The sequence below is a fragment of the Nycticebus coucang genome, chromosome 7 (assembly GCF_027406575.1).
Source record: "Nycticebus coucang isolate mNycCou1 chromosome 7, mNycCou1.pri, whole genome shotgun sequence".
Taxonomy (NCBI): Eukaryota; Metazoa; Chordata; class Mammalia; order Primates; family Lorisidae; genus Nycticebus; species Nycticebus coucang.
Window position 1 is genome coordinate 91,179,516 of NC_069786.1, and position 144,179 is coordinate 91,323,694.

The 144,179-nt window shown below is 35.4% G+C and overlaps 1 pseudogene; it reads left to right on the forward strand.

Moving 5' to 3' along the window:
- Nucleotides 1–90,731: 90,731 nt before the first annotated feature.
- On the forward strand, nucleotides 90,732–91,174 carry LOC128590548 (nucleoside diphosphate kinase B-like; annotated as a pseudogene).
- Nucleotides 91,175–144,179: the final 53,005 nt, after the last annotated feature.

A 144,179-nucleotide genomic window follows, 5' to 3' on the forward strand; every position in this document is an offset into this window, starting at 1 on the left:
TGAACAGGTGTATATCAAGTTCTGAAATAGCATCAACTATACAAAATTTCCCTAAAAAGAAAAGCCCAGGACCAGATGGCTTTACGTCAGAATTCTACCAAACCTTTAAAGAAGAACTAGTACCTATATTACTAAACCTCTTCCAAAATATAGAAAAATAAGGAATACTACCCAATACGTTCTATGAAGCAAACATCACCTTGATCCCTAAACCAGGGAAAGACCCAAAAAGAAAAGAAAATTGTAGACCAATATAACTAATGAATACTTAATAAGATCCTAACAAACAGAATCCAACAACACATCCAAAAAATTATACACCATGACCAAGTGGGATTTATCCCAGGGTCTCAAGGCTGGTTCAATATACATAAATCTATAAATGTAATTCAGCACATAAACAAACTAAAAAAATAAAGACCATGTGATTCTCTCAATTGATGCAGAAAAGCTTTTGATAATATCCAGCATCCCTTCATGATCAGAACACTTAAGAAAATTGGTATAGAAGGGACATTTCTTAAACTAATAGAGGCCATCTACAGCAAACCCACAGCCAGTATTGAATGGAGTTAAACTGAAATCATTTCCACTTAGATCAGGAACCAGGCAAGGTTGCCCGTTGTCTCCATTGCTCTTTAACATTGTAATGGAAGTTTTAGCCATTGCAATTAGGGAAGAAAAGGCGATCAAGGGTATCCACATAGGTTCAGAAGAGATCAAACTTTCACTTTTTGCAGAAGACATGATTGTATATCTGGAAAACACTAGGGATTCTACTACAAAACTTTTAGAAGTGATCAAGCAATGTCTCAGGCTACAAAATCAACACCCATAAATCTGTAGCCTTTATATATACCAACAATAACAGAAGTGTTATAAGAAATAAAATCACTGCAAAAAGAAAAACAAAAAGAAAAATGCAATAATTGTGTTTTGGGGGTTTTCATTGCTATTTTTTTTTTTGAAGTGGTAGTAACTGAGTAGATAAAAGAATGAAATGAGGGTGAGGTGAATGTAAGTATCCAGAAGAAGGTCATCCTAGGCAGATGAAACAGTGAGAGAGGAAGCTTTGGATCAAGGATTTTCTTGGCAGACTTGAAATCAGAAAAGAAAGTGTGTGAGGGATTGTAGGAGATGGGTCATAAGAAATATTTTGTTTTTATTCTAGGTGAATCCATCAGAACATTTTTAAGAGGAATTTTTTTAGATTACTGTCTTCCACTTGTAAAAGCTGGAAAATAACAAAGAGTGCTAATGTCAAAAATAAATAAAATAGGAGAAAGAAAATAAGGTCTTACAATAGGGTAGAAGTATGTGATGAGTCCTTAGGAAATATTCAGCCTTAAGACATTTTGGAAGAGATGAGAAATGACTGTTCTGCAGTATTTTTTATGTAAATCCTTACCTGATAAAACTCTAGTAGCTATCTCTTGCATAGACATGTGACAGAAGTTATATAACCTTTCTATTTAAAGCAATTTGGGTAATCTAGATATTATTTCATTTTCAGAAAATTATTACTAATGGGCTTTCTGAATTACATTTTTGTCTGATAATATTTCTAATATAATAATCTTCTAACTTATGTAGGAAGGAAAGTGTTTTCTCTCTAAACTTCAAGAATACATGGAAAGAGATTTTAATTGGTTATTTTAATTATAATTAGATGAGTTGAATCAAAATTAATGAGATAAATATCCTAAGATCAATGAATATTTTCAGATTCAAACTTTTTGACACACATATTTAACAAATTTAATTGAACATAAGTAGTATGCTTTACCACAAAATTTTTTTACAGATGCAATTCATGTAAGAACCATTTTGAGTATCAAGTTGACAAAAGATTAAGTATTACAAAAAGAGGCCTCATTCTTTTTATCAGCCTCAGTATAAAAGTCAATGCCCCTGTCAATGGCCTTTGCAGTACCCCAAACAAGGAATTTTGTAGTGCACTTTTATTCTCAATATTTATTATTAATGGACACAAATTGAACCTGATCATCATTCAGAATTATTCCTCCCTTCACAATTTTTAATTCACTATTGGATAGTAAGCTCTCTTTCAATAGTACATCATCTAATATAAAATGTTTAATTATATCTCTATATGAATAATTTTCAATATGTATAACTTTCTATTCTTATCTTCTTTTTTCTCAGTGAAGACACAAATTTCATGAATTTATCAGGGATGACCCTGGTAATCCAAAACACAACTAGCTGTCTTTCTTTTTGTGTGTGTGTGTGTGTGTATGATTTTTTTTGGCTGGGGCTGGGTTTGAACCCGCCACCTCCGGCATATGGGACCGGTGCCCTACTACTTGAGCCACAGGTGCCGCCAACAACTAGCTGTCTTTCTTGTCAAAATTCCTTCTCTAACTATATATTTCATATATTTGTTAAGTATCCTACTATATTTTCAATCAGGAGGTCAACAAATCTTTAAAAATGTCTATAACTGTCAATATATGTTTCATATTTTTTTCTACTCTCTATTTCCATTGAAATATATTTTTCTAGTTCGGGACCTGATCATTCCTAATACAGATGATTACAAACAGTTTCTAACTTTTCTCCCTATTTTCAGCCCCTTTTCTCTATACATCATCTCACACATTGCTAATACTGTTATTTTGTCAAACACAGCTGGATACCGTCATGCCACTCCCACAGGAAGTAAGTCAGTGAATGCTTCCCTTAGCCATTAGAATATATTACACTTCTCTATGAAAGTCAAAGCACTTACTGGTTTACAATCTTCAGTATTGTGTTATATAACCTCACCCTTTCAGGGTTCATATTACTTAATTTCTAACCTTCATTAGTTTATTTATGATCTTCTCCTACATTGCTGTTCCCTATCCCCCCATACCAGAACATCTCATTAATTCTATCACCTTGAATTAGATACACATGAATATGTATACACACACACACACACATATACATATATATACACTATCTTTTTAAAAGAGGTGATTGGAATAGCTTCTTTAGTCATCTAAATTATAGGCTATCAAGCACATGTGTTTTCATATTTTTACAAAACCCAAAACTTTTAAAACAAGCTCATAAGAAAGACCCAATCATTTAGGTGTTGGGAACAATACCAACAACATCAAAATAAAAACAGAAACAAAAAACGATGAACTACACAAAGTCTTACCTCCTCCATTCCACCTCTAATCTCATGCTGGAATACTTTACAGTCAGGAATCTGTGCTCTACAGATGGCTGTGTCCTGCTTGTACTAAAGGGATAGTGCTACAGGTTCCTTCAGAACAATTCAAAGATCTGCAGGTGCCTTCAACAACTATTGTTAGAGGTGAGGTTTTAGAGATAAGAAGAAGACAATTCAGAGGGATTGAACCTAAAATACAGTTCTAACAAGATACACTTTATGAAAAGTCTAATGGTCTTTAGTCTGACTAAAACTCATACCTTTTCTAAAATGCCTTCCCTTTTATTAGTTATCTTGCACCAAAACTTTACTGTCCATAATGGTAGTACACCCTTTTAATTCTTCCAAATCCTTGTCAGAAAAACAGAAGTCAGATTATATTTATTTCAAATATTTTATCATAGTTAGAGAGATATTTTATTAGTCAAGGCATTCTTTTGTACAGATTCAGCTGATTTATTAATATATAACCCAGACGTATCTAAACCCCAAACATAGCCACTTCCAGATATGTATCTTTGTTGAAAATATTACCAATAGGCTATAAGACTGACAAATCAAAATTATCTTTATTTTCTTGTGACTTAATAAATAAAACCAAGCAACTTTAACGATACATTCACTGCTGCATTCTTAATACAGCATAGATTAAATCTCAACAGATTGAAATGTCTGAAAGATTAGACTATGCTGCAATGAATTTTGAGATGAATAATGGAATAATTCTACTCTCAAAATTATGTGTAACATAAAATGGAAGTTTCAAGTTAAATTATATCAGCAGAGATTATATTTATCATGCAATAAAGACATTAATAATTTTATATCTCTGAAGGTAAGAGAAACAAAGAGATTCAAAAATTTTGTATGGGGCATATGAGTTAAATTTTTTAATCTCTGCAACATGTATTTCGCTGATTCTTTTGACTGCCTTCTCTCACTTAAGTAGGACTACACACATACACTAAGAGAAACATGTTACATGGTACATAGATAGATGAAGAAAGAGACAGCCAGAGAGAGAGAGCTCACAGGAGCATACCTCTGGGTAACACTCAAGTTCTACAAGTATCAAAAAGGAAAAATATATAAAATTATTACAGACAGTGAAAAATATATTGATCCATTTTTTGTTATACTAGTACTTTATTTGAAACCACATACAATATGCAGATTTATATGTGGAACTTACCATTTACAACCCTTCACTTTAAGGGCACTGTCCAATGCCATTGGCCATGTGTGTCGATTTAAATTTAAATTAAATTAATGAACATTAAATAAAATAAAAAATTGTATTCCTTCATCATACAAACATTTCAGGTCCTGAATAGTTGTGTGTGACTGATAACTACAATATTAGACAGGAGCAGGCAGCCACTTTAAAAACTATTTTAGAACCACAGAATTTCTTAAAATATCTTGAGTTATTATATTTGGAATAAGCTATTATATATTTTTCCTTGACAAGGTTTGTCTTGAGAGACTTTTAAAATTTAATAATAGGAGGAAAAGAACAAACTTACTTTATTCAGTTAAGATAAAAGCTTCAGCCTAATTTTCAGGTCTCTTCATAGATTTGGTAACTATACCTCACAGAAGAGTATAAGCTCAAAGGAGGAATACTCTCTTATTCAAATTTGACAAGTTATGAAAAAGCTCAAAGATAATACAGAACAAGAAGATTTTGACAAACATAAATATTTTTCACAAATTAACTTTCTAAAAATATGTGTTCATGATCTAGAATATCTGGAAATCTTCCATAATTTAAAAATGGAACTATGAACTGGTACTTGGCACTTGCACATTACAAGACATTTGTAAAATTATCTCCTTTTAGATTATTCAAATGCCAGAGGACTGAGACACTTAAAAGACTTAACTGATTGAATAATTTAATCAATTATTATGTTCGCCAATCTTCATTAAAATCACAAATTGCTGTCACATTCTCATTAATTCTAGCAATTGTATTTTTAAAACGATTATAGGTTATATTTATGGCATAATGACTATGTAGATTATCTCACTGAGACATCAGTACAACAGTATGTATATTATCTCTATTTTCTGTTAAAGACAGAGTATTTGGTCAACTTGCTCAAGATGCCATGTCTAGAAAGTAGTGCAGCTAGGTCTTGAAATGTGGCAGATGGTCTTTAAGAGCTCTACTTGATACTTTCTATGATAATACTGATGTGATATTTGACGAAGAATTTTATCAATTATTTTATATGTGTGTTTGAGTGTGTGTATATGTAAGTACGTATACATATGTATACCAAACACTGTTCTTTGCTTTTCTTCCTTAGGCAGATAACAGAAGATAAAACACATACACACACAGAAATTTATAGAAACATACATACACACACACTTTGAAGCTATACTGAAGCTTTACATTATATACACTGTATTTTAATTCATGAAGATAATGTAGATATGAATAAAAACATTTAAGATTCTTCTAAAGGTACATTTAAAAAATAAATTTTAGAGCTTGACATATTTGAGTCCTAGGAATTTATGGCTTGATAAAAAACGAACAGCTTTGCCTTTCTGCAGTTTCGTTTTAAAAATAAAATTTGATCAGCTAATGAAGAAAGAAACATATCAAAAACAAATTCTATTGATTGTCTTTCACAATAATATAATAATAAATGTATAAAATTATTTCAAAGGCAATTAATTACAAATGTCTAATTCCACAACATGTCAGCTATGTTAAAATTCTGTCATAGACAAGGGAATTCTTGACTCTCATCTGAGAGCCACATTTCTAATATTTAGTATGCATGTGACAAATTTGTGAAGACTTAACTACCTGAATAATGCATTTAATCAGGAAACTTAAATGCAATGTGTTTTCAATGTGAGCTGATTAGGGAAAACATGATCAGCTCCACAACATTTAAAACTTAGAGCTCTTAGTATGCATAATGTTCATTTAGAGTTTAGATTTAAGTCCTGAAATACAAAGTTGAATATGAAACTTCTATAATTTCTGCTTTTATTCCCAATGCATTCCTCCAACTTCACAAACAGCAGTAAACAGTGAAGAAGAGGTGTCTTCACATTAGCGGAAACAATATGTAAATTTTATCATAGTTCTTAGATGAATAAAATCCTTTCATGAAATGTCCTTTTCCACTTCTTTTTTCTGAAGACATGAAAGAAGACCTAATAAATATATAACTTTGAATATGAAATTGTTCTACAGTTTAAACATTATAACACATTTTCCAATACACTGTTCTTGAGGAAGAAAGGAATCACACATGGGAATTTTGTGACATGTCCTACCAGATTAATTGAACTCCAGTTCATTCTCCTCTTATTCCTGAGACATTTTCCCGCCCCAGGCAGTACTGAGGATTAGAAACTAAAAATATTGCTAAATATAGTTCAAAAGATATCACAGTGTGCAATGGTGCTCATGCTCACTGATATAATTGCGCTGTCAATTTGTAAAGCTACCCCTGAGACAAGTATTTTCTTCAAAATGTTTTATTCACACTAAATAAAGTTAGGGGAACACTTAAACTTTTCAGTGTGCACTTTTGGAAATCCTACCACAAGTTATTGCACACTAAGAATTCCTTTGTGGAGGTAAGTCTTTTCCTGATCTTCACTGTAGAACAGAAGCTTTCAGAATTTGAGATACTATTTGTTGCATATTTCTTCAAATGGACCTAATATGAAATTCTTACACACATGGGTTCCAGGTAGCGTCTGCTTCTCTCAGCAGTATGAGTAATTCATCAGTTGTTTTAATCAAGATTCACTACACACCTGCTCTGTTTCAGGCATTTGTGCTTCAAATGTAAGAACAATGGTGACCCGAAGCAGATGTGTTTCTGCCGAATGAAACTTGAACCGACGGGACAGAAATGAGAATCAAAGAAAACAAAATTTACAGGGCACTTTTGTGCTTACAAGGCTTTGTGCTTATTCAGAAAATCTTTGCAGCACTTGCAAAGTTCTGATCAATCCCCTTGGCATTGGATGAAAGGTAAAGAACCCGAAGTTCCTGGTGACACTATTGGCATTGATCTGAAACGTAACATGTTCCTTCTCCTTTTATTGTTTAAACTCTAATGCCATCAACATATTTCAAAGGTCTGGTTTATTCTTTCACGGTGTTAATCCTCTTAAGTAGGTATGGATTGGATATAGATTTTGGTGTGCCAGCTAACTAGAACAATTCACAGTAGCCAATTCTTTCAATTCTGCCCATGATTTAGTGAATTCTGACTGGAAATCCATATATGGAACCCTCTGCAGATATAGCCATTGTGTGAAAACATTTCTCTCAGAATTCAACAATAACTCTTAACATTTTCTAGGAATAGCTGGTAAAATCATGGCTTGTCATGTAGATGATTTCAAGATTTCTACTTTCTGAATTCAAAGCCAAAATTTTGTAATCATTACTCCCTAAAGAGCACATTCAAGTGACTGTGATTGCGTGTTCCTTCACGTAAAATGTGCATCTTCTTTGATAGAAATTTCACAGCTACCATGTAGAAAATCATAGATAATCAGCTCAACAGTATGTGTTTTCATTTCCTCCTTTTTAAAACAGGGATAACATTTTGTAAAATGACATATTCCATATGAAACATTTGAAGTAGTGTCTAGCACATACTATATAGGCAATTATGTTGTTTTACAAATATTGACAACATATTAATTGATGTATAACACAATACTATGTACATTAATTCTAGGATTTTTCTGCTGTGGGAGTTTTTGTGTATATTAAAAGAATTAAAAATTGTTTTTATAGAAGCACATCCAGAACAATGCTCTAAATGCAGAAGACATCTAACAAACCACAAAAACAATATGCTCTTAAAAATACTGACCATTACCACAGTATATGCTGGAAAAAAAATATATATATATATACAGAACATTCCCTCTGTATACTCTCACACTACCAATTGTTGTGAATTACTATCTAAATTTTGAGTTCTACTATACGTCTTTTAATTTCCCTTGCCTAGAAATTTTTAATGAAACCTCTTAAATGTTAAAAAAAAAAAAAAAAAGCCTCATCCTAGCTCACCTCATTGTCCTGGACAACAGTGACATGTTTTCAGTGTCTTAATTACCCCTTCACATTAGTCTTGGTCACACTCTGTCTCATGGCCAGCTTTTCCGGTTCTGCCACAGAAGTTAGTGATACAAAGACTAACACATGTCTTCTATTCTTGTAAGAACTCAGCATCCAACACGTAGTCGCTTAGAAAAAAGTATCTACAATAAAAAAGAGATTTGTTCTCCTTAGAATCACAAAGGGCACAGAATAGGACATAATTAAATCCAACCCGTTGGGTCAAGACCCTTTATAATTAAGTAATATTTAAGATACGATCCAGGTGGAAAAACTGAAGAAAGAGTATTTGGGAACAGCCCAGTGAAAGTGAGAAGATGTAACAATGTGTATAGTAGTCGAGGGACTAGTGCTACTTCAATTTGGTTCAGTGTGCAGTATCTTTTTTTTTTTTTTTTTTTGAAACAGAGTCCGTAGAGTGGTCCTATGGCATCACAGCTCACAGGAATCTCAAACTCTTGAACCCAAGCGATCTTCTTGCCTCAACCTCCCAAGTAGCTAGGACTACAGGTGCCGGCCACAACGCCTGGCTATTTTTGTTGTTGTTGTTGTTGTTATAGTTTTCATTGTTGTCATTGTTCGAACCCACCAGTCTCTGTATGTGGCCGGCGCCCTAACAACTGAGCTACGGGCATCACCTAGTGTACAGTTTCTTAAAGAGGGGATATATATTGAAACTACAGTGCAGTTGCAATAAAGTAATTAAGTCCAACTGCAAGAAGGAAAAGACAAGATTAAAAAAAAAATCGAAATCTTTATGTGAAATATTAGCCCAGAGCATAGATAGCCTTAGGTAAGAATGAGAACATGGAAATTACAAAGTAAACGCTTTCAAAACTCAGACATTGAATATAAAGGGAATACTAAGAGAGAAATGGGGAAAGGTTTTAGTAGATTTGGAATTGAGTTTAAAGAAAAAGAAAAGGAGATAACTGCGATGGGAATGAAAATTGTGGTAGATTGAAATGATTTGGAATAGACAGCCTAGTTCTACATTTCTTGCATAATATAAAAAACCTGCATAGTTACAGCTTATATAATGCACAATGTCACTATTTCAGTAATAAATCTTTATTTTATGTGCCTCATTTCCATTCTGCAACAAAAAGCAGACTTTGGGTATCCCAGTTCATTGTGACTAAAATAATATATTTTTTATAGGTCAATATTCAATTGAATTCTGGTACATTGTCAGAACACCTTCTCCAATCTTTTCTAATACAAACATCTTTTTCTTCCCTGTATGTTAGCCCTATTTCAGTTTTCACAGATTCATGCGTTTATATCCTCAAGATATTAGGATATACAAGAAGAATGACTTGGCATATGGACACAGGAATTCTAGCACAGTTTAAACGCACAGTGAATTTGTTAGCACAATGGGAAGCTTACAAATTGGGTCAATGTGAAAGTTGTCTCCAGGGCCAAACAGGTTAACAGCAACACTCATCAAGCCAAACGGGTCCTGGGGCCTCTCTCACCAGATTACTGGGCCAATTGTATCCAACTCTTTTTATGTCTCTTTTCCATGGTTTTATATATTTACCCTGAAGAAACGTTAGCAAATATTACACATTAGAATCCTTTCACCTTTATCCTTAAAACTGGTTGTTAGACATTTACCAGCTTCATCTATTATACTTAGACATCTCTCTAGTCTTCTTCCCCCAAGACCCAATAGCAACAAACACGTTTATGGGTCTGTGAATAAAATCTCCCAAATTATAAGTATGTATAAGTTCTTGCAATTCTTAAGTAATTTCCAAATCTCCCTAGAATGCTTTCTTATCATTTTTGTGTTTTCTTTCATCAGAAAATTATTTGAGGAAAGAAAGATAAAATTACCTTCAACTCTTTTGTCACAGAACTGCTCTCTTCATGGCAAAAACTAGGGCATCAGTTCTGAATCTGACTTAACCATTTAGAATTTAGTGCCTGCTCCCTCTTAATTATACATGTCTTTGAGGAAAAAAAAAACATATTTCATGTCTCCAGTTTCTTGCCTACATGTAATTTATGATTGATCTGATGATGAAAGAGTAACGTAGGATTGAATCTAGTACACAAAATTTATTGTTATTTCAATCTATCAAAATATTGATGTTATAACTTTAATTTTCATAAAATTCAGTAAAAAAAAATCACAGAAATGTTCCACAATCTGAGTATGTGAACGTTGATAGTTGGCACTTAAATGGGTAGATAGTCTGTCCACTGTGCTTTAAGTACCATGTTGTATAATCAGATAGTTTAAATGCCTCATAGTTCAGTCACAAGACAAAACTTAATTACTCAAGATTTTAGTAATAAAAAAACTTCAGTGAAAGGGGAAAACTCATTGAGAAGTTGAATAGATGAAGATACTATTGGAAAATATAGGCCTTTTAATGGAACATAAATTATGATTCGTAAAGGCTAATGAGGAAGGGACTTTGTAAATTAAGTTATTATGTATAAGTGAGAAGTATAAAGGACCTATGATGGACAAAATTAATGGGAGAATACAGAGAAATGGGGAATAGGATTGTTAAGAGTGGAAGGGAAAAGTATATGAGGTTTCTTGAAGCACAGAAGATTTAGGGCTTGTTATGAAAGGTAGAATCAATATGAATTATATAGTGACAGTAGCATCATGAAAGGAGTTGTTAGTGAAACTATTTATTCTCCAACCCTGATGTTGTCTTCTTTGTGAAGGCAAGCTTTCCTTGTCCCTCTATTCTTTTTGACCCTGGAGCGCTAGAGTTGATCTGATTGGGAAATTGAAAAGGCACATTGCCATAGTTCACTTCTCTCCATTCCTGTGTAGGCGGGAGCCTTCCCTTTATCCCTGCTTTGTGCCTCCTGAATGAACCAACTCCAGGGGGATCTGTGCCAGTCCGGCACTTTCTCTGACTACATTAGTGAGTTTGCCAAATTTGGGATTCAGTTATCCGGCACATTTGGCTCTAATATTAACCATATGCAACATTTCATTTATAGGTATACTTATATTTTGTTCTAATTTGCTATATGTTTTTGTCTGATTTTTTAATTTCTTGAGAACTTGAGAAGGGAAGAGGATTATCTTTACTGGACCAGTTAACAGACGGAGAACTACTCTGATAAATTGATCCAAGAAAGAGAAGGAGGATAAAAGTATAGCTCAGCAGCTATAATATAAATAGAAGACCATGCCTGCTAAATGTAACAACTTAGTTGCAGCTAACTGATCTGATCCCCTCCCTGGACAAAGATCAGGGAGAGGCAGATAGAGGGAGGGAGAGAGCTTGTTCACTGACCTGGGTTCTCTCTGCCAAGAGCTGTGGTGTTTTTGAATTCTTTTCTTTTCTGTAAATAAACCCTGTCTTACCACTGGTCTGTGGTCTGTCGAATCACCAAGTCGAGACTCAGGTATCAATTATACCAGATTGTACATCCCAGTTAGAATAGAAATCAATGATCTGTAATGTTTATGTCCTTTAGTTTTTACAAATATTAAATAATGTTATCTTTAGTCAAAATTTCCATAGGTGAGAGAAACCAAATAAAATACGCCTGAGTAAAATTGAGAGATTGAAAAAATAAATAAATAAATAAACCCTGACATTTTATGTGGTTTACAGGTGCAGATTCTGTGGCTGGACTGCCTAAATTAAATCACCACTCTGAACTATTGGTCCAAATAACCATAAGCAAGTTACTTTACCTCTTTGCTCCTCCATCTCCTCATCTAGAAAATAGGGCTAATAACAGTATCTATTATATATATATGGGATAGTCAGTAATATATGAGTTGATAGCAACATCATTCTTCATGACTAAGTCTACAGTCCTTGAAACCTACTTGAAACTTGTATAATGGAATTTTCTCATCTATTGAACTATTGAATTCTCTGTAATGCCTGATAACCTCACAAAATGTGATTTATACCAATCATTGGATGGAATTACAAAACATTTTCCCAAGGAATGGATTAACAAGCTGTGGTATATGTATACCATGGAATACTATTCAGTCATTAAAAAAAAATGGAGACTTTACATCCTTCATATTAACCTGGATGGAAGTGGAAGACATTATTCTTAGTAAAGCATCACAAGAATGGAGAAGCATGAATCCTATGTACTCAATTTTGATATGAGGACAATTAATGACAATTAAGGTTATCGGGGGGGAAGCAGAAAGAGGGACAGAGGGAGGGGGGTGGGGCCTTGGTGTGTGTCACACTTTATGGGGGCAAGACATGATTGCAAGAGGGACTTTACCTAACAATTGCAATCAGTGTAACCTGGCTTATTGTACCCTCAATGAATCCCCAACAATAAAAAAAAAATGTTATTTTGAAAAAAAAAAAAGAAAAAAACATTTTCTTTTTTAAGTAGAGGCACATACATATATCCTCAATGATATTAATGCTTTGAAAAATAATATTTAATTCCATATTCAAGATTTTTATTGAAAAATTAAATAATTCATTAAGGGCCTCTTCAGGATATTTTCAGAAAACATGGCAAAGAGTTTTCAAATTGCCAGATTATTTTTATGAATTTTCAGCTATAACAGTTTTATGCGCAGAGCAGTGCAATTCATAGCTAAACTTGTATTTCTGAGATCTGCAATACAGAACTTTCTTAGAATTTAAAATCTGATTCCAGCATTAAGTTGGTAGAACAGTAATGAAAACTGAAACTGTTTGGATTAGCTAAAATTAATGATTTTCTTTTTCTTTTCTTTTTTTTTTTTTTGTAGAGACAGAGTCTCACTTTACTGCCCTTGTAGAGTGCCATGGCGTCACACGGCTCACAGCAAGGTCCAGCTCCTGGGCTTATGTGATTCTCTTGCCTCAGCCTCCCGAGCAGCTGGGACTACAGGCGCCCACCACAACGCCCGGCTATTTTTTGGTTGCAGTTTGGCCAGGGCTGGGTTTGAACCCACAACCCTCGGTATATGGGGCCGGCACCCTACTCACTGAGCCACAGGCGCCGCCCGTGATTTTCTTTTTCTAATCGCTCCATTTTCCTTGTTCCTTGAGATTTACCTTTGGACTCATGACACAGAAGTTTTTCCCTTTTTTTCTTTGCATAGTATTGGTGCAGGACAAGGTGCTACCATGACCTGCCACCTCACTAGAGGTGTTGATGCTGCTGGGGATGGAGGAACCATCTTGCTGGAAGGGCCGGATACCTGGGGGTAGGGGGAGAAGCTGGCACCTTGCTATCTCCTCCACATGCACTTCTGGCTGGTCAATTTCATGGATGGGCCTTGCTGCCTCCTCCAGGTGCACTCCTGACTGGTGGATTTCATGTCAGTTTCCAAGGCCTGAGAGCTTGTGTAACTGACAAAACCCAATCTCTAGCAGGACAACCTCCCTGCCGCTATATAAACCCCTTAGCAGAGAGCCCAAAGACAGACATCGAAGAGGGAGTAGGAGAGCTTGTTTCTCTCCTGGGTTCTCTCTGCCAGGAGGTTTGGTTTTTTGGTAGTTGTTATAATTTTTGTTTCTGTGAATAAATCCTAATGTAGCACTGATCCTGTGGTCCGTTGATTCATTCTTTGAATGGCGGAGACCAAGAACCTGAAACTCAGGTATCAGTACAAATACAATGATGCAATAAAAGTCACAGAAACTAAAATAAGTATTTCAAGGCCATTTATGGACACTAAGAAAGGAAATAAAATATAAGAGATCCATGTGAATGATTATATAGATTATAGATGCAGATATATGAGTGTATATATGAATTATATTTATATAATTAATAAATAGGCATAGTGCTTTTCATGCTTTTTCATGCTTTTCACTGTAGATAACTGAGTCACTTAGATTATAGTTATTAATGCCAAGTAGTGGGATTTAGTGGGTAAATTATGCAACTCTTAAAAAGTCAGTGAAATTAAAAATTAGAAGAAGAAATCCAAGTTCTCAATTCTCTTCATGCATCAGACAGGGTTTATTTTTAAATTACATGAAAAAAACAAATGTTTTGTGTTGTATATGCACTTTCAGAGTATTTTCTTTCATTTTTACTTTGTCATTCATTAATGTACTTGGTAAATACAAAACTGGTGTTTACTATTTTGGTCAAACCATAGGCTCATACGCAGCTAACAAATATTTCTAATTTTCAGACAAAAGGCACATATACAAGATTCAGCAAAGCATGTGCCCTTATGTCTTTCCTATAGAAGCATATTGGGGATATCATGTACAAATATACAGAAGTTAAAACGTACGTCAGCAAACCTTAAACTAATATTTATGAAAGAACTGTAACCCTTCATGTTCTGCCAGTGAAGGAAAAGCTGAAGAAGATAACAAATTGATGTTATAAACTTGTGTTTATATGATAATACTGGTAAAAACACTCTGAAATACCTGTTAAAAAAAAAAAAAAGTCATCACCTTGGTTATCCAGACAGAACAATTCTACTGAATGTAGGAGAACAAATGGATATAATTTTGATAGAATTAAAAAAAAAAAATGAGGGAAAATGCCTTCCCTTTTTATTATTATTTATTATCTCCAGTGGTAGTTTATGCTATAATTTGGGCAATTTGCATATGTTGTATTTTTCCTTCATCTCCTTCTTCCTGAGCACTGTTTCCCTGTGATTGAGGAGTTGCTATGACAGTAGATAATGGAGCTTATGGCACTCAGTGGGGAGCCTGTCATTGACTTCAGCTGCCGCCTTTGCGTTTCTTCACTTCCACTCCTCTGATTTTCACAGGCACAGTGAGAAACAATTATAAAAGCCATGAGCCATTATAAAATATTATACCACCAAATGGTTATTTTTAAAGGCCTTTCAATCTCTTAGGTCTCTTTGTTTATCCTTAGAAATGGTAAATTGTATCATTATTTTCCATTTAGTCTGCAGAGATGAGAGATTGTTTTCCTGCCTCAGGGGAAGCAATCTTATACTGTGTACAGTTTATATTACTTCTCATGTTAGGCCTCATCACATCAGTCAAAAACCTTACGACACCTTGTGTGTCCTGCCTCAAGTCTTCATTTTCTTACCTTGCTGTGATAGTCTCCTGTTAATTCCCATTACAAGACCAAGACTTTTTTTTTAAGAGGATGATTTAGTAGGCGTAACTCGTGTTCACAAAAATACAGTTCTTGTTCCCTTTCTGTCACAAGGAGGATAATATTTTGCAGCTTACTTGTATCAGAGGATGGTTTGGAAAAATTCACAACTAAATATAAGGGAAATGACACTTTTTAAAAACATCACTGATGCTTTCTCTCATCCTGCCACGGCCATTGAGGAGGCCAGGTGTCCTGGTGATGCCTCCAGCTAGAGGCATTTGATAATTCTATCACCCTGTGTGAAGCTGATACACTGAGACACTCATATCACTCTTTCGTTGTATATGACAGTGTATGTAAGCACTTGCCTTTTGGTTCTTAAGCCACAGAAATTTCAGCATAATTGTTATCAATGCAGAGTAGCAGAGTATATGGATACATCAGGGTTAAAATGTCTCATACTTGTTCCACGCCCCTCTGTACATAGCAGATTGCTAGAGATAATCAAGGGCAAAGTAAAACAAGTAGAGACATGACCCTGTCCTAGATTAAGAGGCAGTGGGACAATTTGGAAAAAGAGCAGGACATGGATTCTAACCCTACTAATTTAATACTTTGTGCCATTCCACAAGTTGTTTAACGTTTTTGACCTTTATTTTTCTTAGCTTTAAAATGAAGGATAATCTTGTCTATATTTCAGAATAGAATTAAGGATTAATAATGAATAAAAATTCACTGGAGCATAGTATCTTCTTGGTAAATGATATTTCTTGTTCTTAGAAAACTACTTCGTCAGTCTTTAGGGTCTGCAGGTTGATGTTCATTATATTGTTAGTCTAATTCCCCATCTGATTTTGATCATATTCTGACTTGTGTCATCACTTTTGTTTCAATTTTTAATTGGAAAATTATAATTGTATAATTCACAGATGAAAGAAAAACGCAAGTTCACACCACACTACAAAACACTGTGCTGCCTAAGAGCGGAGCACAAATTTGTTACAAAGTTGATTAAGCAAAGACCAATATACCTACTGGGCTTAGTAAAAGTGCGTAGCACTTTCTTGGGTGCCTCAGCATTTTCTTTTCCTGAAGCAGCTGGGTCAGACTTGTCCTGACTGCCTTAAATTGGTTTGGCTGTTGACAGTGCCCTTTGGCTAACTACTAGTATACTGTATTAACAAAATCCCTGCAGGATGGAAAATGGTAATATCATTAACATACAGTGGGTTCTGTGACTGTTCATGATGGTAATGTGCCTGTATGATTTGTTTCGCGTGAAAAAACAAGGATACAATGCGAAATCTCTGCCCTGCATCCATTCGTTGGGAAGGGATTTAAGGCAACATCACAGGTGGCAGGTGCTGCTCTTATATGCAAAAAAGTTCTTGTGGAAGAAATTTCTTCCCAAAGGCACTTACCCTAGTAAATAAATTCTAATAAATTCATTTAACTGGTCAAGTTAGAATTTTCTGACTCATTTTTTGTTTTCCAGAACCTTCTCAGTTTGGGAGCAAGCAGTTTTTTTCATACTAGTCCCAAGATTTCCTAGAAATAATGGGGTACATTGTGATGTTTTCATATGTGTATGCAATGTGGAATGTCTAGCTCAAGCTTATTAACATATCATAAACTCACTTATTCATCATTTTCTGTGGTTAGACATTTAAATCTGTACACACATGCACATACACGCAGGTAAATGAAAACATGTGTATAAACATATATGTATACCTACAAATAACTATGCAATACATATTAACATTTTCATGTGTTACTCCTGTATTGAAGTTTATTCTATCATTTTTTACTAGTTTGACAAAATACCTGACTTATAGGTTAATATAACAATTAAATGACATACTGAATGCAATGCAAATTGCTAATTCTCTATAAGACATTGGATATTCAAAAATGTTAGCTTTTTTTCTTTATTCTTACAACTCCTACAGTATTTTAAAATGCTTAGGCTAATTGGTATACAATAATAAAACAGAATAACATTCATCCCTTCTCAACATTAAAAAGTGTTTTTTTTTTTTCAACTAATTGCAAATCTTTTTTTACACACATTTTGAGTACATTCAGTTTTGCTACTTATTTTAATTCTCTGAGGTTAGGCAGTATATTGTTGAAAAAATGTTGGGTTCTCACTCTCTTACTTTACCTCTCCAATGCATTCCTTAGGTCTTATAAGAAATTCAGCAAGTCTAAAGATGGCTTGGAGTTTAAACTGCTTGTCTTGCTGCTGGTCCAAACTTAACCCACAAATTTGTTATGAATTTGGAGTAAAGCGAGTGGAGGAGAAAACTGCCAGAAATTCAGAAAACATAAAATCACATTATGTATTCTCTGAGGATGAAAACCATACAGTATGAATCTCTGTCCTTTCCCATGTAATGTGGCTTACACATTGTGATAAATAATAAAAATACTGTAAATTACTTTTCAAATGAAATACATCATTTATGATACATTTTCAGAACTTGTGTGCTTTTTCCTAATTTTTTTTTTTTTTTTTTTTTATTGTTGGGGATTCATTGAGGGTACAATAAGCCAGGTTACACTGATTGAAATTGTTAGGTAAAGTCCCTCTTGCAATCATGTCTTGCCCCCATAAAGTGTGACACACACTAAGGCCCCACCCTCCTCCCTCCATTCCTCTTTCTGCTTCCCCCCCCATAACCTTAATTGTCATTAATTGTCCTCATATCAAGATTGAGTACATAGGATTCATGCTTCTCCATTTTTGTGATGCTTTACTAAGAATAATGTCTTCCACTTCCATCCAGGTTAATACGAAGGATGTAAAGTCTCCATTTTTTTTAATGGCTGAATAGTATTCCATGGTATACATATACCACAGCTTGTTAATCCATTCCTGGGTTGGTGGGCATTTAGGCTGTTTCCACATTTTGGCAATGGTAAATTGAGCTGCAATAAACAGTCTAGTACAAGTGTCCTTATGATAAAAGGATTTTTTTCCTTCTGGGTAGATGCCCAGTAATGGGATTGCAGGATCAAATGGGAGGTCTAGGTTGAGTGCTTTGAGGTTTCTCCATACTTCCTTCCAGAAAGGTTGTACTAGTTTGCAGTCCCACCAGCAGTGTAAAAGTGTTCCCTTCTCTCCACATCCACGCCAGTATCTGCAGTTTTGAGATTTTGTGATGTGGGCCATTCTCACTGGGGTTAGATGATATCTCAGGGTTGTTTTGATTTGCATTTCTCTAATATATAGAGATGATGAACATTTTTTCATGTGTTTGTTAGCCATTCGTCTGTCGTCTTTAGAGAAAGTTCTATTCATGTCTCTTGCCCATTGATATAAGGGATTGTTGGCTTTTTTCATGTGGATTAATTTGAGTTCTCTATAGATCCTGGTTATCAAGCTTTTGTCTGATTGAAAATATGCAAATATCCTTTCCCATTGTGTAGGTTGTCTCTTTGCTTTGGTTATTGTCTCCTTAGCTGTACAGAAGCTTTTCAGTTTAATAAAGTCCCATTTGTTTATTTTTGTTGTTGTTGCAATTGCCATGGCAGTGTTCTTCATGAAGTCTTCCCACAGGCCAATATCTTCCAGTGTTTTTCCTATGCTTTCTTTGAGGATTTTTATTGTTTCATGCCTTAAATTTAAGTCCTTTATCCATCTTGAATCAATTTTTGTGAGTGGGGAATGGTGTGGGTCCAGTTTCAGTCTTTTACATGTAGACACCCAGTTCTCCCAACACCATTTATTGAATAGGGAGTCTTTCCCCCAAGGCAAGTTCTCGTTTGGTTTATCAAAGATTAGGTGGTTGTAAGATGTTAGTTTCATTTCTTGGTGTTCAATTCGATTCCAAGTGTCTATGTCTCTGTTTTTGTGCCAGTACCATAACTAGAAATAGAAAAGTAATATCTCTAATAACCTCAATCAGAAACGATAAAGGGGAAATAACAACTGATCCCACAGAGATACAAGAGATCATCTCTGAATACTACCAGAAACTCTATGCCCAGAAATTTGACAATGTGAAGGAAATGGATCAATATTTGGAATCACACCCTCTCCCTAGACTTAGCCAGGAAGAAATAGACCTCCTGAACAGACCAATTTCAAGCACTGAGATCAAAGAAACAATAAAAAAGCTTCCAACTAAAAAATGCCCTGGTCCAGATGGCTTCACTCCAGAATTCTATCAAACCTTCAAGGAAGAGCTTATTCCTGTACTGCAGAAATTATTCCAAAAAACTGAGGAAGAAGGAATCTCCCCGAACACATTCTATGAAGCAAACATCACCCTGATACCAAAACCAGGAAAAGACCCAAACAAAAAGGAGAATTTCAGACCAATCTCACTCATGAATATAGATGGAAAAATTCTCAACAAAATCCTAGCCAATAGATTACAGCTTATCATCAAAAAAGTCATTCATCATGACCAAGTAGGCTTCATCCCAGGGATGCAAGGCTGGTTTAACATACGCAAGTCCATAAACGTTATCCATCATATTAACAGAGGCAAAAATAAAGATCATATGATCCTCTCAATAGATGCAGAAAAAGCATTTGATAAAATCCAGCATCCTTTTCTAATTAGAACACTGAAGAGTATAGGCATAGGTGGCACATTTCTAAAACTGATTGAAGCTATCTATGACAAACCCACAGCCAATATTTTACTGAATGGAGTAAAACTCAAAGCTTTTCCTCTTAGAACTAGAACCAGACAAGGTTGTCCTCTGTCACCTTTACTATTCAACATAGTGCTGGAAGTTCTAGCCAATACAATTAGGCAAGACAAGGAAATAAAGGGAATCCAAATGGGAGCAGAGGAGGTCAAACTCTCCCTCTTTGCTGATGACATGATCTTATACTTAGAGAACCCCAAAGACTCAACCACAAAACTCCTAGAAGTCATCAAAAAATACAGTAATGTTTCAGGATATAAAATCAATGTCCACAAGTCAGTAGCCTTTGTGTACACCAATAACAGTCAAGATGAGAAGCTAATTAAGGACACAACTCCCTTCACCATAGTTTCAAAGAAAATGAAATACCTAGGAATATACCTAACGAAGGAGGTGAAGGACCTCTATAAAGAAAACTATGAACTCCTCAGAAAGGAAATAGCAGAGGATATTAACAAATGGAAGAACATACCATGCTCATGGATGGGAAGAATCAACATTGTTAAAATGTCTATACTTCCCAAAGCAATCTACCTATTCAATGCCATTCCTATCAAAGTACCTACATCGTACTTTCAAGATTTTGAAAAAATGATTCTGCGTTTTGTATGGAACCGGAAAAAACCCCGTATAGCTAAGGCAGTTCTTAGTAACAAAAATAAAGCTGGGGGCATCAGCATACCAGATTTTAGTCTGTACTTTTCCTAATTTTTTTAACTTTAAATAATTTTTTAATTCCATGAAATTAAAATAAAATTTAATTTCTATTTTGTGCTTTGAGCTTAATTTTTGCATGACCAGTTACATGATCCCATCATATTGGTGAACATGATACTAAAATAAAACATAATCTTCAGGTCCTGTTTTCCAAAAATGCAGTAGATATTCTCTATTTCATCCACTGTCGCCAAGCCTATGCTTTCTTGATAAATTTACATCCTGAGGCCTTTATAAGAAAAATATAATTATTCTATGCAGTGCACAAGAGAAGCAAAAAGTAAACATCATAATATATCATACCATATATTTCTTTGGAACAGAAATGTTTTAGGGAAACTTTTGGCCAGAAATAGCAAATTATTATTTTTTAAAATCAAAAACCATTGAAAGGCAAGGTTAAAAAATCGTCTGTATTCTTTGATTCTGACTTAATGGCAAGCAACAACTCTGAAAATCAATCATGTAGCAAAACATAAACTACAAAGTCAGTGATTCAAAATTATGGTCATCTAGTATCTGTACTCTCTGGGAAATATGTACAAAAATAATTTTACATCAAAGTGTCATATTCACAACAACTTCACCTAAAAAGTCAAATAATATTGGCCTTTTTGATAGTTACATAGCAAAAATTGATTGATTGTATTGAGTGTCATTTTTTTCACTCAACATAACTCTATTTGTATTTGAAAAACTATAGTAAAGGAAATCTCAAATCTAACTAACAATTACCATGCAATAAGAAGACTTTGTTCTCAATAGTCTTAAGGGAATCCCTTTTTTATAGTTTTGAATAGGATAAGAAAGTAACATACTGAGTCGTGTGATATAATATCCATACCTTACAAAATGGTAACTGAATTTGTGATAAATTAAGAGACTCTTAGATTTTTCTTAAACTTTTCATTTATTTGACAAAAATTCACCTTAAATCATGGATTGATAATGACATTAATTTGATAAAAAAAATAGTGTTTTTGTCAACTACATAAAAAAAATCACGTGAGTCATAAACAGATAGACAGTTAATGAATCCCATTTGTTTCTAAATAAATTGGGTTATCTTACAAATATTGACCACAAAGTCATTATGTCCTAAGGGTGAAGATTCTGGAGTACTATTTGCCTCCTAAACCATTTTCTGGTTCAATTTAATATATTTTCACAAAAATTTATAAACATAGCTTTGTGAGTTGCTGTATTTTCCAGTTATAGCTTTTCTGTTAAATTGTGTGTGTGTATGTATGTGTTTCTTTTCTTGGTATAGTCTTCATCAGGAGGCAGCACAATGTAGTGGTTAAACAATGTCATACTCCAGAATTTCACAGACTCGAATTTAATGCTAGCCCCTTAACTTATTGTTTATTGATATTATGTGACTTCCTTGAACTCTACATGGCTTAGTCACCACCTACAAAAGATGGCTGATTTAAGAAATTGTCATAAAAGTAAAGTATTTTCTATCAAAATACTTAGCTCATTTCCTAGCATTTGTGAACAATGAATCTGAGCTAGCATTATGATCATATCTCCGTGGCTGAACTTAAGATAACAAATTTTTACTAAATTTATTAATATATGTGCAGTTTTATAATGTATGAGTAGATGATCGAAAATATACTTGACTTTTACTTTTAAATAATAATAGTAAATTTGTAAAAATTACATACATTTTTAACACTAAAATATACGTTTTATTAAAGTAAATATTTTTTAATCTATATATTAACTGTTTTTTCCAGAAAAACATAAACAACAGATGTACCTCATCTATCTCTCCCTCATTGTATATAGACATTTAAAAAAATTAAATAATTAGTTCAAAAAAGTATATACATTATATTACACATTTTTATATAATGAGAAAGAGAGAGATTTTAAGAAATTGGCACATGCAATTGTAGAGACTTAGTAATGTCAAAATCTGCATAGTGGGCAGAAAAACTGGAGATCCAGGAAAGAGTTTCAGCTCAAGTTCAGAAAACATTTCTTTAATGGCAGAATTTGCTCCTCTGAGAAGAAGGCTTTCAACTGATTGGATACTCAAATTCTACTGATTTAAATGTTTATCTCCTCAATAAAAAGATCTTCACAGAATCATCTATGTTTGACCAAAACCTTGCTATCATCGCCTACACACATAAATTAACCAACACTGTCTGATGTGCTTATCTTATCCATATAATCATTTACTAAGTAGAGAGTAATGGGTATGTACCAGGTATTATACTCTATTTTATTTTTTTACCTCTGTAAAGTATTTATTAAATATCCCTGTAAGGAAGTTACTTTATTTTTTTTTTTAATTTTTTTATTAAATCATAAGTGTATACAATGATATGATTATGGGGCATCATACACTCACTTCATAAACCATTTGACACATTTTTATCCCAGTGGTTAACATAGCCTTTCCGGCGTTATCTCAGTTACTGTGCCAAAACATTTATATTCTATATTTACCAAGTTTCGCAAATACCCCTGTAATATGCACCACAGGTGTGATCCCACCGATTCCCCTCCCTCTACCCACCCCCCCCTTTCCCACTTCCCCCTATTGTTAAGTTGTAGCTGGGTTATAGCTTTCATGTGAGAGTCCCAAATTAGTTTCATAGTAGGGCTGTGTACATTGGGTATTTTTTCTTCCATTCTTGGGATACTTTACTAAGAAGAATATGTTCCAGCTCCATCCATGTAAACATGAAAGAGGTAAAGTCTCCATCTTTCTTTAAGGCTGCATAGTATTCCATGGTATACATATACCACAATTTATTAATCCATTTGTGGATCGATGGGCACTTCGGCTTTTTCCATGACTTAGCAATTATGAATTGGGCTGCAATAAACATTCTGGTACAAATATCTTTGTTATGTTGTGATTTTTGGTCTTCTGGGTATATGCCCAGCAGAGGAATTACAGGATTGAATGGCAGATCTATTTTTAGATCTCTGAGTGTTCTCCATATATCCCTCCAAAAGGAATGTATTAATTTGCATTCCCACCAGCAGTGCAGAAGTGTTCCCTTTTCTCCGCATCCACGCCAACATCTCTGGTCTTGAGATTTTGTGATATAGGCTAGTCTCATTGGAGTTAGATGATATCTCAAAGTAGTTTTGATTTGCATTTCTCTGATGATTAAAGATGATGAGCATTTTTTCATATGTCTGAAGGCCGTGCGCCTGTCTTCTTCAGAGAAGTTTCTCTTCAAATCCCTTGCCCAGCCTGCGATGGGATCCCTTGTTTTTTTCTTGCTGATGCGTTTGAGTTCTCTGTGGATTCTGGTTATTAAACCTTTGTCAGAGTTATACCCTGCAAATATCTTCTCCCATTCTGAGGGCTGTCTGCTTGCTCTGCTTACTGTGTTCTTAGCTGTGCAGAAGCTTTTTAGTTTGATCAAGTCCCAGTAGTGTATTTTTGAAGCTGCTTCAATTGCCCGGGGGGTTCTCCTCATGAAATACTCACCCAGACCAATTTCTTCAAGGGTTTTCCCTGCATTCTCCTCTAGTATTTTTATAGTTTCATGTCTTAAGTTTAAATCTTTAATCCAATGAGAGTCTATCTTAGTTAATGGTGAAAGTTGTGGGTCCAATTTCAGTCTTCTGCAGGTTGCCAGCCAGTTCAGCCAGCACCATTTGTTAAATAGGGAATCTTTTCCCCACTGAATGTTTTTAATTGGCTTGTCAAAAATCAAATAGCGGTAAGTAGCTGGATTCATCTCTTGGTTCTCTATTCTATTCCAGATATCTACTTCTCTGTTTTTGTGCCAATACCATGCTGTTTTGATCACTATCGATTTGTAGTAAAGTCTGAGGTCTGGTAGTGTGATTCCTCCTGTTTTGTTTTTATTTCTGAGTAATGTCTTGGCTATTCGAGGTTTTTTCTGATTCCATATAAAACGAAGTAATGTTTTTTCAAGATCTTTAAAATATGACAGTGGAGCTTTAATAGGGAGTGCGTTGAAAGTATATATTGCTTTGGGTAGTATGGACATTTTGATAATGTTGATTCTTCCTAGCCATGAGCATGGTATGTTTTTCCATTTGTTAACATTTTCAGCTATTTCTTTTCTTAGAGTTTCATAGTTCTCTTTATAGAGATCTTTCACGTCTTTTGTTAGGTAAATTCCCAAATATTTCATCTTCTTTGGCACTACTGTGAATGGGATAGAGTCCTTAACTGCTTTTTCAATTTGACTGTTGTTGGTGTATATAAAGGCTACCGATTTATGAATGTTGATTTTGTAACCTGAGACGCTGCTGTATTCCTTGATCACTTCTAGGAGTTTTGTAGTAGAGTCCCTAGTGTTTTCCAGATACACAATCATATCATCTGCGAAGAGCGAGAGTTTGATCTCTTCTGACCCTATATGGATACCCTTGATCGCCTTTTCTTCCCTAATTGCAGTGGCTAAAACTTCCATTACAATGTTGAAAAGCAATGGAGACAATGGGCAGCCTTGTCTGGTTCCTGATCTGAGTGGAAATGATTCCAATTTAACTCCATTCAATATGATATTGCCTGTGGGTTTGCTGTAGATAGCCTCTATCAGTTTAAGAAAAGTCCCTTCTAGACCAATTTTCTTGAGTGTTCTGATCATGAAGGGATGCTGGATATTATCAAAAGCTTTTTCTGCATCAATTGAGAGAATCATATGGTCTTTGTTTTTTAATTTGTTTATGTGCTGAATTACATTTATAGATTTACGTATATTGAACCAGCCTTGAGACCCTGGGATAAAACCAACTTGGTCATGATGTATAATTTGTTTGATGTGTTGCTGGATTCTGTTTGTTAGGATCTTGTTGAATATTTTTGCATCTATATTCATTAGTGATATTGGTCTATAATTTTCTTTTCTTGTTGGGTCTTTTCCTGGTTTGGGGATCAGGGTGATATTTGCTTCATAGAACGTGTTGGGTAGTCTTCCTTCTTTTTCTACATTTTGGAACAGGTTGAGTAATATAGGTACTAATTCCTCTTTAAAGGTTTGGTAGAATTCTGACGTGAAACCATCTGGTCCCGGGCTTTTCTTTTTAGGGAGGTTTTGTATAGTTGATGCTATTTCTGAACTTGATATGGGTCTGTTCAACATTTCCACTTGATTCTGGTTAAGTCTTGGAAGGTGGCGTGCTTCCAAGTATCGGTCTATTTCCTTCAGATTTTCATATTTCTGAGAATAAAGTTTCTTGTAATATTCATTAAGGATTTTTTGGATTTCTGATGAGTCTGTGGTTATTTTGTCTTTGTTGTTTCTGATTGATGATATTAGAGATTTTACTCTTTTTTTCCTGATTAGGTTGGCCAGAGGTTTATCTATTTTATTGACCTTTTCAAAAAACCAGCTTTTTGATTTATTGATCTGTTGTATTATTCTTTTGTTTTCAATTTCATTTAATTCTGCTCTAATTTTGGTTATTTCTTTTCTTCTACTGGGTTTGGGGTTGGAATGTTCTTCCTTTTCCAGTTGCGTGAGATGTCCCATTAAGTTGTTAACTTCCTCTCTTTCCGTTCTCTTGAGGAAGGCTTGCAGTGCTATAAATTTCCCTCTTAGAACTGCCTTTGCAGTGTCCCAGAGGTTCTGATAGCTTGTGTGTTCATTGTCATTTTGTTCCAAAAAATTGGTGATTTCTTTCTTAATCTCATCTCTGACCCAGCTATCATTCAGCATAAGGTTATTTAACTTCCATGTTTTTGTATGGGTATGCAGATTCCTGTTGTTACTCAATTCAAGTTTTATTCCATGATGGTCCGAGAAGATGCATGGAATAATTTCTATTCCTTTAAATTGACTGAGGTTAGACTTGTGACCTAAAATGTGATCAATTTTGGAGTAAGTTCCGTGGGCTGATGAGAAGTACGTGTATTCAGTTTTGTTGGGATGAAATGTTCTGTAGATGTCTGCTAAATCTAAATACTGGATGGTTAGGTTTAAATCTAAGATTTCTTTGCTCAGCTTCTTTCTGGAGGATCGATCCAACACTGCCAAGGGAGTGTTGAAATCTCCAACGATTATGGAGCTGGAGGAAATCAAGTTACTCATGTCTGTTAGAGTTTCTCTTATAAATTGAGGTGCATTCTGGTTGGGTGCATAGATATTAATAATTGAGATCTCGTCATATTGAGTATTACCCTTAACAAATATGAAGTGACCATTCTTGTCCTTCCTTACTTTTGATGGTTTAAAGCCTACTGTATCTGCAAATAAAATTGCAACACCTGCTTTTTTCTGATTACCATTTGCCTGAAATATGGATGACCATCCTTTCACCCTGAGTCTGTATTTGTCTTTTAAGTTGAGATGTGACTCTTGTATGCAACAAATATCTGGCTTAAGTTTTTGTATCCAGTCAGCTAACCTATGCCTCTTTAGAGGACAGTTTAAGCCATTCACATTGATGGAGAGTAAGGATAAGTCTGGTGGAATTTTGGGTATCGAGTTTTTCAAAGGTCCAGTGGACATTTTTAATCCTTTCGCCAGTGTGGAAGTTGGAGTTTGATCCGAAGTTTCTGAGTGAGTTTACTTTTGTGGTATAGGATTGGGTTGGTCATTGTGGAGGATAGGTCTGAGAACATCCTGAAGAGCTGGTTTACTTATGGCAAATTTTTTCAACATATGGATGTCATTGAAGTATTTAATTTCTCCATCATAGATGAAACTCAGTTTAGCTGGATACAAGATCCTGGGTTGAAAGTTTTTTTGCTTTAGGAGATTAAAAGTTGATGACCAGCCTCTTCTTGCTTGAAAAGTTTCAGCAGAGAGATCTGCAGTTATTCTAATATTCTTACCTTTGTACGTTATAGTTTTCTTTCGCCGGGCTGCTTTGAGAATCTTCTCTTTCATGTTAACTTTAGTGAAGCTAATTATGATATGTCTGGGAGATGGCTTTTTGGGGTTGAATCGTGCTGGGGTTCTGAAGCTGTCTGCTATCTGAATTTCAGATTCTCTAGGCATGTCTGGAAAATTTTCTTTCATAATTTCATGTAGAAGGGCCTCTGTGCCCTTGGCTGCCACGTCATCAGCCTCCGAAATTCCTATAACCCTTATGTTATTTTTTTTCGAATTATCTGAGAGCTCTCTGAGTGAGTGATCCATTTTTGCTCTCCATTTCTCTTCCTCTTTGAGAGATTGGGAGCGTTCGAAGACTTTATCTTCAATGTCAGAAATCCTTTCTTCTGCTTGCTCCATTCTGTTACTGAGGGATTCTACTGTATTTTTCATATCTTTGAGGGCTGTAAGTTCTTGTTTCAGTGTGTCTAAGTCTTTGGTGGTTTTGTCTTTAAATTCGTTAAATTCTTGAGACAGTTTTTGAATTTCTCCTCGAATTCCTAATTCCATTTTATTAATCTTGTCTGCAAACCAAATTCTGAATTCGACTTCTGACATCTCAGCCAGTTGTTTATGAATGGGATCTTCAATCACATCTGCCGTATCTTTTCTTGGGGGGGTTGATCTATTCTGGTTATTCATGTTACCAGAGTTTTCCCGCTGATTCCGCCCCATGGTTTACTCCCTTTGGTTTTTCCCCTGGGGTTTTTTCAAGGGCCCGTACAGTGTTGTGGGCTGAGAAACTGGGGCCCTGTCTGGTGTGGTGGAGCAAAGTGGTTCTGTCTTGTTTTCAGCTGGTTTCTGTTCGATCCTATTGCAACTTCTACTCTGGCTTGAAGTCTCAGCTGTGTGGAAAAATCAGCAATTAAGTCACCCCGCCTGCCCACCTCTGGCCCCAGTTGGAAAAGGAGAATCAAACCTTCCTACAATCGCACACCCAGGGCACCACCTGAAAAGTCCTCAGTCTATTAGCCCAGTTCAAAAGGTCCGAATCAACTGTCTCAATCGGCACTTGTCTCAGGTGGAAGGGTTCAAGAGGTCTCTGGGAACTGGATCACAGGGGCCTGGTGACTCCTCTGAGACAGCTCACCCCAGTGCAGCGTGGAGTCAGGAGGAGCCACCCCGCAAACAGAGCAGTCTGGGAAGGTTGACGTCTCCTTCCCCACTTTGCCCCTCCGTCGGACCCAGTCACTGGTATCTCTGCAGATGGCTAACCCAGTTGCCTGCAGTGAACAGACACTCCAGGGGTTTGCACCTGCCTGAATCGCGAGGAAGTCTGCCAGGCCCCCGCAGACTGCCGCTATCTAGCAGGAGGAGATGGGGCCTGACATCTTTGAGTGTTTGATGCAGGTGATGGGAAGGAGGTGTTCACTCAGGCTTAGCCCCGTCCCTGATGGATGCTGCTAACAGAACAGAACAGAACAGACAACTTTGTGAGGTTCTGTCTCTGTTCCTGTCGTCGCCTACAGGAGACGGGCTGTTTTCAGTTCAAACGTCTTTGCTGCTGGAGAATTGCGTCTGAACACCTCTCTGGGTCGGCCCCGCCCTGGAGGCTTCCGGGTTTGTGAGCCGTGTCACCGGTGGCCTCCTCTGGTTGCCCAGGGAGACAGGGGGTGTGGCCTCAGAATATCCAGAAGTGAGCGTTCTGCCGTTAAAGAAAAAACGGCTGTTGATATACCTCCAGGGAACTGCTGCTCTGGTGTGGGCACTCAGGCGACCCTTTTCTCCTCTGTCCCACGCCCCAGAGTCAGCACTGAGCGGCCGCAGTTTGTGCTGGGTCCACACCCCTTAAGAGATCCCCCAAGAATCAGAACTCTTGGGGGATGGGCCCCCAGACCCGGATTGGGAGTGGGGCGGGGGGAAGCTAGAGTTTCATTCAGTTTCACGCAATACTACGGTCCGGGGAGGGCGCACCGCAGGGAAGTGCCGCCAAGGCTTGATTTTCCCTCAGCAGAGTGCCCTCTCCTCGCTCACGTATCCCAGAGTCAGCGCTGACCTGACGCAGCTCAGGCACTGTGCACTCCCCTCGAGAAATCACCCAAGGAGCCGAACTCCGGAGGGATAGGCCCTCAGACCCTGAGTGAGAGTAGGGGCTCTCAGCTCTCAGCGGGGAGGCCAGAGTCTTATTCAGTCTTGTGCCCGGGGAGGGCTCCTGCACTGCACTGCAGGGAAGTGCCGCCAAGGCTTGATTTCCCCTCAGCGGAGTGCCCTCTCCTCGCTCACGTGTCCCAGAGTCAGCGCTGACCTGACGCAGCTCAGGCACTGTGCACTCCCCTCGAGAAATCACCCAAGGAGCCGAACTCCTGGGGGATAGGCCCTCAGACCCCGAGTGAGAGTAGGGGTTCTCAGCTCTCAGCGGGGAGGCCAGAGTCTGATTCAGTCTTGGGTCCCCTATGCCCGGGGAGGGTTGCTGCACTGCACCGCAGGGAAGTGCCGCGAGGCGTGACTCCCCCTCAGCCCGGTGCCCTCTCCTCACTCGGCGCGCCTCAGAGTCAATGCTGACCAGTCGCAACTCGGGGACTGTCCACTCCCCTTGAGAAATCACCCAAGGATCCGAAGTCCTGGGGGACAGGCCTCCAGACCTCAGTGGGCGGGAGGGGAGCGCCGGGGATTCAGGGTTGCCGGCAAAGGATTCCCAAAGTTTTATTCAGCCCTATGTCCGGCAGGAGAACGCCACGGCACCCCAGTAGGGGAGGTAGGTCCAGTTTTTAGAAGGTCTCTCCCGTGGAGTGTAGTGGGAGGGGCTTTAATTTCTGCCCACTTGTTCAATTGTGGGGCTACAGAGCTGGTCTCATGGGGGAGGGGGACTCCCGTCCGCTTGGTGGTGGATTTTGTACCTTTTGTTTGCGTCCTTGTGATCACAACTTGCCTCAGCGGTGTTGATGTGCGTTCTTCAGCCTTCTCTCTTGGTGAGGCTCAAGTCCACCAGGATACTTACTAAATTCCTGTCCCTTAACTCTCCTTCTGGACGGGAGCCTTTGTTGAAAGCTGGCTTCAGTCCGCCATCTTGTCTCCCAGCCCAGGAAGTTACTTTAATGGTCCCTTTCCAGTTTAGGAAATTTGGGCTAGAGAAATAAATGTTCCTAAGATGGTGTGAATATGAAATGATAGAGTTGGTATACAAACTTAAGTCTCTGTAATTATAATTTTTAAGCTATTTACCACTACACTGTTTATGACCGGGCAACAGAATTTGTAATATGCATACATTGTTCTATATTTATGTATTTTTAATTTTTCACGAATTATTGGCCAAGAATAGATTTAAATAGATGGGCTCAATTCATCATCTGAGAATCTGAAATTTTTGTTTCTGAAGTCTTTCAGAAAACAGCTTATCTACAATTTAATGAAGCTATTTGTCAATAAAAATCATCATACTACTTACCACTTTTTTTGAAATGTAAATCTTTGCCTAGTTTCAATTAAATTCAAGTTTCAAATTTGGATTGAATACTTATACTCCCTGAATTGAGGAGTCTGGAAGTATTTAATGTGTAAACATGAATGAATGAATGAATGAATATAAGAAGGATCAAATTAGCCATTGTGGAGTTATACAGAAATGAAAATGATTAATAGGCACTACTATTAATTTGAATACTTTTTCATATTGCATAGCCTTAAACTTATAATAAAGAAATATATTGATATTGTTGCTGCAACTTAAATGTTATAATTGAGTGAGCATAAATGCTTTACCTTGAGATAAGTTCGAAGGCAACACACATTTTACAGATCAGGAAAGGATAGAAAAGACTATGAAACCAAATTGTATGCACAGTGCATAGAGCATAAATTATTTGATTTTTAAAAATCTCTATTCTCTTAGCTTCCTTTGTCTGAAGGACAATTATTTTAGCTAATGTTCAAATTAATCTATCAGAATCTATTTGAGCAAGTACAGCATTTTTCTGTTCCTGTAGTATTTTAAATATTTGTTTTTAAAGAGGTTATGCATCTTTCAATTAGCTACATTAATTTATCCCTTTGGAATACAATAAGAAACTGTACACTATTATTAATACTATTAAATCCCATTTGTTACTTCGGTAATGATAAAAACATGTTCTCTATAATGGAAGTCATCAAATTAATTTAGATGTATAATTTTTATAAGTCTAAAGGCACCTCATAATCATATTCTAAAACTTCACTGAAAAGAAAACTGACATGAACAATCAGTCAATGTTTAAGATATTTTTCTCATGTAATTGTATGTTTAAAAGCCAGTTTGATAATTACATTTGGGGTTAGAAAATATGAATGTCTGGTGGGAAAAACCCTTAGAATAAATATAGGATAGGATATAATATTCTATCAAAGGAAGCCTGATTACCTTAGCAATTCTCCTATGGCTTGGTTTGATTTATTTTTATTTCTTATTTTCCTCCAATTGCCATGGTTTTTGGAGAAGGCTTATAGCTTTTGGCAGAAGAAATTCAGTGACAATGACTTAGAAGAACCTTAATCTCATGAAAGAAATAAGTGCTTGTCAATCAAGAAGTTTTAACCTTTACCATGTTCTGACCTTTACATTTTCAAGGTGAGCCTATTATTTGGAAGCGAGTAACACAAAACTCCACAGGATGCTCCGTGATCAATACAATCAACAGACCTTCACACTGTATGTTTAAAGGTGTTAAGAAGATAAACAAACACATCAGAATTTTACCAGTTGGAATAATCCTGTATTGGATGCTTGCCTCATTTGGGGATTTACAATTGATCTCTTCTCTGTCTTGGACTCCACAGTATTATTCTCAATGACTACAAAAGGAAAGGAGAGTTGTTAAGTGTTATTAATGTTTCCAGTTAAAAGTTGAAGACAATTTGCATATTATCTGTCATATAAAGTAAAACAGACATAAAGCAAAATGATTGCTTCTAAGTTGAACTAAATTTATACTCACAATATGTTTTCCCCTATATTCATCTACTTCAACATTTTTTGGTACCTACTATATTCTAGGTGGTATGTGTCAGTGACTGTTGTATTGTCTGAGGGTACAGTGATGAATAAAACATACCTATTGCCCTCCTCTTCCATTTTTATACCCAAGTCTAGAATTCCATGATGAACACTTCTAGAGAACACTGAAATGTAATCAAAATTGTGCCACTAACGTGAAAGGAGAGGGATGTGACAATAGCAATGATGAGATTCCCTGACTTGTCTTGGATGCACATGAGAAAACTTATTTGAGGAAGTTTAATTGGAGTTACCTCAAACCATGAAAAGAATTGAACCGCTTTGGAGTATGTGACCTAAGTAAGTATGTGGATTTAGGAATCAAGGCAGGGGAGAGGAAGAGCCCCAGAAAATGTATTAGAAAGTTCAATATCTTTGATATGGAAAGGAACATGTCGCTGAAACTGAATAAATAAAATAAAAAGAACCTGGAGTGCAGACAATGAACTGTGTAACGCTACTACGTTTTACTCTTGAATGGTGTGTACCCTGAAAAGGCTCAAGCACCAATATCTCTGTAAAAACTTTCTCTACGTTCTCAGTAAGAACTGGCACTGACTTTAGCGGGGAACTGACTTTAATCTTATTTCCATTCATTATTATTTATTTATTTTCCATCTTTAATGCTGAACATTTTAAACAATATTAAAAATGGAAAGTACATTGCATATTCTACTCTAGTAGTATTTAGTATGTACCATGTATGTCACTATCCCACAAGTGTTTCAGTAGATATTAAAGTTTTGCCCTTTGTGACTGATACACATCATAACATCACAAAATTAGATCCATCATATTAAAATGATTCATTTTTTTAACCAAGCTGTAATGTCATTTTCACTTCTGAGAAAATTAATAATCAATAGTATTGACTAATCATATGTCTTTGGTTGTTTCCCAAATATGTTACTTCTTTTGCTTGTATACTGTCTATTTGAACCAGGATCTAATTATTAGTATAAGTTACATATTGTGCTTGGTTTTCCTATCTATTTAACCTCTTTAGAATAGTAGTCACTACCTAATATATATTTTTCAGATAATGCCTTTTTGAAGAAAGTAAATCATTTGTCTTGTAGAATACCTCACACCTTATATTTATCTATTATATTCTTTGTGATGATATTTAATTTTTTTCCTCTCCTAAATCTCCTTCAAAAGGAAAGTTAGGTATAAGTAAATATATAGACTTAAGTTTCATGTATTTAGCAAACTGTAGGCCTTGCTTTGTGGGGCACATTTTATCTTATCAGTAGCAGTTTGTCCCAGTGTTAGTGATGACAAGTGTAATTACTTTGTTAAAGTTTTATTTCTACTGTATAAAGTTTAGTTTTCTTTTTGGAAACTCCAAGTAAGGGGATTGGAGTTCAGAACTTTGTGAGAAGACTGCCTATCCACAGAGTTTTACAGTAATGTGATTCGTCTGAGTCTCCCTGCCTCTTCCTCCAGCAGGCCCTTTCCTTTCCACATGCCTCCATTGGTCTTTGAGCATTTACTTCCTTCCATGTACAAGAAGTTATAGGTTCACTTGTATTTTCACTACCTTCAATCCACAACTGTCATTATTATCTTTTCTTTTTAACAAGGATTCAAGATTCCTTTTATTGGAAGGTTGTACTTAGAAACTACGATCTTGGTGTTTGATATGGCACTTGTTTCTAATTTTCAGTTTAGATGGGTAGAGTTTATACTTTGAAAGAATGAATCATGCTAATTTAGCTACTGAAATTTCAATACAAACTTCATTAAATCTTTTGATATTATATTTGATTATATGTCTCCCTTGGTTTATACTGAATATCTTTCTCATTTCTAATAGCATCAACATATTTACTCATTTAACCTTACATTTATTTAAAATAAATTTAAAATCCCAATATCAATATAATTTAAAAATAAAATTTCTGAGTAAACTTTGCTATATCTTTTCAGTTCTTTTTGTACTTAAGATAAATCTTGCTTAAAAAAAAAAAGACGTAAATGAGGCTCAGTGCCCTATAGAACAGTGGTTACGGCGCTAGACACATGCACCAAGGCTGATGGGTTCAAATCCAGCCTGGGGCCAGCTAAACAACAATGACAGCTACAACAAAAAATTAGCCTGGCATGGTGTTTGGAGCCTGTAGTCCCAGCCTGAGAGGCAGAGGCAAAAGAATCATTTAAGCACAGGAGCTTGAGGTTGCTGTGAGCTGTGACACTACAGCACTCTAGTGAGGAGATAGTGAAAACTCTATCACAAAAAAAAAGACATAAATGAGCCCTTACTTTTCATTATTATGATAGGCATGGCTATCAGTTATCATGGTTTAGTTAAATGACACCAATACCTGTAACATATGGCTTAAATTTCATCTTTAGCCCATCAAATCACCATGTAAATATTAGACATGCATCATGATCGGTGACAATCATGTTGCTTTTTTTCAGTTTGCTGGTGATTGTTCACATCACTGTTATTCAGTTCACACAAACAAATAAAGCATGAAGTTATGTTGCCTCTTTATCTCCCAGTGCTAAAACACTTACATGATGTTTTCAAATCTGAAAATTCAAAAGATGGGAATTGACTGCAGAGAAGAAAATGCAAGAAAATAAACAAAAAGTGGTTATTATGAAAGTAAGATTCAAACTGAGCAGTATTAGAATAAATAGCTGACCAGGGGAATATTGATATTGACACCATATGAAAGACTCTAGATTTGCAGGCAGAGGAACTTAGTGAAGATAAACTTATCAATATAAATGGGGTTACTGGAAGTCAATTAGATAAGTAGGTTAAAGGTTTTAGTAAGGTCTTCTGTAATCTTCCTCACTTTTTTGTCTGTTCTATAAATTCCTAAGCAAAGAGAGATAAAAATCTCCAAATAGATTTATTTATTTGTCCTTTTCAAACTTGTCTTTACTTCACTGTTGTTTCAATAATCTTGAAGGTATACACTGGGTACATGTACATCAGCATTCTTAGGATTATTGTTTGGATGGTATATCTTTTTCCTCTTCACATATTTAAATTCATTTGTCTTCAGGGATTCCTGAAGGTGATGAAGTAGCTTCACAAGGCACAGAGGCCCTTCTTCATAGGAGATTATGAAAGAGAACTTTCCAGACATACCAAGAGATCCTGAAATCCAGATAACAGATAGTTTCAGTACCCCAGCAGGACTCAACCCAAATAAGATATCCCTCAGGCACATCATAATTAACTTTACTAAAGTTAATATGAAGGAGAAAATCCTGAAAGTAGCCAGACATAAAAAAATATATAACCTACAAGAGGAAGAATGTTAGAATGACTGCTGATCTCTCCGTTGAAACCTTTCAAGCCAGAAGAGGGTGGTCATCGACTTTTAATGTCCAAAAACAAAATAACTTTCAACCCAGGATCCTGTACCCAGCTAAATTGAGTTTCATTTATGATGGAGAAATTAAATACTTTGATGACATTCATATGTTGAATGTCAAATGAAATTTGCCATAACTAAACCAGCTCTCCAGGATATTCTCAGACCTATGTCTCTTTCTGTTTTTTGGTTTTTTTTTTTTTTATTAAATCATAGCTGTGTACAATAATGCAATCATGAGGTACAATGTGCTGGTTCCATATACAGTCTGAAATATATTCACCAAACTAGTTAACATAGCCTTCATGGCATTTTCTTATTATTGTGTTCAAACCCTTATGCTCTACACTTAGTAAATTTTACCTGCACCCTTCCAAGATGCACCCTAGGTATGGACCCATCACCCTCACTCCACCCTACCTCCCTTCCCCTTCCTTATCCCCTTCCCCATATTCTTGTACTGAGATTGGGTTGTAGCCTTCGTATGAAAGCTACAAATTAGTTTCATATTAGGGCTGAGAACATTGGGTACTTTTTCTTCCATTCTTTGGATACCTTGCTAAGAAGAATATTTTCTAGCTTCATCCATATAAACATGAAGGAGGTATAGTCTCTACCTTTCTTTATGGCTGCATAATATTCCATGGTGTACAAATAACCACAATTTATTAATCTATTCATGGATCGATGGACACTTGGGTTTTTCCATGACAGCAATTATGAATTGGGCTGCAGTAAACATTCTGGTACAAATATCTTTATTATAGTGAGATATTTGGTCTTCTGGATATATACCTAGTAGAGAAATTATAGGATCAAATGGCAGATCTATTTTTAGATCTCTGAGTATTCTCCAAACATCTTTCCATAAGGACCATATTAGTTTGCATTCCCACCAGCAGCGCAGAAGTGTTTCCTTTTCTCCACATCCACACCAACATCTCTGGTTTTGGGATTTTGTGATGTGGGTTTATCTTACTGGAGTTAGATGATATCTCAAAGTGGTTTCGATTTGCATTTTTCTGATGGTTAAGGATAATGAGCATTTTTTCATGTGTCTGTAGGCCATGTGCCTGTCTTCTTCAGAGAATTTTCTCTTCAAGTCCCTTGCCCAGCCTGAGATGGGATCACTTGTTCTTTTCTTGCTAATACGTTTGAGTTCTCTGTGGATTCTGGTTATTAAACCTTTGTCAGAGACATATCCCGCAAATTTCTTCTCCAAATCAGAGGGCTGTCTGCTTGCTCTACTTACTGAGTTCTTGATTGCAGAAATGTTTAGTTTCATCAGGTCCCAGTAGTTTATTTTTGATGCAGCTTCAATTGCCCAGGGGGTCCTCCTCAAAAAATATTCACCCAGGCCGATTTCTTCAAGAGTTTTCCCTGTGCTTTCTTCTAGTATTTTTATAGTTTCATGTCTTAAGTTTAAATCTTTAATCCAATGAGAGTCTATCTTAGTTAAAGGTGAAAGGTGTGGGTCGAGTTTCAGTCTTCCACAGGTCGCCAGCCAGTTCACCCAGCACCATTTGTTAAATAGGGAATATTTCCCCCATTGAATGTTCTTAATTGGCTTGTCAAATAGGAAATAATGGTAAGTAGCTGGGTTCATCTCTTCGTTCTCTATTCTGTTCCATATATCTACCTCTCTGTTTCTGTGCCAGTACCATGCTATTTTGATCACTATTGATTTATAGTATAATCTGAGGTCTAGTAGCATAATTCCTCCTGCTTTGTTTTTATTTCTCAGTAATGTCTTGGCTATTAGAGGTTTTTTCTGATTCCATATAAAATGATGAATTTTTTTTTTAGATCTTTAAAGTATGACAATGGAGCTTTAATAGGGATTGCATTAAAATTGAATATTGCTTTGGGTAGTATAGACATTTTGACAGTGTTGATTTTTCCCAGCCATGAGCATGGTATGTTTTTCCATTTGTTGACATTGTCAGCTATATTCTTTCTTAGAGTTTCATAGTTCTTTTTATAGAGATCTTTAACGTTCTTTGTCAGATAAATTCCCAAATATTTCATCTTCTTTGGTGCTACTGTAAATGGAATAGCGTCCTTGATTGTTTTTTCAGCTTGGCTATTGTTGGTATATATAAAGGCTACAGATTTATGGGTGTTGATTTTGTAACCTGAGACACTGCTGTATTCCTTGATCAATTCTAAGAGTTTTGTAGTACAATCCCTGGTATTTTCCAGATAAAGAATAATATAATCTGTGAAGAGTGAAAGTTTGATCTCTTCTGACCCTATGTGGATACCCTTGATCGCCTTTTCTTCCCTAATTGCAATGGCTAAAACTTCCATTAAAATGTTAAAGAGCAATGGAGACAATGGGAAACCTTGCCTCGTTCCTGATCTGAGTGGAAATGTTTTTTATTTAACTCCATTCAGTACAATATTGGCTGTAGGTTTGTTGTAGATGCTCTCTATTATTTTAAGAAATGTTCCTTCTATACCCATTTTCTTAAGTGTTCTGATCATGAAGGGATGCTGGATATTATCAAAAGCTTTTTCTGCATCAATTGAGAGAATCATATGGTCTTTGTTTTTTAATTTATTTATGTGCTGAATTATATTTATAGATTTACGTATATTGAACGAGCCTTGAGACCCTAGGATAAAACCCACTTGGTTGTGGTGTATAATTTGATGTGTTGTTGGATTCTGCTTGCTAGGGTCTTGTTGAATATTTTTGCATCAATATTCATTAGTGATATTGGTCTATCATTTTCTTTACTTGTTGGGTCTTTTCCTGGTATGGGGATCAAGGTAATGTTTGCTTAATAGAGTGTCTTGGATAGTATTCCTTCTTTTTCTATATTTTGGAAAAGTTTGGTAGAATTCTGATGTGTAGCCACCTGGACATGGGCTCTTATTTTTAGGGAGATTTTGTATAGTTGATGCTATTTCAGAAATTAATATAGGCCGGTTCAACATTGTCACCTCATTGTGGCTAAGTCTTGGGAGGTGGCATGCTTCCAAGTATTCATCAATTTCCTTCAGTTTTTCGTATTTCTGAGAATAAAGTTTTTTGTAGTATTCATTAAGGATTTTTTGAATTTCTGAGGAGTCTGTGGTTATTTCATCTTTACCATTTCTGATTGATAAAACTAGAGATTTTACTCTTTTTTTTTCCTGATTAGGTTAGCTAAAAGTTTACCTAATTTATTGACCTTTTCAAAAAACCAACTTTTTGATTTATTGATCTGTTGTATAATTCTTTTGTTTTCAATTTCATTTAATTCTGCTCTAATTTTGGTTATTTCTTTTCTTCTACTGGGTTTTGGATTGGAATGTTTTTCCTTTTCCAATTGCTTGAGATGTCCCATTAAGTTGTTAACTTCCTCTCTTTCTGTTCTCTTGAGGAAGGCTTGCAGTGCTATAAATTTCCCTGTTAGGATTGTCTTTGTGGTATCCCAGAGGTTCTGACAATTAGTGTCTTCATAGTTGTTTTGTTCCAAAAATATGTTTATTTCATTCTTAATCTCATCTATGACCCAGCTATCATTCAGCATGAGGTTATTCAGTTTCCATGTTTTTGTATGAGTACGCAGGTTCTTGTTGTTACTGAGTTCCACTTTTATTCCATGATGATCTGAGAAGATGCAAGGAATAATTTCTATTCTTTCAAAATTGCTGAGGTTAGACTTGTGACCTAAGATATGATCAATTTTGGAGTATGTTCCATGAGGTGATGAGAAGAATGTATATTCAGTTTTGTTAGGATAAAATGTTCTGTAAATATCTGTTAAATCCAATTATTGGATAGTTAAGTTTAAATCTAAAATTTCTTTGCTTAGTTTCTTTTTGGAGGATCTATCCAACACCGCAAAGGGGTGTTAAAATCTCCAACTACTGGGGCAGCGGAGCAAGATGGCAGCTGAGTAACAGCTTCCTTACATCTGGGCACCATGAGTCTGGGGATATACGACTACAGGCATCTCTGGCTGGTGGGATCTGCCTATCATCACCCTGAGAGGATACAGGGAGTCAGCGAGAGACTTCGGGACCCCAAGAGGAGGACTAAAACAGTGGAAAACCGGCAAGTGGTTGCGTGTGTTCAATCCATCTAAACCCGCCTGCAACTGTAAGTTCAGTAGCAGCAAGACGGCAAACCAGAAAGGCCTTACCTGTGAACTGTTTTGGTGTCTTTAGACTTGGCACTCAGCTGAACTGCCTTGGGGAGAGCCAGAGAGGGGGTGCAGAGAACACTGGCCTTTGTCTAGGGCCCCATTCTGAGCCGCTGAGCCAGACAGAGCTAATAGTGTTTGGCTCTGGGTCACAGGCAGACATTGTGAGCGATCTGCCCAGGCAAGCTCCGCCCTCAGGGTCGCAGAGCTGGAATTGGGTGGGAGATGGTAACCCAGCGACCAAGTAGCCTAAGGGCGGGGTCTGAGCTGCCTTGCAGCCCTAAACCTCGGGGGCAGAGGGAGACCAGTTTTGGCACACAGGGTAAGTGGATAGCCACTTCAGCAGTGATTCCAGTGACAAGCACTTCCCTGGGAAAGCTTCTGCTCAGCAAGTGAACAAGCGCAAAGTGCCTTTTAAGTGGGCTGAAGAGAGATTTAGGGTGTCTACCCGCTGGGGATTGAGAAACTAGCAGCCTTCAGTCGTATCAGAACTGTGATTAACATCTCATACCCCAGAAGACCACATGTTGCCCAGACAATATTCAATAACATATACATACTGCTTTGTTTTTGGTTGTTTTTTTTTTTTTTTTTTTTTTGGTTTGGTTGTTTTTTTTTATTTTGATGTTGTTGATTGTTGTTTTGTTTTTTAAGTTCAACCTTTTCCATACAGATCCTTTTTCTTTCTCAATTTTTCTAGTTTAATTATAATTTCCCATTGCTGCCTATTTCAATAATTAGAACTTCATTTTTGTTAGTGTTTCTACCGTTATTATTTGGTTTTTCCAGCCAATTTTATCCCATAAAGTTTTCTGTTTGCTTGTTTTGGTTTGATTTATAGCATTTTTGTCTTTCCTCTCTACTTGGTGGAGGTGGGGTACTGTGTCTGATCATGTTAGTGAAGAACTGCTGACCTCAAGGGAACCAACCAACTGGGCACCCCCAGAAGGTGATTTTTTTTTTAATGTTGTATCAAAGTACCCTACTGTACACCCATATTGCTCTGTCTCCCTCTTTCTGTGCCTCTCTTCTTTTTGTCAATATTCCTTTTACCCACCCCCTCTCCTTTCTCTATTTTTCTTTTTTTTTTTCTTATCACTCGGTCCTCCTTTCTTTCATCCCTTTTTTGCTCTTCAACCTTCTCACCCTTCTGATCCTGTAACCCTTAGTCCACAGGCATGAGAACTTAAAGAGCAAGAGGAAGTGAAAGGAAAATTAGGGCAAGGAAACAGATAAAAGAAATCACTCATGAGGAAGAATCAGCAGAAAACTCCAGGCAACATGAAGAACCAGTCCAGAACAACCCCGCCAAGGGACCATGAGGTAGCTACTGCAGAGGATTCAACCTATACAGAAATGTTAGGAATGACAGAAAGGGAATTTAGAATACACATGTTGAAAACAATGAAAGAAATGATGGAAACAATGAAGGAAACTGCTAATAAAGTGGAAAATAACTGAAGGAAATTCAAAAACAGAATCAAATAAGAGATGAACGATATGAAGAATATAAAAAGGATATAGCAGAGCTGAAGGAAATGAAACAGTCAATCAGGGAAATTAAAGATGCAATGGAAAGTATCAGCAACAGGTTAGACCATGCAGAAGAAAGAATTTCAGAGGTAGAAGACAAAGTTTTTGAGATAACTCACATAGTAAAAGAGGTAGAAAAGAAGAGAGAGAAAGAAGAACGTTCACTGTCAGAATTATGGGACTTTATGAAGCGTTCCAACATACGAGTTATAGGAATTCCAGAAGGGGAAGAAGAATGCCCCAGAAGAATGGAAGCCATACTAGAGAATATTATAACAGAAAATTTCCCAAATATCACCAAAGATTCTCAAAAACTGCTTTCAGAGGGATATCGGACCCCAGGTCTTCTCAACTCTAACCGAGCTTCTCGAAGACACATTGTGATGAACCTGTCCAAAGTCAAGACAAAAGAAAAGATTCTGCAAGCTGCCAGGAGTAAGCACCAGTTGACCTACAGGGGCAAATCCATCAGAGTGACCGCAGACTTCTCTAATGAAACTTTCCAAGCAAGAAGACAATAGTCATCGACCTTTAATCTACTTAAACAGAACAATTTTCAGCGCAGAATTCTGTACCCTGCTAAGCTAAGCTTCAAAATTGACGGAGAAATGAAATCATTTACGGATATACAAACATTGAGGAAATTTGCCACAACAAGACCAGCTCCACAGGAAATACTTCAACCTGTTCTGCACACTGACCACCACAATGGATCAGCAGCAAAGAACTCAGAAATTAAAGGACAGAACCTAACCTCCACACTGATGCAAAAGATAAAACTAAGCAATGGACTCTCACCAAATAAGACGAATAGAATACTACCACACTTATCAATTATCTCAATAAATGTTAATGGCTTGAATTCCCCACTGAAGAGACATAGATTGGTTGACTGGATTAAAAAACACAAGCCATCCATTTGCTGTCTGTAAGAAACACACCTGGCTTCAAAAGACAAATTAAAGCTCCGAGTCAAGGGTTGGAAGACAATTTTTCAGGCAAATGGAATTCAGAATAAAAGAGGAGTTGCAATCTTATTTTCAGATACATGTAGATTTAAAGCAACTAAAGTCAAAAAAGACAAAGATGGTCACTTTATATTGGTCAAGGGAAAAATACAACAAGAAGACATTTCAATTCTAAATATCTATGCACCCAATTTAAATGCTCCCAGATTCTTGAAGCAGACCTTACTCAGTCTGAGCAATATGATATCTGATAATACCATAATAACAGGGGACCTTAACACTCCTCTTACAGAGCTGGACAGATCCTCTAAACAGAAATTAAACAAGGATATAAGAGATTTAAATGAGATCCTAGAACAACTGTGCTTGATAGACGCATATAGAACACTCCATCCCAAAGATAAAGGATATATATTCTTCTCATCACCCCATGGAACATTCTCCAAAATTGATCATATACTGGGACACAAAACAAATATCAACAGAATCAAAAGAATTGAAATTTTACGTTGTATCTTCTCAGACCATAAGGCACTAAAGGTGGAACTCAACTCTAACAAAAATGCTCGACCCCACCCAAAGGCATGGAAATTAAACAATCTTCTGTTGAATAACAGATGGGTGAAGGAAGAAATAAAAAAGGAAATCATTAACTTCCTTGAGCATAACAACAATGAAGACACTAACTACCAAAACTTGTGGGATACTGCAAAAGCAGTTTTGAGAGGAAAATTCATCACTTTAGATGCCTACATTCGAAAAACAGAAAGAGAACATTTCAACAGTCTCACAAGAGAACTTATGGAATTGGAAAAAGAAGAACAATCTAAGCCTAAACTCAGTAGAAGAAAAGAAATATCCAAAATCAAATCAGAGATCAATGAAATTGAAAACAAAAGAATCATTCAGAAAATTAATGAAACAAGGAGTTGGTTTTTTGAAAAAACAAATAAAATAGATAAACCATTGGCCAGACTAACAAGGAATAGAAAAGTAAAATCTCTAGTAACCTCAATCAGAAATGATAAGGGGGAAATAACAACTGATCCCACAGAGATACAAGAGATCATCTCTGAATACTACCAGAAATTCTCTGCCCAGAAATTTGACAATGTGAAAGAAATGGATCAATATTTGGAATCACACCCTCTCCCTAGACTCAGCCAGGAAGAAATAGAGCTCCTGAACAGACCAATTTCAAGCACTGAGATCAAAGAAACAATAAAAAATCTTCCAACCAAAAAATGCCCTGGTCCAGATGGCTTCACTCCAGAATTCTATCAAACCTTCAAGGAAGAGCTTATTCCTGTACTGCAGAAATTATTCCAAAAAATTGAGGAAGAAGGAATCTTCCCCAACACATTCTATGAAGCAAACATCACCCTGATACCAAAACCAGGAAAAGACCCAAACAAAAAGGAGAATTTCAGACCAATCTCACTCATGAATATAGACGCAAAAATTCTCAGCCAAATCGTAGCCAATAGATTACAGCTTATCATCAAAAAAGTCATTCATAATGATCAAGTAGGCTTCATCCCAGGGATGCAAGGCTGTTTTAACATATGCAAGTCCATAAACGTTATCCACCATATTAACAGAGGCAAAAATAAAGATCACATGATCCTCTCAATAGATGCAGAAAAAGCATTTGATAAAATCCAGCATCCTTTTCTAATTAGAACACTGAAGAGTATAGGCATAGGTGGCACATTTCTAAAACTGATTGAAGCTATCTATGACAAACCCACAGCCAATATTTTACTGAATGAGTAAAACTGAAAGCTTTTCCTCTCAGAACTGGAACCAGACAAGGTTGTCCTCTGTCACCTTTACTATTCAACATAGTGCTGGAAGTTCTAGCCAATACAATTAGGCAAGACAAGGAAATCAAGGGAATCCAAATGGGAGCTGAGGAGGTCAAACTCTCCCTCTTTGCTGACGACATGATCTTATACTTAGAGAACCCCAAAGAGTCCCACAAGACTCCTAGAAGTCATCTAGAAATACAGTAATGTTTCAGGAGGTAAAATCAATGTCCACAAGTCAGTAGCCTTTGTGTACACCAATAACAGTCAAGATGAGAAGCTAATTAAGGACACAACTCCCTTCACCATAGTTTCAAAGAAAATGAAATACCTAGGAGTATACCTAACGAAAGAGGTGAAGGATCTCTATAAAGAAAACTATGAAATCCTCAGAAAGGAAATAGCAGAGGATATTAACAAATGGAAGAACATACCATGCTCATGGATGGGAAGAATCAACATTGTTAAAATGTCTATACTTCCCAAAGCAATCTACCTATTCAATGCCATTTCTATCAAAATACCAACATCGTACTTTCAAGATTTGGAAAAAATGATTCTGCGTTTTGTATGGAACTGGAAAAAAACCCATATAGCTAAGGCAGTTCTCTGTAACAAAAATAAAGCTGTGGGCATCAGCATACCAGATTTTAGTCTGTACTACAAAGCCATAGTGGTCAAGACAGCATGGTACTGGCAAAAATACAGAGACATAGACACTTGGAATCGAATTGAAAACCAAGAAATGAAACTAACATTTTACAACCACCTAATCTTTGATAAACCAAACAAGAACATACCTTGGGGGAAAGACTCCCTATTCAATAAATGGTGTTGGGAGAACTGGATGTCTACATGTAAAAGACTGAAACTGGACCCACACCTTTCCCCACTCACAAAAATTGATTCAAGATGGATAAAGGACTCAAATTTAAGGCATGAAACAATAAAAGTCCTCCAAGAAAGCATAGGAAAAACACTGGAAGAGACTGGCCTGGGGAAAGACTTCATGAAGAAGACTGCCATGGCAATTGCAACAACAACAAAAATAAACAAATGGGACTTCATTAAACTGAAAAGCTTCTGTACAGCTAAGGAGACAATAAACCAAGCAAAGAGACAACCTACACAATGGGAAAGGATATTTGCATATTTTCAATCAGGCAAAAGCTTGATAACTAGGATCTATAGAGAACTCAAATTAATCCACATGAAAAAGCCAACAATCCCTTATATCAATGGGCAACAGACATGAATAGAACTTTCTCTAAAGACGACAGACGAATGGCTAACAAACACATGAAAAAATGTTCATCATATCTATATATTAGAGAAATGCAAATGAAAACAACCCTGAGATATCATCTAACCACAGTGAGAATGGCCCACATCACAAAATCTCAAAACTGCCGATGCTGGCGTGGATGTGGAGAGAAGGGAACACTTTGACACTGCTGGTGGGACTGCAAACTAGTACAACCTTTCTGGAAGGAAGTATGGAGAAACCTCAAAGCACTCAACCTAGACCTCCCATTTGATCCTGCAATCCCATTACTGGGCATCTACCCAGAAGGAAAAAAATCCTTTTATCATAAGGACACTTGTACTGTACTGTTTATTGCAGCTCAATTTACAATCGCCAAAATGTGGAAACAGCCTAAATGCCCACCAACCCAGGAATGGATTAACAAGCTGTGGTATATGTATACCATGGAATACTATTCAGCCATTAAAAAAAATAGAGACTTTACATCCTTCATATTAACCTGGATGGATGTGGAAGACATTATTCTTAGTAAAGCATCACAAGAATGGAGAAGCATGAATCCTATGTACTCAATTTTCATATGAGGACAATTAATGACAATTATGGCTATGGGGGGGAACAGAAAGAGGGAAGGGGGAGGTGGGTGGGGCCTTGGTGTGTGTTACACTTTATGGGGGCAAGACATGATTGCAAGAGGGACTTTACCTAACAATTGCAATCAGTGTAACCTGGCTTATTGTACCCTCAATGAATCCCCAACAATAAAAAAAAAAAAAAAAAGTCCGACTACTATGGACCAGGAGGAAATCAAGTTGCTCATGTCCGTTAGAGTTTCTCTTATAAATTAAGGTGCATTCTGGTTGGGTGCATAAATATTAATAATTGAAATCTCATCATATTGAGTCTTGCCTCCTTATCTTTCCTTACTTTTGTTGGTTTAAAGCCTATTGTATCTGCAAATAAAATTGCAGCACCTGCTTTTTTCTGTTTTCCATTTTCCTGAAATATAGATGAGCATCAATTCACCGTGAGTCTATATTTATCTTTTAAGGTAAGATGATGTTCTTGCATGCAGCAGGTATCTGGTCTTAGTTTTTGTATCCAGTCAGCCAGCCTGTGCCTCTTTAGAGGACAATTTAATTCGTTCACATTAATTGAGAATATTGATAGGCCTGGTATAATTTTGGGTATTGAGTTTTTCGAAAGAGCAGTGGACATTTTTAATCCTTTTACCACTGTGGAATTTGGAATTTGATCAAAAGTTTCAGAGTGAGTTTACTTTTGTGGTGGAGAGTTGTGCTGGCCATTATGGATATAGGTCTGAGGATATCCTGGAGAGCTGGTTTAGTTATGGCAAATTTCTTCAACATATGAATGTCATCAAAGTATTTAATTTCTCCATCATAAATGAAACTCAATTTAGCTGGGTACAGGATCCTGGGTTGAGAGTTATTTTGTTTTTGGAGATTAAAAGTTGATGACCACCCTCTTCTGGCTTGAAAGGTTTCAACAGAGAGATCAGCAGTCATTCTAACATTCTTCCTCTTGTAGGTTATGGTTTTTTTTATGTCTGGCTACTTTCAGGATTTTCTCCTTCATATTAACTTTAGTAAAGTTAATTATGATGTGCCCGAGGGATATCTTATTTGGGTTGAGTCCTGCTGGGGTACTGAAACTATCTGCTATCTGGATTTCAGGATCTCTTGGTATGTCTGGAAAGTTCTCTTTCATAATCTCCTATGAAGAAGGGCCTCTGTGCCTTGTGAAGCTACTTCAGCACCTTCAGGAATCCCTATAAGGTGAATATTGATTTTCTTTGAGTTATCCCTGAGCTTTCTGAGAGAATGATCCATTTTTGCTTTCCATTTCTCATCCTCTTTGAATGTTTGGGGTCGTTCAAAAGCTTTGTCTTCGATGTCAGAAATCCTTTCTTCTGCCTGTTCCATTCTGTTACTGAGGGATTCTACTGTATTACTCATATCATGTAAGGCTGCAACTTCTTTTCTCCATGTGTCTAAATCTTTGGTGATTTTGTCTTTGAATTCATTGAATTCTTGAGATATCTTCTGAATTAATCCTACAATTTCTACCTCCATCTTTACTTCCATTCTGTTGATCTTGTTTGCAATCCAAATTCTAAATTCAATTTCAGACATCTCAACTATCTGTTTATAAATTGGATCCTCTGGATTGGCTGTTTTGTCATTCCTTGGGGGAGTCGAACTGTTCTCTTTATTCATGTTGCCAGAGTTTTTCATCTGTTTCCAGCCAATGGTTGTTTTTCAGTGTTTAGCTATATGAGCAGGTATGGTAAAATTTGACTAGAAACTTCTACAATTGTGGTTGACCAGCCCTTCACCTAGGAACTGGGACTGATGACTGCAGCTTTTCCTGTACAATTTTGCAAAGGGCTAGTGGAGTACTATAGTCTGTGCTCTAGAGGCCTGCTTGGTGTAGTGGGGGTAGGCGGCTCTGCCTTGTTTTCAGCTGATCTTTGTCCAATCCTTGTGAATCAGTAACTCTAGGTTGCAGTCTCAGCTTTGGTGTAATACAAGCAAGTAGGACATTCCTTCCCCCACCGGTAATATCTGGAAGAGGACAATCAAACCTTCCCACTACAGTAAAACCAGGGTCCTACCTTGGAGGGTCCTTGGGTAATTTGTCCAGTTCAAGAGTTCTAGAAAAATTGTCCCAAACTGCCCTCACTCTCTAGCTGGAGAGTTCAAGAGGACTCTAGCAACTAGATGTTAGGAGTCTATTGGCAGCTCAAGTGTGATTTGAGTGCCTCCTCTTGGGTTCATGCACCTCAGCAGTTTCCGAGCCTCCACCTGCAGTGCAGGAACCCAAGCCTCCATCTGCTGCTGAGATACTCTTTTTGGGGGCCAGGTCAGTCACCTTTCCCTCTATGTCTTTCTGTGCAGTTACTGGACTCAGCTGTGCTGTACTGCCACCGTCTATGCAATGCCGAATCCTAGCCAAGAAATGCAGACATACTGGATTCTGGAGGAGTTTGACTTCTAGACTGCCAGGCCAGGGTTGGGTGGGGTGGTGGGTAGACTGAAGGATCAAGGTGACAATGAAAATGTTTGTTGAAATTTCCTGCCAGACAAGGGAATTCCTAGACTTAGCGCAGGGGCTCTCTTGAGAAGGAGTCCCAACTTCCATCAATTCCCTTCGGTGGGGTGAGGAAGGGGAGCCTCAGTTTATCACTCACCAGTAGAGATCCAACAGTAAGCAAGCAACTCTTTTAGGGGAGGGGATGGCCCCACAACCTCTTTGGGATGAGGTCTGTACCTGAAAATAGTTTCTTTGGAGTCTAAACTGGCCTCAGCACGAAGAAGAGCAATTATCTATCTCATCTCTCAGCTCGGCTCCCCTCCGTCAGCTTTGTTGGGTTCTTTTTTGTCATTATCTCTCCCTCCAGACTGGAGCTTCTATTGAGAGCTGGCTCCAATCAGCCATCACCCCTGATCCCCATTGTTCTTGTTGAATGTGAAAATTGGAGTTAGGGAAAATAGCCAACCCGAGGATTTAGTAAAACACCAAACACATTGAGACCAAATGAGCAAATAAACAGATAGAAACCTACCAGACACACAAGCCCTCAGATGCACAAACAATCAGAAACACATAGACATACAAACAACAACAGCAACAAAAACAACTACAATAAAAATAAAGATAAACATAAAATAATTGAAAAAAGGTAAAAAACAAACAAATAAACCAAACAAACAAACAAACAAAAAAAAAACCTCTAAACATCTCATGTAATCACTCTAAGAAACCGTAAGAAGGGAAGAAGAGGAAGAGAGAAGGGAAAAAAAGTGGTGTTCATAAAAAAAATTAAAAAAGAAGAAAGAAAAAATTAAAAATAGAAAAAATAAAAATATAAAAATTACCAATAGCATCTACAAGAAAATGATGAGAAAAAAGGCACCAACCACAAAAAATATTATTCTTGTATATATATAGCCCCTTGTGGCTCTGAGTGGCACCCCTTTCTGGTACCCAAACTTGGCTCAGGAATAAATTTTCATCAGTTGGGTTTTGCCAGGAATTGTGAACTGCTGCCCTCCTTGAGGGAGGGGCCAGCTGCCAGGCAGCACAGCCAGGCAGGCAAAATCTCTACAACAGAGTCCATGGTTTTAAATTACACCTCATATACAGCAATCCGCCAATTCACTGTGCGTCTCCACCTGTCTGTCCACACCAATAATCCACATGGGGAAAAGATTCAGACCCCCTCCCTCTCACCTGATGACTTGGGAGAGGTGGGGTACACGTCCATCCCATTCACCATCATGCTCCGCTTCCCTTCAAACTTTTTAAACAGGGGGCAAGTTCACTGTCCCTCAGACTGTTGGAGGGCCAGACTATAGTTTTAAAAAAAAAAATCTATGAACAAATTCCTATGAACACTGCACATATCTTATTTTTAAGTAAAAAAAAAAAAAAAACAGGAACAAATACAATCACACCGCCTCATGTGGCCCACGGGCCATAGTTTGAGGACCCCTGCGAGACCCCTGGGTCTTTTTAAAAAAAATTCCATCAGGCAATACTCACCTTTTCATTGGAGTCTTTGTCCACGTGTATTTATTATAATTATTCATTTAATTGTGAAATGCTGCCATCACAATATGTTTTCTTTTTGACGCATCAGTGCCTTTTTCTCCCTTTTCATTTACTTTTTCTTTGCTATTTTTAAAAACCCAATTTAATAGCAATTTTTTAATTATTAGTTAAAACTGATTTTTGGGTATATATGCATGAGCATTGCTGCTCCACAGTTTACAATATACATCTTTAAACTTGCTGTATCTACTTTAAAATATTATGGAACCATTTATGTATAAGATAAGAAACTTATACACAAATTTCTATTTTCTTTTACACTTCCTGATAGTTTTGCATGTATTTTACTTTATATGTGCATTAAACACAAAGTTATTATTATTTTTATTTTGAACAGCTAATTGTCTTTTGAAAGCATCCAAAATCAAGAAACTGTCTTAATTTCTGCCAACATATTTAGTAATTCTAGCACTTTCATTACTTTCTGGAATCATAGTTGCTTTCTGGTACCATTTATCTTTTATTTGAAGAACTTCCCTTGCTACTTCTTACTGAGAATATCTATCAACAATGACTTATCATCTTTTGGTTTTCTTAATTATTTTTTATTAAAATATAGTTTTCCAGGGCAGTGCCTGTGACTCAAAGGAGTAGGGTGCCGGCCCCATATACCAGAGGTGGTAGGTTCAAACCCAGCACTGGCCAAAAACTGCAAAAAAAAAAAAAAATTTGTTTTTCAAAGATATTTGTAATAAGTATGGAGTCCTAGTTTTTGTTTTGTATTGTTTTGCCTTGCAAAGATATTTTTCATCTCCCTTATTCCTTGCTTTTCATACATCTAGTCTTTTTTGATTGTATACAAAAGGTTTGGATTTTGTTGTCTGCATTTAAGAAATATTTAAGAAACTTAAAACTTATTTTGGAAGAAAGTCAAGTTACTTTCAGATCAATTTGATCACATAAGATTTGTTTTCTGCTTTATTAGATTAAGCCTAATGTACACCAGTGCTAGTTTATACTTAATTATAAGTTGTGATCTTTTAGTAGTCTCTAGTGATCAGTCAATGGTTACTAAGGTCTCTATAATTTTCTTGAATGGAATTTGAAAATTTCTAAGTTCTGGGTATGTCCTAAGACGTAGTCAATGTATAGTTTCCCAGTAATTGGTCTTTCTTATTCATATAATTTCTCCTAACACATGTATATATTAAAAACCTATGAAAGACTCAAGTGACGATGTCTCCAGATTTATGAAGTTTGGTTACCATTATTTTTTGGCTTGTAACTCACTTTTTTGCAGTGCTCTGCTTTATAAATTCCAGCCACTGTTACCTTTGTGTTCTTATCTCAGAGTGACCTCCATTTCTCTGCTTGGGTTCCCATCCCCTTTTCATGACTCAAAATTTTTCTCATGACCCCAAACCAACAAGATTAGTAGAGTTACTTAATTTGTTTTGCTTCTCTCAGGGACCAGAGTTCGGCCTTGCTTATTATTTCAATGCCTAAAGCTATTCTTTTACATGCACGTTTATTGTCCATGAGGGGTATTCAACCAGTATCCTACGGGCTGTGTGAAGATTATCTGATGGCTTTTTTGTCTATCTGTGGTATTGGGAATGGTGAAAAGTGTTCACAGACCATTGTTTTTTTTTTGAACTTTAAAAAATTTTTCACATTAATATAAGGGCACATATAATTAGGTTACATCCTTTGTGTTTGCTAGGTAAAGTCCAACTTGCACGTGAGCCCTTCATCCATGAGATGTGCCATATACCCCCACATTTTACCTGATAAGTGAGAGAGAGCTTACCACACCTATCCCCAAAGTCCCCTTCTATTTCACCCTCATTCCCCCTTCTTGAATTTAATTGTGTTTTCTCTCGTGTGGGCATGTACTTGTTCATCAACTGGTTTCAAATTAGTATTGAGTACATTGTATGCTTGCTTATCCATTCTTGCAATCCTTTACTTAGGAGAGTGTTCTCCAAATCCTTCCAGGTAAATACAAAAAAGATAGAACTCACCATCCTTTTAATGGCTGAATAGTATTCCATGATATATGTATAGCACAGTTTCTTTATCCATTCATGGGTTGATGGGCACTTGGGATGTTTCAACATCTCAGTTATTGTGAATTGAGCTGTTATAAACATTGGAGTACAAATGTTCTCATGGTAAAATGATTGTCTTTTCCTTCTGGATGGATACATAGAAATGGGATTGTAGGATCAAATGCAAGGTCTAATTTTAGCTGTTTGAGGTTTCTTCATACTTTTCCCCAAAGAGGCTATATTAACTTGAACTCCCACCAAAGTGTATAAGAGTTCCCTTCTCTCTGCACCTATGCCAGCATCTGTAGCTTTGAGGCTTTGTGATGTGGTCTAATCTTGGAGTTGGGTGATATCTCATGGTGGTTTTGATTTACATTTCTATGATGATTAGGGAAAATGGTCATTTTTTCATGTGTTTGTTAGGAATTCATCTGTCTTCTTGGGAGAAGGTTCTGTTTAAGCTCTTGCCCAATGATAAACAAGGATGTTTGCTTTTTTCTTGTTAGTTTGAATTCTCAGTAGATTCTGGTCCTCAGCCCTTTGTTAGAGTTGTAGCATGCAGATATTTTCTCCCATACTAAAGGTTGTCTGTTTTCTTTAGTTGTTTTGCCATTAGCTGTGTTGCAGTTTCTTAGCTTGATGAAGTCCATTTATTTTTAGTGTTGCTGCAATTGCCAGCTGTATCTTCTTCAAAAAATGTATTATGTTACCAAACTTCAGTCATACCATCAGTCTATAGTGATCAAAATAGCATAGTACTGGCACAAAATAGAGACATTGGTCTATGAAGCAGCCTAGAGAACCTAGAGATGAAACCAGCTACATCTGATCTTTGACAAACCAAACAAAAGCATACATAAGGGAAAAGAATCGCAAATGGTACTGGGAGAACTAGTTAGCTACATGTAAAAGACTGAAACTGGATTTGCACCTCTCACCACTTAGAACAATTGATTCACACTGGATAAAAGCTTCAAATCTAAGAAATGAAGTGATAAAAACCTCAGAAGAGCTGGGGGTGGTGGCTCATGCCAGTAATCCCAGCACTGTGGGAGGCTGAGGAGGGAGAATTGCTTGAGCTTAGGAGTTTGAGACTTGCCTGAGTGAGAGTGGGACCCCGACTCCTAAAACAAATGAAAATAGACAGCCAGGCGCTACAGTGAGCACCAATAATTCCAAGGTGCTTGATGCCCACGCTTGAGTCTGAGGTTGCAGTGAGCTACAACACCAATGCACTCTCCTCAGGGCATAAGGTGGGACTCTGTCTCAACAACAACAACAACAACAACAACAAAGAAATACAAATAAAAATAATCAAGGAAATTAAAAAAAAAACCTGAGAAGACAATGTCAGTTCAGACCCTATTTATTGCTCATCAACTTTCTTTTGTGATGGTGTTTTTAATGTGTAGTCCAAGACAATTCTTATTCTTTCATTGTGTGGCAGAAAAGAAAAGGGGTTGACAGCACTGTCTCTAGATTTTTAAGGGAGCATGCCAAGTTGTATTGCACTCACTTTTTCATAGCCAGAAAACTTGCTGTTTCCTTGTTTGTTGTTAAGTTGATGTAGTGGCAGTGTTGCTATAGTAATGACTTATTAAAACCTAACAGAAAGCAGAAGTCTAATCCATTTTTTTCCTTCAGTTTAATTTTAAGCTTCCGGTTTTAAAAAAGTCTCTGATAAACAGCAGATGACCATAAATAAAAATACTTAAAAACTGTATATGGTCAAAACCACTAAAGCTGTTAGTGACTAATATACTAACTCGTAAGTAAACTGACTGATAGCCACAGAGCTTCTCCTATTAATTATTTATAATTGTATAAGTTAAGTGTTTCTTTCTCTAGAAATAGAAATTGAAACAGCACCATAAGCACATTTATCTACTCAGGTTCCTCTATCAAAGAATTTATATATTGCATATACAGTAAATTTAAAATATATAAATAATGTGTACTTTATAATTAATATTTTAAATACACACATACATTTTATATATATATATAGAGAGAGAGAGAGAGAGAGATGTTGAGGCTTATAAGGTGTTTAAAATTTTATCTTCCTCCACCAATATGAACTTCACCTTAGACTTTCTATATATGCAAACAATTTAAGTAAAAGTATTTTCTTGCTATAAAAACAAAAGGTCAATACAAGTCTTTAACTGTACTTTTAATAAGTTTGCAACTAATCATTTCATGAAACTAAAACCTTTCATAGCTTCACTTATGTGAAACATTAAAGCAATGATGTATAAAATGAAAGCATTTAGAAGATATTAAGAAGAGAAATTAAGAAATAGAATTATACAGGTTCTTCTTTTTAAAATAATTGCTTATAATCACCATCTTGGTGTGCTTGTTGATATTCCCACTGTTTACATTCTGCCATAAAGATTTATCCAAGTAAATGTCATTCAATACTGGGATTGATGAATGTAACTATTAAAATATTCTTTTGACTATGGCTTTAACATAAAACAAATTTTAATGGAAAGTATCAAATTTCTAAGAGCAAAGGCAAAATCTTTTCACACTCTAATAAATAATAATCTTCCAAGGTTAATTTAAGAGATTGAATTAATTGCAAAATAGAAGAACAAGGAGGTATAAAAAGAATTTCCTTGACCTTTCCATACATAATTATTGTGTATTTCCTTCTCTTCAAACAATGCTTTTCTAAGAACTCCTGGTTTTGTACGTAAGATCTCAACAAATATAAGTACTTAATAAATACCATATGGCATAATTGTGTTCTCTGCTAGAAATATGCCAGTGAATAATACTAATGTGTTTGTAGTCTTGTAAATGACATAGTTGTAGTGTGTTCTTATTATTAAGTACCTGTTAATTGGCATCAATAGCACTCATTCTTCCAAATTCATATTTTATGCTTCGTAGTGTTTCTCTCTATGTTCATTTAACTGAATGCCCATTTTTCCAAAGTAATAATCTTATCCAGAAATTGAGAGAGACTTGTTTTTCTTTAGTAACATAACATTAAAATGCAAAATTTTGATAGTCTGGATTTAAACTATAACTTTGAAGAATATTTAAACTAATTTTTAACACAAAGGAATAAGTCACTAGCAGAAAAATGTTCAAGATGAAACTCAACTGGAGAATAGTAGGGAGACTTTATTCTACCATATAATTTCAAAGAGAAGAAAGTTTTGGACATATGTAATATGTCTACTTATTGTTGAAAGACACAATCAATTTAGTAACCATCACATTAAAAAATAACTCCAAAGCCATTTTTTTGTATGGGGAGATAGACTCTCACTCTGTGCTATGCCATTATTCTAGCTCACAGCAACTTCAAACTCTTGTATTTGGAACTATAAAAGAGCTCAATTAGCCAAAACAATCTTAACCAAAGTAACAAATCTAGAGTCATCACATTACCAGACATTAAACTATACTATACTATACTTACTATACAAACTATAGTATACTATACTTCAAGGCTATAGTAACCATGGTATTGGAACAAAAATAGAGTCATATCAATGGCGCAGCAAGAACTCAGATATAAAACCATTCGCATCCGGCCAACTGATCTTTCACAAAGCAGACAATAAATACACTGCGGTAAAATAAGTCCTATTCAATAAATTGTGCTGGTAAAACTGGAATGCAGAAGACTGAAACAGGATCCATATCTCTCACCACTCAAAACATTAATTAAAGATGAATAACAGACTAAATGTAAGGCATGAAACCATAAGAATTCTGTAAGAAAATGTTTAAAATACTCTTCCTGATGTCAGCATAAGCAAAGAATTTATAAATACCCAAAGGACAATCATAACAACAACAAAAGTGAATAAATGGAACGTGATTAAATTAAAATCACAGTTTTGCACAGCTAAGAAAATAATCAGCAGAGTAAATAGACAACCTACAGAATTGGAGAAGGTATATACAAACTATAGATCTTCTGAAGGGCTAACGACCAAAATCTACAAAATCTCAAGCAAAGGAAATCTCATCGAGGAACAAGATCAAATAACCTCTTTAAAACATGGGTAAAAGACATGAACAGAGCTTTTCAAAAGAATATAGGCTAATGGTCAATAAACACATAAAGTATGTTCAACATCACTAATTAACAGGGAAATTCAAATGAATTCCCTGATAGTTAGAATGAACTTTATTAAGAAATCCAAAAACAGTACATACTTCAATGTATACAGAGAGAAAGGATCACTTCTACAGTGTTGGTGGGACTGCAAATTAGTACCACTTCCATGGAACATAATATGGGGATTGCTCAAGTAGCAAAAGTAAACCTACTTTTTGATCCAACAATCCCACTACTGGTTATCTACCAAAAGAAAATAAGTCATTTTTTCAAAAAGGTACCTGTATTTGAATGTTTATCGCATTACACATCACAATGGCAAAGATGTAGAAACTACCCAAGTGGCCATGAATTCATGAGTGGACTGACAAAATATGGTATAGGTAGACTATGGACTACTACACAGACATGAGGAAGCATGAATGAAGATCTTTGGAACAATTTGTATGAAACTAGTGATCATATTCTAAGTGAAGTATCTACAGAATGGAAAAAGAAACATCATATGCCCTTGCTATCAAGCTGGAACTAACTGATAAGCACATGAGTGCATACAGGAAAGTAAAACACAAGGGGGAATATTGGAAGAGGGAATGGGCAAAACCCCAAATAAAGGGTACAATGAACACTATCTCAGGTGTGGTCACACTTGTAACACTTATGCAAACATTACAAAATTGATATATGTAACCAAACCATTTTTACTCTCCCCAAATTTTGAAATAAAAAAAAAAAACATAGATTCCAGCTCTGTGCCTATTACTCAGCGGCTAGGGCACCATCAACATACAGCAGAGCTGTCAGGTTCAAACCCAGCCTGGGGCCTGCCAAACAACAATGACAACTACAACCAAAAAAATAGCTGGACATTGTGGCAGGTGCCTGTAATCCCAGCTACTGGGGAGGCTGAGGCAAGAGAATAGCTTAAGGCCAAGAGTTTGAGGTTGCTGTGAGCTGTGATGCCACAACACTCTAACAAGGGTGACAGTGAGACTCGGCCTCAAAAAAAAAAAGAACATAGATTCCAATTGAAGGGAAAAAATATACACAGTAAAAGAAAGTTAAAAGAATATGCTAGTTGTAAAAAATAGGAAGTAGAAGACATTTATATGAATAAATTTTTAAATAAAATATTAAGAACTATATAGGATTCAGTAACAGAATATTTTTGTAGTCTTAGTAAATTGACTGATCTTTATTATCATACTGTAGTAAGAAAGCATAGCTTCAGAAGGTACATTGAAGGTCATGTTCATGCATATTTGAAGTAAAGTGAAAGAACTATACTCACATTTATACTTACTGTTTTTGATGATATAGTATTGGATAACAGAAATTTTTAGTACTCTATGAATTATTGAGCCATTTCATTTCCAAAATTAGAATACTATTTTTCTTTCCTGGTACAGTGTTTAATCTTTAAAGTCTTGTCATTGATGTGATGTTTCATCTGCAATAATCTACACTAGAATAATAAAAATGTAGTTACAAAAAAGCAGGTAAGATTTTTTTTTTTTTTACTGATTTATGTATTCTTACATTTCTGTGCAATCTTGCTTAAATCCATGTAATTTTCTGGAAAGTCTGAAAAAAATAATAATTTTGCTCAAGTACTTCACTATAAAATCTATTTCCTATATTTTATTTACTAAAGAAGCATTAACTACACTGATGTAGAATTTTTATTACAAGGCTAGCAGTCAGAGAATGGTAAGGGAAATGTAAATGATTAAAATTCCAAAACTACTAGCACCTATATTAATATTTTGATTAGAGATTACCTTCTTTATATGATTTATTTGATGCAATTAAATTACGGATAAATATATCCATGAGTACATATAGTGATTAAAACAGAATCACAGTTTCTTCACATTCTTTTCTTCTACCTAATGAATTTAGCTTGTTTTTAAACAAAATTAATAAATAATCATTTAATTATATGACATCAACTGCAGTTTTGTTTAAAACACAAGTATACTAAAACTTGTTAACCCAATTATTTTGCAAATATCATGATGGCACCTACAAATGGAGAATTATTTAAAAACACTTCTATAATTTGTGTGTATTTCAGTATTAAGCTGTACTATTACTTGAGAAAAGTTGTGAATGAAGCTCATGGATATATAATTCCTATATTTCATCTTTTGTTATGGTATATAAGATTGTCTTCTCAAGATTTCAATTCTTTTATAAGTATTTAGAAACTAAGTTGCTCAAATACATGTTATTCCACATTTCCATGTATATAGTACATGGGTTAATATTTGTTAATAATAATTAATACAAAGTGTGCTCCCTGCATAGTGCTAGAAATGTGGGAGTGGGTTAAAGCACCCTGCCAAACACCACTATTACTTCTGTCTTTCCCCTTCCATAATTCTTTTTTCCTTTTTTGTCCATTTTTTCTTCTACTCCCCTTTCTCCTCTTTTTCTTTCTTATTTCCCTTCTCACTCTATTCTTCACTTCCTTTTGGCTCTATGCCAAAAGAACACTCAAACACCTAAGCACAGAGACAAGAAAATTTATAGACAAGGAGGAAGTGAGAGGAAAATGTATGGAAAGAAAGTGAGTAAGAAGAAGACACACATGAGGAGGAATCAATAAAAAATTCTGGCAATATGAAAAACAAGAATAGATTAACTCACCAAAGGGATCATGAAGTAGCTTCCACAAAGAATTCCACTGATAAAGAAATTATGGAAAGAACAGAAAGGGAATTTAGAGTTGGACGGTAAAAACAACAAAGGGAATTGAAGGGAAAGTGGAAAATCACCAAAATAAAATCCAATAACTAAATCAAGAATTGAATGAAAGACTTGATTAAATTAGAAAGGAAATACTGAAGCTTATGAAATTGAAGGTGTCAATAATGGAACTTAAAAATTCAGTATAAACTATCAATAACAGATTACACTGTATCTCAGAGTAAGAGGATAAGGCTCTTCAGCTAACTCGGGCATTTAAAGAGGCAGAAAAGAAGAGAATACAAGCAGAGCAATCACATAGAGAATTATGGGACTTCAAGAAGCACTCAAACATATGAAGTAGAAGTATCCTGGAAGGGGAGAAACAATGACCCAACTGAATGAAAGTCCAACTTGAAATGGAAATAAGCCAAGTGTCACCAGAAATTCTGGCCTTTTAGAGGGACACTGAACTTTTAGAGGGACACTGAACTCCAGTTTGTTTCAACACAAGCAGAGCATCTCCAAGGCACATTACAGTAAACCTGGCCAAGGTCAAAACAAAAGAGAAAATTCTATAAGCAGCCAGGTGTAAGAACCAGTTGACCTATAGGGACAGATCCATCAGAGTGACAGAAGACTTCTCAATGCTTTTCACTACCCTTTTGGAAAGAAGTAGTTCATCTACTTTTAACATTCTTAAACAAAACAATTTTCATCTCAGGATTCTGGATTCTGCTCACCTAAGCTTCAATTCAACATAGAAATAAAATCTTTTACTGACACACAAACACTTGACAAAATTTGTCACAACAAGAGCAGCACTGAAGGAAATACTTAGATTTGTTCACTATACTGAAATCACAATGCACCACCAATAAAATAGACACCCAGAAACTAACGGACAAAACCTAGCTTCCATAAGTGTGAAAAAGATAAAACTAAGCAACCGACTTTCACAAAACAAGATGAATAGAACTCCACAATACTTATCAGGTCTCTCAATAAGTATGAATGGCTTAAATCCCCCCCTAAAAAAGCACAGTTTGGCTGAATGTGTAAAAAGGCACAAGACATCTATATTTTATATCCAGGAAATACATGTAACCTTGAAGGACAAAACAAGACTCATGTTGAAGGGCTGGAAAATAACTCTGCAAATGGAAAGCAGAAAGAGGGATTGCAATTTTATTTTCAGATACAAATAGATTTAAAGCAACCAAAGTTAAGAGAAAAAAAAGATGGTCACTTCATACTGGTCAAAGGAAAAGTACAGCAAGAGGACATTTTAATTCTAAATATATGTGCACCCAGGTTAAGTGTTCCTAAGTTTATAAAATAAACTCTAATTGGTCTGATCAATAAGATATCCCACAACACCATAAGAGCTGGGAACTTTAACACCCCTCTGAAAGAACAGGGCAGATCCTCCAAACATAAACTAAACAAAGACACAAGGGACTTAAATGCAATGCTGGAACAATTAGGCTTAATAGATATATACAGAACATACCATCCCAAAGCTAAGAAGTATATGTCTTCACATCAGCTGATGGATCATACTCCAAAATAGATCATATCCTAAGACAAAAATACAACCTTAACAAAACTAAATGAATTAAAATTATATCTTGTATCTTTTCAGACCATAAGGGAATCAAGGTAAAACTAAACTACAACTAAAATTTCCATCCCCTGACAAACACATGGAAACTAAACAACCTTATACTGAATGACACTTAGGTCAAGGAGGTGATAAAGATGACTGTTAGATTCCTTGAACATAATGACAATGAAGCCACAAGCTACCAAAACTTAGAAGCCCAAGAGAAAAATCTATCACATTACATTCTTATATCCAAAAACCTAATGAATCATCTCAAAGAAATAGAAAATGAAGAGCAATCTCTTCCCAAACCTAGAAGAAGAAAAGAAATAACTAAAACTAAATCAGAAATAAATGGAATTGAAAACAAAAGAATCATTTAGAAAAGTAAATGAAATAAAAAATTGGTTCTTCAAAAAATAAATCAATAAAACTTTTTCCAGATTAGCTAGAAAATAAAAGTAAGCTGTATAATAACCTAAATCAGAAATAAATAGGGGAAATAATAACATACACCACAGATACAAGAGATTATCTCTAACTACTATGAAAAACTCTATAGCCAAAAATGTGGAGGAAATTGATCAATGCCTGGAATCACACTATCTCCCTAGACTTAACCAAGAAGAAATAGATCTCTTAAACAGACCAATAACAAGTTCTGAAATTGAAGAAAAAATAAAAATGCTCCCAACATACAAAAGCCCCGGAACAGATGGCTTCACACCAGAATTCTATCAAACTTTCAACTCTTCCAAAACATTGAGAAGAAAGGAAGCTTCCCTAACACATTCTATGAACAAACATCACCTGAATACCAAAACCAGAAAAGGACATAACTGAAAAAGAGAACTACAGACCAATTCACTAATGAATGTCAATGCAAAACACTCAATAAAATCCTAGCCAATTCTGGGGTTGTGCCTGTGGCTTAAAGGAATAGGGCGCTGGCCTCTTATACCAGAGGTGGTGGGCTCAAACCTGGCCCTGGCCTAAAACCAAACAAACAAACAAACAAAAAAACTGCAAATAAAATTCCTAGCCAATATTATCAATATTATACCTACATAGTAAAAAATTAGACATCATGCTCAAGTAGGTTTTATCCTCAGGATGAAAGCTTGGTTTAACACACAAAAATCCAGAAATATAATTCACTGTATCAATACAAGCAAAACCAAAGACTATAAGATTCTCTCAATTGATGAAAAATCAGCTTTTTGACAAAATTCAGCATCCTTTTATAACAACACTTAACAATACAGGCATAGATGGCACATTTCTTAAACTGATTGAAGCCATCTGTGACAAATTCACAGCTAACATCATGCTGTATGGAGTAAAAATGAAAGCTTATCCACTTAGAACTGGAACCAGACAAGGATGCCCTCTATCACTATGCAACATACTATTATTCAACTTAGTTCTGGAAGTTGTAGCTAATGCAATCAGGCAACAGAAGGATATAAAGATCTAAATGGGAGTAGAGGAGGTAAAATCTTTGCTCTTTGCCAATGACATGATCTTATATATAACCCCCCCAAAGACTCAACTACAGGACTCCTGGAAGTGATCATGAAACACAGTGATATCTTAGGGTACAAAGTTAAGGTCCACAAATTGATACCTTTTGTATATGACAATAACAGAAAACTTGAGAAGATAAATCAAGGTCACAATACCCTTCATAGTAGCTTCATAGAAAATGAAATATCAGGGAATGCACCTAACAAAGAAGGTGAAGAAGGATCTCTACAAAGAGAATTGTAAAACCCTAAGAAAAAATATATAATGACATCAACAAATGGAAGAACATATCATGCTCTTGACTGGGAAGAATCAACATTGTTAAAATGTTTATACCCCCCAATCTATAGATTCAATCCCCATAAAAATACCAATGTCATACATTGAAGAACAAAAAAAAATAGTTCTTCATTTGTATGGAACCAGAAAAAAACAAACAAACAAACAAACAAAAAGCAATATAGACAGGCAATTAGTAATAAAAACAAAGCCAGAGGCATTATTCTACCAGACTGTAGGTGACATTATAATTCCACAGTGATCAAAGTAGCATGATATTGGCACAAAAAAAGACATAGATATGTGGAGAAGAAATTCTAGAAATGAAACCAGCCTCCTACAGCCATCTGATCTTTGATAAACCAAATAAAAGTCTACACTGGAGAAACTAATCCCTATACCAAAATGGTACTGGGAGAACTGGATAACACATGTGAAAGACTGAAATCAAACCCACATTTTTCCCCACTTACAAAAATTGACTCAAGATGGATAGATTTAAATCTAAGATATGATTGATAAAACTCCTAGAAGAAAGCATGGGAAAACTCTTGATGGTGTCTTTGGGGAAAAGTCCCAAAGCTGCATATGTGAAGTGAGTGGAATACTTCTACACTGTTGGTGGAATTGCAAACTAATATAGCATCTTTGGAAAGAAGTATGGAGAATCCTCAATGAACTCAAAATAGACCTTCCATTTTATCCTATTCCATTAGTAGGCTTCTACCCAAAGAAAGAAAATCATTTTATCATAATGACATTTGTACTAGAGTCTTAATTGCCACTCAGTTTATAATCACCAGGATGTTGAAACATCCTAAATACCCACTAACCCATGAATGAATTAATAAATTGTGGTATATGTATTCCATAAAATACTATTCAGCAATAAAAAGATGGACACTTTATATCTTTTGTGTTAGCCTAGATAGAGCTGAAGCACATTATTCTTTGTAAAGTATCACAAGAATGGAAAATGAATCATCCGATGTACTCAATACTAACACAAAGCCAGTAGATGAATTAATGCATACCCACACAAGTGAAAAACTCAATTAAACGCAACTTGCGCAGGGGGAGAGGAGGCAGATGAGGGAAGAGGATTGGTGTGCTTCCATCTAACAGGCAAATGCAAGGGTATATGGCACACCTCCTGAGAGGGGCACACAACTACAACAGGGAATTTAGCTAACAAATGAAACCATTGCAACCCAATGGTTTCTACCCTCATATTAATCTGAAATAAGAAAAAAAAAGGGGGTGGGGGTGAAGGGGACAAAAGTATGTGGCTTATATTCTACTTTTATAGTGTTAATTTAAAAAAATCCATTCTATAACATTGTTCCCTGCTGAGTAAGGTGCAAAAGCACAAGGAACTTACTGGTAATAAGCAAAGCTGTGGAAATGTTAAAATTATAATTGAACATGTGCATTTTAAGTTATCACCTTCCTGATTACTATAGATTTCAGCAAGGGTGGAAGAAGAGGGAATTCATATAAATTACCAATTAATTTCTCAGGAAATCCAGTGGCTATTTGGCAAGTGGCTTTGCCATTTTTCTTAGAGAAAGAAACCTTGAATTTCCCCTGGGTCAAGTGAGTATTGTAGAAAGAAATCAAACTTAAGTTATTCTTGAAAGTCTGCATCAGAGAAGGCAGCCTGCAGGGACAGGGCATCCGGGGAGAAAATGTACTACCTGGGACATGATTAATAAGAAGCTCATCAGTGGGATCCCAATTTCAATTACATATCTCATGGTTCTTTCAGCTGAGGATTCAAAAAAAACAACCACTGGAAAATATAAAATAAAACAAAGCAACAACGTTTTGTATTTATATCCCTATGCCTAAAAATGCCAACTCTTTCAGAGAATTTATATTTTGCAAAATCAATAGCGGTAATCATACAACTAAAGAAATATCCTACTTTTAAGATTAAAGTGAAGATATCTTTTTTTTTCAAACCAAGAATCAAGAGTTCTCTCTTCCTGATTTCTTTTCATCAGCCTACAAATTTATCCAAGTTGTTCTGCTGTTGAGTACAGCAGACCTGAGGAGGAGCCATGTCAACTTTTATCAATAATGATGACATGTTGAGAATGAATTTATTTGTAGTATATCACCAGTCTCCGTATTTTGATTTTTTTAAAGGATATCTTTGTATCATCATTGGGTAAGAAGCAGCTTGGTAGGTGGAGTTTTAAACTCTAAATGAATTCTTTTAGGAGTGGTTTCTTTGATAGCTCACTGTATATTGAATTTCTTCAAAAAAAATTTCAACCCTAAATACATTAAAATTACTGTAAATAATTAAAACTAAGAACAGAAATTATACTTTTTCACATGGAATCAAATAAATGTTAAAAAGGATATCAAGGATGAGTGACTAAATGTAAAAATTGTTTAAAATGTTTCTAAAAGACATAAGTTAACTGTTTTGCTTTTTTTTTTTTAAATAGAGACAGTATCTCACTTTATCATCCTTGATAGAGTGCTTGCCGTCACAGCTCACAGCAACCTCCAACTCCTGAGCTTAGATGATTCCTTTGTCTCAGCCTCCCGAGTAGCTGGGACCACAGGTGTCTGCCACAATGCCCAGCTAATTTTTGTTGCAGTTTGTCCAGGCCGGGTTCAAACTTGCCACCTTCGGTATATGGAGCCAGTGCCCTACTCACTGAACCACAGGTGCTGCCCAAGTTAACTGTTTTATCAAAACAAATTATTTTCTTAAAATAATTAATTCTAAGAGTTCTGATTTTGAATTTAATTAAAATGTGCTAATACGGCTCAGAGAGATTATAAGTACCAAAATCAATTGGCTACCCGAAGAAAAAAATGACTTGACACAATCTCCTTATGTTTCTGGGACTCAAATTCTGTACTTTATTACAGATTATTCTTTGAGATTTTAATTGCATGTGAATTGACTTATTTTAGTATTTTTTGTTATTGTTGTTCATTCATTCTAGTTTTCCCCGTTCCACTCCAATTTATTTTTAAAATTATATTCTTCCAAATGAAAATCAACTAGATTCTGGGTGGCACCTGTGGCTCAGTGAGTAGGGCGCAGGCCTCATGTACTGAGGGTGGTGGATTTGAACCCTGCCCTGGCCAAATTGCAACAAAACATAGCCAGGCATTGTGGTGGGAACCTCTGGTCCCAGCTACTCGGGAGGCTGAGGCAAGAGAATTGCCTAAACCCAAGAGCTGGAGGTTGCTGTGAGCTGTGACTCGACAGGGTGACAAAGTGAGACTGTGTCTCTAAAAAAAAAAAAAAGAAAGAAAGAAAAAAATAACCCACTAGATTCCATATTCTTGAAACAGAGCCAATGATGTCAAATATATTCATCATATTGTCTATTTATAATGTATAATTTAAATAATCTTTTATGTTATTGCTAAAATCAGCTATAAGGATAAATTAGTATCTCAGTAGAAAGTTGCTTTACTTTTCTAATACTTTCCCTTCTAAGGTGTGGACTTAATAAAATTAAAATGTTTTGTTCCCATTGTAACAAATGCAAAGTATTTATCACTTTTCAACGTCATACTTTATATTGATCATAAATTCACATTCCCAAAGTTTCTTTTGTAAGAGACACATCAGAAAGAAATGCATAGGCTACTTGACTTAAATATTGTCTCTTTTTATTGAAAGTAAATAAAATTTTGTAATCATTTTAAGATGTTAACAAATCAGAGAAAACAAACCTTATCAAAGTTTGCATGTAAAAGAATTGTAGTACGGCAAAGAATGAAACAATTTCCCTGCCTTTAGTATATTTTAATATCTCATCAACCCATAAGGATAAAAGACCCAGGAGGAAAACAAACTGGGTTTAGTATAACTCAATATGGTCTCAAATATTTATGTACAATAGATGTTTCCTTGGGCAAAGCAAAGGGTCAGATTGCTTTTCATTATCCACATATATGTATAAAAGAAAGGTATACTTGGAAGGAAGTAGTTAGTCTTGCTTTTACCATTATCAGTGGAAACCATCTTTGGAAAACAATGCTATCCTGATAAACCACCACAGATTAGGTTACAGAAGAGTGTTATCTTTTTATTTTTATTTTTTTTTAATTAAGTCAAATACACCTAATAAGAAAAGAACAAGTGATTCCATTTCAGTATGGGCAAGAGACCTGAACAGAAGCTTCTCCGAAGACAGGTGCATGGTATACAGAAGAGTGTTATCTTAAGGTGAGACAGTGTCAACTGGCCTGGCTTCCCAGAGACGCCTGAAACTCATCTGATAGTAATTCTGGACAAGTTGAACCCACACAAGGGTAGAATAAGAAAGTGCTAATAAGATTTCCGTAGGATTCTTACATTAAATATTACCTCGAAATATAAATCTCTACTACTTGAAAGAATTAGGTGTATTAATAGAAAAAGGCAAAGACTTAACAAGTTAATGCTTTTTCAAATATTGTTATTTATGTAAAAAATACTATTATTATATTGATGGTTTATTTTAACATTCTAAGACAAAGATAAACAATATCAATTGCTTTGTGTGTATTATCTGTATTTTAATATTCATATTAAGAATTTTTGTACGCCATGTATGGTGTCTCATGCTTATAATCTCCAGTACTCTGGAAGGCTGAGGTGGGAGGATCCCTGGAGCTCAGGAGTGATAAGAGCACCCTGAGCAAGAGTGAGACCCCATCTCTACTACAAATGGAAAAATTAGCTGGGTACTGTGGCAGGTGCCTCTAGTTCCAGCTACTTGGGAGGCTGAGGCAGAAGGATTGCTTTAACCCAGGAATTTGAGGGTGCTGTGAGGTAGACTGAGGCATGGCTCTCTAGTCTGGGCAAAAGAGTGAGATTCTGTCTCAAAAAATAATAATAAGTTAAATTAATGTTGAAAAAATCATGTAAAAACTTTGAATAAATATTTAAAGTTTGTTCTTTCAGATATTAGAGGTCAGAGATTATATATCAACAGACAGTAATATTAACATAAACAGATTTTATAAATTTCCTTTCCATTTGCTTTTTTTAAAAAATTGGTTTAATACAAGTTTGAAATTTCCCCAAAGTAATAAAATGATGAGTGGCATAAATGTGCAACTTACTGTTCAAGTTGTTCTCATATCAATGGATTTATGTAATGTCAGCTGTTCCTTTCTTAAAATACTTGTGAAAGACAATGAATTGCTGATTCCAGTAAGAAACTGAAACTTCTAGTTATGCACAACACAATTAAAAATAGAGTATTTGACTTAAAATTTTAAAATGTATATTTTGATTTTGAAAGATGAGAAGAGTTTTGATGAGAGTAAAGTTATGATCTCCAGCATGTTTTCCTCATAAATATTAGATATATACAAAATTATTAATTGGCTGTCTGTGAAATCTGTAATCCTATTAAAACTGCACACAAACTTTGTGCATTAGAAGAGGATGGAGGGAGACGGAGGGAATGAATCAGTTGAAAAATGTTTTGAGCTTTCAATAGATTGAGTCTTTGATCCAAAGTAAAAATAAGTTTGATTTCATATCTAATGTAGTTAATAAGAATTGAATAGTAATAAAATATTTACTTGAAATATAAATGTCTCTTTTAAGATCCCTTAAGAAACTGTTAACTTATCAACTGAACAAATGAAATAATTTTATAAATAGCATCCTTATTTCAAAAAGCTAACATTTGAAGAAAAACAAATGCCCTCCTTGAAATAAAACAAGAGAGAAAAATAGTGCTGAAGTTCATTATACATACAACTGAAGTGAAAACTAGCATGATAAAACTGATAATTATTTTATAAAGTCATTACCATAAAGAAACTGCCATGCTGCATATCAGACTATAAACAAGCCGTTCAGCTAGTACTTCTTCAGTGTAGAGGAATCTTGTGAATTCACTTCTCTATTGACAGTTGCAAACAATATCATTGTTTGTGTAATTGGGTAATTGCAGGTTCAGAGAGCCTTGCTTGCTCTAAAATGATGGGCAGGTGGCTAATTGTTAAAATTATAACCACAGTTATTTCCACACACAATAAAATTTAATAGTTTAAAATTGAGGTTGTAAAGATGAAATTCCTTCATTCTAAATTCTGCCTTTAGATATTTAATGTAGGGTGAATAAGTTTTTTTAAAAGTTCCACAATCATTAAATCTTGTAAAATGCTGTATTTTGCAAAAGAATTTTTACAACTAAAATAGTTTCTGATAGAATGTGTGGGGAACAAAAGGAGTGAAGAACATTTTTATTAGGTCAAAAAGCATTTTCAGATGTCTTAAAATGGGATATTTGTTAATGTGTTAATTCAGACAAAAAATAGCAAATAATCAGCAACTACAAATTTGGGTTATTATTTATAAAATAACTTTTAAAAAGAAAGAAGAGAAGGCACCTGGGATTCTATAACAGATTGGCAGTTCTAGAAAAAAAAAACTGTACTGATAAAATAGAACAAAGGAAAAAAATATTAGGTTAAAAATATGTAGCTATATGCCAAAGAGCAAAAGTTTGAGCATAGCAAAATAAAATAGAAATTTCTGGAACAATATTCCCTTCTGAAAATGGCAATACATGTCTCACTTTCATAAGAATATTTTGGGCAAAAAAGTAAAAGTATTAATGACTTGTATTGTTTTATTAAAATACAACTTTTCAGAAGCCTATAAAATACCATTTGTTGAAATGTTGACATGAAAGTATAGTGCAATATATTGTATTCAGCCTTCTTTTTTATCAATGAATTTATACTTAAAAATTTAGAATATACTATTGTAACTCATTTACCATCTGATTGGTGATAATTTATTTAAGTTTATGACAATTATACAAACAAAACTTTAGTTTTTCTTACACATTCAAGAATTATGATAAAGAATAACACTTGTTATGAAAAAATCCTCAATCTTTGTTTTGATTGAAATTTTATTATCTTAATTAAACTTATTTGTGTTATGCATATCTATACACATATACATTTGTTAAAGTATCTATTTATTGGCAGGAATTTAAGGAAATTTTATCAAGAAAAGAAAATGTTTGGGAAACTTCACTTGGACAACAATTTATTTGACTTATAATTTATAGTCGGGTTTTGGTTTATTATTTTGAAGACATGCTTTTATAAACCACAGGAGGGAGTTTTTGACATGGTCTCAAAGCATGTAATCAAAGAAATCAAAGGTTATCTGTTTCTTATTTTGTGGTTTTTGATTAACATCTAGGTGAGATGTCAAATGAAAAGTTAAATGATAAAACACTAATCAACATATGCGGGACAGCATTACTACATATAGTCTTGTTAAAGAAATAGAATGGCATCTATAGCTCATGTATAAATATATGAGAGAGAGAATGATAACTAGAGTAATTGAAATAAAGAAAAAGATAATATTGATATCTTCTCCAATGAGAAAAATTTTCTTTGTAGTAATTGCCGAAAAATTAGTATAAAGTTTGAAAAGTAGATGGCAAACACTTCACATTCTCTTACCCTTCCTAGCATAAAAAGAATTTAAAATTTAGCCTGATCAATCAGCTGGAGGTCTAAAATAAAGCTTCTAGGGTCCTAAATAAAAGCTAAGATTCTGGAGATACTCATTACATTAGAATAACCAATTTTATATTAAATTATATTAAAATTAGTGTGTAGAAATAAGGTTTTTACAACAAATAAAACATAAAGTATATAGTGTTATTGCATTGTGTTATAGACATCCTGCCTGATTGGGCTAAGTTATGCTCAGATAGCTGGTAAAAAATATTTTTAGATGGTCTGCGAGGTTGATTTTAGATTAGATCAAGTAGATTAGATCAAGCAGAAGAATGGTTTAGTCAACTTGAACACAGGTCATTGGGAAACAGTCAGCCTGAGAAGAAAAAGGAAATCAAAAAAGAATGAAGGAAGCCTAAAGGATTCATAGGGCACAGTTAAGCAGACTAATGTACTTGTTACAAGAGTGAAAGAAGCAGAAAGAAAAACATAAGGAAAGGACTAGAAATCTTATTTATTTTAATGGATGAAATATTTTCAAATTTGGAGAAACCCAGGTCAAGGAAGACTAAATAATTCCAAATAAGATGAACCCAAAGAAATCCATAGCAAGAAATATTATAATGAATTGTCAAAATCAAAGACCAGGAGAGAATTTTGGAAGCATCAAGAGAAAAAAAACTTGTTATGTACAAGTGAACACTTTAGACCACTACCAGCTATTTTCTCAGCAGAAACTTTGCAGGAAAGAAAGAGATAGAATGCTATATTTAAAGTGCTGAAACAAAAACAAACTTACAGTCCAAAACACTATACCCAGCAAAACTTTTCTTCAAAAGTAAAGGAACAGTAAAGACTTTCTCAAACAAACAAAAACTAAAACAGTTTATCATCACTAGACCTGCCTTACAACAAATGCTAACAAGAACATTTCAAGTTGAAAAGAAAGAAAATTAAACAATAATATAATAGCTTAAGAAAGTCTAAAAGTCTTTGATAAAGGTAAATATAGAGAACTATTTAATGCTGCATTATTGTAATGGTTATGGGTAAGTAACTTGGAATTCTCTTACAAAAGGTAGAATACAAAACAATTAAAAATAATTATATCTAAGATATGTTAATGAATACATAAATAGATACTAATTTCAATAAAAGTAACAAAGTACGAGGGGGGACAACAGCATAGAATATTTGTATGTGGTCGAAGTTATTATGAACTTAAAATAGACTATTATAACCATTACCTATTTTATGGAAGCCCCTCCTTGTAAACAATATGCAATTCATAATTTATATTTATGATATTTATGATATCCACAAAGAAAATAGACATAGACGTTATACAAAGAAAAAAGAGGAAAAAATAAAAGGAAGTAATACAAAAGTCAATGAAATACAAAGTAAAAAACAAAGAGAAAGAAACAGAAGAACTATAAGAAAAACAAAACAATTTGCAAAATGACAATAATAACTCATTGCCTTTAACTACTTTAAAAGTGAATGAATTAAATCCCAATCAAAAGTCAAATGTCAGTTAACAGATACAAAAGTACAACTAAATAGAAGGAATATGTTCTAGTATTCAATGCCACTATAGAGTGATTATTATTTAAAGCAACGTATTGTATATTGCGAAAAGGTAAAAGAGCAGATTCTGAAGTTTCACAATATAAAGCAATAATAAGTGCTTGAGGGAATGAATAGGCTAATTTCCCTGATTAGATTAGTGCACATTATTTACATGTACCAACATCACACTATACTCCGTAAATATGTACAATTAGTATGTGCCAATTTAAAGTAATAATAAAAGCAAAAAAAATTCAAAAAGAAAGACAGAATGGCTGAATGGATAATTGCAGTCTATGAGAACTTGTAAAAATATGCAATTTATAATTTATATTTATGTTTCATTTTATATTGAAGGACACATAAAGGCTAAAAGTGATGAAATGGAAATTCCATGCAAATAAAAACCAAAAGAGGGCAGGGGTGGGCAAGGCAAAATAGACTCTAAGTTAAAATTGTCACAAGGGGAGATAAAGGACATTACATAATGATAAAAGGATCAATTCAACAAGTACATATATATGACAATTATAAATATACATGTGTAACAGAGCACCTTAATTTACAAAGCTAACTTGGTCAGAACTGAAGGAAGAAGCAGACATCAATACAATAATAGGAGGAGATTTCAATATTCCCCTTTTATAAATGGATCAGACAGAAAATCAATAAACAGTGTACTCAAATAATGCATAAAAAATGGACTTATACAAACATTCTATCCAACATCAGGTGTAAATACATCCTTCTCAAGTATTCACAGAGAATTCTGAATAGATCATGTTGTGTCTTAAAACAAACAATAAAAAATATTATAATGTTTGATATCATACCAATTATTATTACAATGCCAATGTAATGAAATAAGAATCCAATAGCATAGCAGGAGAAAAAAAAGGAAAATTCACAAATATAAGGGGTCCTTAAATCACCTACTTTTGAATAACCAATACGATAAAGAGAGTTTAAAAGGGAAAGTAGAAAATACCTGAGACAAAGTAAAATAAAAAGTCATTGTACCAAAACTTATGTGATACAGCTAATTCAGTGGCAAGCAGGACTAAGAGAAAAACAGCAATAAATATCTCTAATAAAAAAGAGATAGTTCTCAAATGAAAAATAGTCTAACACTACAGATCAAGAAACTAGAAAAAGAAGAACAAAATTAATCCAAAGTAACACAAGGAAGGAAATAGTAAATGCTATAGTAAGAATAAATGAAATAGAGAATAGGAAAAATAAATAAATATACAAATACATATATGTACATATAAATTATACAAAGCGTTGATTTTTGAAAAGGTAAAAAATGTTGAGTAACTTAAGACTAAGATAAAAAAAGAGAAGACTCAAATAAATAACTCAGAATTGAAACAGCTATTACAATTCATGCCATAAAATAAAAATGATTATAATAGATTAGTATAAATAACTGTTAACCAATAAACTGGATAACATAAGACATGAATAAATTCCTAGTCATACACAACTAATCAAAACCCAGAAAAAACTTTTGGGAGCATATTTTCTATGTTTCTTCCAGTAGTCTTACAGTTTGGGGTCTCGTAGTTTAGCCCTTAATCCATTTTGAGTTGATTTTTGCATAAGATAAAATATAGGGGTCTAATTTCATTGTTCTACATGTGGAGTCCAGTTTTCCCAGACTACCCTTTTCCCAAAAACTGTTCTTGATCTTTTAAGGTAAGATGAAATTCTTATATGCAGCAGATATGTGGCCTGAGTTTTTCTATCCAGTCAGCCAAACTGTGCCTCTTTAGAGGACAATTTAAGCGATTCACATTAATGTAGAATATTGATAAACCTGGTAGAATTTTGGGTATCGTTTTTTCAAAAGTCCAGAGGACATTTTTAATCCTTTCACCACTGTGGAAGTTGGAGTTTACATTCCCCTGATATTTGGTGATATTCATCATTTTTTCATATACCTTCTACAGGTTGTCCATTCACTCTGTCAATTGTTTACTTTGTTGTGTAGAAGCTTTTTAGTTTAATATAATCCAATTTTTCTATTTCTACTTTGTTGCCTATGCTCTTTTTTTTGGTTTGTTTGTTTGTTTTTTACTTTTTATTATTATAGGCCTAATACTTGTATATATTTATAGGGCACGGGTAATGTTTTGACATAGGCATAGATGTGTACTAATCAAATCAGAGAAACTGGGGTATCCATCACCACAAGCATTTGTCATTTCATTGAGTTAGGAACATCTAATTCTGCTCTCTTAGTTATTTGAAAGTATACCATAAGTTTGTGTTGCACATGCTTTTGAAGTACCACTCTTTGCTCAGACCAATTTCTTGAAGCATTTTCCCTATGTTTTCTTTCAGTAGTTTTACAATTTTGGGTCTTATGTTTTAGTCCTTGATCCACTTTGAGTTAATTTTTGTATGTGGTGAAAGGTAGGGGTCTAATTTCATTTTTCTGAATATGGACTTCTAGTTTTCCCAGGCTATCCTTTTCCCAGTAAATGTTCTTGTCATATTCCTTTATTGCAAATTACTTGGCTATAAATATGTGGATTTATTTGCAGGTTATCTGTTCTGTTGTAATGGCCTATGTCTCTGTTTTTATTTCAGTGCCATACTGTTTTGGCTGCTACTATTTTGTAGTTGATATATTCTGAAATCAGATAGTAAAGAGTACAACTATTATTAAAAAAAAAAAAAAACAGCACCAAGGTTCCTGAAAAAACTAAAAATGGAAATATAAAATGATCTATCAATACAATTACTGGGTATTTATCCAAGCAAAAGTAAATCAGTATATCAAAGTGGTATCTGTGTCCTCCATGTTTATTGCATCACCATTCACAGCAGACAAAATGTGGAATCAACCAAACAAATGACTGGATTTTTTTTAACATGTATTATACATACACACTAAAATATTGTTCAGCCATAAACTAAATGAAATCCTGTCATTCATCACAATATGGGTGATCCTGGAGAACATTACATTACATGTAATTAGACACAGAAAGATAAACACTTCGTGTGCTAACTCATGTGAGAAAAAGGGAAGTTGAGCTCATAGAAATAGAGATTGGAATTGAGGTTATTAGAGGCTGGGAAGGCTAACTAGGGAAAGCAAGATAAGGAGAAGTTGATTAATGGAAACACAATTATAGAAAAATAGGAGGAATAAATTTTAGTGTTCTATTGCATTGTAGAGTGACTATACTAACATTGGTTTATTGTGTATTTTCAAATATTTGAAAGAGAAGATTTTGAATGTTTCCAATCTGAGTATTTCATAAGTATTTTTGGATAATAATAGTCAAAGTCCCAAATATGCAGATGTGGGCATGGATGTTGTGCAAAGGGGACTCTTCTACACTGCTGGTAGGACTGCAAACTAATGCAACCTTTATGGAAAGAAATTCAGAGAAATCTTAAAAACTAAAAGTCAACCTTCCATTTGATCTGGCCATCCCATTACTAGGTATCTACCCAGAAGAACAAAAGTCATTATATGACAAAGACATTTGCAACAGCATGATTATTGCAGTTCAATTAACAATTGCCAAGTTGTGGAATTAACCTAAATGTTCATCAACCCATGAAAGGATTAACAAACTGTGGTATATGTATACCATAGAGTACTATTCAGCCATAGAAATGATGGAGACTTTACATCTTTCATGCTTACCTGATGGAGTTGAAACGCATTCTTCTTAGTAAAGTATCTCAAGAATGTTAAAAAAGTCCAGTGTACTCAATACTAATATGAAACCAATCTATAAACAACTGCACACCCACACAAATAATAAAACACAAATATAGTCTAGAAATGGGGAGAGGAGAAAAAGAAGAAGGGAAGGAGAAGGAGGGAAGGTGATGTGCTGAAGGACAGATGGCAATTGGGGTGATTTCACCCAATGTGCACAATGTAAAGGTGTTCAGCATGCCCCTTGGGTGATGGGTTCAACAACAGACTTTACCTTAGATGTGAGATCAATGTAACCGAAAAATCTGTACTCTCATATTAATTTGAAATAAAAACATAACTAAAAAATAATAAACCCAAAAAAAAGGATAATTGCCTAACTTGATTGTTACACTTTTTTAATGTATCAAAATACCACTCTGTATCCCATAAGTATGCATAACTATCATATTATAAAAAAAAAATTAAACATAAGAAAATTAAAGAATAAAATACTCAGGAATAAACTCAGGAGTGAAAGATTTAAAAATATTGATAAAAGAAATTATAGAAGACACAAATAGAAATATAGCCTGTGGGTGGCACCTGTGGCTCAGTGGGTAGGGTGCCATCCCCATATACTGAGCGTGGAGGGTCTAAACCCGACCCTGGCCAAACTGCAACAAAAAATAGCTAGGCATTGTGGTGGGCGCCTAAATGTCCAGCTACTCGGGAGGCTGAGGCAAGAGAATTGTCTAAGCTCAGGAGTTGGAGGTTGCTCTGAGCTGTGACGCCACGGCACTCTACCGAGGGAGATAAAGTGAGACTCTGTCTCTAAACAAAAAAAAAAGAAAGAAAGAAAGAAAGGAAAAAGAAATATAGCTTGTGTTAATGAATTGGAAGATGTAATATTATTAAAATGTCTACACAACCCAAAATAAATACAGACTAAATCAGTTCCCATTCAAAACTCAGCATCATTTTTACCAGAGTGGAAACAATTTTTTTCATTTTGTATGGAACTACAAAAAGACCCTAAATAGCTACAATGTTAAGAGCAAATCAAGAGGAATTCCAATTTCTGATTTTAAAATAAATTAAAAAGCAATTGTAATAAAAACAGTAGGATACTGATCTAAAAACAGAAGTACAGACCACTGGAATATATAGAAAGTCCAGAAACAAATTCATGTATATATAGTCCATTAAACTTTAACAAGAATGTCAAGAACACAAAATGGGGAAAAGATAGTCTCACCAACAAATGTTATTGGGGAATTATATATGCACATGCCGAAGAATAAATCTGGACCCTTATCTTATACCATACACAAAATTTACCTCAATATGGATGAAAGACTAAAATATCATACCTAAAACTGTAAAACTCCTAGAAGAATACCTAAGGAAAGAGCTTCATGGATTAGCGTTGCCTACAAGATGGATATGACACCTAAAACACAGGCAAAAACAGCAAAAGTAAACCAGTGGGACTACCTAAAACTAAAATCCTACAATATAGCTAAAATAAAAAAGGGAAAAGGAAATCTGTGAAGGGCGGCACCTATGGCTCAAAGGAGTAGGGCACCGGCCCCATAAACTGGAGGTGGTGGGTTCAAACCCAGCCCTGTCCAAAAACTGCAAACAAAAAAGAAAAAAGAAAGAAAGAAAGAAATCTGCGAAATGGGAGAAAACATTTGCAAACCACATATCAGATAAGGAATTAGTTTCAAAAATGTATAAGAATTCCCACATCTCTATAGAAAAAAAAGCTAACTGATTAAATAATGTGTAAAGAATTGAATTAACTTGTTTCCAAGAGATCGAACCTATATATAAAAAGTGGAATGTCACTGATCATCAAGGAAATGAAATTCAACTAAATGTCACCTCATATTTCTTTAGATGGCTATCAAAACAAACTCTCTCTTTCTCTCTCACACACACACACACAGAGCAAAACACGGAGTAATTGCAAAAAATGTGGAGATATTAAAATCCTTGTGGAGAAGTAGGAACTCTTGTATTGTGCTGGTGAAAATGAAAAAGGTGTAGTCTCTAAGGAAAAGAGTATGGAGGTTTCTCTAAAAATTAAAAAGAGAACTATCACGTTATCCTGTAATCCCATTTCGGGGAGTTTATCCAAAAGAATTGAACTCGGGATTGCAGGAGACTGAGCACCAGGCTTGCAAAAGCCATCACCAGTTCTTGAGGGAGGCGCTGGGAGCAGGACAATCTCCTAGCCAGCATGGAGATGTTTTGCTGCCTGGAGACAAGCCCTCAAGCAACCGCATGCTTTCATGAGATAAGATTGGCTGCTTGCTAGCAAGCAGGAGTTATACTTTGGATATTTGTGCTGCAACAGGGTGGGAGTTGAGCCCCTGGGGAAAGAGTAAGGTGATCATTAAGCACGTAGTCCTTGTGCGGGCCCCCCACGCCTGCTGTATAATGCTTCAAAAAAAGGCCATGACAGAGGTTACTGGGGCTCTCCCTGCATCTATGGGAAGCCCACCTCTTGCAGGCATGTACGTACAATCTGGTCTGGCTATTTTTATTCGCGTGGTGATGGGGTGCCACAGTAGGAACTGACGGGGATCTCAAAGAGGTATTAGCACTCCTATTATTATTGAATTCCTATTTGCAATAGCCACGATGTGAAAACAGTCTAAATGCCCAAGAAATTATGAATGGATAAAAAATGTGGTATATACATAGATTGACATATCATCTTCTTAACAAAAAGAAGTAAATTCTGCCATATGAGACAACATGGTGAACCTTGAATCCATTATGTTAAGTGGACTAAGCCAGTCACAGAAGGATAAATACTGCATTAGTCCACATATGTATGGTATCTAAAATAGTCGCTAACAGAATCAGAGAGTAAAATAGTGGTTATCAATGGCTAGGTAGACAGGGATAAATGGGAAACTGCTTGTCAATAGCATAAAGTTTCAGTTATTTAAGATAAATAAGTTCTACGTATTTTGTCCTATGTTTTACTTACAGTTCAGAATACTGTATTGTACAATTAATAGTTTGGTAGCAGTGCAGTTCTCATGTTGTGTTCTTAACACAAAAAAAATGAAATTTATAAAAATCCAAAAATGTTCAAAAACATAAAAATCCCTTGTAAGTATAAAAAAGAGCTTTTAGAAGAGCTAGATCAGAATGTGCCATTCACAAATTATGGGAGATGACAAGGAAATGCTGTAACAGACTATTATAATGTAAATAATAGAAGTAATAAACTTATCTAAAAATAATGGAAGTGCTGAGTACTTTGGTTTTAAATTTTAGGCTAATTACATAACCTCCTAGTTTGAACACTGGTTTCTCATGGCAGACATCTCCCCAATACCTACTCCGAGCTCCAGGCAGGGTTAGTTTGTTAGTAAGGGAGAAGGAACCAGAGTGAGAGCAAGAGAAAGAAAAGGAAGAAAACAAGTTAAAGGTCTGATAATATGACACTAGCATTCCAATTAGGAGAATTAGTTGCTTAAATAGGAATGAGAACACAACATGACATCATATTACTTATTTGTAAAATCATATTTCTTGCCTGTAAAACCAAATACCTAAAGGCACTGAAAATACCTCAAAAAGTTTAAAATAAGAGGTTTAACAACTAAGAATTCTATCTGTCATTACAGTATCAATCTTTGTAAAGACCAACAAAAAATTTTATGTGGGGTTTTACAAAATATGTACAATTTTTGAAAAAAAGACCTCTCAATAAGTCTTCAATATAATAAAAATGAAACCAAACCAGTGATCGCAACTGGGTGGAAGAGCAAACTTATGAGAAATATTTTTCAAGTAAATTATGTATGTTTTTATTCAATCATAAATGCATAGATCACGTATACATTAATGATTAATGCATTTGTGGGGTACAATGTGCTGATTTCATATAGAAGTAGGAGCATTTACACCACCCTGGTTAATATATACCTCATCTCATTTACTTAATTATTGTGTTAAGACATTTATACTCTATACTTAATAGATTCGACGTGTACCCTTGCATTATGCACAATAGGTGTGATCCCACCATTCACCCTCCCTCGATCTGACCTCCCCCCTCCCTTCCATACCATCCCCACCTCCTCCCTCCTTCATCCTGGGCCATAGTTGTGATCTATTCTTCATATGAAAGTGTGAGTGATTGTTCATAATAGTATTGAGTACATTGGATATTTTTGCTTCCATTCTTGAGATACTTTTCTAAGTAGGACATGTTCCAGCTCCATCCATATAAATGTAAAAGAAGTAAAGTCTTCATCTTTTTAAAGTTGCATAATAGTCCATGGTATACATATACTATAATTTATTAATCTATTCATGGGTCAATGGGCACTTGGACTTAACTCTGGTAAGAGTGGCTCACATAACAAAAATCCCAAAACTACAGATGTTGGCGTAGATGTGGAGAAAAGGGAACATTTCTGTACTGCTGATGGGAGTGCAAGCTAATATGTTCCTTTTGGAAAGAAGTATGGAGAATACTCAGAGATCTAAGTGTAGACCTGCTGTTTTATCCTGCAATTCCTCTGCTAGGTGTATATCCAAAGGACCAAAAATCACTTCATAATAAAGATATTTGCACAAGATTGTTCATTGCAGCTCAATTCATAATAGCCAAGTTATGGAAGAAGCCCAAGTAAATTATATTGTAAATAAAGATCAAGATTTGCTTTTTTAAACATATAAAAATGAAATGACATAAAAGCAATTAAGTATTCATTAGATAGAATATATAAATTGAGAAAAATCTATAAATAATTAGTTGTGATGATTAGTTGATGACAACTTTACAGATTAGTTAAATTTTCATCTTAAAAGTGGTTAACAGCAAGCCACATATCATTAATATGACTACCAGGTTATGTTCAAATTTGTGTTTAATGTGTTTAATCTTGGAAAAAATACTATATTTGGTACATTCAATTGCTCTGTTTTCAGGAGGGATATCAGCTACCATTCATCTAGAGTATGCAAGTAGGTACTTAGTCCTTACTTATAGCCAACAATTGAACTGATAGGTTTATGCCAAATTGTATTATTCACAGTTATTTTTAAGAGCATTCCTACTTTGGCATATTTTTCTTATAAATTTCATAAAATGTATTATTTTTAGTGGCTATCTTTCATAATAGAAGAATTTGAATCTTTTTTATTGATTGATACCATATAAGCTGGTTTTGTTGTTGTTTTTCTTTGTTTCTTTGGTTTGGGTTCGTTTACTGATTTGTTCATATTCATTCATAGTGATTGACTAAACAATTTTCATCTGTAAATGCACACTGGAAGTGTTACATATTTGTCAGGTTGATTGAAATTCCTAAGGTAGCTTTACGAATTTGGAGCAGAAAGAAAAACAAAAATTATATGCAGATAATTGGTCAAGAATCTTTCATGACTTACAAAAGTTAAGTATTTAAAAAATTTCAGAATAGATAAACTCGAAAAGAAAGTGTGGTTTTATTATAGGACAATTATTATTTATTATAGGATATTATTCCACTATGAATTTCAACTTGCTGTAAAAAGGGAAGTTTCACTAAAAGGTAAATGTATATGATATGAAGGATACAAATATGACTAACTGCCAATAGTTCTAAGGCTTTTCTATAGCATACAAATAATCACTATTGTTTGATTTATTATATTATTATACATTATTATTTGACAATATTGTGAGAATCACTATAATTTTCTTATTATTTAAAACAATTAATTACATAACTTAAACTATTTAAAAGTCACTGTTATTAATTAATAAGCATATTTTCCCAGATATTTAGTATATTAGTATATTTAGTATATTACATTCAAACACTATATCTTAACTCACTTTACAATGAAATGGTATAAAATTATGTATTTTGTTCTTTAGATATCAACCAGCTCCAAAAACATCGTGTACATTATTTTTTCTGTCTCTGATGATCCCAACTTGTTTCAAGTGTTTGCCAATTTTCTGTTTATAAAATTGGCTTCCTTTATTCTTAGCATGTTAAGACTGTGTAAGCAAAAGTAATTTGCCACCCCTGGCCTAGGATATTTAGCTCATGAGCAATCCTGTCCCCAAATTATAATAATTTAAGGTTTTATCTCATGGCCATGGTGTAAAATAAGACCACTTGAGAGTATTTTTATGAAAGTAGGTATACCAACTACAGAAAAGTTTAATGATTTCATAAATATGTGTAGTTCTCCAGGAACCAGTACCATCTCGGTGTGGAAATCCAGGTCAGCAAAAAGATTTAAAATGTAAATTGCTGCCCAGAGCCCTTGATTTCCAGATCCACTTTATAAAGAGTAGTTTTTAACGTAATAACTAAAATGACATCACTTTCCTATAGACATCAGCTGGCTTAATTACCTAATTACCTAAGTTGCAAAATTACCCATTTTAATACTGTTACCACATATTATGTTCTATTATCAAATTTAAAGTTTAAATATTTAAATCAGAAACACAAGTTATTTTGCTGAATTCTATCTTTTTTCCTAAAGGCAATTAATATATTTCTCAAAAAAGAAAATTAAAAAAATGATTGTAGTCAACAATAAACTATAGTATACTAAAAATAAATTAAAGAGTGGAACTGAGATGTTAAGACAAAAAAATGATAAATTCTTGCAGTGATGAACACCTTACTCACCCTGATTTGAATATTATATAGAGTGTCATAATTACATAGAATCTATTAATGCTTAAGGCAACGAATGACTACTCCTGGAGGGGCAAAAAGATGTTTATGAGTCTTTTTTCCAATTAATAAAGTATTAGCCATCTCCAGCTCCACACAGTTTGTGGAACTTAGCTGAATTTTCTTATGAATTGATATGATCTCCTCCGTCAAAATACAGATTGGTTCTGTAAATCGAGTATTTACCTGACTCAATTGGCTTTGACCAAAGAGGGAAGATAACATAGTTCAAGAAATTTAGTTAAGAACAACACAGATGAAGGAGAAACTATTGATATTTTCACTTGTAAGCATATATACTCTTCTCTTCCTAAATGCATTTTTTGAATGGTATTGGAAAAACTGGATAGCCACATGAAAATGTTAAAACAGGATCTGCATCTCTCCCCACTCAAAATGTAACTCACAATGGACAGATGACTTAAACCCAAGGAAGGAAATCATAAGAATCCGAAAGAAAAAATGTTGGAAAAACTCTTTTAGATATCAGCCTAGTCAAGGAATTTAAAAAAAAGACCCCAAAAGCAATCACAGTAACAACAAAAATACGTAAATGGAATTTGATCAAATTAAAAAGCTTCTGCAGAACTAAGGACATAATCAGAAGAGCAAATAGATCACCCACAAAATGGGAGAAAATATTTGCACTCTGTAGCATCAGATAAAGGACTAAAACCACTCTCTACAAAGAACAAAAACATTAAAAAGTGGGCAAAAGACATGAACAGAAATTTTTCAAATGAAGATACACTAGTGGCCAACAAACTCATGAAAAAACGCTCAGCATCTGTAATCATGAGGGAAATACAAATCAAAACCACAATGAGATATCACCTCACTCCAATGAGAATGGCTCACATTAAACAGTCCCAAAATGACAGATGCTGGAGTGACTGAGAGAGAAAGGAACTCTTATTCACTATTGGTGGCACTGATACTGAGTAAAACCTCTATGGAAAATTGATGGAGATACCTCAAAGAAGTTAAAGTAGACCTACCATTTGATCCAGTAATTGCTGGATACATACTCACAGGAAAAAAGATCTTTTTTTAATGTAGTTTTTTTTTTTATTGTCTGGGGCTGGGCTTGAACCCACTGCCCCAGTATAGGGGGCTGGCACCCTACTCCTTGGGCCACAGGCGCCGCCTGGAAAAAGATCTTTTTTATAAAAAGGACAACTTCCTCTGGATGTTTATAGTATCACAATTCATAATCACAAAGACACAGAAAGAACCCAAGTGCCCACCAATACATGAATGGTGGTATTATGTGGTATTAATAAAATGTGGTATATGCATACAATGGAATACTACTCGGACATAAATAAATGGCAACTCAGTATCTTTTGTGACAACCTGGTTGAAACGGGAAACCATTATTCTAAGTGAAACATCACAAGAATGGAGAAACAAACATATGAACTTAATACTAAGTTGGAAGTAATAGATCAGCACGTAGGTGCACATATGTAAGCAAATCTTAATGAAATTCAAACTGGGAAAAAGAGAGAGGAGAAGATGGGTAATTTACACCTGTTTATGCAGTGCACATTCTGGGTGAAGGGCACACTTATAACTTTTATGCAGTTTGTACAAAAACAAAATATGTAAACAAAACACGTATACCCCATAATATTCTGCAATTCAATAAAATACATTTTTTTCATAAAATTCCTTCAAATATCACAAATACAAATGACTAAGTACATTCTTTTACATCAGGAGAGGCCACAAATCACACCTAGTTGATTGAAGTGGAAGTGGTATGATAAGAAGCACATAAATCCTAATGAATTGCAAGATTCAGTCAGTAAACTTAATGTAATTATTCACCTCGTTGGACTTCAGTCTGCCATTGTGTTACATGTCCTCTGCTTTTCTTCTCTTTTGTGTTCCTCAGTTCATAGTTTCATGCCTTTTTTTGGAGTAATCAACTTTTTTTTCCTTTTATTTATAATTTAGTGGTTTTAACTTTAATTTTACCTCTTTATTTTCCTTTTATTTATAATTTAATGGTTTTAACTTTAATTTTACCTCTTTGCTTTATTTTTTTTATCTTATTTTTACATGTATTTTTCAGTAGTTACTCAAGAGCAGGATTTCTTGACCTTAACACTTAAGTCATTTTGGGATATTATGAGGACTATCTTGGCTATCTTGAGAATTGTAGGAAATTAAGAAAAAAAAATAAAAGAAAAGAATGACTAATTCTCACATTAATTGGATTTAATTTTGGTCAAAGTACACTACTTAAACATTAATTTTTAATTCAACTTGTTAATATGTTGTTTAGGATATTGCATCCTCATTTGCAAGTGACATATGTTTGTAATTTCCCCTTTATAATAATATATTTCCTCAATTTTAATGTCAGGTGTTCCCAGGTCAAATAGAATGATTTTGAAACATTTCTTCTTTTTTCTACTGTCTATAAGATTTGGCATGATCTGTTTTTCGAAATTATTTTTTACTTTTATTTATAAACATTAGTTGTCTTCTTTTTTGTGAGACTTAAAAAAATTAATAAGTTAACTGATGACTCTATACTGAATTTCAGAGTCAAAGCATTCTATAATAGACATACTCTTATTTGACAATGTGAATGTTACTTTCTTTACATTATTATTATTATTGCTTAATATTTCAATGAAGCAATTGTCTGATTCCTTTTCTGAATGTATTTATGTTCGTTTTATTCTTCTATTAATAAAAAATATTAAATAGCAACCCTAGTCTAGTTGATGTCGGTAATATCCCTATCTTTCAGTTGTTACAATAAAAAATCTTCAGATATTACCAAATATCCCCTGGGGCTGAAACCTCTCCTCTAGTAATACTAACATACATCCTTAACTACTTACAGCCTACTTAGAATTTAAATAACATATATTTTACACCTCTACGCTCCTTTTATTTAGAGTTGTCCAGTGCATTACACTGTACAATACCGTCTTACAATTTTTGCTTTGAGTAATTATACTTTTTGTCAAAAAATAAAAAGTTTTAAAATTACATTTACCCAAATATTTTCAACTTCTGAAGCCCTTTAATTCTCTCCAATTATCTGATTTTCTATCCAGTTTTACCTTTCTTCCGCCTAAAGAACTTTATCATTTCTGATATGCAGATCTGGTAGAGACAAATTCTGTTAGTTTTTGTTTATCCGAAAATGTTTTTATTTTGACTGCATTTATTGAAAGGATAGAGTCTGGTGTTATAATTGTTTTTATTTTCTTTCAATGTTTTAGATATGTTTTTCACTATTTTCTATATCCATTATTTCTGAAGAGTATTCAGCAGTTATTCTAATTATTGTTCTGGAAGAGATTTTTTTTTCCTCTATTTCATAATTTTTCTATTTATGTTTGGTTCTTAGTAAATTTACGTGTTTAGGTGTTGTTATCTTTGTTTTAATTTTGTTTGGTGTTTGTTAAGTGAACACCTCAAATATTAATTGAGTCAAATTTGTCTCAACTGCATGCTGCCCAGTCTCATGCCAGGCCACACATGCATGAATTAGAGGTTATTTTATACGTGTAAATGGAGGCTATCCTTCCCTTCCTCTCTCCTTTCGTAGGCATTGTCCTTTATTTTCTGCTAATGGTGATTGCCCCAAGCCATGTCTTATAATCTTGGAAACATGAAAACCGGGTTTTCTACCAGAGTTTTAACTTCCTAGCATGAGAAAATTAAGGCTAACTGGGAAACTCACCCAGTACCTTCTCACTTTTCCAAATACCATTTCCCTGTCCAGTCTATTCCTGATTTTTTTACTCTCTAATTCTATCAGGAAATCTGCCCCTCCCCTCCAGATTTTATAGTTATTTTCTCTGGAGACATTTAACTTATAGGATGAACATGGGACTATTGTGATTTCTGTTTAAAAAAAAAATATTTACAAAGATGATTATTCATGCTTTTTTGCATAACAAATAGAAGTATTAAAACCTTTTCACCCTCTGAGTAATATTCAGGAAATTTGTGTTGTGGTGAATATGTGAAAGTTTGTTGACAGGTGGGGGGAAGTGAGTCTAGGATGATGAAAGTGTTGTGGACAAGGAAATAAAAGTTTTTTTTTAAGGGTGGTGCCTGTGGCTCAAAGGAGTAGGGCGCCGGGTCCATATGCTGGAGATGGTGGGTTCAAACCCAGCCCCAGCCAAAAAAAAAAGTTTTTTTAAGACACACTCACACACACCATCACATCATTAAGGAAAACTAAAGTAATTACTTCTAAATAAAAGGAAAACAAAAAGAAAATGATTTGGCTGAATAAAGGAGTAAAATGTATATTTATTTGCAAGACTTACATGATTACATTATTTTCATGTAGCACTATAAAGACATATAGAATGTTTCATATTAATTTGTTAAAAATTCTTATTTACAAATTGTAGCAGCCCTTATAGCCTATGGCTAGGAGGAGTGAGAGTTGTAAGAAATACCTGTATAGCTTAATAATGGAACACCTTGGTGGAAAGGGCATGGAGAGGGATTTGGCTCTCCTAATAAGTATGAAAGCTCGTGAGATGAGAGCAGTGGTGAATTGGCAGTCTCTACACCTGTGGTGTTGAGAGGCACAAGATCAGCCTTATATTAGGCTGGAGGAGAAGGCAGTCGGGAGCATGCGCATTCTATCACAGACCTGTTTACTCTGACTCTGTCTCCTCTCCTGCCTGCAGAACGCCAGCAGGGCATCTCTCTGCTGAACATTACCAAGCTCTGCTAAAGATATCTTTCTAAGAAGACTGCTTTACTCTCTCTAAGACTCTCACTCTTTCCAGCTGAAGTAGTCAGCCCTCAGGCACCTAAGGGAAATTGTTCCTGAGCAAGGTAGCTTAGTGGTCCGCCTCCAGAAGCTAGTTAAGCCAGCCTGAGACCCGGCCAGTCCCGGGCCCTGACGACAAATACCAAACTATACAGGACACATGGAATTAGAGATGTTCATACAAATAATGGAAACTCAAAATGAAAACAAAAAAAAAAAAAAAGAAAGAAAGAAAGGAAATAGAAGAATTTAACACCCTCAACAGGAAAAAAGAAAAATGCAATCTGTTTAAAATCTACATAATTAATTAGAATAAGTAAATGATCGAACCTTGATCCTAACAAGAAGTTGCAGTTTACTTTATGGCTATCTTTCTAGCCCTGTCATTTATGCTCAGGGCTCTTCTGATTCTGAGGTACAAGTAACTAGATAGACAGTCAAGATGCCTCTTCTGCTCTGTCAACCCCCTACAACCCCTGAAACAAGGTTTTTAAACACAGATTCTACAGAAAACATCAGTCCATGGAAGAACTCTGAAATAAACATGTTTAGTGATATTTTACTACCTTCTATTATAAACTAAATTGGTTCATCATTCATATAAATAACTCCTAGAGCACTATGTCTTTTATGTTTAAATGGGAAAAATTCTTTTTATTATAATTTTATTTACTAAAATTTACTAGTAAATAAAATTATAATAAAATAATTGCTAATTTTAAGTATCACACTATAAACACAAGTGTTTTTAGAGGAGAGGTTTAATTGTTGCATTCTGGTTTCCAGAAAGATTTCTTCATAAACTCATTATATGAGTTTGAGTACCACAATGTTTTCCTACTTATAATTGGCAGCAACTGAAGAAAACATTTATTTCCTTAAATTTAGAATGTTTTGGAAAGTGATCTCTTACTTAAATGTGTAAAATAAAAAGCCATGGTGTAACTGTTCATAAATGTTTTATTTCATTTTACTCAAAATTTAGAAGATGGCTGAAAATGATCAAATCGTAAATATTTATCCACTAGTAATGTCACATTATCATATGAAGTGGTACTAATTTGATATTACTGTCAAACAGTAATATTTGTTTGATGTTTCCAGAGCATCAATAATAAAATAAAAGGAATTTATCTTAATAGAAACTCTACTATATTTGAAATACTTACATTAAAGATCATTTTAGTCCATTTGTATCTTCTAACCTTTGCCTGATGAAGACAGGCAAAAATTAGTAAAACCATGTTGTCATGTATTATTTCAAAATCACACTGAGTTACAAGTTTTATTGTGCTACAAGTACACATACCACAAAATTCAAAGATGACAAAGCATAAATAAGCTGCCATTTTATGCTGATCAAATTCCTTTCCTATCTGGAATCTACCTTCTAATAATTTAAAACTCAAGGACGGTAAGATTATGAAATATTAAAACATTTTAATTCCATATATAATTTAACAATACTCAAATTTATGGTGTCAGTACTTCTTTTCTTATGTCATCGAATTGCTTACTACATATAACTAATTAAATAATCATAGAAATTCCAACTTAGTATGCCCAAAATCAAACTCTCATTTCACCTACAAAACACAATCCTCCCATAGTCACTTACTGCCTTAAATATTAAACTCCACACACAATCAAGTCATGCGAGTTCTCTTTCCCCTAAAAGGTCTAATATGCAATAATTTTCAATCATCTCTGTTAATATTACCCTGACCCAAGAAACCATCAAACTTTACTCAGACTTTGCAATTCTACTGTTCTTTATCTTCCATTTTTGCACCTCCCTTTTCTCTGCGATAGATCAGTCAGAATGATCCCTTTAAATATAAGTTGGATCATCTCACTCCTCTACTCATTGTCCTACAGAGGTTTTCACTTCACTTTTCTTCAAAAATTTCTGTGCTCTCTGCCCTGCAACCTCCATCTCCTCAACTTTGCATTCTTCCTCCTTGCTTTCAACTTGCATCACTCATCCATCTCCTGGCTCTCTTTGAATACATGAAGCACATTTTTCTCCATCCTCATTCCATTGCACTTGGTGTTCTCTCCAAGTGTTCAGTTCTTTTTCTTCCTTAATAGTCATATGTAAAATACTTCCTCACATCTCCTATCATTCCCCATGTCCTTGACCTTGATTTATTTTCAAGGAAAATAAATATACAGGACCCACCATCACTTGATATAGTATATCATCACTTGCATCCATGGATTTAGCCAACCATTGATAAAAAGTATTTGGAAGAAAAATTCCATAGTTCCAAAGAGCAACATTTCAATGTGCCACCCTTTGAGTACTATGTTGAAGACTTGGGAATGAAGTTATGTAAGAGCATTACAATATGAGGTATTAAATTAATCTATTGATGACTTAAACTGCATGGGAGGATGTGGGAATGCTATGTTTAAAAACGATGCCATTTTATAACAGGGGCTTGAGCATGTGTGGAATTTGGTGTGGGAAAGCAGTCTTGGAACTGATCCTTCATTAATAACAAAAAGCAATTGTGTGTGTGTGTGTGTGTGTGTGTATGTGTGTTTTGCATAACACTCCCACTAAAAATAAACCCAGGATAAGGAAAGAAGAAAGACTTTTTTTTTGAAAAAATCTACTTTAAGTACCTGAAAAAAATGATACCACATATATGTACTTAATAAATGTTTGCCCCAAAGTGAATCTTTCTCATCAGCATAAAAACATGCTATGTATTTCCCAACTTAAAATAATATGTCTTTAACCAAATATTTCCTCTAACTACTGCCTCATTACTCTATTGGATATTTTCACTGTCTCTCTTTCCTTATATCCTAGACTCTTCGTAATATATTTAATCAAGTTTTAAGTATGGATCCCCATGTAGCCAAATAAAATAGTCAATAAGACTGCACCACACTAAACCTATAAGTATTAGTTGGCACAATTGATTAAATGCTTTTCTCAGTTACCTCTGGGGAAGAACTCTCTCTTGATTTGCTGCCTACAACACGGGTTAGTTTCAGTCTTTTTCTGGCTATCTATTCTCTTCCCAACTTCTAAGTATTACATTAAATTAGTGTTCATTTTTTTCATCCATTTCTCTCTCTCTTCCTCTGTATATATATGTGCACATAAATATTAAGCTATATAATTTTATTAATTTCCTTAAAATTATTTGATTAAGACTCTAAAATTTAAAGCCCCAATTTCTTCTTGGAACTGCAGATTTGAAAACTTAACTACCTGCCTTTCATCTCTGCTTAAATATTTAAACATTAAAAGGCCATCCATTTAAAGTTTAATTCTCAACCTCTTTCCCCCAAATAGGACATACTAAAGGTGCTTTCTCAATAAAGAGTGCTCTTGTTTTTCTCCTTTCTCTGTTCATAACTTTAGAGTTATCTTTAACATCTTAAATATTTCCCAACCTTACTTCTCACTACTACCTATGATAGCAGCTAGCTAAGCCACCTTAATCTGGAGTCCGTGCTCAATCGTACATCAACTAGCTTACCTTCCTTCTTTCTCTCTTGCCCTCCTCTAGGTAAATCTCCACACAGCATGAGGGTAATTCTTTTAAATCGTGTTTAAGATCACACGATGCTTATGGTCTCAAGCATTTCAATAACTCACCTATCTTCCAACCAGTTTCTATACACTCAATAGATTCCTGCTCTAGGGGCCTTCTGGTCATTTTTTGAGCATGAAAAATATGTTCCCTCCCTAGGCTGTAACTTTTCCCCTCTCTGTTCCCTTCTGGACCGACACAGGGCAGGCTCACCCCCTTGTGCCTCTGATCATCTTCTACAGTACAGTAGGCCACCTTTATGAAACTATTTAACAGACATTGCTTTTCCTTTCACTCTTCCTTCTTTTGCAGCACAGATTTTCATATTTATTAATTTTTAAGCTATGTAAATGGAATATCAGCATCAGGACCAAACAAATTTGTCCAACACATAGCAAATAATGGATATTTGTTAAATGAGGAAAGAAATGAAAGAAATGACACAAAAGATCTAATCCTAACCAAAGACTTACTGCGAAGGATTAAACTCCTCTCAAACTTTAAAAAATAGCTCATTTGGCTTCAGCACTCGGCTTCTGCCGCACAGCTCAGCCCCACCGCCTCCGGGCCCGGCCTGGCCCGGCCCGCCAGCCTCCCGGACCATGGCCAACCTCGAGCGCACCTTCATCGCTACCAACCAGGGCGGCTGCAGCGTGGCCTGCCGGGCGAGATCCTCAAGCTCACAGAGCAGAAGGGATTCTGCCTGGTGGCTGTGAAGTTCCTTTGGCCTCTGAGGAACACCTGAAGAAGAGCTCCGTTGACCTGAAAAACCGCCCGTTCTCCCCTGGACTGGTGAGGTAAATGAACTCAGCCCTGCTGTGGCCAGAGGCTGGGAGGGGCTGAATGTGGTGAAGACCGGCCAGATGATGCTTGGGAAGAAGAATCCAGCGGATTCTAAGCCAGGCACCATTCGTGGGGACATCTGCATTCAATTGGCAGGAACATCAATCATGGCAGAGACTCAGTAAAAAGTGCCGATAAAGAAATCAGCCTGTGGTTTAAGCCCGAAGAATGAGTCGACTACAAGCCCTGTGCTCATGACTAGGCCTGTGAGGAAGAGGTGGACAAAACAGCAGGCCCTTCGATACGGCCAGGTGCGTCCCTGGACACACATCTTCACTTCACGGACTTGGAAGCAATAGGATTGATTATTTTTTCCTAAAGCATATTTACCAATAAAGCCTTTGGAAACTGAGAAAAAAAAAAAAGTTCATCTACTTTCAACATGTAATATATGCATTGCTTCACAAGAATATATATTTCCATGTCTCTACGCTTTATAATTCACATTATGTATGATTTGATGATTTCCAGAGGGGTCATGCCAGAAATGTGGAGATGGTAAGAAGTGAAAGAAAGAAACATTATCTCAACATAAACAAATATGTTTCCTCTTATTCTGACAAGGAATATATTTTTTAAATGTTTTATTCTCAAATTCCTAAATAAAGACTATTATTTTACACATCATTTCTATTCTTATTTAAGTATACATTACTTCAGCTGGATGAGGAAGCCACGTTTTAATCATGAAAATGTAAGAAAAGAGAAATAAGACAAAATATAGTAAAGGAGAAAAATGTTAATCTGTACATCAAAAAGTTTTTCTCTATAGAACAGGTAAGGAGAGGAGGTGTTTAAAAGATGACAAAACTCACTGTGGTTTATTGAGTACTTTACAGACAATGTAAGAAGCAAAGTCGTGCATTGGTCTGTAAGTCAAAAAATAGTGAGTAGTTCAAACTAGGTCACTAGTTTCATAACCTGTAGCAAGTCACTTAACCTCTTTGGATTTCATTTTTCCTATCTATAATATGAAAGTATATGACTCAATTATCTCTAAAATCCACTTCCTCTCTAAGATTGTATAATAATTGGGGGGAAGTGTCTCTAGGGACTCAAAGTGATAAATGCTATCCCTGTCTATTAATGGGAAAATATGAATTTATCAAATTGGTTCAGTTCACTTTAGACCTTAGTGAATAAATTGATTTGAATAGTCTGAACAAACTGATTAGATATACCGACTGGAAACCAGTGAGGCTATATGAGCTTCAGTGCAATTTAATGTTTTATGACACGATGATTAATAATAAAAAATAAATAAATAATTGATTCCTAATAATTTCTTTTATAAAATAGTTAAGAAATCATCTCTTGGACTAGACATTATCTGTATATAAAATACAATGATGATATTCCTATGCTATTCCTTCCTACATATTTATAATATGTGAATATTGTGAATATTGTGAATATAATGAATAATCTTGAAAATATAAATTGAGAATTGCTTTTATGTATTGTCTTCTCATTGCAGAATTAACCCCTCCTGTTTTGAAATTTCCTTTGTTTTTTTTAACCACATTTTACATAATGAATCTTATTCATTTTTACATTTAATGTCATTGTAAGACTTTTGTTACATTAAGGTGATAAAATGAAGTTTAATGCTAAAAAAATGATAAATCAGTTTTAATAAAGACAAAATATTAGTATTGATAACATTATTACTGAAAAGTAAATGAGGGTCTTTTGGTTCTTCAGATTATTTTCTAGAACTTCTCCATCCAATATGGTAACCACTAATCATGTGTGATTATTAAGTACTTCAAATGTGGACATTCCCCAATTAAATATTATTGAATTTCAAAGTGCAGTACTCCTCATACGAAAATAGTTAGATTGCATTAATGTTGTATATAAATTATAATATATTGAACATACTGGATTTAAATAAAATGCATTATTAGTTAATTTCATTTGCTTTTTCTAATGTAGTGAAAAAAATTTTTATTAATATGTGACTTACATTATATTTCTATTGGATATCCCTAAGAAGCTGGTTAACTAGCATGTTTTATTACAGTAGCTTATATAGTTAGAGATGATATTTAAGGTCGTCAAAATACTCCAATATTTGTTTTCAACTAAAATGTTTATTAATGTCTTCTTACAGTACTTAATGAATAGACTAACAGTTAAAGTTTAAAAGGATTTATTATTATATCCATCCTAATGTAAATGAATCCCAAGTCTATCATTTTCACAATAAAGAATGGATTAAACAAATGTAGAATTGTAAATTTTTAGAGAATATTTGAAATACATCCCTCTGTATAGGTTTCTGACATACTGAACAGCTATGATGCTATAAAATAGTAATAAGCCATGATGCCATAAAATGGAACACTGTAAATACCATAAAATTCCTGAATAAAATAATTCAAACCAACAAAAAGCAGCAATCTATAACAAAATTTTATTCTTTTCATGTAAATAATTTAGGCTATGAGTATTGGGGATAAATAAAATATTTAATTTTCTCATTTATACGTATTTAATACCTTTCATTACTCATTTTTTAGCAGATATCATTTGGCTTATAGTAATCATATACGCCAATTTTTACTAGGCGTGTTTTATACTTCATTATTTCATGAAAAAATTCTTTAGTTAGATATGTATGTTAGTAACTATCTATTTTATTTCATAAATCTATTCCAGTTTTTCAAAAAAAACTATTAAGATGTTTGAAAAGAAATCTTCAAATGTCAAAAGACGAAGACTAACGCTCATGCTTTACGGTCTTGGAAAAGATGTGTGATAATACATGACTTTGCCTACAATAAATGGACACTTCAAACTTTCTTCTTTCCTGAAGAAAATAAATATTTAAGACAATCAAGTAGATATTTTAAACATGAGCAATTTGAGGCCACATATTATTATAGATTTTTTAAAATTGTGGTATATGTATACCATGGAATACTATGCAGCCTTAAAGAAAGATGGAGACTTTACCTCTTTCATGTTTACATGGATGGAGCTGGAACATATTCTTCTTAGTAAAGTATCCCAAGAATGGAAGAAAAAATACCCAATGTACACAGCCCTACTATGAAACTAATTTGGGACTCTCACATGAAAGCTATAACCCAGCTACAACTTAACAATAGGGGGAAGTGGGAAAGGGGGGGGGTGGGTAGAGGGAGGGGAATCGGTGGGATCACACCTGTGGTGCATATTACAGGGGTATTTGTGAAACTTGGTAAATGTAGAATGTAAATGTTTTGGCACAGTAACTGAGATAACGCCGGAAAGGCTATGTTAACCACTGTGATAAAAATGTGTCAAATGGTTTATGAAGTGAGTGTATGATGCCCCATAATCATATCATTGTATACAGTTATGATTTAATAAAAAAAATTAAAAAAAAATACTTTGTCAGGTTTGCTTCAAGTTTCATATAAGTTTGCAGATTTGTAATAAGACAAGGTATTTTTGGAAGAAAAAAATTAAATAGAATAAATTTATCACCACTCTGGAAAGTTTAGTTTTGCTTGGTTCTTAATCACATTCTTGAAAGTTTTCTTTCATCTATGAGTTTGTGAAAGTTGATATTCTGGAGTTTAATTCTTTGCTCCATTATGCAAATGTGCCCTCCAACTACAAAGAAGTATTCCCCTGACCTAGCATTTTACTAAATGAGAGTTGAATGGGATACTGTACATAACGTAATTAACAAAACATCTGGTACACACAAGCATAGTACAAATGTTAGTTTTCACTTTTTCAGTTTGTTATCTGCACCTTTAATCACAGGATAAAACTCAAGGAAATATTTCTAATGTTATGAATTCATTGATCTGCTAATTTTATTTTTAGAAAATATCTCATTTCCTTTTTTAGGCATACTTTAGTTCCATTAGAATATCTATGGGGAAATCATTCTAAAATCATTTATATATGCATGATTTGAATGCTGAGGTACAGTATATAAACTGAGCCGATTTAGCATTTCATTTCAACATAGTTATTGAAAAGAAACAGTCTTTAGAGTATATAATAAAGGATTATGGATAGATGAATAAATCTGAGTATTTGTAGAGAGGAATAAATTTAAATCTCTTTCCTCGACATACTCTCCTCACAGTTTGCCAAATGAGAGATAGCTCTAAATTTAAAACTTTCAGAATCCTGTATTTTTCCTGGAGAAACTAGTTTCTGAGCCCTGTAATAATGAAGATATTCTTGGGGTGGTGTCCCCAAGGCGCAAGGAGTAGGGCACTGGCCCCATATGTTGGAGGTGGTGGTTTCAAACCCAGCCCCATCCAAAAACTGCAAAAAAAAAAAAAAAAAAAAGAAGAAGATATGTCTCACCTCTTATAAAACCCAAACTCTGCATTTTTCTTTCCAAGCCCTTCACAAATACAGCTGTTTACTTTACTGTGCTAATATTTGCTATCTAGGATTGGTGATATTAAATATGCATTATCATGTATATTTTGTCTGCTCAGACTTATCTTACTACTAATTATAATTTAATTTTATCTGTATCCTAGAGGGTTAAATTTTCAAAGTCCCATTTTAGTTTACATGTATTTTTTATATTTGTCTGCTCATTTGCTCATGGATTTTGTCTTTTAATAGGCAGTGATGGCATACTTCACTCGTAGCCTCCATAGACTTTTTTTCCAAATATTAGAATTTTAGACATGGTGTGGACAATAAAAATAATCAATTCAAATATATCTATCTGTATTATAGATGAGAAAACTGATATCCACACAGGTCAAGTGACTTACCTCTGGTTGCAAAGTAATTAGTTACTCAGTTTGAATGATACAGTTTTTCTGGCCTACAACCTAAGCCTATAGTCCTGCCAGTTTTTCTTAAAAATACATATTTTTAAACCTTCCCCTCCTTTTCATCATCGTTACTATTGCCTCACATCAGGCCACAATCTTATCGTGTAAAGCCTAAAGAAATTTCATCTTAACAGATCTTCCCATACCAGTTGTGAAGTGTCATACTGAGAATAAATTCTCTTCTCTCCTTCATCCCCCTAAATTATAATATTCAATTGACTGGGAGCTTTTACTAAGATCAAAATCAGAAACAATATCTGAAAATATATATTCCTACTCATATATTTTCAAAAAATGTCAGGAATACCTTATAACATAAAAAACAAAAATTAATAATCTAACAAGAAAAAATTTGACTGACATCCTTAATTTACAATGATTTAATTAAAGGAAAAATAAGAGCTGTTAGGAAAAAGTGAGAAAAAAATATAAGCTAGATATCAAAGAGAAGGAGATGTAAATGAAAAGTCGATCCTTGTGTCATTTCCTTGTCAAATAATCATTACCTGGTTGAGTTCAGTTAATCTTTATAAAGCCCAGTAAGGTGTGTTTTATTATTCTACCCAATTTACACTTGATAACAATTAGCCTCGGAGATCTTAACTGATTTACTCAAAGTTGCCATGTTCATGCCTGCTTATGTATCCAGGACCATATGAGCATTTAAGCTGGGCCAGGGTTCTAAAGCATCATTATGTTAGGCAATGAGGAGCCTGAGATGGTGTAGAGATGTTGGTAATACTTGTGACACTATCTCTCAATGTTCATTGCCCTAGAGGGCTTTTTTGGAGACCAGGGTGGAAGTGGGTGCAGGGAGCATATCTGCTCCTGGAGCCTGCCTTTCCTAACTTCTTCTTGAAAAGTATGGTATAAAATAACCTATAGCCATAGAAAGACTTATAATATCAATTGATAGTTTACAAATGACAGACAAAGATAATGTATTATAGACATAGATAGCAGATGAAAGGTAGATAATGAGAGAGAGAATTTTTAGTACAAAACACATTTTGTGGGTAATTCCCTTGGCATTGATTAGTTTCAGGATACCTTCTGATTTTATTGATAACAAAATGTCTCTTCAAATTTTGGGAACCCAGACCCTGTGCTATGAGAATTTCTAGCAGTAAGAAATATAATGTTATATTCAAATCTGGCCCTTTTTGAATTATTTTATACCATGTATTTTCTTGCAATGATTCAAGCTACTATTTCCAGATGACGACCATGAAAAATGCCGTAAATGAGAATATGTATAATATTTGTCAAGAAAATGGTTAAGTAGTTAAAAACTTTTAAAAACTAATTTATTCTATTATTATATTCAGTCTTAATATTGCCATAAATTTTAACAGTTGACAATTTAATTTCTAAGACATTTAAAAAAATTGTTATTGTTTTGGAACTGACTTCCACAGAAGTTATTAATCCATATAACCAAATAATTTTACCAACCTCACTATTAGATTTTTTTCCTTCTTATAGACACAGAAATATTATGACCTGTCTATTTTAGCTAGGCATCTAGTAACAAATATTAGTTCTAATATCATGTTGCACAGGCTTTAGTGTCCATCACTCATATTATGAATGTAATCATAAAATTAGTTGAGGTTTCATAAAGAGAAAACAATTAGAATGGGAAAAAAACAAAATAGAGTTTTGATGATAAAACAACAACATATGACTTGTGTAACCAAAATAAGCCTATGAAAATTTTAGTTGACTTTGAAGAATGTAATTCTTGCAGTGAAATTTTTATTTAAGAATTTATTTGTCATTTTGTTCTCTGATTTTTCTTTTTCTTTTCTTTTTTTTTTTTTTTTTTTAGAGACAGAGTCTTACTTTATCACCCTCGGCAGAGTGCTGTGGCGTCACAGCTCACAGCAACCTCCAACTCCTGGGTTTGGGCGATTCTCTTGCTTGTTCTCTGATTTTTCAAAATTCCATTTCTCATTATAGAAAAAGTATTTTAAAAGAAGATGAAAGATCATTCAATATATGCTTTGTATAAAAAAGAACATTAGAAAATGTGAAGATATTTAATTTTCTTTAAAAAATTTTACAGATACTCTTGTAAAATTTATTCCAACAATAATTTGAATACATTTTCTGTCTCTAAAACCTTTTGATATCTTTTTAAAATTAAGTATGTTTACATAAAAAATGCTTTAATATTAATAGTTTATACCTACTGGAGAACTGAAATTTATTCTAAAATTCTTGCTAATAAACCAAAAGGAAGAGATGAATCACAATGTGATATATTTTCTCTAGATTATTTTAAAATGTAAATACATTATGCAAAAGAAGTTTCATTTACTCATGTATTCAAATTTAGTTTTATGATAAATGGATGAGCCACCTAACTTAGTTTACCACTGGCTCAAGCAAGCAAAAGAAGTACAATTTTATCTTTGTGTTCTGGTTGCTTACTTCCCCACCACCTTGCACCCTAGGTGTAATATAATGTTGTAAATGCAAAATTACGTTGATTTCCTCTTCATAACGTCTCCCCATTCAATGCAAATGCAAGAGAATGAGAGTAACCATCTCGCATGGTAACGTCTCTCCAACAGTTTATCAGCTCACTCTGGTGTCATACCATTTAATAATCTCAGTGTAAAATATCTTTACAAATGGGTCCTGTAGATTCTTTTCTCCATGAAAATCATTAGCATGGATAATTAACTGAGACTATCATGATGAATAGAACTGCATTGCTGATCTGGGTAATAAAGAACAGAAGCCACTAATGACAGATACAGAGCCGCAAAGCTACTGAGGAATGTAGCTTAACATTGCTGCCCAGATTCCACCCAGCCAAATACAAGTTTGCGATTAAAACAATAAGGTCTTCCCACAGATGATGCCTATGAGACTAATCCAGGTGTAAGAAAATGTACCCATCTGTATAAAGTGTCTATTATTTAGAAATATTGTGTCTAGTATCAGGGAAAACATTTTTAAAATTAAACCTGCCCACACATCACAACCCCTGCCTTCTGTCACATTCTCGGATAATTTCTTTGAATTTCAAAAGGTTATAGACACTTTTGGCTAACATAGAATATAAAAACAGCATGAATATAACAAAGCTTTGTGTCTGAAGAACCACTTAAAATTCTGTTCGTTAGATACAACAAAGACATTTTTCAACAGAAGAGAAAGTAGTAAGTAGTAGAGCAGTTTTTTCAAAAAATTAACAGATGATAATAATTACGTATGGACCTTGTAAAATCCAGATTATTGGAAAGTACCTGGGCAACTAGAGTATAATCTCAAAGCAGAAGGCCTGGGACACCGATTTCAGGGACAGTTCTAATTTGGTGCGATATAAAGAAATGGGATTTGAGGCTGTATTATTAATTTCTTTGAATTCTGAATCTGCCATTTTATTTTATACACCATATTAGGAAATAGTCTTTCCGAGTCTCTGTTTCTTCATTTTTAGAATACAGAAATACATCAACTTTCTCAGGTTAAATATATAATTGAAATGTATGTAAATTTCCTATTAATACATTTGTTGTATGTAGTTATCAGTTTTCTATCACTTTCTTCTCTGTTGTATATGAAGAGTAATCTCACCTATAAGTCCATTTTATTCACTAAATATAATAGTCTCAATAACAGTGATTCGTATGATGAGTCATATCGAAGAGAATGGATCCATTAAAATATTTTCTGCTTCACAGCATAAAGCACCTCACAGTATATTTGTGTATCACACACAATTAATACTGCTATAAAGAAGAGGGACTAAGTGGACAGATTATATTGGCCTGCCAGGCCACCATGTTTTGACAGCAGCAGATGAGCAAATTATCTAACAATCTGCCTTCTTCTATTAGGGTATTACAATGTTGTAGCTGTATATTCTCCAGTTGTAAGTCAAGAAAATTTTAGCAAAAAATGAGAATTTAATACATTTATATGAAACTATTTGTGGGCAGCGCCTGTGGCTCAAGGAGTAGGGCGCCGGTCCCATATGCGGGAGGTGGCGGGTTCAAACCCAGCCCCGGCCAAAAACCACAAAAAAAAAAAAAAAAGAAACTATTTGTGATAAAATCCTACAGCACCAAGAAATTTGCCAGAATATGTCAAAAATGTATTAATGAAAAATTTTAATAATTTAAGAATTTTCCTACATCATGTCAAATATCCGAATACTGTATTTACAAATAGCCTCCCAATGTTATTACTTTCATGAATCCCAAGAATATGTCTTGGTGTCTAGATGCAAAATTTGGAGTCAGACTCAAAGAGATAACAAAAAAATTGCATAAGTTATCTTGTGAAGTTAACTTTCTAATACTTATAAGGTTATAATTGACATAATAACCTCCCAAAATTCATCTATAAGATCTTAGGCTGTGAAGAACTTGCCTGCTTGAAAAGGAAAAGTTGGTCTTATTCATCAAAAGGTCCAGTTTTCGATCTTAACTTGTAATCACGTACCCTTTAACTTAACAAATATTTTTTGATGGCACATGTAAGTCCCTGTGCCAGACAAATTGAGGAATATAAAGATTATGCACAGAAGGAATCATAAAGGTTTTGTATTCTACATGTAATACTTCTTTTTAAATAAAGTGACTCAAAGTTAAACTAAGGAAGATATAATGATCTATGTAAATTCAGAGGACAGCCTGATTATACAAGGCCTTGAAAACAAACAGCTAACAAGCTGGGCACTATAAAGCTTTACAATTAATTTTATAGCCTAAGTCGAATCTTAGTCAGATAAAAGTTAACAATAAAAAAAAAGTGTTTCATGGCCTTGGATTTGTATTTACGTAATTTCTTAATGTGTATACCCACTTCTCAAATTAAGCCCTCTCCACAATGAAGTTAATTTAAAAGAGAAAAAACAACCTCCAGTCACTCTTTAGTTCTTTTTCTTTGATATTTTACAGTTATAACACTAAATTACTATTTTTATTTATAGTTTTGCAATAAAGATTTTATTTACACATGAAGTTGCTTTTCAGTAATCATCATACTGTCTGCCTCCTATCAAATCAGGTAATGTAAATAAAATCTCATTCAATAAAATGTCATTCTATCATAGATTCTACTCTGTGATTAGATTCATTTTAAATCTAACTCTTGTAAAAAATGCCTTCACTCATTTAATGAATATTTTTGAACTCTACTTCATGCCACATTAAAACTTTAGGACAAGTTAATAAACTTGGCCCATGGACCAAAATGGCCTATGGACCTTGCCTCTTAATGGAGGGAGAGATGTAATAAACAAAACATATTGCATTAGAAAGTAATAGATGGGATGAAATAGCAGAGCTGCAAAAGAGAGATCAAGATTGAGGAAGAGTATAGTTTTAAGTAGGATACTCAGGATGGGCTCCCACTGAATGGGCACATTAGAGGAAAAATGAGAAAGAAGTGAGGGATACAACAAGCCAGGCAGAAACAGGACCGGTACCAGGACACTAAGGTCAGAGTATGTACAGTGTACGTCCAAAGGAGGTATTTAATATCCAGTTAAGTTAATACAGTTGAAACTAATGATTTGTGTGCCGTCTCAGTCCTGCCCTTGTAGGTCACAAAGATGGGCTTTTTAAATGAACTTCATTTATCAATTCAGGATGTTAAACTTCTGGTAGATCCCAGAAGTGCTTGTCTCTTTTCCATTATGCCTATTGGGTCTCCACCACTTTGAAGAGGAATGCACAATTTTCAGGCATAAAAAACAATTCCTTCCAAGTATTATAAACTCTCTTGGAAGGCAGAAGATAAACTGAGAAAAATGCCTTGGTATTCAAGGAATATACTGAATGTTTAAAGCAGAGAAAAGTAATTGAATTGTCAAAGAGAATATCCCCTTCCAAATTACTAAAGGTTATTCTTTACCCAGAATCATGTAAATTCTAAAAAGTAATAACAAACAAAATGTAAATTTTATAATTATTTTATCTCCTTCCTATATTCAATGATTAATACAATGAATAATTTTCCAATTTTGGAAAATAAAAAGAATAGAAACAATAATAAAAGGGTGAGAGTTGTAAATAATAACAGGAAACGTAGGCATCTGTGGGAAAATAAGAGAACTGGACGATTCAAAGCTTCTAAGAAGTTTTGAGCTTCCCAGATGTCTGCAAAGGGAAAGTTTTAGATTATGGTTTTCTCACAATAGAACAATAGGAATCAATAAGAACATTTTCTGTTCTTAGCTTAAAGCTCTTCTAAAAGTGACACTTTATAGCTACCTATTTTACTATTCTCCCACAGATAAGTAATATATCTATTAAAAGAGGGCACATTACAGAGCTATGTCAATATTTTGTCACCCTTCAAAGGCAAAGAGAAGTCTTTTTTAAAAAATTCAAATGAGGAAACCTCATGCCTGGTATATAGTAAATAATAAATGTAAATATAATAAAGTAAATAGTAAATAATAAGGCCTCTTCCTAATGCCTTATTTTTTTTACTTGTTCTTCTTTTATATGTGCAACTAATCAAACTATTTGTAGATTTATATGAGACCATCCCTTGTGCATAAAAATTCTGTTGAAATAGCATTTGATAGAAGTGTGTTCAAGAAACAGTTCTACGTTAATATCAATAGTGTACTGCTTATACCAAGTGACACTCAGGTGAAACACCTCTCAGAGGCTCACTGATCTTATTTGTTTATATGCATTCATTTTTTGTCAGTTCACTGTTTAACATCTTAAGTTTAAACTTCACAAAAATTTAGAAGTATTTATTGAGACATTGAAAAGCATAGCTTAAAAAGAATATGAAGCCACAAAGATAAAGTCACCCATTAAAAGAGTAAGGAGATTAGGAAGAAGACGCATCTAAAGAAGAGTTTAGACTCAGGAATTAAATAGTTCTCCATCATTAACACACATGTGCCATGGATAATAGGAGGATATATTTAATCCAGTTACTCTTATTTCAAGCAGTCATTAATTATAAAAAATACATTTGCATTTCAGCTACATACAAAAAGCCAAAACATCCTTCTATGCGCCTGCCTCATTAATTATGTCATCTATTTTATATTTAAGCCATTAACATAAGCTGGTAGAAACGCCTACCAGAAAGTCCTGAGTAGGTGGAGAGATCTACCAAAATGTTGTCTCTAAAATTCCTAGTGATCAAAGAATTCAGGATAAAATCAGAGATGTAGTGCTTATAATGTTAGGTTGGTGAGGAGAGAGAGGAGCCCAGTGTTTAAAGGAGATATACCTTCTATTGATATTGAGACTTGAAAGGATTTTCCTGTTTGGGATATTGTAAAGAGGAAGCAATTTTATACATTGACTGATGTCCTCAATAACATTGACACAAAAGGATAAAGTAGCAAGGTTCTTGTGATTGTTTCTTTTAATGTCCAGAAGGTAAACGGGTGGCAAAATGCCCAGCCCAAGTGCAAGTCAGTAAAAACAAATCTATCCAGGCCAAGACACTCCCCTTCAAGCCCATGGCTCCCCAGTGGTCTCAAATCTAGATTTAGTCCATTGGGATCTAAGGGAAAATAACATTTTCAGGTGTACAGAGGGCACTCATCCTGATAGAAAGAATGTCTTTATATTATTCTTTTTAAAGTTACAGTATTAAAAAATAAGGAAAGATAATTCCTCAAATTAAGCTCCAATCGAAGCAATTCTATACCACTGTAAAGAATGTCAAACAGCATGGTGGTTTAATGATCAAGTCTCAGGAAAGGGAATCACCATGGGAAATTGCTATTTTGATTTTCTTTTCTTCCTGAAGCCAGAGCAGTTGTAACATTTATATCTGGCCTTATTTTCCATCAAAGTTCACTTTGAAAATTTCAAAGGCCATGTTTGGAAAATGAAAATAGATCTCATTTTTATTCTTTTTCACTTCAGGTCAGCATGTAAAAATGGAAATCTTTTTAATCCCAGGGGAAAATGCTTTTAGACAAACTATGTAGGTGTTCTTTTCTTCCAGGCATAAATTAAAAGTAATGTGGAAAAACTGTTATCGATAATACATCAACACAGTTGGCCACTAAAAACAGAAAAGGTAGAGATAATAATAGTTCTCTACCAAATTAGACTTCATGCATCTAAGATATGACACATTTAATGGAAGCCTTGAGGGCAACAATAAATTAAATAATATATGCAAAGGTGAAAAACCTAATTTTTCCTTTTAATAATAGTTATTTTACATATTATTAGTCAGTGTAAAATAGTAATGGATTGATTTAAGGTGCTGATTTTTAGTTTCAATCTTTTCCCTGTACCATCAATAAACTGCTGCTTTGAGGAAAAGTGAAAAAAAAAAAAGAAAAAAAAAGGGAGAAGTACGTAGGGATCACACAACTCCTAGAAGAGGTTTGCTGGTAAGAAAACTACTTTTCCATTCAACTTATGGTTGCAGATTTTTCATTCAGTAGCCTAATATCTCAATGAGAAGCAGAACAAAGAAGAGAAAAAAACGACCACGTTTCACATTTGAAATAGGGAGTAACCTACTTCAGTGGGTCCTGCAATTACTTTCAAGTAGCCTAATGTATTCTCCTATATACTTTCTTGTTTGATTATTATTTTTTTTCTCCTTTAATATCTTCCTTGGGAAAAGAATTCATTGGAATAAATTTTTACTATACAATTCTCAGATTTCAGTTTCATTTTCATGAAACACTTTTCAGATAATATTTAGTTACTATATAATGCTTAACAAATGTATATATTCTTATATAAACATCTAAAGTCCCGAGAATGTACAAATGCTGTTTTACGGCACAACTGACACTCCTCCTGAGTGCTGCTGCTGTTTCCTGAAGGTGCGAGGGCAGGTGCAGGGGTCACTTCTTTGCCTTCTTCCTGTTTCTCCAGCTTCCTGGTAATCTCAGCAGCCGCCTCCTCTGCCTGAACCACCGCCTCCTTCATGACATCCAGCTTCCTCGTGGAATCTCTCCAGTCTCATAGAAGGACAGCCACTCCTCAACTTGTTCTGGAACTTTTGCCCCAAATAGCGCATGGGCATCTCAGAAAAGCAATTGACTTGTGAGGCAATACTGCATTTGTTTGCCAGGTATCAGGAGATGCGCCTTTGTTCTTGGAAGCTGCTTGGCCAATGAAGGTGGAAAACAAGTCCATATTTTTGGTGTGTTACCTGTAGAACATGATCAAATTTTTTATCCCTGAGACAAACCAGAGTCATATTTCCCTTGATTCCATTTACTGAGAACAAAAGAAAAAGAAAATCATCCTCAGAAGGACTGTATAATGTTAACCTAATCATGAAAGTAGAAGCTAAATATTCTGATTGAGGAACATCCTATGAAATAATTAGCTCTTACTTCTGAAATAAAATCAGTAAAAAACAATGCAACTAATTATGTATGAACATAATTATGTATGTATGAACATAATTAGTTGAACATAATTTATGTCCATAATTAGTATGAATATAATTTTTTTTGAGACTTTGGAAAAAAAATAAGAAGTTAACTGATGACTCCATACTGAACCTCAGAGTCAAAGCATTCTATGATAGACATACCCTTATCTGACAATGTGAATGTTACTTTTTTGCATTATTATTATTGCTCAATAAAAAAATAATTACTTTTAGTTAATAGAAAGATATTTTTAAATCTCTGTTACTTTTTAAAAGATTTAAATGTCTCATTAAAAATAAAAATGTTTAAAGTGTCCTAAGACAAAGTAACTTTAAATAAAAAGTGTATGACTTATGAGAAACAGATTCTTGAATAGTCTGATGATGAAAGAGCCAATGGCTGGGTCTCTGACACATTTTCCTAATAAGATATTTCTGTGGTGAGGAATTTTTCATTGTGACTGTCATGTTAGTTTCATTTTTTAAAAAAAACAGAGGGAAAGTGAAAAAATGCAGCAGGAATTTTCCTCTGCAATTAAACTATTAAAAAGAATTAAGCCAGATAAAAATATAACGGTATTTCTTTGACAATAAATACAAAACAATTAAGGGTAATCTATCAAGTAAAATTAGAGCTATCTAACATAACTATTTTTAAAACTTTTCATATGAAGCAAGTGCAGATTCACTCTGTTTACCCTTCACCTAATATTCCCATGATTACATTTGCACAACCTTCAGAAATTTGACAGTTATACACTACGAATAAATATATATTTGTAGGACCCTAAAGTAATTATTTTAATATGAAGTCCAATAATATCAACATTGGACATTTTAAATTTTTAAGATTTACTAAAGAAAACTCCAAGTTTGTTTAGTTAGCTATAATATGCACTAACTTTAGACACTATAATTAACAAAATTATCACATTTTATTTTTCTTTAGTTTTAAATATCTACACATTAAACAAATACACACTAAACATTATTCAGGTGTTACCTGTGCAGGGTGAGCAATAGAAAAAAATTCTCCTTAAAATATGTGTGCATGTGTATGAAAATATAAGTAAATTTCATGTGGTGGGACAGATATTCTTAAATCCTATCGAAAAAAAATCAAGTCAGAAAGGAGAAAATGAAGTGGTGAAACGTTAAAGCAATGTTACAGAAAGTGTCAAGGGATAGCTTCATTTACCAGATGACCTTGGGTAAGGATCTGAAAGAACAGAAAGAAAACAACCATGTGTTGTTGCTTATTTCATTGTTTTATTATTCCAGGCAGAAAAATAAAATTATGTTCATAGGTCCTGAGGGAAGGGTATGTTAAGCTTGTTTGGGGAGCAGGAAGCATGCTGTATGGCTGTAATAGAAGAATAAATGATAGAGAATAACCTATTGCAAGTCTTTTCATTCTAAGCAAGACATTTGGCTTCTATTCTATATGAGATAAGAAAGAATTAGAAAGTTCAAATCTGAGAAGTGACATCATATAACATGTTTTAACAGAATCGCCCTTGTTACTATGTTGAGAATAAAACGGAAGTGCATCAGGGGCAGAAGTAGGAAGGTGAGTTATAAAGTTATTTCAATAATTCAGAAGTGCTAGGATGGTGACTCAATGCAGTGTTAGGTGAGAATGTAGAATCCTGCAAATATATTGAAAGTTGAGCAAAAAAAAAAGTCACCAGTGGAAAAGTTGGAGGTTGTGAGAAAGAGTCGAGTTGAGGGTGATTCCAATATTTGTGACCTGAACCTGAAAGTGTTGGGGTGAATCCTTCCCCGTCAGCTTTTGTGAGCACTTACTGAGATGAGGAGATGCAGGTGGGCCTGGCTTGAGGGACAAACATCCGGAGCCTACGTTGCAAATGTTAATTTGGAGGTGCATGTTTAATGCCCAAATACAGAACAGTATTTTTAGGATTTTTCAGTATACATTTGGCTAGGGGTTAAATAATTAATCCACAGTATTATTATTTTCTTTTTCATAAAGATTTATTTTTATGTAAAATCAATCTGTCGGGAAACTGTGAAACGATATAAGCCTTTCGCTATTACTTCTTCCTCTTATATTTTTTTGTTCTCAATGGTCTGATTATTGCCCAAAATGGAATTTAAGATTACAACTCTTCTCTCTCCTAGCACCTTATCATTAAATCTGCTATTTAGTTATGATTGTTATCTTCTCCTTTATTGCCAAGGACTTTCCATTAGCTTCAAACTGACTGAAATATCTTTAACGTTTATAATTTATCTAATAGTTCACCTATTCAATCATTTCTCTGTACCTCATCCTTATTTCATTCTTTAAACTTAATCACCTGCATTCCTGAAAATACTGTTTTCTCAGAAGAAAAATGTAATGATGCCCTTCGAATGAAATTTCTTTAACAGCTATTCTGTCACTTAAGAGACAAAGTTTAAACTCATCATGTGCTATGATTTGGGTGAATAAAATGTCACATCAAAACAGTTTTTTAAAAAATTAAAATTCAGATACTTGAAATTTCAGTAATTTCCTAAACATTTTATTCAGACATGGCCAGACAGCTATGATGTTACACACTAGAACACTACTACTACAAAGAATAATATAATAGCAATAATAATAGCAGCGATTATCCATCTTAGTTATCGTAGAGGATTTCATTTCTGTAAAGAATGTAAGTTTATTATAGATATTGAGATAATTACTAGACAGGAATAAGATGCTTGAAATATTCTGCCTTTTGATCTGAGTGTTGATTATATAGGTCAGTTCAATTTGGAAAAAAGCCATTAAGTGTAAAATTATAGGTTCTATAATTTTGGTAAGCACTTTATAACAATGAAATTATTTATAATGAGAATTTAAAAAGAAGATAAAAGTACAGTGAAGATAAAGCAAAGGTAAAATATGTATTATATGTGCTTACTTTATATGTCACTAAAGAAATAAATTAACAATGAATTATTATTAAATTAGGATTACTTTAATTACCTTAATGAAGTCCATAGGGATACTCACATTAGGATTCAAATTAGATATATAAAAATTAACCCCAAAATAGTTATTTATTTTCTAATCGAGGGCATAAATCTTCCAAAAATTTTCATTCTACATGGTTATAATTGCATATTTTATTCTGACAGATTCTTTAGTAAAATGGTGACCATAGATACATAAACAGATATCTAATGTATCCATTTTTAGTTAGGGCTTTCCTCAGCCCCACTGCCAGCCCACTTGCCTGTTGTCAGCTGGGTGAGCTGGCTGTGGTGGTGTGCCTCAGGATGTTTACTCTGGCTAATTTAGCTACAGATCTTCTAATGTCTGGTGTTTGGCAATAAAGTCCCAGTTGGAGCTTCCAAAAGACAGCAGTTTGCTGTAAATTTCTTAATCTCTCTTTTGCAATCTAAGTTTCTTCCCCTCTCATTGCGTGAATACAATTGCTCCTAGGGATACCTGAACCTAAAATGAACTGAAAATATTTAACAGCTTTTCAACTTGCCAGGCAGTAGAAGAAGAATTCATACCAATGCCAGTTCTCTGAACAGCTGTTGCTATAAGGTATCCAAACAGCTGTCGCTATCAGGTAATATTGCTCAAGCATCCCAAAATAGAATAAGGAAAATACGATTCCTGTGAGGGTTTTACTATATTCTGGCGATCTCCAGCTGGAAACTTAATTGAAATTTAAACAGAGCACACAGAAACAGCTTTCCTACATCTATTCACCATACTTTTATTGACCTGGATAATTTAATCAATAAGTTACAACACTCTGTACTAGTGGAGCAATGTAAAATTCTGGGAGCAGAGAAATTTGTTTTTTGCTTCTCATTATCTGTAACTTCTTGCATTACATTCTTCCAAAACTTGAATACCTCTTCTCATCACAATAAAATCTCTAAACACTGACAATCTATTTTTTGTTTCTTGTTTTCATATCCTATAGCCAAAGACCACTAGGAAAACACTGGAGTTTATTCTTGTTTGCAGCAAGAAAGACCTCATACGATGGAGAAATGTGAATTTTCCTTCGCACGAGGGTATTAAATAGAGCCAACTGAAAAGTCTGAGTTTTGACTGAGTTATTTGGAGAAGGGTTTAAGGAAGCAAGATTTTGCCCTGGATTACCTGTTATCAGGAAGCAACAGCAATTCAATGATTGGGGATCTCATAAAATCTTCTCTATAGGCGTTGTGGCTGTGCACCTGTCACCTGAGCCAATTAATGGAGAAGTGGATGAGTGCTCGACAATTCTACTTTTATTTACAGAAAAGTCAGTGATCCAGAGAACAGCTCTTCTGTTTCCCTTTGTTACTTTTATGATCTCACTAAAAGCATCATATTATATATGAAATAGATCCCTCCTCAAAAGTCACAAGATTACATGATACCCCCTATTTTTAAGTGGCTATCTCTTAAAAGCATTTCTACTGTAGGCTAAATTTATATTTAGTCAGTACTCCAGGTCTGGAATTGGGGTGGGGGAGGGAGGAGAGGTGGATGTCAGCACTGGAGCCATCAGAGAAGCTGGGTACATTGTTACTCTATGGAGGCCACACAGGCTGGGTGCCCTGAAGCTGACCCAAGTATTAGCAGAGCACCCCAAGATCTTCCTAGAACACAGGAGATTTGTGAATTAATGAAAGGCCCTGCCATCAGTCGCCCAGCCTCCTGGGAAGCTCTCCCAGCACCATGGGCTTTGGAACGTCCAGTCTCAATCTTATCTATGATAGAGGCTTTGTCCATGAGTAAACAATTCCAGATGGGAGCACAGGGACTCATCCAGCCCTGCCAGGGCCTGTCCAGCAGCACCCTGCATGTAATGGTTATTTACAATAACAGTGGCCACCATCATAAGGACAAGAGACTAGAGTGAGGCTAATGTAATCAATGAAGAAACAGCAATCACATATTAGCCAAGAAAGGCATGGATCTGGTATATTGCAGCTTAGGAAATGTTCACGGTTCTGTGCAGCAGTTCTCAACCTGTGGGTAGCAACCCACTGGAACTGTATTAAAGGGCTGTGACTTTTGAAAGGTTGAGAACCACTGCTGTATGGTTAGGCAAACTTAAGGACTGTTATTGTTTTGATCATTGCCTATCATGGTTACAGAGTGGTCTTAATATGATTTGGAGGTCCTAGCAAATAGTTATGTTCAGCAGGAGACCGAAAGACCTTGCTAAGAATACCAGGCCAGGTCCTGAATGTCAGAGGCTGCTCTTTCCCTTTCTCACTTACACCTATTAATGAATGCAAACAGAATGTTATACAGTAAAGTACAAAATGTGAAAAGACAACAGTAAGAAATTGTGAGAAATTCTCATAAGAGTATTCATTCATTGATTTCATTTATTCTTTCTTTTAGTCTTCCTATTCTTAAGACTAACAATAGGATTAGTCTTTTATAGCAGAAATTGTTTTCAGAGCACATTTTAGGGAAGATAGTATCATTTGAGAAAATAGACTTCATGGTAAGTGGAGGTTTTAATTTCCCTCTAAAAACACGGAAAGTGTAAGGTCAGTATTCCCTGTCCTCTTACTATTTCCATTTATTTAGTTTCTAAGTTAGAGGAGTTCTGAATGAATGGAAATGAAGATACTTTTAAATATACTGACAGCAAAATATAATTTCAGTACCATTACTATATAATATTTTTCTAAAAGATTTATGTTTTATGCTGAATGCATACTTCTATAATAGAATCTCTTTAACTTGATTGGGACCATTATTTGGTTACTTAATTGAAAAAGTAGGTTAGGCTGGGTGCAGTGGCTCACAACGCCTATAATCCTAGTGCTCTGGGAGGCCCATGTAAGAGGTGATATCACTTAAGCTCAGGCACTGGAGACTAGCCAGAGCAAGAGGGAGTCCCTATCTGTACTAAATATAGGAAAATTGGCAATGAGAGCATGCCTTAGTCCCAGCTACTGGGGAGACTGAAGCAGGAGGATGAGAGCCACTGGGGCCTGGGATTTTGAGGCTGCTGTGAGCTAGGCTGATACCACAGCACTCTGGCCTGAAGTAACAGAGTGAAACAAAGAAAGAAAGAAAACACAGGTTAAAGGAGGAATTGATGCAAGGACAAAGCCTCTCCTTTGAGATTTCATTTGTTACGTTTTACATAAATCTCATCCTAAGAACTCATCTATAATATTTAAACTTGGTTCTATAGGTGAAGTAAGACGCACAGAAGGTATGGAGCAGAAGACAGGTGCTTATTAGCCATGGAATATTTTGAAAAGACAATAGAAAACTTCACTTACTCTTAAAGACTCGTTACATGAAAACATATTAACAGAGCTTCTATATGTTCTGTATATGATGACACAGTCCACTAATTAATAAGGCTTTCACATATGTCTGCAAGAGCTAATGATTGTTTTTATTTTTTTTTATTTTTTGACAGTCTCTCTTTGTTACCCTCAGTAGAGTGCTCAGCATCACAGCTCACAGCAACCTCAAACTCTTAAGTTTAAGCAGTTCTCCTGCCAGAATCTTCTAAGCAGCTGGTACTACTGGTGCCCGCCACAACACCTGGCTATTTTTTTTTTTTTTTGAGATGGGGTCTTGCTCTTGCTCAGGGTGGTCTTGAACACGTGAGCTCAGGCAATCCACCCACCTCAGCCTCTCAGAGTGCTGGGATTACAGGCATAAGCCACCATGCCCAGCCAATATATCTCAAGTAATAAATCTTAATGCTTATTCATTGGATAGGAGATATTTTTCACTTTTTCTCTTTAAGATGCTAATTCAAAGTAGTTTGGTAAATTAAAAATAAAAAATACTCTTCACATCAAATTCATTTATTTTGTTAAAATGTGTTAAGTAGTCCTTTTAAAAATATATACTCATAGAAGTAAAACCTGTAGAAAATAATGTTTATCCATTATGTATATAAAATTATATATGTGTATTTTATATAGTCATGTGCCACATATAACATTTCTATCAGTGATAGACTGTGTATATGACAGTGGTCTCATAAAATTATAAAATCACACTTTACTGTATTTTTTCTATGTTTAGACATGCTTGGATACACCAATACCTACCATTCTGTTAAAGGTGCCTACTGTAACATGTTGTACAGGTTTGTTGGCTGGGGCAATAGGCTATCCCATGTAGCCTTGGTATGTAGAAGGTTAGACTATCTATGTTTGTGTACTTTATGACAGTTGTACTATGAAAAAATCATGTAAAGAAGCATTTCTCAGAATGTGTATCCTGTTGTTAAGCAACGCATGACTGTATATATAAAATTTTTCTCAAACACCAATGATATATTGACAACTATCCCCTTGTTAGCTAAGCTGTCAGTCACAACAGATATGATTGCTCTCTATTGGCATTTGGCAGAAGCAACAGAGATTAGAGGATAGACAGGTTCAGGCCTCCAAGCCAATCTGTACAGCTTTTAATTCCAACCAATCAGCGACACCTGCATGTGGTAATCATTCTCCTTGGTTACAAGTGTTGGCAGAAACTAGACACCAGCTTTTCAAGCTAGAGTGAAAAGAGCTAAATATAAATGTGAAAATACTCTTCATAGGGAAAATTTTAATCTTTCTTTAAAGGATAAAAGGAAGATAGGATGGCACTGTGTTTTGTTAATATTTTTAATTATTTTTTCAGAAAGGCGTATTATGCTTAAACACAACAGCAAAGAGTAAGCATGGTGGGTGTGTTATCTTCCCCGGTCAGTGATAAGAATCCTGCACCATGAAATCTAAACTTCTGTGCTGCTGCCTGCTAGATCAGTCTCCTTTGCAGTTAGTTGTTTGAGCCATCTGAACCTTTCATCTTATTCCAACTTCAGGAATATTTTATGTGTTACTCGCTTTACAAGTTTTGCAGAATACATTCAAACATCAGTTTTATAGGCAACAGGACTACAAATGTTTCTCCAAAGATTAAAAAAAGTACATAAAAAAGAAACCATGACAAGAACAGTAGCAGCCTTTCCCCATTGTTTCTCAGCAAATCCTCTGGTTTTCTATAATTTGAAAATAAAGTCACACTTTGAGTGAGGGGTCATCAGAACATCCTCCACGGGTTATCAATCAAATTCATCTAGGCATAGCTAAGACACTATTGCTCAGTCATTTTGGGGTGAAAATAAGATATTATTTAGTAATTTACTATTTTTATTCCCCCTTTTTAACTAATTACCCTCATTTAGTTTTAACTAATTCTTGTTTATTATTATGTAATATTTATTTAATTTAATGGATAATGAAATACACCAAAGTATTTTTAGAACTTTCAAAGAGCATGAGAAAGCACATTTTCCCCCCAAATGTTCATAGTAGTACATTGTTCTCTTTCACCAAAAATAATGCCTGTGGAAGCCAAAAAGTCACTAAATACAGTCAGATGTTAAATGGGATGAATAGGACAAACGTGGTGTTATATCTTGAATGAAATTATTCTATAAATTTGACCTGTATAACTAGCTCAGTGAGTAAAACTTAAACAAATTTGGGAACCAACTTACACAATTGGCTCTGCTTACAAAGAAAAGAAAACTAATATTTATAGAATATCTGGCACATTTCAGGTCTCAGTGTAATTGATATTTTTGTTTACTATCTTATATCCATTCTTCTTTCAGATACTAAAGGTTAATTCATGAGGTTTCCATAGAAATTTCCCCTAGATCCTTCCAGAAGAAGGCAAGACCCTAGCCAAATAGCACATTAAATGGTGACTACCCAGAGCCTGTCCATTCAGAATGAGTCTCAGAAATTGTGGAGAAATATATAAAAATCCTTCCCCCCCCCTTTCCTGTACTAGGAATTAGGAGGCTGTAATTATTTTGCTACCAAAAAGAGACTCTGAGGATCATTGAGACAACTCACTGGGAACAACGTCAAGATAAAATCAAAGAGAACTCAAAATCTGAGGCACTGCTTAAGCCACTTACTCAAGGCTGATAAGTCACTCCTATCCACGCCCTAATCAGCTAATCAAACACTGTCCCTGTGAAAGGCCATTGAATATCTGATTGCACCACCCATAGTGGTAAATCAAATGGCCAGCAGAAACAACAGAATCCAGTACTTCCCACCCCCACCACACACATACCAGCAAAAGTTAGCTCTTTTTAATTGCCTCAGTTAAAGAAAACTTCCTTTCATTAGCATGTTGTTCTTAAAAGGAAATATTGATTGCTTCATACAGGAGTGTCCAACTGGCAGCCTGTGGGTTGCAATGCTGATTTTGTGAGTACGTTTGCTTATCTGTGATGTTAGATACCACACAAAGTATGCACGGACCTTTTTTTACTAATCAGTTTTTTTTTAATGTCTGTGTATTTAATGTGTGTCCCAAGACAATTCTTATTCTTCCAGTGTGTATAGAGAACAAACAAACAAAACAAAAATGGTAAGACATCTTCCTAGTAGAAGATAGACAGATAAATTGTGGAGGGCCCTTATACAATGTATCGATCAGGCACAAAAACAGGATGGCGGAGGCGTACTTTAGGAAACCTGCTTGCAGGCTGCGCCCTGGCAACAACCTTGCCGCCCGTGCCCTTTGCGCTCATTGGAGAGATATCTAGGTCAAGAAACCGCAATAACAGGATGTGTCCTAGAGTATATATACAGAGTGCTGTAAACAAGGTTAGAGAGAGAGGGCTTTGCCATCCTGCTCTCCCCGGACAAGGTTAGGGCTTTTCCATCCTGCTCTCCCCGGACAAGCTGCTTGCCCCCGATAATAAACTTGCTGAAAGCTGTCTGTGTTGGTGTGTTCGTCCCTGCTGGCCGGCGGCCGAGTGACACGGACAATAAATGAATCTTTTCTTTTCTTTTCTTTTCTTTTTTTGAGACAGAATCTCACCTTGTTACCCAGGGTAGAGTGTGGTGGTGTCATCATAGCTCACAGCAACCTTACACTCTTGGGCGAAAGAGATCCTCTTATTTCAGCCTCCCAAGTAGATAGTACTATAAGTATATACCACCAAACCCAGGTAGTTTTTTTGTTTTTCATAGAAACAGCATTTTGATCTTGCTCAGACTGATCTTGAACTCTTGAGCTTGAGCAATCCACCAGCCTCAGCCTCCCAGAGGGCTAGAATTATAGGCATGACCCAAGAATTGCATACCTGGCCCAAGAAATGAACTTTTATTGTTAATTTTTTCAGATGTAACAACTGGTTAAAGAATACTATTCATAGTAATATATCTCACACACTACTAATTAGACTGTGACTTAAAGTAGAAATGGATATTAGAGTTCAACCAAACCCATCCAGCTTATTTTAAAGTAACTATTAATAATCTTACTCTTTGAGAAAATGATAAATTTGGGAAAACATCATCTAGAGAGTATACCAGGACAATAAATATAAACCATGTCTGTCCTAAAAAAACTCAAGACAAACATAGTTTATGCATGAGGAATTATAAATCTGGATGATGAGTGAGGTATATACAATGACCTGTGACTTTGGGCTAATATGTAGCAAAAACATGATTTTATTAATTAATCAGTAAACACTATTCTGTAAATTTTCATGCAACAAGCCCTATGATACATATTAAGAATAGATAACTGGAATAAAAATTCTTATCATAAAAATAGATTTATTTAAAACAAAAGACATGTTTTCAGATAACTATATCATAAATATTACAAATAAAATATAGGCAGAATATCACAGGTACTTAGAATATTGAACACTTATATATTCTTGGGGAAGTAGAAGAGGAGGAAACTAGAGTAGCTTCAAAAAAGTTAAAACTAAAGCTGTATAACAGTGAAGAGAAATTCATCAAACAATGAAAAATATTTTATCCTAGAATCAAAGATAAGAGACAGAGAATCACGAAGTCTGTCTTAGTCTTTTTTGTGCTACTATAAAATAATACAAAAACTAGGTCATTTTGAAGAAGTGAAATTTATTTTTAATCGTTTGGGAGGCTGGGATGTCCAACATCAAGATGATAGCACCTGGTGAGGGCCTTTGTGCCATGTCATTTTATGGTGGAAGGCAAGAAGGGGAAAGCGGGCAAGACAGGGGAGAGAAGACAAGAAAGAATAGTGGTTAAACTAGTTCATTTTTAAGGCAACCCGCTCCAGTGATAATAACATTGATATTGCACATTCACTGTGGAGGCTAAATGCTTTGCTGCTGAGATATTTCTTTTGCCAGATGTACTAGTTCATTGTCCTTTAATTTGCCATTCATAAACTCCTAGGCATTGAACACAATTCAGTCAATTTTGTTGCCACTTTATAACAAGGATGGCCTTTACTTTAGTTTCCAATAAGATATTTCTCTTTTCTGTCTGAGAGCTCATTGAAAGGGCCTTTCCTGTCCATATTTCTACCAACATTCTGATCATGACCACTGAAGTAGTCTCTAAGAAGTTCGAGACCTTCCCTATAGCTCTCCTCTTCTTCCAAGCCCTCACAGAAGCATCCTCAATGTTCTGTTTATGTCAGTCTATGCTTTTTCTAGCCTAATACTCCAAAATCTTTCAGTCTGTACTCATTATCCACTTCCAAAGTTGCATCCACATTTTCATGCATTCGTTATAGCCACAGCCTCACTTGTCAGCAATAACTTCCTGTCTTAATCTGTTCTGTGCTACTATAATAGCATACCTGAGACTGGGTAATTTAAGGGGGTATTTTGCTGCATCATGCATAACAAAAGGTGACAGGGCAGAGAGAGCTACAGAGAGCAAAGATTGAACTTGTCCTTTTACAAGGAATGCAGTCTCACAATAACAAACCCACTCATGTGATAACAGCATTAATCCATCCATGAGAGTGGACCCTTCATGACCTAGTGACCTCTTTATGGTACCACCTCTGAATTCTTTTACAATGGCAATTACATTTTGACATGAGCTCTGGAGAGGACATTCAGACCATTATAAAGCATTAAAGGAAATGGTATATAATTTGTGTCCAACTTACAATGGTCCCTCTTACTATTTTTCAACTTCACAAAGGATATTTCAGGATTTAGCCACTATCATAATTGAGGAGTTCTTTATAATGTATGATGGGATTACAGTTACTAATAATGAAAACTACAGCTTTTGAATATCCCCAAAGTCAAAAAAAGTGAAGTCAAACTATTGTAAGTGTCGGATTGTTTGCTGTGTTGAAAGCATTAAAAGCATTTTTGCCTTACAATATTTTTACTTTGTGATGGGATTTGGGGGACATAACTTGTAAATTGAGGAGCACCTGTCTGTATGTAACACTCACCAAATCATTTGGTACCCCAGAAGGTGCCAGCAGATACTTGTTCACAGATAACATTGTAGAGAAATTTTTCTTATTTTTAACATGAAAACTTTGATTTAAATTATGAAAGGCATTACATTTTATTAAAAATGGTGAAAATACTGAATAAATGCTTATGATATTCTCTCATATCTAGGAAATCCCAAAGACGGCACCCAAAGACACCTAGAATTGATGAATAAATTCAGTGAAGTCTCTGGTTATAAAATTGATGTACATAAACAAGTAGCATTTCTGCAAACTAAAAACAGTAAAATTGACAGTCAAATAAAATATTCAATGCCTATTAACAATAGCTACAAAGAAAATAAAATACTTAGGAATATACCTAACCAAGAAGGTGTAAGATCTTTACAAGGAGTACCATGAAATGTTGGTGAAAGAAATCATGGATAACACAAATGGAAAAAAGCTTATGCTCATGGATGAGTAGAATCAACATTGTACATACTACCCAAAGCAATTTACAGATTCAACAAAATACCCATGAAAATATGAATGTGTTACTTCACAGATCTAGAAAAAATAATTCTTTGCTGTATTTGGAACCAACAATGGCATGAATAGCCAAATGAAATAATCTTAGGCATAAAGAACAATCTGAAGACATCAGACTTTAGACTTTACTAAAAAACTACAGTAAATAAAACAGCATGGTACTGACAAAAATGTAGAGACATAGACCAATAGAGCAGAAGAGAAAGCCCGGATATAAAATTATCCACTTACAACCAACTGATGTTTAATAAAACAGACAACATACACTGGAGAAAGGAAGCCCTATTCAATAAATGGTGCTGGGAAAATTGGATAGTCACATGCAGAAGAATGAAAAAGGATCCATCTCTCATCATTCACAACAATTAATTAAAGATGGATGAAAGACTTAAAAGTAAGGCATTAAACCACAAAAATTCTGGAAGAAAATGTATTTAAAAGCTCTTAACAGAAAAATAAATAATCAACAGACTAGCCTACATAATGGGAGAAAATAATTACAAACTAGACTTAAAGGAGACGTTCTTGGCTGGGAAGAATCAACATTGTCAAAATGTCTGTTATTCTACCTAAAGCAATCTACAGATGCAGTACAATCCCCACTAAAATACCAATCTCATATTTTGAAGAACTGGAAAAAAATATAGTACTTCATTTTATATAGAACCAGAAAACACCTGTATAGCCAAGGCCATATATTTGGTAACAAAAACAAAGCTGGAGGCATCACCCTACTGGACTTCAGGCTATATTACATATCCACAGTAATCAAAACAGCATGGTATTGGAACAAAAATAGGAGAGATAGACATATGGAACAGGATAGAAAACCAGGAGATGAAACCAGTCTCTACTTGCCATCTGATTTTTGATAAAGCAAACAGAAGCAAAAATTGGAGAAAAGAATCCATATTCAACTAATGGTGCTGGCAGAACGGAATAACCACATGCAAAAGACTGAAACTGGACCCACAACTTGCACCACTTATAAAATTTTACTCAAGATGGACAAAAGATTTAAATCTAAGACATGAAATGATAAAAATCTTAGAAGAGGGCGGCGCCTGTGGCTCAGTCGTTAGGGCACTGGCCCCATATACCTAGGGTGGCGGGTTCAAACCCAGCCCCAGCCAAACTGCAACCAAAAAATAGCTGGGCACTGTGGCAGGCACTTGTAGTCCCAGCTACTCGGGAGGCTGAGGCAGGAGAGTTGCTTGGGCCCAGGAGTTGGAGGTTGCTGTGAGCTGTGCGAGGCCACGGCACTCTACCCAGGGCCATAAAGTGAGACTCTATCTCTGCAAAAAAAAAAAAATCTTAGAAGAGATTGTATGAAAAACTCTTGATGATTTTGGAATGGGGAAAGATTTTATGACAAAGACTTCAACGGCCATCACAACAACAACATGAATTAACAAATGGAACTTAATTAAGCTGAAAAGCTGCACAGCTAAGGACACAACAAACAAAGTAAAAAATAAAAAATAAAACAAAAAAACCTTCAGTATGGGATAAGATATTTGCAGGGTCTAACTCTAACAAAGGTTTGATAACTAGAATCTACAGAGAGCTCAAATTAACCATAAAAAAAAAGAGCAAACAATCCTATCAGCCACTGGGCAAGAGATATGAAAGAGATATGAACAGAACCTTCTCTGATGAAGAGAGACAAATGGCTGACAAACATTTGAAAAAATGATCATCACCCCTGATTGTAGAAAAATGCAAATCAAAACCACCCTATCACCTAATCCCAGTAAGATATTACCTAATCCCAGTAAGAATAGCTCACATCACAAAGTCTCAAAGTGGCAGATGCTGGCCTGGATGTGGAGAGAAGGGAACACTTTTACCCTGTTGGTGGGACTGAAAACCAATACAACATTTTTGAAGGAAGTATGGAGACTCCTCAAAGAATTCATATTAGAGCTCCCATTTGGTCCTGCAGTTCCATTACTAGGCATGAAAGATTGTGTAATTTGATCCTGCAATTTCATTACTAGGCATCCATCCAAAAGAAAATAAAAAATCCTTTTATTATAAGGACATTTGCACTAGACGGTTTATTGCAGCTCAATTTATGATCGCCAAAATGTGGAAACAACCTAAATGCCCAGCAACGCACGAATGGATTAACAAGCTATAGTATATGTATACTATGGAATACTATTCAACCATTAAAAAAGATGGAGACTTTACATCTTTTGTATTAACCTGGATAGAGTTGGAAGACATTCTTCTTAGTAAAGTATCACAAGAAAGGAGAAGCAAGAATCCAACGTACTCAATTCTAATGTGAAGCCAGTAGATGATCTAACACATACCCACATAAGAGAAAAACTCAGATCAATTCAAGGTGGGTTGCAGGGGGATGAGGGAGTCAGGAGAGGGGAAAAGAGAGGGGGATGGAGATTATGGTTTGTCTCTTGGGGGTGGGACACAATTATAAGGATTACTTTACCTAACAAATGCAAGCACTGACCTAATTCTTCGTACCCTTGATCAAACAATTTAAAAAAGAGAAAGAAAGTATTAAGAATTTCTGTTCTTCCAGGTAATACCACTGGCAAATAAAATATAATTAGGCATGGATACTATGGAATAAATTTGTACAAAAATGAATGTGTGTGTACACACACACACACTATATATATATATATATAAATATAAATACATATAAAAATCTTATAACAAAAAAAACTTCATTGCAAGATTATTTTTTTTTCTCAATTGAATAATGAAGTCAGAGATTGATTTAAGTTCTCCATATATTAAGTTTGGCCTGCTATATATAACTTTCTCAAATTTATCCTTAAATGATGATAAAGTAATCTTTTTATGTTTCATTCATTAAAAGAGCTCATTTACTTTGTTTTTAATGGTTTTTATTGTGTCTCCTATTTAGTTTTATCAGTTTTGAACACTCGGTTCATTTTCATTGCTATCTTTCTATATTCCAATTATTTTCAACAAAACAGACATATATTTTTGTCAGCATAATTTGACCCTTGATATAGTTAAATACCATCCCTGAACATTTCCTTGATGAACACAGGGCAAACATAAAGCATCAGGTATTTTGTTGACTTGAGTGTTTTAAAAACTGCCTCTGGCCCACTGTGGAAGACAAAGATAATATGAGGCCAGATCTTGATAACCAATAAGGTGCAAAGGCATTCCTGGTGTATACAGTGTTACTACTCTGAATCTGTGTTTTGTCCTTAGTTTAATTTTTCATCATATGTTATGCCAAGATGCTTTTTTCTTGGAAAAAATGTCTTTCTTTTATCTCTTTTTCATTTTCTGAAGATTCATCTCAGGTTTCAAGAGAGGTTATTTACTGATGCCATACCATTTGCCAACACATTAAGTTAAAAAGAAATTTGATTTCCTATATTTTTCTGTGTATCTGGGGGAAAATTTCAGTAGTATTATGCACATTACATTCCAGATAAAATCTTGTTTGAATGCCACAGACAATTTACTGATTAGTTACTGAAACTATTACTTTCCAGAGCGTGTTCTACGTACAGAAAGACTGTTAAGACAAAATCCCAGTAGGGATTGTTTGAAATATATTTCTCTGACTTATGGGCGTTTATCTTCTTTAGACTATTTTATGAAAAACTAAAGCATCTGTAATTAACATCTATATATTTTATATTATGTTTTTAACACTTGATTTGAATTTCATGTATTCTGAAAATTTTTGAGAATACAAACAGAATTAATTATAAACACAAATAAAGTATAATAACTTATCTGTATTAATAAACTAATTATCATGCTTTGAAATATTTTGGAAATGAAAAAGTACCTGAATTTTGAGTGACATTTAATGTAGACATTTTTTTAAAACCCTATTTAAACAAGGAGCACAGCTGATGCTTTCCTTCCTGTTGAAGAAGCTCATTAGTACAACATTCCCGGGCTTTCTCTGCTACCTTTCTTAAAGGGGTTGTGACTTATCTGGTTTGTAAATTTGGACAGAGAAGAAGAATGATCACACTCACCTCTGTCCTCAAGCTTTTTATATAGACATGGGTGATTTAAATTATATCCATCCATAGAAAACATGTGTTTGGCATCATTTTCCCAGGAATAAATAGGTCTATAATTTAGAAGGACATCTGCCTTAGTCTGACAACTCGGTCTGTGCACCTGTGTTAGCTTTCTAACTTAGCTTTTTCCCAAATATCTACTCTCACCTTCACCCTTAATCAGGAATCAGTGTGCTGTCTTATCTCTGTGTGGTTTGAGCTTATTTTTCAACCAGTCAAGCATGACAGTTCTATTAATTTGATCAATATTGATAACTAGAATTTGACATCTTCTAGTTGGAAGATGGAATTTGGTGGAATTTGATCAATATTGATAACTAGAATTAGAAATCTTCTTTTTTTTTTGTGGTTTTTGGCTGGGGCTGGGTTTGAACCCGCCACCTCTGGCATATGGGACCGGCACCCTACTCCTTGAGCCACAGGCTCTGCCCAAGAATTAGAAATCTTCTAAACTGGGCAGGAAGCAGCAATAAAAATTTAGATGAAATATACAATATCACGTTATCAAATAATGTGGATATTATATAGACATGGGTGATCCAGTAATAGACGATATTCATTATTCCTTTGTTCATAAGATGATTTTAACAATTAATTTACTTGCTAAATACCACCCCCACAAAAGAAAACAAAAGTATATTCTAGTGAGTGTGAGGGGAGAGGAGAGAAAGGGGAGAAGGGAGGAGGGGGGGTAACTGGCAAGTTCTCACCTAATGTGCACACTGTAAGGGGGGTATTCAACACTTTCCCTGGATGAAGGGCTCAACTACAACTTGAACCATACCTTAGAAACGAAAACAATGTAAACTAAACATTTGTAACTTCATATTAATATGGAAGTTAAAAAAATGTACTTGGCGATAGACACAGACAGGTGTATTGAAACCTCTGACTAAATTTGTACATTTGTCTATTTTTCTTTTCAGTTGTATCAGATTTTGTTCATATACTATGAATCTCTTTAATTTGGTGTATAAATATTTAGTAATATTATGTCATCATAAACAGTTGATTGCTTTATCAGTATAAAGTTTTATTTTTATCACAGATAATATGTTTGGGATTTTGGTTTGACAGTACATGCAGTTCTGTTTTCTTTTGTTTAGCATTAGAATGGTGTATCCATCCTTATGATTTAATCTATTTGGGTTTGTATGTTTAAAGTGGATTATGTTTAGTCAGTATGTCATTGAGTTTAGCCCTTTATATCTAATCTGAACGTCTCTGACCTTTAATAGGGGTAATTTGGACAACTGAAATTTAATGGAATTATTGGTAAAAAAAAAAGTGAATACTTATCATCTTGCTAGTTGTTATGTATTAATTTCATCTGTCCCTTTTCCCTTTTCCATATATTTCTGCTTATTCCTTTGCTGCCTTTGATTAATACTAATAATGGTTGCTGTAAATTTACATTTATATGACTTTAGCTTACCACATTGTATTTGCAACTAATAATAAACCAAATCACAAATGATGTAAGAACGTTATTTTTTTTATATTTTCACAGTATATTTTTGTTTACTACTATTGCCTTTTGTGGTTTTTATTTGTTTGTTTATTTTTTGTCTTTTCAGACACTGTGTCACTCTATTATTACATGATACAGAGTGCAGTGGCATCATCATAGCTCAATGTAACTGCAGACTCCTGGGGCTCAGACGAGCCTCCCGCATCAGTCATTTTAACAGTCTCCTTGTAGTTTGGGTTCTCTACTCTGGCTTCATTGTGATCCTTGGGGAGGGGTATCTATCTTTTAGGATTTTTCATGTTGCTAGGGTTCTTTTGCTGGTTTCTTCTCATTGGAAACTTATTTCTCACCTCAGGGCTAATAGGTTTGCAGAGCAGCTCTTCTTTGCTGAGAACTCTTCTGCCTAATTAGAAGGGGAGGTCCTTAAATGGTGTGTTACTTTTCCCCTACTCTGAAATGTTGACATGGCAGGGAAGGAGGTTTACGCACCAAGTCTGTAATGTAGTCATCAGGATATGATTTGTTCACCTGTGATCGCTACTGTGCAAGCCTATGCTGGATGTTTGAGTTGGGAAGTGGGTAAGACCCTCTTCACTGAGGTTGGTGTTGTAGGGATTGTTCTTTCCAGGGCTTCCCTGCAGAGGTGACTGTGGAAGCTAGTTGAGGCTGTCCAGACAGTTGTTGCAGTTCTTGGTCTGTAAGCATTTGCTCAAATCCACCCCCAGTGTACTGGAGGCTCAAGGAGTCCCTGGCAGGGCATTAGACTTTGGAGTAGTTCCTGCAGCAGTGGCAGAGGATCTGGGGTGAAGTCTTGGGCATAGGTGTAGTGCTGGAGTCCCCTGGTGGTATCCCTGGCCTGCAGAAGTTCTGCAGACCTGAGGCAAAGCCTCAGGCTCCGGTATGTGAAACTCAGAGCTGAGCCTGGGGAGGAGCCAGAAGCAGCACTTCTGAGCAGAGCCTCAGAGCCAATAGCAAGGCTGAGAGGCCCATGGTGCTGGTCCAACCTGGAGGGCAGGGTCAAGGAAAAACAGGCAGTGGGCAGTTAAGACCCCAACGGCGGACTATTCAGGATTAGGGAGCAGGTGCTGAGTGAAGTAGGTAGTGGTCCATTTCAGCAGCCAGCATCATTAAGTTCTCTTTGCAACCCCTGGGACCCAACAAATCTGTCCTCCAAAACCTCCAGGTCAAAGCCTGTGTATTCAGATCTTGTTGCACTGTTCAGAAAAGGGCGCTTGGCTTCTGTTCCCAGAGAATAGCTTAAAGGAGCCTGACATTGGTCTGCTCCTTCCTCGGCCTGTGGGGGAAATATGAATGCTGCACTGCAAAGCTGAACTCATGCCAACATGATAAAGTGCACCAAAGAGCTAAGGATGGTTTCAGCTACTTGTCATCACCACTGTACCTTGTCTTGTGCAATGATTCTGCAGGGACTCCAAGCAGTTCCTCAAGCTATGGCATCAGAGAGAACCCTCTTACAACTCGGCCACAGCTACTGTAGCGAACACTATTGCCCCAGGGCTGTATTTTGCTCATCTTCCCTGAAGTAGGCGCTATGACATCATCCAGTGTATCCCCATCACCTTTTGTGCTGTTTCTACACTGAGAACTTTGTGCTGCTTCTTTGTGATTTCATGATGTTCCTTCTGAGAATAGCTGACCATAGGTAAATACCTGCTTTTATGTTAACTCTACTTTCCTTGGGAACTGTGGGTCCTTGCTGCTTCTCATCCACTGTTTTTATTTGTTTGTTTCTCTCTCTCTCCTGATGTCTCTTTCTGATGGTATTTCCAGGATAAACTCTTCTAATGGCAGAGGCCAGACCCTGTACTAGGTAGCATGTTCAGAGACCAGCAGCATGAATCAGACATGGTGGCATGTGCTCAGGGCCAAGGCTGGGGCTGGGGCTGGGGCTGGAGCTGGAGCGTGGAGGATCTTCCGTGGCTCTGCTGTGGATCCCTGGCACACTGGGTCATCCCTGCAGGCTGGAGCCCCTAGATGCTGGCAGCATTCTTATCTACTCTTCTTTCCTTGGAGCTGTGGGTGTGTGAGCTGCTTCTAGTTCACCATTTTTCCTCTCCTCAACTTGTTCCTTTTCTAGTTATAGAAATACAATTCATTCTTACATGTTGATCTTTTACCTTCTAAATGTACTTGTTCTGGTAGTATTTGTTTCTTTGTTTTTACAGATTCCCAAGCTGTGCATTTCAAGTAGCTTATTTTACTGTCTTCTTTCACAGGCTATGGCCTACATGAACATACTGATTAGAGGTTGTGAAATTGACTTTTGTTGCTTTCTCATTGACCATAAAGATAAAATGTTCAGTTATTCACCTTTGTTTTAGGTTATTTAATGTTTTTTTGCAGATATCTTTTTCAGGTTGAAAATTTTTCCGCAACTTATTCCTAGACTGCTGAGAGCATGTATCATTAATTGATGCTGAATTCTGTCAAATACCCACTTTCTAATATCTATTAAGATGATCTCATAATTTTCCACCTTGGTGCTGTTTGTATGGTGAGTTTTCTTGATTCTTTAATATTAAATCAACTACATCATTGAACAAATCTCCTATATTCATGATCTATTATTCTTCAGTAATATTTCTTGTATTTTTATTTTTACTGGTTGGTTCTAGGTGCACAATGAATTTTTTTTCTTGCAATGCCTGTCTTCTGAAAAATGATGTTCTGGCTTAATATAGGAAGTTTGAAACGATTCCATTTTCTTATATGTTGTTAAAAATTGTGTTAGGTTTTCTATGAAAGAATTCAATAGTGAACTATCTGGACCAGAAATTTTCTTTGTGGAAAGTTAAATTCATAAAGTATGAATTGAATCTATTTAGTAAAAATAGGACTATTCAAATTTCCTCAATTTATATATTCATTTAACTGAAGTTATTGAATTTATTTACATATGGTCTCCAGATATTACTTTGTACTTTGTACTTTGATAGCCTAAAGATGTTAAATTTACTTTTTTCTTGTAGTGATTCTTTTTCTTTTCTGTTTTTATCAAATCTAGAAACTTAAGTGATCTTGCAAAACACCTTTGTTTCAAGTAGTTTCATTAGTCACTGTTTTTCTTAATTGATTTTTAAGTATTTAGGAATGTATTACAGCAGAATACAATTTATATATGAGAAAAAGAGTCAACAGATGTATGAGGAAAAAGGAATATTTTTAAAGTAAGTCTTACAATCACTATTAACAAGTGATTCAGTATAAGTCCAAATCATAGAAAAACTCTACAGATAGTTTTAAAAGGTAGCTTTTGCAAAGCATCTTTTTTGCACGCACACACACACACAAATATGAGAATGCTTTATTTCATTATTGTAATAGGCAATATATTATAGTACTAATTACTTTCATAGGCATTTCCCAAAAGAAAAAACTTAAAATGATACATTGCAATTTATAACATAAATAATGTAGATAATTAGACGAAAGAACTACCCAGTAAAAATTATATTTTGGTTTTGATCATAAGATTACATTTGGCACACTTTGGTGGGTGGGACATAACCACAAGAGGGACTCTATCTAACACATGAGTAATTTGACAGGGTTGTTTGTACCCTCACATTAACCTGAAATAAATTTACTATTAAAAAAGAAAAGATTACATTGGTAATCTTGCAGAAAGTTCTTACCAAGGTATTAAAGACAAACTTGGCTTTCTTTGAAATGTGATATCAATGGCTACAAATAATTGTATAAAAATACCCAAATTACGATCTCACCAATCAGGACCAATCTAAATTATGATCTCACCAATCAGGACCAAGCTAAATTATGATCTCACCAATCAGGACCAATCTATTTTGTCTGCTGTATCATCTTTCCAGGTCACTGGAGTTTCATGTAAACCATCTACCTCATAAGACACCTGGTTTCTTTAATAGCAGCCCTTTTAGTTTAAAAATCCTCCTATGCTACCATTATTTAATCTGAAAATTTTTGAATAAATATTTTTAGACTTTCTCCCAGTGAATTTCCTTGTACTGCAAATGTATAATTACAATTATATTAGGATGAGGTTGTTTTGTAAGTACAACTTGATTTTTTCTTTAAATTCCCTTTTGATAGAATGATCAATGTATAACTATTCAATATATTAAAGGTATTTATTATTAACATACATGCTTTCAAAGTTTATCTCATTCATGTTTTAATTAAGCAGTTATTCTTAATTTGTGCAAATCCTTTCCTGCAACCAAATATGTTTTATTTATAATGGTGATATCTACTCAATCATTCTTCCTAATAGTTTCATTAATAAAGCCATCAACTTTTCGCTTTGCTAAATGTGATATTACTTTGGATGTATCCAAACCACTGGAGGACATCTTTATGAAAAAAGGCTGTGACACTTCCTTTATGGCAGTTGACTCTGCAATTCCAGCTCTCAGTCCCACCTCTGTCTTCTCAGTAGTGCAGGACCACTCTCTTCTGCTAGTTCCTAGCCCCTGTGCTGTGGTTTAGAAGGTGCCTCGAGAAACAGGAATGAATTTAGTTTGTTTTCCTCATCTCAGAACTTGTAATCTTCTGCTGCCTTTCAGTCAGCGTGCAAAAATTGTATTTTAAAAATGTGTTTCCAGGTCCTAAGTAGTTTACAATGGAAGACGTAGTCTAATGCAAGTATCTCTTGTTAAAGGAAGCAGAAATTCTTATATTATCTTTTTGAAATCAAATACTTAAAAATAAAATGACTCCTTTGTGATCGGAGATTAAAGATGGTGGCCGAGTAACAGCTTCCCTGCAACTGGGCACAGTGAGTCTGGGGAGATAAGACTACAGACATCTCTGGCTGGTGGGATCTGCCTATCATCATCCCATTGAGGATACAGGGAGTCATAAAGGGACTTCTGGACCCCAAGAGGAGGACAAAAACAGTGGAAAACTGGCAAGTGTTGTGTGTGTTCGATCAACCTAATCACGCCGGCAACTGTAAGTACAAGCAGGAGTGAAACTGCAAACCGGAAAAGCCTTACCTGTGAATTGTTTCAGTGTTTTTGGACCTGGCACTCAGTTGAACTGCCTTGGGGAGAGCTTGAGCAGGAGTGTGAAGAACTTTGGGCATTGTCTGGGGCCCCAGACAGAGCCACTGAGCTGGGCTGCAGTGAGCCATTGTGTAAGAGAACTGCCCCGGCAAGCTCCGCCCTCAGGGTCCCAGAGCAAGGATCGGGCAAGACCTAGTAACCAAGTGACTGAGCAGCCTAAAGGTGGGGACTGAGCTACCTTACAGCCTTTACCCTTAGGGGCAGAGTGAGATGGTTTTGGCACACTGGAGGCTTGGGCTGTTTCACCCTGGGTAGAGTACCATGGTGTCACAGCTCATAGCAACCTCAAATTTCTGGGCTTGGCACTGCCTGGACCTCCATAAGATCTGTGCCGCAACCCTGTACCAACGGGGGCTCCGCATGCCCTGACCAGGAACTGTGGGAGCTAAGCAACCCTGCATCCTCCCTCCTGTGTCCTCCCAGCCTCCACACTGGCCTGCTCTTCTGGCCAGGGATTCTGGTAGCCGCCTGCCCTCTGTAACCCTCCCTGCCTCTACGCAGAGCCCTTCTCCTGGCCAGAGACTGCTGGAGCCTTGTGCTCTCTGTGCCACAGTCACTGGGCGCCAGGCATTCCCAGAAACATGCACACCACCTTCAACCCTGTTGCTGGATCTGGGTGTGCCACATGCCAGATCTGCTTCCACAACCAGAACTCCCTAGATGGAGCAGCCCCAGAGGAACTACACAGAGTTACTATCAAGCAACAATAGAGTGATCCTGCTGAAATCTAATCTTGAAGAAATACTTCCCCAACTCTGAGGACAACCAGAGGCAATGGTGAAAAACAATCATGAGGCAAAATCAACAGAAAAACTCTGGCAATATGAATAATCAGAGTAGATCAACTCCCCCAAGGACCAATGGGGCAGACACAGCACAAGATCCCATGCACAAACAAATAGCTGAGATGTCAGAAATAGAATTCAGAATCTGGATAGCGAATAAGATTGAATTAGAACTCCAAGCAGTAACCCAAAAGATATCTCAAGAATTCAACAAATTCAAAGACCAAATGACCAAAGATTTTGACACATGGAGACAAGAAGTTGCATCCCTCAAAGATCTGAGAAACACAGTAGAATCCCTCAGTAACAGAATGGAGCAAGCAGAAGAAAGGATTTCTGACATTGAAGACAAAGTTTTCGAATGCTCCCAAACTCTCAAAGAGGATGAGAAATGGAGGGCAAAAACAGATCACTCTCTCAGAGAGCTCTGGGATAATTTGAAGGAAACCAAATTCATCTTATAGGGATCCCCGAAAGCGACCAAGTGGCTTCACAGAGTCTCTTCTCCATAAGATTATGAAGGAGAAATTTCTAGACATGCCAAAAGATTCTGAAATTCAGATATAAGACAGTTTCACAACTCCAGCATGACTCAACCTGAATGAGATATCCCCCAGACACATCATAATCAATTTCACTAAAGTTAATGTGAAGGAGAAAATTCTGAAAGCTGCCAGATGAAAGAAAACCATTACCTACAAGGGGAAGAATATTAGAATAACTGCAGATCTCTGTGCTGAAACCTTTCAAGCTAGAAGAGGATGTTCATTGACTTTTAATCTCCTAAACAAAATAACTTTCAACCCAGGATCCTATACGCAGCTAAACTGAGTTTCATTTATGACGGAGAAATTAAATACTTCAATGACATTCACATGCTGAAGAAATTTGCCATAACTAAACCAACTCTCCATGATATTCTCAGACCTATCCTCCATAAAGACCAACGTAATCCTCCACCACAAAAGTAAACTCACCCAGAAAATTTTGATCAAATTCCAACTTCTACAGTGGCAAAATGATTAAAATGTCCACTGGACTCTTGAAAGGCTTATCAATATTCTCAATTAATGTGAATGGCTTAAACTGTCCTCTAAAGAGGCACAGGTTGGCTGACTGGATACAAAAACTCAAGCCAGATATCTGCTGCATACAAGAATAGCATCTTACATTAACAGACAAATATAGACTCAAGGTGAAGGGATGGTCATCTATATTCCAGGCAAATGGAAAGCAGAAACAGCAGGTTTTGCAATCCTGTTCGCAGACACAATAGGCTTTAAACCAACCAAAATAAGGAAGGATAAGGATGGATACTTCATATTTAGTAAAGGTAATACTCAATATGATGAGATCTCTATTATTAATATTTATGCACCCAAACACAACACACCTAAATTTATAAGAGAAACTCTAACAAACATGAGCAACTCGATTTTCTCCACTTCCATCGTAGTTGGAGATTTTAACACCCCTTTAGCTGTGCAGGATAGATCCTCTAAAAAGAAGCTAAGCAAAGAAATCTTAGATTTAAACTCAACCATTCAACATCTGGACTTAACAGAAATCTACAGAACATTTCATCCCAACAGAACTGAATACACATTCTTCTCATCAGCCCATGGAACATACTCCAAAATTGACCACATCCTAGGCCACAAATCTAACCTCAGCAAATTTAAAAAAATAGAAATTATTCCTTACATCATCTCAGACCATCATGGAATAAAAGTTGAACTCAATATCAACAGGAACCTGCATACCCATACAAAAACATGGAAGCTAAACGACCTTATGCTGAAGGATAGAAGGGTTATAGACGAGATTAAGAAGGAAATCACCAAATTTTTGGAACAAAACAACAATCAAGACACGAATTACCAGAACCTCTGGGACACTGCAAATGCAGTTCTAAGGGGGAAATTTATAGCACTGCAAACCTTCCTAAGAGGGAAATTTATAGCACTGCAAACCTTCCTCAAGAAAACAGAAAGAGAGGAAGTTAATAATTTAATGGGACATCTCAAGCAACTGGAGAAGGAAGAACATTCCAATCCCTTAAGGAATACTACAAGAAACTCTACTCTCAGAAATATGAAAATCTGAAAGAAATCGAAAAATACCTGGACCAATACCTGGAAGTATGCCACCTACCAAGACTTAGCCAGAACAAAGTGAAAATGTTGAACAGGCCTATATCAAGTTCTGAAATAGAATCAACTATACAAAATCTCCCTAAAAAGAAAAGCCCAGGACCAGTTGGCTTTACATCAGAATTCTACCAAACCTTTAAAGAAGAACTAGTACCTATACTACTAAACCTCTTCCAAAATATAGAAAAAGAAGGAATATTACCCAACACGTTCTATGAAGCAAACATCACCTTGATCCCCAAACCAGGGAAAGACCCAACAAGAAAAGAAAATTATAGACCAATATCACTAATGAATATTGATGCTAAAATACTCAATAAGATCCTAATAAACAGGATCCAACAATACATCAAAAAAATTATACACCATGATCATGTGGGATTTAACCCAGGGTCTCAAGGCTGGTTCAATATACGTAAATCTATAAATGTAATTCAACACATAAACAAACTAAAAAATAAGGACCATATGATTATTTCAATTGATGCAGAAAAAGCTTTTGATAATATCCAGCATCACTTCATGATCAGAACACTTAAGAAAATTGATATAGAAGGGACATTTCTTAAACTAATAGAGGCCAACTACAGCAAACCCACAGCCAATATTGTATTGAATGGAGTTAAATTGAAATCATTTCCACTTAGATCAGGAACCAGGCAAGGTTGCCCATTGTCTCCATTGCTCTTTAACATTGTAATGGAAGTTTTAGCCATTGCAATTAGGGAAGAAAAGGTGATCAAGGGTATCCACATAGGGTCAGAAGAGATCGAACTTTCACTCTTCACAGACGATATGATCGTATATCTGGAAAACACTAGGGATTCTACTACAAAACTTTTAGAAGTGATCAAGGAATACATCAATGTCTCAGGCTACAAAATCAACACCCATAAATCTTAGCCTTTATATATACCAACAATAACCAAGCTGAAAAAACAGTCAAGGACTCTATTCCTTTCACAGTAGTGCCAAAAAAGATGAAATATTTGGGAGTATACCTAACAAAGGACATGAACGATCTCTATAAAGAGAACTATGAAACTTTAAGAAAAGAAATAGCTGAAGATGTTAACAGATGGAAAAACATACCATGCTCATGGCTGGGAAGAATCAACATTGTTAAAATGTCTATATTATCCAAAGCAATATATAATTTTAATGCATTTCCTATTAAAGCTCCATTGTTATATTTTAAAGATCTTGAAAAAATAATATTTCGCTTTATATGGAATCAGAAAAAACCTAGAATAGCCAAAACATTACTCAGCAATAAAAACAAAGCAGGAGGAATCACGCTACCAGACCTGAGACTGTACTATAAATCCATAGTGATCAAAACAGCATGGTACTAGCACAAAAGCGGAGAAGTAGATGTCTGGAACATAATAGAGAACCAAGAGATGAATCCACCTACTTACCGTTATTTGATCTTTGACAAGCCAATTAAAAACATTCAGTGGGGAAAAGATTCCCTATTTAACAAATGGTGCTGGGTAAACTGGCTGGCAACCTGTAGAAGATTGAAACCGGACCCACAGCTTTCACCATTAACTAAGAGAGTCTCACTGGATAAAGGATTTAAACTTAAGACATGAAACTATAAAAATACTTGAAGAAAGTGTAGGGAAACTCTTGAAGGAATCGTCCTGGGTGAATATTTTATGAGGAGGACTCCCCAGGCAATTGAAGCAGTATCAAAAATATACTACTGGTATCTGATCAAACTAAAAAGCTTCTGCACAGCCAAGAACATTGTAAGTAAAACAAGCAGATAGCCCTCAGAATGGGAGAAAATATTTGCAGGTTATACCTCCAATAAAGGTCTAATAACCAGAATCCACAGAGAACTCAAACGTATTAGCAAGAAAAGAACATGTGATCCCATCTCAGGGTGGGCAAGGGATTTGAAGAAACTTCTCTAAAGAAGACAGACGCATGATCTACAAACACATGAAAAAAAGGTCTTCATCCTTAATCATCAGAGAAATGCAAATCAAAACTACTTTGAGATATCACCTAACCCCAGTAAGAGTAGCCCACATAAGAAAATACCAAAACCAGAGATGTTGGCATGGATGTGGAGAAAAGGGCCAACTACAGCAAACCCACAGCCACTTCTACATTGCTGGTTTGAATTCACACTAATACATTCCTTCTGGAAGGATGTTTGGAGAATACTTAGAGACCTAAAGATAGACCTGCCATTCGATCCTGTAATTCCTTTACTAGGTTTGTACCCAGAAGACCAAAATTCACAATATAACAAAGACATCTGAACCAGAATGTTTATTGCAACCCAATTCATAATTGCTAAGTCATGGAAGAAGCCCAAGTGTCCATTGACCCACAAATGTTCTAGCAAATTGTGGTACATGTATACCATGGAATATTATGGAGCCTTAAAGAAAGATGGAGACTTTACCTCTTTCATGTTTACATGGATGGAGCTAGAACATATTCTTCCTAGCAAAGTATCTCAGGAATGGAAGAAAAAGTATCCAATGTACTCAGCTCTACTATGAAGCTAAATTATAGCTTTCACATGAAGGCTATAACCCAACTATAGCACAAGACCACGGGGAAAGGGCCAAGGGTGGGGCCACATCTACAGTACATCTTAGAATGGGTACAGGCGAAACTTACTAAATGCAGAATACAAATGCCTGCATACGGTAACTAAGAAAATGCCATGAAGTCTACGTTGAACAGTTTGATGAGAATATTTCAGATTGTATATGAAACCCGCACATTGTACCCCTTGATTGCACTAATGTACACAGCTATGATTTAACAATGAAAATAAATAAATAAATAAATAAATAAAAATGACTCCTTTGTTTGACAATTAACTAAATTAAGAAACCCAAAGCAAATGAAATAGTTTCAAAGTCTGAATAGAGCTTGTTTTTTTTTTTTTGAGTATTATTTATAAAGGGAGACATAATCTCCCATTGTAAAATTTAATACCAGAAGGTCAAAAGTGGTTTGTCATCAAAATTGAATTAAAAAATATTTTCAAAGTTCTTTTTAATTACTTTTCTTGGTGAAAAGTGTATGTGTGTGTTTTAATATCACACTAACCTATTTGCAGTAGCAATTTTGTTGCAGATCCAAGTTTTTAACGTATCTAGAAAAATAAATTAGCATTGCTATTGCAAACTTCACATAAAACTAAAAACTGATTCCCACATCGTGGAAAATATGGAGAAACAAAAAAAGTGCTGAAGGAAAGGGAATGCATAAGAAATGAATTTTATGATTCAATCACACATGGATACCAGCAATGTAATTTTTAACAACAGAGAAAAGTCACCATAAATGGTATATATTTTTCTTTCATGAGAATTAACATTATTTTTTGTTCTGTGTGCTTCCACTCCATTTCTGATTCTATCTCCAAAAGTAATTTCTCATTGAAATAATAACAATCATCTACTATATTTTATCCTTTTTTGAAAGCTGGCACATGGAGTTACCCACTCATAACTAAATGCACATACTGTAGGCAAAAAATCCATTAAGGAAATTTGGAACCAGTATTTCTATTGAAATTCCCAGCATGATACAAGGCAGAACTCAAAAAAAGTGTTACCAACATTATAGGATTGGACTTAATGGGAATCTAGGGTATTGCCCTGCCAATGGCAACCACAGAAATTGATTCACTTTGTATTTTTGCCCAGAACAAAATCACTATGATGTGACATTAAAATGCATTTTGTGTTGTTTTAAGAATATAGAGAATTTTATTTTTGGAGTAGCATAAAATCATAGACACTTTGAGGGAAGTTGAATATTCCTAACAAAATATACATGTCAAGGTGCAATCACAAACAGCCCTGAACTGCAAAAGAAAACATATATAAATAAGGTTTGAAATGGTAGTACAATATAATACATTATGTTAATCACAAAGTTCTAGAAAAATTGTTTAATTCTAAATAAATGTGTCTATGTATTAATAAAACATCTGAAAATTAACTTAAAAATTCATGATTTCAATTTTATTATCATTATTTCTATATATTATGGATTAAAGTTAACTTTAGCCAGAGTCTCTGAAATATTTTTAATGACTCGTAATTTTAAGTGAGTCCAGATATAGCTACTAATTAAATTAACAATACATTTTAAATTAAAAATAGTTAAAATCATTCAATGATGTGCTATTAAAACTGATTCTTAGGCATGATGGTAGTGATATATCACTGAAGTTTGGATTTTTACATAGATGAAGAAACATTCTAACTGTAAAATAAATATTTCCAGATTTATTATATATTTATATTAGTTCATTTTTTTCACTCATTTAATTATATGGATTCAAAGACAGCAAAGAAGAGGTAAATAATGAAACTTCATAGTTTCTCACTGACATTTATGTCCTGTTTTGAAATCTCACTATCTAGGCTTTTAAAAAGGAGTATAGAGAGAAGTTCTTAAATTAACCAAAATGTAGGATACAATAATATGTGCTTCTCTCTCTATTTCTCTGTGACTCTCAAATATTCAGTTTTTGTGGACAATTACTAAACATCTCATTTTGAGTTTAAAAATATGACTATTTTTTCTCTGAAACATTTTTTCCATACCTTATTCAAATTTATATATTTAAATTTATGTATGGCTAAATTTATGTATAAGGCTATATTTTATTTCTATTCATTAGGTAAAGAACTAATAAATCATAGAATGTCATTTAAAATTTGTATACAGAGGAGACAAGATGGCGGACTGAAGCCAGCTTTCAACAAAGGCTCCTGTCCAGAAGGAGAGTTAAGGGACAGGAATTTAGTAAGTATCCTGGTGGACTTGAGCCTCACCAAGAGAGAAGGCTGAAGAACGCACATCAACACCGCTGAGGCAAGTTGTGATCACAAGGACGCAAACAAAAGGTACAAAATCCACCACCAAGCGGACGGGAGTCCCCCTCCCCCATGAGACCGGCTCTAGAGCCCCACAATTGAACAAGCGGGCAGAAATTAAAGGCCCTCCCACTACACTCCACGGGAGAGACCTTCTAAAAACTGGACCTACCTCCCCTACTGGGGTGCCGTGGCGTTCGCCTGCCGGACATAGGGCTGAATAAAACTTTGGGAATCCTTTGCCGGCAACCCTGAATCCCCGGCGCTCCCCTCCCGCCCACTGAGGTCTGGAGGCCTGTCCCCCAGGACTTCGGATCCTTGGGTGATTTCTCAAGGGGAGTGGACAGTCCCCGAGTTGCGACTGGTCAGCATTGACTCTGAGGCGCGCCGAGTGAGGAGAGGGCACCGGGCTGAGGGGGAGTCACGCCTCGCGGCACTTCCCTGCGGTGCAGTGCAGCAACCCTCCCCAGGCATACGGGGCCCAAGACTGAATCAGACTCTAGCTTCCCTGCTGAGAGCTGAGAACCCCTACTCTCACTCGGGGTCTGAGTGCCTATCCCCCAGGAGTTCGGCTCCTTGGGTGATTTCCAGAGGGGAGTGCACAGTGCCTGAGCTGCGTCAGGTCAGCGCTGACTCTGGGACACGTGAGCTAGGAGAGGGCACTCTGCTGAGGGGAAATCAAGCCTTGGCGGCACTTCCCTGCGGTGCAGTGCAGGAGCCCTCCCCGGACCGTAGTATTGCGTGAAACTGAATGAAACTCTAGCTTCCCCCCGCCCCACTCCCAATCGGGGTCTGGGGGCCCATCCCCCAAGAGTTCTGATTCTTGGGGGATCTCTTAAGGGGTGTGGACCCAGCACAAACTGCGGCTGCTCAGTGCTGACTCTGGGGCGCGGGACAGAGGAGAAAAGGGTCGCCTGAGTGCCCACACCAGAGCAGCAGTTCCCTGGAGGTAGATCAACAGCCGTTTTTTCTTTAACGGCAGAACGCTCACTTCTGGATATTCTGAGGCCACACCCCCTGTCGCCCTGGGCAACCAGAGGAGGCCACCGGTGACATGGCTCACAAACCCGGAAGCCTCCAGGGCGGGGCCGACCCAGAGAGGTGTTCAGACGTAATTCTCCAGCAGCAAAGACGTTTGAACTCAAAACAGCCCGTCTCCTGTAGGCGACGACAGGAACAGAGACAGAACCTCACAAAGTTGTCTGTTCTGTTCTGTTCTGTTAGCAGCATGCATCAGGGACGGGGCTAAGCCTGAGTGAACACCTCCTTACCATCACCTGCATCAAACACTCAAAGATGTCAGGCCCCATCTCCTCCTGCTAGATAGCGGCAGTCTGCGGGGGCCTGGCAGACTTCCTTGCTATTCAGGCAGGTGCAAACCCCTGGAGTGTCTGTTCACTGCAGGCAACTGGGTTAGCCATCTGCAGAGATACCAGTGACTGGGTCCGACGGAGGGGCAAAGTGGGGAAGGAGATGTCAACCTTCCCAGACTGCTCTGTTTGCTGGGTGGCTCCTCCTGACTCCACGCTGCACTGGGGTGAGCTGTGTCAGAGGAGTCACCAGGCCCCTGTGATCCAGTTCCCAGAGACCTCTTGAACCCTTCCCCCCGAGGCAAGTGCCGATTGAGACAGTTGATTCGGACCTTTTGAACTGGGCTAATAGACTGAGGACTTTTCAGGCGGTGCCCTGGGTGTGCGATTGTAGGAAGGTTTGATTCTCCTTTTCCAACTGGGGCCAGAGGTGGGCAGGCGGGGTGACTTAATTGCTGATTTTTCCACACAGCTGAGACTTCAAGCCAGAGTAGAAGTTGCAATAGGATCGAACAGAAACCAGCTGAAAACAAGACAGAACCACTTAGCTCCACCACACCAGACAGGGCCCCAGTTTCTCAGGCCACAACACTGTACGGGCCCTCGATAAAACCCCAGGGGAAAAACCAAAGGGAGTAAACCATGGGGCGGAATCAGCGGAAAAACTCTGGTAACATGAATAACCAGAATAGATCAACCCCCCCAAGAAAAGATACGGCAGATGTGATTGAAGATCCCATTCATAAACAACTGGCTGAGATGTCAGAAGTCGAATTCAGAATTTGGTTTGCAGACAAGATTAATAAAATGGAATTAGGAATTCGAGGAGAAATTCAAAAATTGTCTCAAGAATTTAACGAATTTAAAGACAAAACCTCCAAAGACTTAGACACACTGAAACAAGAACTTACAGCACTCAAAGATATGAAAAATACAGTAGAATCCCTCAGTAACAGAATGGAGCAAGCAGAAGAAAGGATTTCTGACATTGAAGATAAAGTCTTCGAATGCTCCCAATCTCTCAAAGAGGAAGAGAAATGGAGAGCAAAAACGGATCACTAACTCAGAGAGCTCTCAGATAATTCGAAAAAAACAACATAAGGGTTATAGGAATTTCAGAGAATGATGAAGTGGCTGCCAAGGACACAGAGGCCCTTCTACATGAAATTATGAAAGAAAATTTTCCAGACATGCCTAGAGAATCTGAAATTCAGATAGCAGACAGCTTCAGAACCCCAGCACGATTCAACCCCAATAAGCCATCTCCCAGACATATCATAATTAGCTTCACTAAAGTTAACATGAAAGAGAAGATTCTCAAAGCAGCCCGGCGAAAGAAAACTATAACGTACAAAGGTAAGAATATTAGAATAACTGCAGATCTCTCTGCTGAAACTTTTCAAGCAAGAAGAGGCTGGTCATCAACTTTTAATCTCCTAAAGCAAAAAAACTTTCAACCCAGGATCTTGTATCCAGCTAAACTGAGTTTCATCTATGATGGAGAAATTAAATACTTCAATGACATTCATATGTTGAAAAAATTTGCCATAAGTAAACCAGCTCTTCAGGATGTTCTCAGACCTATCCTCCACAATGACCAACCCAATCCTATACCACAAAAGTAAACTCACTCAGAAACTTCGGATCAAACTCCAACTTCCACACTGGCGAAAGGATTAAAAATGTCCACTGGACCTTTGAAAAACTCGATACCCAAAATTCCACCAGACTTATCAATACTCTCCATCAATGTGAATGGCTTAAACTGTCCTCTAAAGAGGCATAGGTTAGCTGACTGGATACAAAATCTCAAGCCAGATATTTGTTGCATACAAGAGTCACATCTCAACTTAAAAACAAATACAGACTCAGGGTGAAAGGATGGTCATCCATATTTCAGGCAAATGGTAATCCGAAAAAAGCTGGTGTTGCAATTTTATTTGCAGATACAGTAGGCTTTAAACCATCAAAAGTAAGGAAGGACAAGAATGGTCACTTCATATTTGTTAAGGGTAATACTCAATATGACGAGATCTCAATTATTAATATCTATGCACCCAACCAGAATGCACCTCAATTTATAAGAGAAACTCTAACAGACATGAGTAACTTGATTTCCTCCAGCTCCATAATCGTTGGAGATTTCAACACTCCCTTGGCAGTGTTGGATCGATCCTCCAGAAAGAAGCTGAGCAAAGAAATCTTAGATTTAAACCTAACCATCCAATATTTAGATTTAGCAGACATCTACAGAACATTTCATCCCAACAAAACTGAATACACATACTTCTCATCAGCCCACGGAACTTACTCCAAAATTGATCACATTTTAGGTCACAAGTCTAACCTCAGTAAATTTAAAGGAATAGAAATTATTCCATGCATCTTGTCGGACCATCATGGAATAAAACTTGAATTGAGTAACAACAGGAATCTGCATACCCATACAAAAACATGGAAGTTAAATAACCTTATGCTGAATGATAGCTGGGTCAGAGATGAGATTAAGAAAGAAATCACCAATTTTTTGGAACAAAATGACAATGAACACACAAGCTATCAGAACCTCTGGGACACTGCAAAGGCAGTTCTAAGAGGGAAATTTATAGCACTGCAAGCCTTCCTCAAGAGAACGGAAAGAGAGGAAGTTAACAACTTAATGGGACATCTCACGCAACTGGAAAAGGAAGAACATTCCAACCCCAAACCCAGTAGAAGAAAAGAAATAACCAAAATTAGAGCAGAATTAAATGAAATTGAAAACAAAAGAATAATACAACAGATCAATAAATCAAAAAGCTGGTTTTTTGAAAAGGTCAATAAAATAGATAAACCTCTGGCCAACCTCATCAGGAAAAAAAGAGTAAAATCTCTAATATCATCAATCAGAAACAACAAAGACGAAATAACCACAGACTCATCAGAAATCCAAAAAATCCTTAATGAATATTACAAGAAACTTTATTCTCAGAAATATGAAAATCTGAAGGAAATAGACCGATACTTGGAAGCACGCCACCTTCCAAGACTTAACCAGAATCAAGTGGAAATGTTGAACAGACCCATATCAAGTTCAGAAATAGCATCAACTATACAAAACCTCCGTAAAAAGAAAAGCCCGGGACCAGATGGTTTCACGTCAGAATTCTACCAAACCTTTAAAGAGGAATTAGTACCTATATTACTCAACCTGTTCCAAAATGTAGAAAAAGAAGGAAGACTACCCAACACGTTCTATGAAGCAAATATCACCCTGATCCCCAAACCAGGAAAAGACCCAACAAGAAAAGAAAATTATAGACCAATATCACTAATGAATATAGATGCAAAAATATTCAACAAGATCCTAACAAACAGAATCCAACAACACATCAAACAAATTATACATCATGACCAAGTTGGTTTTATCCCAGGGTCTCAAGGCTGGTTCAATATACGTAAATCTATAAATGTAATTCAGCACATAAACAAATTAAAAAACAAAGACCATATGATTCTCTCAATTGATGCAGAAAAAGCTTGTGATAATATCCAGCATCCCTTCATGATCAGAACACTCAAGAAAATTGGTCTAGAAGGGACTTTTCTTAAACTGATAGAGGCTATCTACAGCAAACCCACAGCCAATATCATATTGAATGGAGTTAAATTGGAATCATTTCCACTCAGATCAGGAACCAGACAAGGCTGCCCATTGTCTCCATTGCTTTTCAACATTGTAATGGAAGTTTTAGCCACCGCAATTAGGGAAGAAAAGGCGATCAAGGGTATCCATATAGGGTCAGAAGAGATCAAACTCTCGCTCTTTGCAGATGATATGATTGTGTATCTGGAAAACACTAGGGACTCTACTACAAAACTCCTAGAAGTGATCAAGGAATACAGCAGCGTCTCAGGTTACAAAATCAACATTCATAAATCTGTAGCCTTTATATACACCAACAACAGTCAAATTGAAAAAGCAGTTAAGGACTCTATCCCATTCACAGTAGTGCCAAAGAAGATGAAATATTTGGGAATTTACCTAACAAAAGACGTGAAAGATCTCTATAAAGAGAACTATGAAACTCTAAGAAAAGAAATAGCTGAAAATGTTAACAAATGGAAAAACATACCATGCTCATGGCTAGGAAGAATGAACATTATCAAAATGTCCATACTACCCAAAGCAATATATAATTTCAACGCACTCCCTATTAAAGCTCCACTGTCATATTTTAAAGATCTTGAAAAAACATTACTTCGTTTTATATGGAATCAGAAAAAACCTCGAATAGCCAAGACATTCCTCAGAAATAAAAACAAAACAGGAGGAATCACACTACCAGACCTCAGACTTTACTACAAATCGATAGTGATCAAAACAGCATGGTATTGGCACAAAAACAGAGAAGTAGATATCTGGAATAGAATAGAGAACCAAGAGATGAATCCAGCTACTTACCGCTATTTGATTTTTGACAAGCCAATTAAAAACATTCAGTGGGGAAAAGATTCCCTATTTAACAAATGGTGCTGGCTGAACTGGCTGGCAACCTGCAGAAGACTGAAATTGGACCCACACCTTTCACCATTAACTAAGATAGACTCTCATTGGATTAAAGATTTAAACTTAAGACATGAAACTATAAAAATACTAGAGGAGAATGCAGGGAAAACCCTTGAAGAAATTGGTCTGGGTGAGTATTTCATGAGGAGAACCCCCCGGGCAATTGAAGCAGCTTCAAAAATACACTACTGGGACTTGATCAAACTAAAAAGCTTCTGCACAGCTAAGAACACAGTAAGCAGAGCAAGCAGACAGCCCTCAGAATGGGAGAAGATATTTGCAGGGTATAACTCTGACAAAGGTTTAATAACCAGAATCCACAGAGAACTCAAACGCATCAGCAAGAAAAAAACAAGGGATCCCATCGCAGGCTGGGCAAGGGATTTGAAGAGAAACTTCTCTGAAGAAGACAGGCGCACGGCCTTCAGACATATGAAAAAATGCTCATCATCTTTAATCATCAGAGAAATGCAAATCAAAACTACTTTGAGATATCATCTAACTCCAGTGAGACTAGCCTATATCACAAAATCTCAAGACCAGAGATGTTGGCGTGGATGCGGAGAAAAGGGAACACTTCTGCACTGCTGGTGGGAATGCAAATTAATACATTCCTTTTGGAAAGATATATGGAGAACACTCAGAGATCTAAAAATAGATCTGCCATTCAATCCTGTAATTCCTCTGCTGGGCATATACCCAGAAGACCAAAAATCACAACATAACAAAGATATTTGTACCAGAATGTTTATTGCAGCCCAATTCATAATAGCTAAGTCATGGAAAAGGCCCAAGTGCCCATCGATCCACGAATGGATTAATAAATTGTGGTATATGTATACCATGGAATACTATGCAGCCTTAAAGAAAGATGGAGACTTTACCTCTTTCATGTTTACATGGATGGAGCTGGAACATATTCTTCTTAGTAAAGTATCCCAAGAATGGAAGAAAAAATACCCAATGTACACAGCCCTACTATGAAACTAATTTGGGACTCTCACATGAAAGCTATAACCCAGCTACAACTTAACAATAGGGGGAAGTGGGAAAGGGGGGGGTGGGTAGAGGGAGGGGAATCGGTGGGATCACACCTGTGGTGCATATTACAGGGGTATTTGCGAAACTTGGTAAATGTAGAATGTAAATGTTTTGGCACAGTAACTGAGATAACGCCAGAAAGGCTATGTTAACCACTATGATAAAAATGTGTCAAATGGTTTATGAAGTGAGTGTATGATGCCCCATAATCATATCATTGTATACAGTTATGATTTAATAAAAAAATTAAAAAATAAATAAATAAATAAAATTTGTATACAATATAAAACAACTTTGAAGAGTACTACTTCCATACACAACCACACAATAACACAAAATTCTGTAAATGAAAACATAATAAATCATTTTAGAATCCATATTAAGACTCTGAAGTTTGTGAGGCAGTAAAAAAGAAGAGTGGATTGACCAAATCAGTAATACCATTTCTTTTAATAATTTATTTGATATTCTTTTTAAAATTATGACCTTTCTTTTATTTTATTTTTTTATTTTTATTGTTTTATTTTTTATGAAATAATAGCTGTGTACATTGATATATCTTAGCACAATAACTGGAGAAAATGCCAGGAAGGCTTTCTTTTATTTTAAAGGAAGGTTTGCAGATTTCACAATGCTACTTTTAACTTTGGCTTTAAAATTCTGGTAGAATAAAAGCAGTCAAACAACATACTTGAAATCTTCTCTGCCTTCTATAATACAGTTATTTAATGCAGTTGCTTTGGTAACTGATTTTTTGGAGAGATCAGAGCTTATAAAGTTCATCAGAAATTCCATTTTTGGAAATATTATGTCCAGTTTATTTAAATGAATATTTTTCTAAGGAAAAGGTCTTTGGTTATGTGAGAGACAATTGTTCCCAAGTCTGTGCTTCTGCACAAAAGAAGGAAAATTTTACTGGAGACCATGTATTCTATGTATGCTAAACCGACTTACATTGGGCTTTCTCTATTTAAACCTGTTGCTAAT